The 122,291-nt window shown below is 43.8% G+C and overlaps 7 protein-coding genes across 19 annotated transcripts; 4 read left to right on the forward strand and 3 right to left on the reverse strand.

Annotated features, from left to right (window-relative positions):
- Positions 1-486: 486 nt before the first annotated feature.
- ftr14l (finTRIM family, member 14-like) lies at positions 487-4,475 on the forward strand. The gene is made up of 8 exons (XM_047028800.1): positions 487-1,102; positions 1,183-1,278; positions 1,426-1,659; positions 1,780-1,939; positions 2,083-2,142; positions 2,385-2,441; positions 2,785-2,921; positions 3,096-4,475. Exons 1-8 carry the CDS (start codon positions 704-706, stop codon positions 3,498-3,500), a joined length of 1,548 nt encoding a protein of 515 aa, XP_046884756.1. The 5' UTR covers positions 487-703; the 3' UTR covers positions 3,501-4,475.
- A 28-nt stretch (positions 4,476-4,503) lies between these two features.
- Positions 4,504-23,746, forward strand: zgc:154058 (Transmembrane protein 150A-like). Of its 2 annotated transcripts, none has more exons than XM_047028801.1 (8): positions 4,504-4,594; positions 4,839-5,077; positions 7,935-7,982; positions 8,524-8,610; positions 9,436-9,503; positions 12,990-13,117; positions 20,762-20,939; positions 21,468-23,746. In XM_047028801.1, exons 2-8 carry the CDS (start codon positions 5,013-5,015, stop codon positions 21,710-21,712), a joined length of 819 nt encoding a protein of 272 aa, XP_046884757.1. In that variant the 5' UTR covers positions 4,504-4,594; positions 4,839-5,012; the 3' UTR covers positions 21,713-23,746. The 2 variants fall into 2 exon arrangements, with proteins under 2 accessions (XP_046884757.1, XP_046884758.1); XM_047028802.1 differs by lacking the exon at positions 4,504-4,594 and adding an exon at positions 4,621-4,744.
- A 4,977-nt stretch (positions 23,747-28,723) lies between these two features.
- On the reverse strand, positions 28,724-48,475 carry mat1a (methionine adenosyltransferase I, alpha). Of its 3 annotated transcripts, none has more exons than XM_047028784.1 (10): positions 48,457-48,475; positions 33,674-33,751; positions 33,123-33,245; positions 32,901-33,013; positions 32,456-32,599; positions 30,976-31,101; positions 30,753-30,845; positions 30,472-30,654; positions 30,159-30,292; positions 28,724-29,969 (listed from the first exon to the last, which is right to left on the reverse strand). In XM_047028784.1, exons 3-10 carry the CDS (start codon positions 33,223-33,225, stop codon positions 29,867-29,869), a joined length of 999 nt encoding a protein of 332 aa, XP_046884740.1. In that variant the 5' UTR covers positions 33,226-33,245; positions 33,674-33,751; positions 48,457-48,475; the 3' UTR covers positions 28,724-29,866. The 3 variants fall into 3 exon arrangements, with proteins under 3 accessions (XP_046884740.1, XP_046884737.1, XP_046884739.1); XM_047028781.1 differs by lacking the exon at positions 48,457-48,475 and adding an exon at positions 35,663-35,962; XM_047028783.1 differs by lacking the exons at positions 28,724-29,969; positions 48,457-48,475 and adding an exon at positions 35,663-35,963 and having other exon boundaries at positions 30,155-30,292.
- On the forward strand, positions 41,621-50,429 carry selenou1a (selenoprotein U 1a). Of its 7 annotated transcripts, none has more exons than XM_047028787.1 (7): positions 41,630-41,727; positions 46,734-47,004; positions 47,427-47,606; positions 48,496-48,587; positions 48,699-48,839; positions 48,963-49,127; positions 49,493-50,429. In XM_047028787.1, exons 2-7 carry the CDS (start codon positions 46,797-46,799, stop codon positions 49,586-49,588), a joined length of 882 nt encoding a protein of 293 aa, XP_046884743.1. In that variant the 5' UTR covers positions 41,630-41,727; positions 46,734-46,796; the 3' UTR covers positions 49,589-50,429. The 7 variants fall into 7 exon arrangements, with proteins under 7 accessions (XP_046884747.1, XP_046884743.1, XP_046884745.1 ...); XM_047028789.1 differs by lacking the exon at positions 41,630-41,727 and adding an exon at positions 42,836-42,939; XM_047028788.1 differs by lacking the exon at positions 41,630-41,727 and adding an exon at positions 42,974-43,045.
- A 294-nt stretch (positions 50,430-50,723) lies between these two features.
- On the reverse strand, positions 50,724-59,835 carry sfxn3 (sideroflexin 3). Of its 2 annotated transcripts, none has more exons than XM_047028786.1 (12): positions 59,700-59,835; positions 58,353-58,526; positions 57,820-57,990; positions 57,066-57,164; positions 56,395-56,470; positions 56,002-56,087; positions 55,787-55,914; positions 55,556-55,605; positions 55,276-55,325; positions 55,104-55,151; positions 54,819-54,933; positions 50,724-53,155 (listed from the first exon to the last, which is right to left on the reverse strand). In XM_047028786.1, exons 2-11 carry the CDS (start codon positions 58,514-58,516, stop codon positions 54,837-54,839), a joined length of 969 nt encoding a protein of 322 aa, XP_046884742.1. In that variant the 5' UTR covers positions 58,517-58,526; positions 59,700-59,835; the 3' UTR covers positions 50,724-53,155; positions 54,819-54,836. The 2 variants fall into 2 exon arrangements, with proteins under 2 accessions (XP_046884742.1, XP_046884741.1); XM_047028785.1 differs by having other exon boundaries at positions 59,696-59,834.
- A 2,492-nt stretch (positions 59,836-62,327) lies between these two features.
- Positions 62,328-74,594, forward strand: pdzd7a (PDZ domain containing 7a). Its single transcript, XM_047029868.1, has 15 exons — positions 62,328-62,526; positions 62,646-62,783; positions 62,889-63,063; positions 63,617-63,793; positions 63,936-64,083; positions 64,996-65,056; positions 65,723-66,199; positions 68,012-68,209; positions 68,394-68,566; positions 69,085-69,176; positions 69,289-69,380; positions 69,477-69,545; positions 70,428-71,102; positions 71,359-71,459; positions 74,283-74,594. The coding sequence occupies exons 1-15, from the start codon at positions 62,328-62,330 to the stop codon at positions 74,448-74,450; spliced, it is 2,943 nt and encodes a 980-aa protein (XP_046885824.1). The 3' UTR covers positions 74,451-74,594.
- Positions 74,595-75,480: 886 nt separating this feature from the next.
- On the reverse strand, positions 75,481-108,722 carry LOC124473837 (leucine zipper putative tumor suppressor 2 homolog). Of its 3 annotated transcripts, none has more exons than XM_047029531.1 (9): positions 108,432-108,722; positions 91,911-92,015; positions 81,380-82,039; positions 80,017-80,676; positions 79,764-79,886; positions 79,298-79,444; positions 78,594-79,115; positions 78,374-78,478; positions 75,481-78,212 (listed from the first exon to the last, which is right to left on the reverse strand). In XM_047029531.1, the coding sequence occupies exons 3-9, from the start codon at positions 82,004-82,006 to the stop codon at positions 78,030-78,032; spliced, it is 2,367 nt and encodes a 788-aa protein (XP_046885487.1). In that variant the 5' UTR covers positions 82,007-82,039; positions 91,911-92,015; positions 108,432-108,722; the 3' UTR covers positions 75,481-78,029. The 3 variants fall into 3 exon arrangements, with proteins under 3 accessions (XP_046885487.1, XP_046885488.1, XP_046885489.1); XM_047029532.1 differs by lacking the exon at positions 108,432-108,722 and adding an exon at positions 94,861-95,056; XM_047029533.1 differs by lacking the exons at positions 91,911-92,015; positions 108,432-108,722 and adding an exon at positions 89,342-89,502.
- Positions 108,723-122,291: the final 13,569 nt, after the last annotated feature.

Consider the following 122,291-nt stretch of genomic DNA (forward strand, 5'->3'; position numbering starts at 1 on the left):
TACTACGCTTTAGCCGGATCGCAAGCCAAACAAGTGTGTAGCGTGCCTGTTGTTTTGTTTCCGGTCTAGCTAGATCCGGTGTGGTGTTGTAGTTTTTCTAACTTCGGTAGTTGTTGCAACAGCATGTGAAAAAAAACTACAATGTTTGCTAGGCCAAAAAGAGCGTTAATCGCGCGATAAAAAAATTGACGCCGTTAATTTGGGTTTGCGTTAACGCCGTTAATAACGCGTTAAACTGACAGCACTAGTATATATATAAACATTTAGCTATGAATAATTTGTTTTATGCTGACACCAGTACTGTCTGTCTGTTCTTTTTTAATTTGAAAGCTGTCAATTACTGAAGTGAATGTAATGCCCCAACCCTTTGTTGTCAAGGAAAGATCAGTTTCTTTGTTGTTACCCTCCTCTTTGTTACACACAGCTCCTTGTAATGTGCCACACCTACAGTATTCAGTCTTTAAACATCCAACTAGGAATACTGGTTTGGCCCAGAGTCCTCCTCATAGCTAACATTCCCTCTCTCGCTCTGTCCTAGTCAAGCAGTTTCACTGAAACTGTCTCACTCTGTGTGTGAACTCCTCTTTGCTTGCACGGACCGTCTTTTGCGTGGATCATTTATCGCTGGATTTACTTGGGAAGGTTCTCTGCTACACCTATACGGGACACTCGAGTACAGAGTTTAACCCAGAAGAAAAAAAACATGTCTCGTTCTGGCACTCTGGACCTGGACAAATACAGCAGCTTGGGGAAATCCCGAAGATCCACTTCTCATAACCAACCCAAAGTCCAGACCAAGCCTGGGGATGTCCTGTGTGATTTCTGCACCACCAGCAAGCAAAAGGCTGTGAAGTCCTGCTTGCTCTGCCTGGCCTCCTACTGTGAGATTCATCTTCAGTCTCACTACAACTTCCCTGCCCTGATGAAGCACAAGCTTGTAATAGCCACGGGCCAGATGAGAGAGAAAATCTGCGCCCAGCATGACAAGCTGCTGGAGGCTTTTTGTCGCACCGATCAGACGTCTGTTTGTGTTTTGTGCATGATGGACGAACACAAGCACCATGACACTGTCCCAGCTGGGACAGAGAGAACAGAGAAGCAGGTAAGCCTTTAAAAGGAAACGACATTTCCTATCTCTTCACAGTCCACAGAGGTTTGATTGTGTGAACCCTTCATTCACAGAAACAGCTTGGCTCCACTCTGCAGAAGTCTCAGCAAAGGATTGACGAGAGAGTGAAGAAATGGCAGGATCTCAGACAGGCTGTGGAGTCTGTTAAGGTTGGAAACCTGTACATCGCTTAAACAGGATTGCCTTTTGACAGACATACCTTGTAGATTAGAGAGGTTGTTGGTATTAATATCTCCGGAACATATTTGATGTGCCTGTGAGAAAAGTACTCACCTTCACTTGTTTTCACCACACAGCACTCAGCACAGGCAGCTCTGGATGAGAATGAGCGTATCTTCACTGAACTGATACGCTCCATTGAAAGGAAGTACAATGAGGTGAAGGAGCAGGTGAGGGCCCATGAGAAGACCACTGTCACACAGGCTGAGGGGATGCTACAGCGCTTGGAGGAGGAGATCACTCTCATGAAGAAGAAACACACAGACCTGGACAAGCTCTCACTCACTGACGACCACATACACTTCCTGCAGGTGAATCTTTGTTCTAGAAAACCACTAGAAAACACCACATGTTTTCCATTTAAGCTTTTTGAGAGGGTTGAAAAGAGATCTATCAACGCTTTTCTTCCATTTACCGTTCGCCCCCTATAGAGTTGGCAGTCTCTGTCCGGTCCCTCAGGATACGAAGACCTAAATGGTGTCACTGTAGCACCACACTATTCCTTTGATGCAACCAAGAGAGCCATCGCCGCACTGAAGGTACAAGTCGAAGAGGTTAGCAAGGTAGAAGTCAGCAAAGTCTCCTCAGCAAGTAAGTGGATTGGACACAGTCGACATGTATGGAGTTTGAAAGCCTTGGGGGTTGTGGGTGTTGGGAACTGTTGTCCAGGTTATGTGGCTTGTTAAAGTAAAGTATCTTTACAAAATGAGCTTTCTCTATCTGCCATTCCACAGTTAAGGAAGTATATATTTTGCAACCACTTGAACCAATGAAAAAAGAGGTTTCCATGAAATGTGAGTAGTTTCATTAATTGTCTTTATACTGTACATCAGTCTTTTTACTGAATCAGCCAATGCCATACTGATATTAAACAATGATATGAGGCCATGTCATGACCGTAAAGAAAACTGACGTGCTGAACAGGTACGGGTGGCAGTTTTGGGCAAACAGATGTTTAAGAAGTATGAAAGTCATATGAAAGTCTGGGATCTTTTGAGGAAAAACAAGTGAGCTTTCTCTGTTTATCCCTCCACAGTAAAACCGGTTGATGTTCAACAACTTCAACCAAAGACGAGAGAAGATTTCTTAAAATGTGAGTTCTTCATCTTCTACATGTGTGCTGAACATGTTGTTCAATAATAATTCAAGGAAGGATATCCTCCTCACGTCATGGTAACATGTATGAAGTGACATACGATTTGACACAAATGCAACAGACTGTCGGGCAGAGCCGGCTAAACAGGTTTTGTGAAAGATGTGAATGTCATCCAACAATTCAGGAGCATCCATATAAATAAACGTATTTCCTTGACCATTAGAGACTCTGTAGGTGGCGTAACAGGATGTTTTGTTAATGCCTTAACCCATGTTTCGTGTTACATGACACGTGTCTGGGACACAGAATGTTTAATACTTAAATGTTGCCCTGTGTTCAGACAACTGCCAGTTGACCTTGGACTCCAACAGTGCCCATCCTAACCTGCACCTATCAGAAGGGGGCACTGTAGCCACGATGATGAATGATCCCAAGAATTACCCTGACCACCCAGATAGGTTTGACCACTGGCAGCAGGTTAGTTGAGAACCTGAGTTTTTATAACATGTTGTGTAAACTAGATGACTCAGCTTGTTTAATTTGTCTGTGGACTTATACTGTTTTATTTGTATTTTTTAGAGCTGGTGTATTTAATGTCTTATCTGAATTAAGATAAATTCACATTCTCATCAACTCCATTCTATCTTCAAGGTACTGTGCAAGGAGTCACTGTCTGGGAGTCGGAGCTACTGGGAGGTGGAATGGAAGGGAACAGAGATAGATATCGCTGTATCCTACTGGGGAATCAGTCGAAAGGGAAAGAGCAATGACTGCAGCCTAGGTTGGAACGAAATGTCCTGGAGCCTGTATTGTTCAGATTCCAAATACTCGTTTGTGCATGATAATAAGAGTACAGACATAGTGGTGCCGAGATCATCCAGAATTGGTGTCTATTTAGACCACAGGGTGGGTATCCTTGAGTTTTACAGTGTGTCTGGGACTATGAACCTCCTCCAAAGAGTCCAGACTACATTTACTCAGGCTCTCTACCCTGCCTTTAGTGTGTGGGGTTTTGGTTCCAGTGTGAGACTGAGGCAAAACAGAGAAATTCTTTAGCTAGGGTTTTAAGGGACCCATTACATTACATTGTATGGCTTATTTTGCTCATTTGTCTGTCTACAACTAGAATTTCCAAGAGGTATGCCAGCTGCAGGAAATGTCACTGATTGTGATTGTTGAGAAATTGTCAAGATGAGTCATGCATTTATGATTCATACAAATAGTAATCCTTTCTTTACTTTTCTATCGCTTGTTAGTCTTATAATCCCACATTTAAATTGTGTGAAATATAATTGACATTTTAACTGAATAAAAAACAACATAAACTGCCAATATATTTTAGATGGTGAAGGCTTGATTGTTTGGAAACAAATAGCAAATTTGATGAATACTTTTATGAAGACTTATGTTTAGTAGACCAATGAACATGTGTTTTCCCGCAACAAACCACTAGATGGCAGAGAGAACAAACTTGCTTTTTCAACACAGGCCACTGAACTGTTTCTTCACTGGTATTCTGCAGTAAACTAAATCTTTCAAGACAACACTTTAAACTGCACCTGTCAAGTTATGATATGGAGTTCCTGTTATCAGAAACGGACAATTTGAAAGAAATTAACAGAATACACTCCAGGTAGGGAGTTTATGGTTCATGTCACCCGGCATAGTGCTTATGTACACTGAAGTGGACGCACATTTTCAGTATTTTCCTCACAACTTTTCTCACACAAAAGATTTCCCAATATTTATTATTACATGACTCCTGAATATTTGCCATGTGTCCACCTCACCGAACGCCGAATGAGTCAATCGAGTGTAATATCCAATTACAAATGGGAGGAGTTCAAAGAAACAGCTGGTTGGCACACTGTTATTCCATGTACAATGATCTGGGTACATCTGCCCAGCACCACCGAGTTTTAAAATTCGTTTCGTTGCAGCTGTTTCAATCAAGGTGAAAAAACGTATAGGTGAAAAGCTCACACAGGTTATTTGATAAATACGTTCAAACGGAAAAAAGCGTAAGCCAGAGATTCTAGCTACAGTAGCTACTTGTTGTAACAGCATCAAGTCAAGTACAACCAGAGGTGACCATCTGGGGATTGTTGCAAGTGGACACAAAGCAACTTATTTGGACCGAAAGCATATGGGTGAGATATCTCCTGTGATTTATGTACCTAGCATGAACAGCGTTTGGCTAGTCAGAGTAGAATCTTGCCGGTGAATGAGATGAACATGGCTTTCTGGTCCGACCGTCACATTTTGCATGTTGTTAGCTAGCTAGGAATCAACTGATTTAGGTGGAGAGGTTTTTCCTTGATAATATTGAATAACTAACTAGAAAGCAGTAGACTGTGCCCGTTCATTAATCTTTTCTTAATCTTCACCCACCAGACAATCATCGCCTCACCGTCTCACCTGTGACAAGATGAAAATGCCGGCGACACATACTTCAGTCATCTGGAATTAAATGCGAATACATGTACGGAGAAAGTGTGGTTGGTCGAGGAGAAAGAAGAAGCGGGATATTTCCGAAGGTGCAGGGGCAAAGAGGACAGAGTGTCGGAGATGTCGCTTTGGATGATATTACCAGTCAGCCTTCCAGCTTTGACCATCACTGGAATATGGGTTGTGTGAGTGTCTCGTAGTTGCAGCCCAGAGATGGAACAGGAGACCCTTTTGGAAATGGGTCCATTGATTTATTTCTGATTCAGCCTAAAGTCGTGTCAACCATATGCTTTTTCCACTCATTGGTTTTGGATGGGCTACCAGAGATCAGGGTTAGGTCATTATAATAAATAATAAAAGGTTTAATATGACAAATAATAAAACTCATTGACTCGAAAAGGACACATTTCCCTTTTGTGGCCTTATCAGCTCTATCGACATCCAGTCATGCTTTCTATTGGCAAACTTAAGATGTGCGGTGTTCATGTCAGGCTAGCCCAGAGGAGATTGTTTACATTTCCTGATCTCTTCAGTTGTGAGTGATGGTTGGGATGTAGAAGGTCTACGGTGATCTTGGGGAGTTTTTTTTTTTAGCTTAGTCTGAATCATCTCCTCACCTATTTCCTTCCTGTTGCGTTGACAAGGGCGCCCTGTTCTCAGGAGCAGTCAAGGTCCCCTTCCTGGCCAGCGGAATGTGAAAGAACACACTTTATTGCATAACCCCACCCAGTCTCCCACAGCCAGTATCTGGGTGGGAGTTAGGTAAATACTAGGTCTGGGGTATTCAGTGTGCTTATTCAAGAGTTCCACATGACATGGGACAGAGCCCGCCTCACTGTATAAAAGAGCTAGTCAGAGATGGAGGAGGGCCTTGTCCACCCCGACTTCGCTCATGTATACTGACCTTTTGTTTTTTATGATGATGGTTTTCTTTTCATTCCTCTGTTGTTCCCAGATATGATCCTAAGACATCTGTTGTGAAAGATTTAGCAACATACTGTAACATGTAGACCTTGTTGTTATCAATTATTAGGATGGACTAGGGTTAAATATTAAATGAAGTCTAGACAAAACAAGTGAGCTGCAAATCAGCTGAATGATAATGATAATAATGTTCTTTTGTGGTGTTCAAATACAGATTCTAGAAAGTTCCATGGAAATGTTCCTTTCTATGAGTCTTACATAAAAAAGTGGCCTGTCCCTGCTATACTACTCCTTGGCATGCAATTACAGCTCACCACAGCTCAACTTTGGCAGTCGCCCACGAATGTAAACAAACCTATTATTATTTAGCCTACCCTTAGCACAGACCGCATTAGTATAAGTACAGCACATGCTAAGAAAGGCCACTTTATTTAGAGAATGGCCTCAGGCCATAGTTTGTGTTATTTTAACTTGTAAACGTCATTTAAGTGTACAAAATTGGTCTATGAAAAGACTCTGAACAAGATTTGCATGAGGTATCAATATGTGAACAGAACTACTGAATGAGTCACAGCACAGAGGGGAGAGAAGGAATGGGTAATACTGTTCCCAGGTTAAGATTTGGACGCCTGTCTTTACTCACTCCCTCGATGCAAAGTGTGTGTGCTATTTATTATGTAAGAGACTGCCATACAAGCAGCCATCTGTTTCTATGGCTGACACATGGTGTTTCATCAAAGACTGAACCAGTTTTGGGATTTGTAAAAAAGAAAAACACAATAAATCAAGAATTCAGATAGCACAACTCTAATGCCTCAAAGACTCAACTTGACAAACCTATTTCTGGTCTCCTGTAGAGATTTTTGCTATTGCAGGAGGGCATGATGGAAGTCTGTCATTCATTTATTCATCCAGATATATATTTGATAAATATTTTATTGGATTACCTTTCAGTATATTGGAACTCAAACTGAATGTTAGTGAAGGGAAGGCAGAAAATGGGGTTTAAGAATACAGCCTAGGTGCAGGGCATGGTCCAGAATATCCCTTTCTTCTCTGTCTTCCCACCCTTTCACCTCACTGTTTCTCTGTCCCCACCTCATCCTCTCTGGTATGATTATTCATGTCTTGTGGCATCAGAGGCAGATGGCGGAGTGCTTGTTTACCACAGGGCTCAGGTGATCTGTGTGTCTGGAGAGGGACATAGGCTTAGGTCAGACCGCTTCCATCCATGGCAACGGTCTTAATTATTGTTTAGCCTGTCACTGACCCCTGAACACATCTGATAAAGTGCTCTACACACACAGAACAGAAGTGTGTGTTTGTGTGTGCTGGACAAATAATTGGCAGATACATTTAGGTCTAAGACATTTCCATGTTCTGAATTCTAATCTTATCCCTCTGGTGTGTAGGCATTGCCACTGGTAGATCCCTGTTTCAGTGCAATTGAAATGCTGGAAGCAAACGTACTGTAGATAGGCTGCTTGGTTCAGAGGTTGGCCCTCCGGTCATTGACTTTGCTAAAGAAACAGGCCAGGGTAGAACATGGCAAACAGACCAGCTTTCACTAGAACTGCTCACGCGACCTGGTGTAATGCAAACAGAGAGTGGGTTAGCATAACCTAAGGTTCTGTGGAGCAATGCCAGAGAGCCCCTACTCTATTGGTGGTAATGGTATCAGGAGTGTCTCAAGTGTCTTGAAGTTCAAAGTAGGTCACATACTGTGCTATCATCAATATGAGTAGGCTAGATAGACTTCCTTCCTAAGCTAGGAAAGTCAGATGGCTGAGCATTAAGAGAATCGGGCTATTAATCAGAAGATTGCCGGTTCATTGACGTTGTGTCCTTGGGCAAGGCACTTCACCCTACTTGCCCCGGGGGAATGTCCCTGTACTTACTGTAAGTCGCTCTTGATAAGAGCGTCTGCTAAATGACTAAATGTAAGCTCAAATTCATTTTCACATTGAAACTACTTCCCCTCTCTGTGACCACAAAACCACAACTGTCTTTCTTCCCTTTTTTCAATTATCACTTGTTCTGCGGTATGGCTTTCACTTTTTTTTGTACTTAAAAATACCTGATGTTTAAGCCAATACATGTTTTCCTATACTCCTCCAGGTATGCCATGGCTCTGTACAACCAGCATGTCTGCCCGGTGGATAACTGGTATGTACCAAAACACTAACTAAAAGAGCTCAATATAGCTGGAGATATCTGAACACCAAGACTATTTGGATTCTAGTTATTCATCTGCAGGCTGTATTTTGTCTCATTAGCAATGTGAGAGCTGGTTAGCAGGTTTCAGATATCTGGACACCAACACACCTAGTTGGTTGTTCTTTTCAGTGTGATTGTTGCGGTCATACTGACCAAGTGACAGGTTACCCTGTGCTAGGCCCTACATATAAACCTGCGGTTTATATGTAGGGCTATCCAAGTGCTCACACACACAAACACCAAAACTCTGTGGCACCACTAAAGTACAGTGCCCAAAACAGTGAGATACAGTTGCTGGCTGTCAAATCTCTAACCTTATCGTGCAGTTAATAAATAACATGGATTTCATGTATTAATGATAATACAGTTTATTGTTGATAACCTACTTAATACTTGTTCTGTCTATACAGCATGTCTATATGACATTAAACTAACCTAAACTAGTTACACATTTGGGTAACACTGTGTGTGTGTGTGCACGTGCCGTCAGGTTGTATAACCAGTCCTGTGAAGAGGAGCTGACTCTGCAGAGCGGCCCAATGTTATGCTGCACTCTGGACGACATACCTCTCATCAGGTTAGTGTTACCTCGCCCCCCCCTCTCTCTCTTTTTCTCCAACGCTCACCCAGTTACTCTGTCTGATGGTAATAACAGGAAAGCACCATGCCATTGTTTTTTGCAAACCTCTGGGTCTGTAACCAATCTTGCGTTTGAAGGAGCCTGTTTGTGTGTATGTGCGGTGTTTGCGCTTGCCTCCCTGTGTTTATCTGCATACGTGTTGTGCGGCAGACTCTGGTATCCCAAAATAAACCTCTGCTGAAAACTGCCTGCTATCATAGGGCTAGGGGGGGGAGAATTGGTCTGCACTTGTCTGACACATACACACACACACACACACCCACACACACTCAAAGAACTTTCAGGAAACGAGGAGTCAGCTTTCAGATGGGGGGCTGAGGAATCAAAAGCCTGCGGCTTTGTTTTGTTAGCCCTACTGCAGAGCTTTGAACATCAAAGTCTGGTTAGGAGAATGTGACAAATATGATCTTTATGAAGTCAATGAGTGTAAACACCATGAGGGGTCCGTCTCGCATGATTGTCCGGATCCAGGCAGTCACCCAGGCAGGCAGACGGTCAGACAGGATCACAAGCAGAGACACAGGCAGACAGTCAGACAGGGTCACAAGCAGAGACACAGGCAGGTAGACATGCAAGCTGGTAGTGTAATGTTTTGACTGATTGTGCCCTCCTCTTTACTGCCTGCTCTCTGTATAAGAGAGACAAATTGGTTTAAGGTCACACACCAGATGCACACACACATACAAACTGTACTAGAAAGATTTACTTACGAGGCATGGAGAAGAGTTGTTTGTTTCTAACGCTCTGTATTTTTTACCACAGCAAGTGTGGTACACTGCCCCCGGAAAGCTGCTTCTTCAGTCTCATCTGCAGCACTGGCTCATTCATGGGTAAGACACACACACATCCATAAATGTTGACGAACATGTGTGTTGTTTTTTGTGTGTGAGTGTACTGTTTACGTGCTGTATTGTACATTAGTCGTTTTTTTCTGCTTCTCTGACGACAACCTCTAGTTAAAGTTTTCCATCTGTGGGTTTGGCTGAGACCTGTGGTGAGACGTGTGTGTGTGTTTGGTTGTGTGTGTCTTTATTCTTAGCCACAGGGTGGGAAAGGGTGGGTTATAGGTTCAGGCCAAGAATGAGAATAGTGATACTGTGTGTGTGTGTGTGTGTGAGGGGGAGAGAGGAGAGATGAGAAGAAACAAGACCTTCCAGCTTCTACCCCAGGTCTGCTGGTGTGTTGCCTTGCAGCCTTCTCAGAGGACAGATCCATGATAAGAGCCACCTACTTGACCTTAGACACAGTCAAGCATACAAGGCCATATTTGATATCAAACTGCTACAGTGTAGCCCATTGCAGCCAGCCAACAAAACATACTTTTGTCAAACTATGGTTGGTTGATAGTAGGGTTGAGAAGTCTTCAAGGAGGGCTATTTTGATGGTACTGTGGAACAGCCCTCCAGGACCTATACTGTCACAGGACGGTGTAAACTCTGCCGGCAGCAGTGAACAGCTGCTGTTTTGTCTAAGAACTGTGAACATGACCTCTGAACCTGTGCTACCCAGGGCCTTACTATGCTTGTGTGCCCGTGTATGTGTGCCAAGAGATTTCCATTGCTGTTCTTTTCCCACAGAGCCACAACCACTTGTGATGAGTGTAACAGATTCAGCAGTATGACCTCTTTAACTATCCAGTACCTAAAACAGTGCACATTTCTAGCAGTGTCAAAACCTCACTTCCTGTCAGCAGTTAGCCCTAATCACGTAGTGTGTTCATTTGTATTAGATTCACTTTATTAGCCATTTGCAGTGTAACCTGCATTGGAATTATGATACACTTGGAAAGTTGAGTGGGCATGTAACAACATGCGAGAGAATACTTTTTTTACTGGCACAGAAAAGGCAGACGGTAAGTAGCCAGTTGATACACACCCAGAACTTGTACTCCCCAGAACCACTTTGCAAGGAACTAGAAGGTTCCCTCAGCCTTTTATTAGCCACATTTTCACCTCAGAACCTTTTCAAGATTTGTGAAATTAGTCTGCTGACTTATGCACCAGTGATTAACAGGCAATGGGTGTCTCATTTATTGATTTAATCATTATGAAACTTCTCCCGGATCTATTTTGCAGTGAGAAAAATGTTCATCACTCTTAACATGCCAGAGATTTTAGAATGCACTTTGCCATTGCGGGACGCTGATTCTAATTGTCACTGAATTTCGTACTCAGCAAAAATACTTGGTAAGGACAAGATTTCCTCATCGGCTCATCTGTTGTATGTTCTGTTCTCCATGTCTATTTGCGACTGCAGACTATAAAAAATGGCGATTGTACTTGAAAATCTGCCGCAAGATCCCGACCGATAGGAAATGTTCAGTGCTACAAGCCCCACCCCCAAATTGCCAGTATTTTGGAAAGTACCACCCCCGGGACAGGCACTGGTTCTTCCTTTTTGCTCCCCTAAACTCCCGGGAGAAAGTTCCTGCCATGGAAACACTAGAGTTTGAGTTGGGTAACATGCTTTAGCATTTTCAGTGGTGAGCTTCGTGTTTCCGATTGCTGGTGCTTGAGACCATTACAGGCTTGGCTAGTAGATTCAAAGGTCTCACTAGCAAAACAGGAATGTCTTCAAAGTGGTTGGCCTATTTGAGCATTGAACATGTTAAAATGTTCTTCTCTACATCTGCCTCTATATCCGTGGCTTACCTCCCTGAGTCCACCACGCAACACACACACGCACACACACACACACACACACACACACAGTATGCATACACAGACACAAATAAAATATTTACAGTTTTCCTCAGCATACTTAATACCATACCACCATACGATGGAAAATAATGTGATGGTGTTGTTATAGATCCCCTTGTGGGGATGGCAGGGTTTATTTAATAGGTGTGTGTGTGTGTTGGAACTGTGAGTTGGGGTGAGAGTTACACATTAGAATAATGCTGGCTTGGTTCCACAGTGGCTGTTGTCTGGATCGGAGCCAGAGCTTGGTTTATCCCAAGCTTCCTGAACTTAAAGAGAAAAGTAGCTCAGCACCAAACGAGTACAGGGATTTTGAGGGCCAAACAAAAAGACAGATGGAGATGAAGAGAAACCCAGAGATTGATAGGGAGAGAGACCCATTGAGACCCCTCAAAGAGACAGACCCAGTAAGAAGAACAGAGGAAGGGAGACAAAGGGAGAGGCCCAGAGACATTAATTATAATTTTTTGCTATCAAAAGTTGTCCTTGAGAAAGCCCTGCCCTGCCCTCCCAAGATGGAGGTCAGGGCAGATGCTTACTCATCACACACTGCCCACAGGCCTCTGTGAGCTGGTGACCCTCATCTAGCATGTGCATCCTCAACAGGAAGGGGACAGACCCTAATGCCGTCCGCTACACCATTGTCTTCTCACAACAACGTAAACATCCTCTAGCAAAGTGGTTGTTTTTGGTATATGATTAATATTAAACTGGCCTCCAATGAAGGCTTCAACGAGCAGTTCGTTTCTGTAGAGTGTTAGTTCTTCTGTGACAATAAAGATTCATGGGTGAGTCTGGCAGTCTGCAGTACAGACCCCATAATCGAATGCTGTAAACTGTAATTAGCTTTCTTTTCTCCGCTGTGCACTGTTCTCTTTCTCAAAGACCAAGAAGAATTAAAGTTTCCTAGCCCCAGAGACACTATTTGTTTTTCCAGGCTGGTAACTTACCTCACTTCTCTAAAATGACGTCTGTGCCTTCTGGGACCAGCAGAATACGGAAACAAGAACTCGCACACACAAAGTTCATTCAAAATCTCCAGCTCCTGGCATTTTTTCATTCTGTTGAATTGTTTGTTTGCCAATTTTTCAAGACAAGCTTTTCTGGTAAGCTGTTATGGGACTCTTTAGTCCACCAATCCAGGCTTTGGGTCCCTGTCCCCCTTGAGCGCCCCACCTTCTTCCATCACAACCTCTGTCATCCTCCTCAACCTTTCCCACCTCTCCCTCAGTCCCAGCAGTTGTAGCCTGTCCATAAAGCACTGACCACAAAAAGCTAAATAAGAACTGGTCCTCCTGGAATCACTCTACATTAGTCAGTTCACTAAACAATACAATACAGCATGTCCAAACCCATTTGTAAAGATTTCCAAACCCATGTCCCGTTTCCTTCATAATGTTTGAGTGTGCTTGCTCTCCCATCTCACAGCCTTCATTTAACCAGTATCAGTCATTTCCAATGAATTTATGGAGGAGTCAGACAAGCCATGATGGAAAAATGTGAGTCAAACTGTCTTTTCCTCCCTCCCTCCCTCCCTCCCTCCCTCCCTCCCTCCCTCCCTCCCTCCCTCCCTCCCTCCCTCCCTCCCTCCCTCCCTCCCTCCCTGTCCTGTAGTCATGGCGATCGTTCTGCTGCGCTATGCCCATGTGATAGAGAAGCACCAGAACTGTGTGTTGAACACGGCCAGCCTCTCCACCGGATGGATCTGTGCGGCAGGCCTCATCATGGTTGGCAACTTCCAGGTAGGCCGACACCTCCTGACCACTTCACTGCCTTCAGTTAGATACTCCATCCCTCACCCCTTCCTCCTCCCCTTCATCCTCCCCTCTCAGCACTGGATGTTTGATATTAAAGTGTGCCTCCCCACATTCTTGAACCAAACCTTTTGCCCTGTAGTTAAAGGCCACTTTCGCAGCGGGGTTTTGCGCACAGACACACGCACTCCTCCTTGGATACTCGCAAACTCCTGTTCCCACACACATGCCCGTGCACAGACACACACACGCTCCTGTGCGCACACACACAAGCACAAGCACACAAACTCATGCAGCAGGTAGCCGAGTCTTCTGTCATTATGATCCACTGATCTCTGCTGGAGGTTGTAAGACCCTGTCACGCTTGCTCATTTCACACAGACACGCTCACAAGAAATGTTTTATTTTTTTGTGCAAGTTTTTTATGGTGTGTTTTTAGTTCGGAGGGGGAGTGCATCAACCCCTCCTGAGTTCCTTGCCTGTGGCTGTTGGTCATTTAGAGTTTCTACAAGTACATATTTTCAACTTTGGCACTGTGCCCTGACTTGAAGTTATGTGTGTGCAGACTGCTAATGGGGCCTCAGTATGGGGTTTCACATCAGTGTCTTGGAGACGTTTGCAAGGTTGAGAAGGGGGGGGGGCTGAAGGTGAATAGACAGCCTGCCGTCCTCCTCCTCCCTGGTTCTTCTCCCTCCTCTTCCTGCTCCCATCTCCTCCTCTTGGCCCTGGAGTGAAGAGAGGCCAGGGAAGGGTTGGTTTAACATGCCCTCCCCTACCTGTAACCTCTCTTCAGCTCTCTCTGGCCTCTCTCCTTTCCTCCGTCCTTCCTGTTGCTGTTGCTGCTCTTATCTACAGTAGGACGATCTCCTGCTCTGAATAGCACACTGTGGCATTAGTTGCTGTGAAGTGTACATACAGCCAGGCCTGCCAAGAACTGAAGTCAGAAGTATAGAATGGAAAAGCTGCCATCCTCCAGTCCAGATGATCAGGCCCGTAGCAAGGGGGCCTACGTCATCTTCTCTGGAAGTGTTGACAAATGTATCCAGTGATAAAATTGAAAAATAATTCTCAGCACCCGAGTCGTGCCTGCGAAATCGGTCACGCTCTCTCGCAGTCCACATCTTTTTCCTTCCTCGCAGTGAGTGAGCAGGGAGATGAAGTGAGCATGCATTACGTAATGACTCATTGATGCAAACTGACGTATTGACCCGGTGACCTAGACTATGCATAAGGTATTTCATTTTAGTAGCATGTTGGGTCAAAATAATAAACTATAAAAAAATAAATAATATGAGCCCTGGAGCGAGGCCCTGTGCGGGCGCGACGAGGCCCTGTGCGGGCGCGACGAGGCCCTGTGCGGGCGCGACGAGGCCCTGTGGGGGCGCGACGAGGCCCTGTGCGGGCGCGACGAGGCCCTGTGCGGGCGCGACGAGGCCCTGTGCGGGCGCGACGAGGCCCTGTGCGGGCGCGACAAGGCCCTGTGTGGGCGCGAGGAGGCCCTGTGCGGGCGCGAGGAGGCCCTGTGCGGGCGCGAGGAGGCCCTGTGCGGACACGAGGAGGCTCTGCCTCTGCCTCTTTCCTAACACCTTTAGGCTCTGTTACTACTGTCCGCTCGTCTGATCTGTCTCTTCAGTCTGCTTGTCAGGTCTGGTCTCTTGTCTCCGCTCTCTCTGTGAACTAGGATCACAGTTTCTACAGTCAGCTCGTTAGGTCTGATCTATCTCTACTGTCTGCTCGTCAGGTCTGATCTAGATATCTGTTTTAGGAGCAGAATTTAGATAGTCTAGTCTGCCAAGGACCTGGGACGGATTATCAGTTATCCAGCTATAAGAGAATCTGAAAATTAGAGCAGGAAACGACGAACTGTACTTCTCCCAGTCTCTGCCTCCCTCCGGGGGCTCTGCCTAGTGGAACGCTCTGGAAAGCGAGGGAGTTTTACGGGAAGAGGGGGGGAAGTGAGTCATCATGTCTCGCCATGCAAGGGGTGGAGCTGGCAGACAGGATTAGTGCACGTGTCACAGAACCCATCTGTGTCCAATCACAGACTCCAGACCGCTCTTCAGAGGCATTGATGGGGTTCTACAGTGTTGGAAAATGTGATATCCAAATAATAACACAGAAATATTATTAAATAATATAACACAACTTATATAAAAAGCAATAGAACAGTCTCATCCCTTGAAACAAAAAACTTTGTTCAGATGAAAGCAGTAAAAGGAAAACAGGCTGGTTGGACACAGTTACACAAACAAACAGCAGTGTTTCCCACAGATTAGAAATCTAATTGTGGCGGGGAGGGGTGGGGGTTGTCAGACGGGGGGGGGGGGGGGGGGGGGGGGGGGGGGGGGGGGGGGGGGGGGGGGGGGGGGGGGGGGGGGGGGGGGGGGGGGGGGTCGTAATAATTCCTTCGTTAATAATTCGTTACACAGTTAATTTGTTAATAATTTGTTACATTAAATATTAATCCAAAATGATTCACACCTTCACAAATTAACAACAACTAACATATCATTTCTGCATTATGCATGTAGCAACGCTAGTGCTAAACAACTATTTAACTGGTCGGCTCCATGACGCCGAGTAAGTAGCTAGCTCCTGAGACTTCTCACCAAAAGAACGAAGGGGAAACTTCGAGTACTGTAACTCGCTCTGGATAAGAGCGTCTGCTAAATGACTAAATGTAAATGTGAGTAAGGTACCTAGCGAAAAGTAGCCTCAACTTTCCTCGACTTTTAGCTACGGCACTAATGCTGAAGGCTCGCTGTCGGTCTTACTAGAACGGCATATGTATGCATTGTTGCTAACGTGTGCTGACGTTGTGACTGTGTGCATATGTGGGAAAGATGAGTGACAGAGAGACGGAGGGAGAGCAGGGGAAAGGAAATGCAGCTGAACGAATACGCTGCGTGTTTTAACCTAAATAGCGATAATAAAAAATTGTTTCACGAAACGCAATGTGTGGCGGCCGGTGTTGACTCTGTGGCGCACCGCCACAAATTAGTCTATGTGTGGGAAACACTGAACAGTACCAAAGACAGGTTCCAAGTTCTGGCAGTCATAGAAAAATATGTGGAATGTAAATAAAATAACAAATGTGGTATTTTCCCTGGAAAATGGGGGAAGGGGGGAAAGGTGGTGTCCGGGCCTGGAAAAGTAATGAAAAATAAACAAATATGCAAAAATAATTGGTACGGTCATGGAACATTGCGAAAAAATACTTTTGAATTTGAACAAATGCCTACCCCCATGCACACAGTAACAATGTTTGAAAGGCCATCTTCTGTGTGTGTTAACACTATAAATCAGGCTTGTCTTAGGAATATGCCGAATGGTTCATGGCACATTTTGTGTAAATTAGGTTTAAGTAATAGTTACGGTGCAAAGGCGTAAGGACCACACAGTCAGTATGGCTTCAAAAAGTGAGATAGCATCATAAACAAAACACATTAGCACTGAAATTACCGAAATTCTAGAGGGGAAGGGCTCTAATACATGGCTGTGTTATATAACAACGAACTGTGGGAATCAGACATTCTGACTTGACAACTGAATTTAGACATACTAGTGCATTGTGCCCATGATGCAGTCTGTGATTAAACACAAATGTAGATTACTTGAACTATAGATGGTGCATAGTGGCTGTGATAACATCGGTGGCACACACAGATTCCTGGAATTATAGATAGCCAATGCTGTGGTGGCCTACATTCATGCAAATGATTATGTAGCCTTCATTTGTCTGCTGTTTCCTACGTTATGAACTGCTTATGTTATGTTGATTAATTGTCTTACCACCACTAACATCTAAACATTTAGTTGATAACAGAAGTCATTACATGCACAATGGTTGAGCCAGTTGTCATAATTGTAGGCCTAATTAACCATACAGCGCTTGCATATACATTTGCAATGTGCCGGCAGTTTTGACATCAGTAAACACATACATTTTTTAACAACATTCACCGATCTATTCTGAAAGTATATCCACTTTATATTGTTGTTCTGTTAGCTAGCTATATTCCTTACTACAAACTCCGGTGCGTTAAGCTCTTAGTTTAATTTCATTGCGAATGCCTTTGTCAATCGCATAAGTTCAATAACAAAATAAAATTCACTGAAGTTATCACACAACCTCCTAGTGCATGCGCTATGGTGCGAGGGATGACCAGAGGACCAATCACAGTGAAGGGGCTGGGATGAGTTTCCATGAGGCCCGTGGAGACACATGAAAGATGGGGATTGTTTTTACAACATTTGGAATGCTGATCCAAACAACTTAAATCGCTGCACTGCACTCCGTTGGATTATAAAAAGGACACCGGCGAAGTTTTGAACTTTGCAGAAGTCCCTGTTCTTGAGATAATCGTTGTAAACTCAAACAGACAGACAGATAGAGATTCCTGGCATTAGAGAGATTCCACCTAAATGGATAGTTGACATTGGATGACAGGAGTAGCACATTACTGACACTGGGTGTTCCCTTTCTGGCTGGGTGAAAGCCTGCAGAAGGAATGTACGTGTGCAGGTATAGTACCTTAATCAGGAGTCAGGACAGGTTCTTCTTTGTAAAGATGAGAGATCTACAGATAGATAGATAGATAGATACTTTATTAATCCCGTGGGGAAATTCAGGTATCTCTCACAGCTCTCATATTTACAATGACATACAATATGTACAGACAATACAATACAAACAGACAATACAAAAAGTTATGTACAGTGTAGATAAGATGTATATGTATTTTGTTGGTGTATAGTGCAAAACAGTGTGAAGTCATATATTAGAGTTTTATGACAGCTGGGCCAAAGGACCTCCTAAGACCTCCTTATAGGAATAGGGTGTGTGGGTGTGTCTGGCCGGTGTGGAGGGTCTCCTGGTAGCATGCTGCATCTGCCCTTCTTTGTTCTCTCGTCATTCCTAGACAGCGGTGCACGTTTGTCTATATGAATATACCCTGGGAGCAGTGGAGCAGATAACATTCATTCATTCAGTCATTTAGCAGACGCTCTTATCCAGAGCGACTTACAGTAAGTACAGGGACATTCCCCCCGAGGCAAGTAGGGTGAAGTGCCTTGCCCAAGGACACAACGTCCTTTGGCCCGGCCGGGAATCGATCTGGCGACCTTCAGATTTCTAGCCCGATTCCCTAACCGCTCAGCCACCTGACTCCCCAGATAAGAGATTCCTTCTGTCCTCTCTTTCTTTCTCTCTCTCTCTCTCTCTCTCTCTCTCTCTCTCTCTCTCTCTCTCTCTCTCTCTCTCTCTCTCTCTCACACAAAAATATTTAACACACATACACAAACAGATGTTTGTGTCTGATGTATTCCAAACATGCTGCTCTCGAGCTGTGCACGTGCTGAGAGAGTTTGACCTTCATTGATTAGAACAGCACACAAGAAACGGGATTGATATTCACACACAGGTTAGCACTCTTGGAAACTAAGAACACACCAAAACCTTTCTGTGATGTGCAATGTATTGACATAATTTTATAATAGATTTTCCATAACAAACACACAAAACAGTGTCACAGTGACATTACAAAGACATGGCTATTGCACAAACAAGACAAACCATTAGAAGAAGGAAAGGGGAGGGTTACTGTGTTACATTGTGTTTCCAGTAAACACAATGTTTACATAGGAACACAATGCATTCACATAATCTTACACGTGCTAAGCTCGTAAGTGGGCCTCCAGTATGGCTATGTCACTGTCAAGGGCCTTTTGATGTGACAATATTTTATACTTTTTGACAATATTCAATATAGCTTTTATGTAGTTTTATTCTATATACCCTTTTATTATGAGAAAAGGGATGAGAACATAAAACGCTGTGCATGTGTGTGGATGTACACATTAACTCAGTGTGCTGATATTTAAATGAAAGTAAATGGCGGGTTAGGGAAGGAGGGAGAAAGGGAATACGTATAACACAGATCACAAAAGACAAAACATACACCACACCAAATGGCATAAACAAAACATGAAAACAGTCCTGAGATTAATTAGCTATCCTTATCCCAGGCTGGTAGGGTGTAGGTGCAGATTTGCTACATCTGCTTGACCGATAATGAAGACAAAATCATAATAAACATGTTCTCTCTAACATCAGTCGCCATCTTTGATTTTCTTACAAAACACTCTGTTTGGAATCTATGCCTTCCAACACAGCTTTCTCCAGTCATCACATATCCTCTTATCTTACCCTCTCAATTGTTTTACTCGCCCCAGCACACCCCCCTCCATCCCTCCCGTTAATTCTCAAAGTAAGCACACACAGCCTAATATTGACCGTGTAAAGATCTTCATAGCTGGTTGGAGTCCGAAACATTAGAACCGAGTCAGAAGTTCACATCACCATCAGCCTGCACACACACCTCTCCCAGGAGGACTGGGGGTACTGAGTGTCATCCAGCTGCAGCTAATGTGAGGAGAGCACCAGGTTGGTAGGGTTTGTTTTCTTTGGGAGCAGGCAAACATGCAACACTTACCTCTTCTCAGGGTCAGTGAGGTGTGACGGGCCAAATGGAAAGGTGTTGGACTGGAAATAATGGGATTTTCTAATGGACACTTACCTTACGGATGGAGAGGTACTAAACCAAAACATCTTTCTATCTCAGCTTTCAAAGCTCATTAAATATACCACTCAAATGTTTACATTTTCATCACCCTGTGTCCAATTTACTGTTAGGAGCGCTAAGGGAAAAAAAACGATGTTGAACCTACCAGTGGCAAAAATCTGCTATCAATTTTGGGTTGGACAATGATATTACATTTTCTCAAGAGCAATTCCCGAGGGGGACACCAAAATTACTGCTGTAACACATAACTTACATTGTAATAAGTAAAATGTATAATATTAATATGATTTAAATTTCCTTATGTTTATTTTGATTTATTGGAGAGGACAAATCCTATTTTTCTCAGGATTTCCGCCTATGGAACCTACCCAAATAGTTTGATCTGGTGAAGGATTACAAGAATGTTCAGAATGTTTGAGGAGGGTCAGCAGATGAGTGCTTTTGGAAGGGTTTTGTTTAGCAGGATAAAAGATAATTGGCATGCATAGAGATGTTATTACAGCCCAAGTTTCTGCGTTTGGTGAAGGGCTTTTAAGGAAAAACTAATGTATTTGTTTAGTCTTGAATTTGAACCTTTTCTTGGTGTCTGTCCAGTTGGATCTATGCTCACTGTGGTAGTCCCCTACTAAGTCATGCAGTAACCATGGCCGGTCTCTTATCAGGTTGAATCTGTGTCTAGCGTGTGTGGTGAGTTCCCTGGTGTGTGTAGTCACATGCTGTAGAGCTGCTCCTTTTGTGCATTGTGCTTCACAGCGCTTGTGACTGCAAAGGACAAGGTGGTGTTCTATTGTAGTGCAGATTCCTCTGTCTCATATCTCTCTCTCTCTCACACACACACCTCTTGTACTGGGTGTCCTCTCCAGACAAGAGGCTCGATTGTTTCAGGAGGTACCTGAATCCGACTGTCCGATGCTACCCCCTTTTGTCCAGACACAGACACTGCATTGTACATCAACTTTTGACTCTATTGTTTTAAATGTATTTACGTCCTATCATAACAACAACAAAACTGCCTCCATGCACTAACCTGTGTGAGCTTGTGTTGCAGGTGGACAATGCCAAGGTGCTGCACTATGTCGGAGCAGGAGTGGCATTCCCCACCAGCATGCTCTTTGTTGGCCTCCAGTCAGCGCTAACTTACCGACTGGCTAAGACCCAGGGCGAGTACAGCGTGGGACACCTCCGGCTGGCCATGACCCTGGTGGCCCTCATTGCCCTGGTCCTCAGTATCCTTCCCTACCTCAGACACAAGCTGAACCCACATGTATTCACAGTTCCCACTGGAATTTCTGGACATGACAAACCTTTTCCAAATGAGTAATTAACAAAATTGAAATCTGAACTGGACATAATAATGTTGAATATTGTGTTTTTTCATAGAGGACACTGGTTATAAAGGGTGTTTTCAACAAGGCTGATATAAATTGAAACTTATAGAACAGTGGTCATACAGTCGGAACGCCTTGGAATTTCACATGTTCATTAAAGTGGGAACACTGTAATAAGGACGTGACGGAACATGTTTTAAGACCAACACAGCTACAGGACTGTAACAGTCGTTATCACTTTTGAGGCTTTTTGCAATCCCTTGCCACAAAAAACATGTTATGGTTGAGTAGTGTATAGCGCAGAATGGTTTTAGGGGAAGTGCTTTGGAGTTTTACGCTGTAGAGAAAATCAAAGAAGTGTGTTTTATAGAGGATGTGGTGAATTAAATAAGAACATGTCAATTTCCTTGACTTCCATGCTTCTAGGTGGCGTGTTTTTTGTGCAAGAAAGTTACAGCCTGCAGCACGCCGCCGCTGTCTTTGAGTGGGTCTTTTGTGTCATCGTCATGCTCTTCTACGGAACTTTCGCCTTTGAGTTTTCCAGCATGTCGGGAGACACCATAATGGTGCTGGCCCGAGGGGGGGCTCTGGGGCCAGCAGGGAGAGAGCACAAGATCGATTCGCTAGGAGGTTCTAGTCAACACCCTCTTGAGAATATATCAATGCTGTAGTCCCAAAAAGATGGCCGCAAAGTTAGCCTTTGCCATAATCAATTGGGTGTGTGATGAGTTTAGTTATTCACCTCAACCACACCCATCTTAGGGCGTGGAGTGGACAATGCTATACACTAGAGGGAGTGGACTCCTTTCCATCAGACCCAGGGATGTGGAGTGGAAATCTAAAGGAAAGATATGTCTGTCCTTATCACTATAATCACAGACCAGTCTCTCCAAAGGCCCTGCTTGTGTTTGCACATTACTAAATGAGGAACTAAATGAGAAATCTTTCCCTCAATCACCCTTTTCTGTGCTGGCCAGGAGAGGAGCCCATTGCCACAGGTAAGGTGGTCAATCCGTTAGTCTGATTGGAGACAGGAGGAAGTGACGTCGGACAGTTTTCTGGGTTGAAGACATTTCATTATCAACCTGTGGTTGCTAGAATGCCGAAGAGAGGGCAAAGTAGAGAGACAAGAGAGGAGAGGCAGCACGAGAGAGAAAGGGAGAGACTAGCTCTGTTCAGTTAGGAGACTTGCTAATGGATGATTCTGTCAGTGCTGTCATTAATACTTATATCAAGTATAAGATCATGACTGCCTTCTTGAAGAAGATCTAAGGTCTGACAACTGGGGATGTGCTCTCAATCAGACTCCTCATGGCCGACCATTGACTGGATCCTCCTGGATATTGTCTGGGTGCTTTATGAAGTCATCTCATATCACTTTGTGCCTTATGAATACCGGACTTTGCACAGATGGCCTGTAAACCCAAATAGACTCTATATGAATGTCCGAAATGACACCAAACTTTCAACAGTATTTTCTATATGCTTTATTTACAGCTCAGCAGCCCTGGAGACAGAGAGGGTGCACACTGTTGGCTAATTCAAGCCAGACCTCTGGACTTATCAAGTTAAATCGCAGGAAATCACAAATGTTCAATGCCCGCAGAATAGAGCTCAATTAGTCTCTTCCAGTATATCTGGTGCATACTGGTCGAACTCCTTTCATTTTCATTTTTCTGTGCTCTGTTCCAACAGGTGTGCTCATTGTTACACTTCAGTGCCTTCTATTGTATAATGTATCTTTGACTTGACATTTATAATATTATACATTAGGCATATTTCTGGATAAAAACCTGGTATTCCTCAACTCAGTTATGTCTGTTGACAAACTGAAAATGTATTCATGTATAATCTAGTCAGGGATTATTTTGCCAGCTGTTGCCCTCTAGCGTTGACTCTGAGCTATTGCTATCCTATCAAATGTAAGCTGTTTTAATTTAAGCATTTGTCTCCTGTGCCATAACATCTTTAATTTTAAAAGTGGCCTTACTAGTTGATCGATGTATAGGTCTATTATCGAGTGATCACTGAACATTGTGTCAAGCAAGGAAAACGCTTTAATCTCTTGCTTTGTTCTATGTTGTTTGTGTCCTTAATGGCCTATGCTGGTATTTGTCTCTGACCTACAGCTACAGTGACCCACCATGTCTTATCTGACATGTACACTTACCTTTAGGTTTAGGAGGATGAGACGCTACTTCCATACTAGTTTAGTCCTTCCAGGCCATTCGCTCATGATTTCCCCCCTGGGGTGTCATATTAACCCTAGCTCTAATTACTTTGGTCTCTCAGGAAACTTTGTTACCAGCAGCAGTAAGTGATTCTGAGCAAAATCAACTCTGCCATTTCCTCGTTTTCCCTTTGGATGTTGTATGGGTGGTAAAAATATTTTATTCAATGTAAAATGTATCTTGCCATAGGAGGTGGTGTGTAACTGGCCAGTTTCAATACAAGATGACAATGAATATCAGGTATATGTACTTATTTTGTAAACATTTGGACTTGGGTGCATTAAAATATTGGTATATTATTCACATGGTTTAGGCATCCTCACCTTGGGTCTCATGACCCTAACGTGATATACTTGTGTGCCTTTTGATAAAACCAAATGTGTCAAGCGTATACATTTTCAGTGTGCTTAACAAAGTATTGATTGTAAATTTGCCTTAATATTATTTGCCAAATAAAGTGGTTAACTGATTCAGCCTAACAAACCCGTTTTCATAGTTTTTCACAATTTCAAGACTTTAAACACAGAACCCTGATTCTTCTGTCAAAATCAAGCAATCGCCTCAAAATCAAGTAGCTTACTGTAACCTGGGCTCAAAATCAATAAATGCTTTGGGATTATACACACACCCAGTCAATTTAATAAACACTGCAAGGCATTCATTAGACCAACCATTCCCAACCTTTTCCACTTTACGGCCCCCTTGCATAGCTGAAATATTTTTGCGGCCAACACATCCGTTCACTTGATTAGCATTTATCACACGTGTAACAACACCACGGGAGCCAAACAGTACGATTTCACAGCAAAATGTATTTGAGCGATCAAAGAAGACAAAGTGTCCATCAGCGCTATAGTCAGGTATTTTGTCATTTGTATTTAATAGCTATATATTTTGTATCAAAATACTTTAGTGTTATACTATATACAATGCACAGTTTCCATGATGAAGGCAGTTTTTCTCAGTGGCTACATTTCCCAGATTATAATTTAAATTCTCAAAAGTAAATCTCCACATCACTCATAAAAATATTATTTTTCATTCTTTTGACTAAATTGCCAATGCTCTGGAACATTCATGAAAATGATTATGTAGCCAACAATTATCTGTTTCCTACATTCTCAATTCCTTATATCCTGTTGATCAAAATGTATTATATTGGTTATATGTGAAATAGTCTTAACCCCATAATCTAGACATTTGTTACAATGTAGCACAGTGGACCCAAACTCAGTATCTTTTGGAAACGCAAAACTCTCATCCGTCAACCGCAGAACCGCACGTCCTTGGGTCCTAAGATGGACACCTGTAAAATGACTGTGCACAGTGCCCGGTTCTCAAGCTAATCATTTCCCCCCCAAAACGCTATCAACTTGCAGTCAGACAGAAATTCCTTGCGTCATAGTATAGAGGCTGAACCCGATTGGTGCCTACTCAGTAATTTGCCCAGACATGTTGAGATCAGTGGTTGGAGTTGGGTTAATACTACTTGACAAGTTCTGTTGCTACTTTCTGTTTACATTTCTGGCTAGATTTAAAATGTAAAGATATCGATCATTTAATAATTGTTGACAAAGTGTCAAATGTTTGTTTTTGACTTACAAATAGGTACCCAATGATTGATAAATAAATGATGTATTGCTAAATGATTGTACCCTAACTGAAGTAGCTGTTTAGTAGGATAATGATTTTGCATACCAAATCAAAATGTATTTGTATAGCCCTTTTTACAAGCAATGTCACAGGGGGCTTCACATACGCGCACAGAACTGCCCCTCAACCAACCTAAACTCTCAAGGAAGACAAGGAAAAACTCCCAGAAAAACTCACTAGAGGAGAAAAAATTGAAGAAACCTTGGGAGGAGCTATTCAGTGGGGGATCAACTACTCCAGGTTGGTGAAAGAGAGGTGCAGAACACAGGCTAAACAGTCATACAACAGGGAAGTGTTGAAACACCAAAATCCAGTGTTCAATTTGGGTCAGAGTTGATAAATGTCAGTTTAAGGAGAGGTAGCCACACCTCTGGGGGACTGTGATTGGCACTGCATCACAGGAAGGTGGATGAGGGAAGGGACCAGGAACTCACTGTTGTCCGTCGAGGAGACCAATGTCCTCTTGGCAACTAGTCAGCTTTAGCAGACTGTCACATATCAATGTCCACTGGCGACCAGGTCCAGCGTTGGAAGACCGATGACCAGGCAGATGCTGACAGCTCAAACCCCCCACACCACAGGGAGGTGGGGAGGGGGGACAGAGAGAGGAGAGCAGGAATTAGAGAATGCAAGGAGAAATGAACAGTTACAGTAATATTAAGAACGAGGTCCCCACCGGTCAAGTGTGGACTAGTGCAGCAATTTAGCAGACCAAACATTTTATTTGATGCAGTCCTAGACACTAAGACAGCGCCAGCCCCCCTCAGTTGGACAATGATATCTGTTCCAGGGAAGAGAAACTCTAAAATATGAATAAGAATGCCCCATCCTCCGTTGGTTCCAACTAGCAAAATAAACAATAACAGTAACAATATACTGTAACAGATTTACTTTATTTGTAAATTCAAGTTATATGCTACCCATGCAGACATATAGATGCTTTATTTGTCATTTAAAAGTTATACATGATACATATACAGTCGTGGCCATAGGTTTTAGCAATGACAAATGTTGTGTTTTGCAAAATTTGCTGGTTCAGTATTTGAGGAAAATGTTTTCACATGTTTCTATAGAATACTGGAATCACAATAAGGCCCATTTCATATTTTTCAAAGCTTTTTTGGGGCTAAAATGTTCTATATATGCAAATTTCCCCCTCTTACAACCGTTAATCTGCTCTCAAAATCTAATCAAAATGATAGAGTAATTTCACCTGGCTAGAACTAGTTCACACCTTCCCCTGTGCTGATGAAATTACTTACTGATCCATGGAGAGATTTGTAGGTTAGTAGTAGGACTTTGAAATCAGCTCTGGCTTAGATAAGGAGCCAGTGTAGAGAAACGAAAGTAGATGTTATATGATCATACTTTCTGGTTATGGTCAGCAGTCTAGCAGCAGCATTTTTTGCACCAACTGTAAAAATGTTATGTAGGTGCTTGGGAGGCCAGAGAATAATACATTGCACTAGTCCAATCGGAATGTAACAAATGCACATATTCGTTTTTCAGCATCATCCTTTGAGAGGAAATGTTTTATTTTAGCTATGTTACGCAGATGGAAAAATTGAATTGTGGTAATTTGCTTAATATGGTAATCGAACGAGAGGTCTGGGTCCATTGTGACTCCAAGATTTTTGACTAGCTGGCTTTGAGAGACTATGATGCCGTTTAGGTCTAAGGTGATATTGGATCAAATTCTGTATTTTTTTGGTCCAAAGATTTTCACCTCAGTTTTATCCGAATTGAGAAGAAGGAAATTTGCTGTCATCCAAGTTCTTATCCCAGAAACACATTTTTCCAGAGCGTGTGGTAGTTCTCCAGGCTTAACGACATGTATAGCTGGGTGTCATCTGCATATCAGTGAAAATGTACTCCGTAGCTTCTAATTATGTTTCCTAAGGGCAGCATGTAGAGAGAAAATAGCAGAGGGCCTAGGACAGAACCCTGTGGTATTTTACAGTGGAGCTCCTGGATGAGAGGCCGTCATAGTGGACAAATTGTGATCTGTCAGATAGATACGATCTAAACCACTGGAGTTCCGTACCAGAGATCCCAACATAGTTCTCCATACGTTCCAGGAGAATTTGATGATCCACATTGTCAAATGCTGCACTTTCGTCCAGGAGAACCAGGACAGAGATGGAGCCTGCATCAGAGGCTAATAGTGGATCATTGATTACCTTGGCTAATTTGACTGAGCTAATGCAGTTTCAGTGCTGTGTTGAAGAAATCCAGACTGGAGAGGTTCATATAGCTGATTTGAAGAAAGGTGTTCAGTGAGCTGATGTAACACAATTGTTCCTAGAATTTTTCATACAATTGCATGAATGACTGCCTGACACAATTTTGAACTATATTTGTGATTAACAGTTAAATTATTAATACAAAAGTTGCAATGAATAATGGTGCAATCAATTGTCTTCTTATGAATTACTTGATCACTGATGCAAAGTAGGCCCTTCTTTACCAAACAATTTATTAGCAAACTGTTAGGTAAGCATTAAACTGTTGGTAACTTCAACCTTCATCTGGGTGATGACAGGAATGTGTGAATATTTGATCTGCTGTTTACATATGTCAGATGTATTGCTTTACTAGTTAGGCAGAACGTTAATAGCTATTGCTATCAAACATTGTCGACTTTATTAACTGAGTCAGTGTACTGGTGAAGGGATAGATCAAATCGGCCAATAGATGGAAGGTTTGCAGTGTGATTTCATGCTCTCTTGAAAATGTATTTTTTTAATTTTTAAAATACAAAAATACAGTAGTTTATTTAATACATGTGTGTATCAATGCTGTATTTTGCAATTTACTTTGATACACTTAAAATCAAGGTATTTGGTATCTTATTTAAAATAAATGTTGATGTATCTCTCATTTCTGAAGTACTTGTTCAACCTGCGACCCCAATGATGACCCCTGTATTGTAGTTGTTTATTTTTTGCTGCCCATACTTACAATTTTTCAAAAATTTGCATCACAGTGCAAAATGTGTTTTAATGGGTGAGAATGGGTGAGAAGAGTTTTTCCAAAAGTGTGGATGAGATCAGCAAAAAGTATCTAACTACCAGAACTGGTTTAACCCTTGTGTAAACTTCAGGTCATTGTGACCCACCGTCGCGTTGTGACAACGTTATCTGATACAAAAATAAAGTTAAGCATTTTCTTTTAACCGTCATGCTGTCGCAGATCCCCCACAGCGCAACGGTTAAAAGAAAATTATTCGCTTTATTTTCGTATTAGGTCAAGTTTTGCCAGAAGTGACTCAGCATATAGTTAAAGAATGGGGTTTAGTGTCTTAGCAATTGTGAAAAACTGTAAATATCAATATTTTACAAAACTATGCTCAATAGTTTGCTCAATTGAGTATGCTCAATTACTATTTCCAGAGGATAAATCTTGAAAACAACAAACACCAGGCCTGCCATGGATAATTGATTCAAAATTTTTATGTCAACAATTATTTACATTTCCAGGTTTCTCTGCCCACTGTTGGGACACCTCTCGGTAGTGCCTATGATTGTGGTTAATTCCCAGATCACTGTAAAAGCATTTTTGAAGTGGGGTTATGTAAACAAGCAAGAACAGTCTTTACAACACATGGTCATTAAAAGATGGGCAGCTTTAACCGGCTTTCCAGATAAGACCAGTGAATGTCACAGTGGCTGTGGAAGGATGAGAGTCTGATTTAAGTAAGGCATTGAGTGTGAAAACACAGACAGCAGCATCTCTGTTAAAACATAGTCCGCACTTAAGATATTTATATTACGTATGGCTAACGTAATGAAATAACGATTTCAATAAGAATTATTATTAAAGCATTAATATACATTACAATTTTACAAATATAGAAACATCATGATTGTCAATGGTCCACAGAAATACCCACCCTTGGCTGCTACTAAAGACACCCAAATGGCTGAACTGTCAGTTGAAATAAGGGTTTTCATTTAAGATCCGTTTTTGACAGCTACAACCAAGCAGGTAGCTATAGATGGATCTACTACTGAGTTGTACAATTGGTTAATATGCATGGACATTCAAGAGCTCTAAACAAACATTTTGCAAAGCTATTTAAAGGGTAGGTTTGGTCAACTCTAACATGGAAGTATAACTGTCCTTCCCTCAACCTACCAAATGTTGGTGACATGTTTGACTTCCTGTGGTCTGGACCCTGAGAAGAAGAATGGTAAAACCCAGCTACTTAAAATTAAGAACAAATCATTATCGGTAAAAAAAGGTTTGGTTAAAGCAAGGGTTGCGAAGGGTTCCACACATGCAACTGCACATTTAATCTATGATTAAAGTTACTCAAGTACATATCTACAGACATGAAAGAGTAGCACCACCTGGAGAGTGTAATAAACAGTATTGCTATGGTGTAAGTCTCAGAGCCTAGAGGCTTTCGGATCTGCTTGTGTTTGATATTGAATTACATTTGAATTAATTTAGTTTGTGTGAATCTGATAATTACAAATCACCTTTGAGGCTCAAAAGTCACGTAAAATGTAGATGCGGATCAACGTCCCTGCAGATGCATTCCTTCTAAGGCTTTGCTATTTTGATCCAAAGGCACACATAGGTTCAGCCAAAGGAACAGTACTATTGTAGGGTCATAAGACATTAAATAAAGAGAGCAGGCCATACAAGGACAGTAAAACCATAACTCCATCCCTAACCAGCTCCCCATAGCCTTTTCTCACTCCTGATACAAACCTAATAACTGTAACCACACAAGCCTGTACTAATTTAACCCTGAATTAATGAAATGAAAACCTGCCACAAGAGTTTGGCTTTACATTGAATTATGTGTGATAGGAAACATCCATCCGTCTATTTGAAGAGCCATTGAAATTCAATGATACAGAATTGGTCATGATGGTTGCCAATAAGGAGGGTCTAAAGTCAGAACTGCTGATTGAGACCAGTAGGGGACGTTCAGAACTCCAGCTCCTTAGGCACCTCCCAAGTGAACTCTGGCCGGCCGAAGTGACCATAGCTGGCTGTGCTCTGGTAAATAGGCCTCTTCAGGTTCAGTTCCCTGGGGAAGGACAAGACAACATCACATACACCGGTGGGACAGGCACACCTGCACACACATCACAGTTGCTATACCCCATGGATACATTCTGAAGCATATTCAAGACCTGCAAACTGCATATTTAAGACCGTATTCAAGGGTCTTAAATGTTGTTTTATGTTTGTCTTCGTAGAGGGGAAGAATGTTCACCTGACAATAACACCTGGTCGAAGGTCAAAGTTCTTGTTAACGATCTGGAGAAGCTCTTTCTCTGTCTTTTGGGAGGAACCGTAGGTGAACAGGGAAATGGAGAGGGGGTGGGCCACTCCGATGGCGTAGGATACCTGAATTGAAGGTACAAACACTAGGTCAAATATGCTGTAGCCACATCACACATCCAGGGGATGGACAGAGTGGTCTGTTTGGATGAATGCATGAATGGATGAATGAATGGTTGGATTTAAAGAAAGATGATTTAAAGGGATAAGTAAATAAATCCAAGATTGGATGAACAGATTCTCACCTGGACCAGGACCCTCCTGCAGAGCTTGGCCTTGACAAGAGACTTAGCCACCCAGCGGGCCGCATACGCAGCAGAGCGGTCCACCTTGGAGAAGTCTTTCCCAGAGAAGGCTCCTCCACCGTGGGCCCCCCAGCCTCCATAGGTGTCCACAATGATCTTCCTGCCCGTCACCCCTGCGTCCCCCTGGCACAGGCAGCAGAGAAGGGAGAGGTCAGACTATTGTCTGGTGTGCCTTTATTTGACCTGAGGGCACACCAAAGTAAACACACAGGAACACACACCTGTGGGCCACCGATGACAAAGCGCCCGCTGGGCTGCAGGTGGTAGATGGTTTTATCGTCCAGGTACTTGGCGGGCACCACGGCTTTGATAACCTGATAGGAATTGTTTGAACGTTAAAGATTCTTTACTTTAACATGCCTAATATGGGCAATCCCCTCCCTCCTGCCATTGGAGAGTTGTTCCGGCTGTGGACGTGACCAGGGAAACTGGGGGAGCACCCACCTTCTCCCTGAGAATGTCCTTCTGCTCCTCCAGGCTGACATGGTCATCATGCTGGACCGATATGACCACCGTGTGAACCCTCTTGGGAATCACGGCTCCATCTTTCTGGTCATAGTGCACAGTCACCTGAAGGAGGGAGAGACGGGACAGATGAAGGGACAGCACAGATGGATGGCCAGCAGTCACCTGATTTGAGGAGGTCCCCAAGCCTGGTGTCAAAAACGTTGGTAAGGTGATAAACGTTGGTAAGGTGATCAACATCAACACCTGTCAGCCTGTAATGGAACTCCTTCTCATAAGAGCTCATATTAGCCTGTTCCATTTTCAATCCTTCCCTTCCTCTTGCCCTGTAACCACTCTTTACATCTCCCCCATCTAAAAATGCCAGGAATGCTGCCAGAGCACGGGACTCACGTATCATTGGCTTGTTTCTCAGAGAAGAGCCCAATTCCATTTGCCCCCTAGGACCTTTCCCTACGTCCCAAATTGCCTCTGAAGTTCACCTGTCATGGCAACTGTTAAAATACTGTAACTGTGCCTCCTTCTACAAGTAAATATGTCTTACTGTATCAAATCCAAATCTGGGCAACATTGTAGTTACTTAGGAACTGCTACATGGTAACACTTCACTACAGTTTAGTGGCACAAGTTATTCAACAACTGAAACTTGGGAACACTTTCCAGAGGTAAGTGGATGTTAACATTGATCTTGCTTTGGAACACAAGCTTCACCAGACCCTTTATCAACATCCCCTTAGCTATAACACCATTCCCAAATACTGTTCCTTCTTACACTTTTGTACTTTTGTATTAACCCATGCCACTAACAGTGAATATCATGTCATTACAATACAATGTGGTTATAGGTCAGTAAATGTAACCTTGATGTAAAGTGTTATCATAGCTACTTAACTACTTAACTTACTGCCCCTTAGTATTAGTTAGACTTTGTACTGTTGGTATAGTTAGACTTGTACACCACTATTCAAGATTTATGAACCCTATATGTTGAATGTCTGCACCTTCCTACCAAAGTAAATTCCCTTTATGTGCAAACTTTCAGTGCAAATTTAAAACCCCTTCCTGATTCTGAAGTGTTGCCCCAATCAGTTTTCACTCCCTGTCTGAGCCCATGATTGACGAGGCCACAGCCGGTGTCCAGGCGATTACACAGGGTCAGTGAAAAGGGTCAGGTCACTCCCACACTGGGTTAAAAACAGATTTCCACTGACATACTGCTGACACCCTCACGGTGGGGAACATTGGGTTTGGTTGCAGATGCTTGTGTTTATGTGTGTGAATTTGTGTTGTTGTGTATGCATGATTGGGAGTTTTGTGAGTATTTAAACTGGGTTCTACCACTTTGTTAACTTATTGGGGCCTAAGAAAACAAATAATACACACCTGATTTCAACACTGCCTGAGAGAGACAGTGTCTTGTTGGACATAAACCCAGGGAAAAAAGGGCAGATTGTCTCACCTGGGTTTTAGAGTCTGGGCGCAACCAAGGAACAGTGCCGTTGCGTCTGAGTTCGGCCATCTTGGAATTTAATTTGTGGGCTAGAACAATGGTGAGAGGCATGCTCTCCTCTGTTTCATCTGTGGCATAACCAAACATCAGACCCTGGCAGAGAAGAGAAGAATTGGTAGATTTCAATGTACTATGTATCCTCAAGTAAAAGGCTAATAAATTCAGGAAAAGGCAGATTTCAAGTGTTGAGGATAATTCAAATTTGTTTGCCATATGTAAGTATAATTAGGTACATTGGAATTCTTGGTCCTGTCAATTATATATCTAAATCTCACTTTCCACGTAAATATATGTAGAAATTTGAATATATATTATGTAAAGTATGTCTGTAACACATATGTGAAGATGGAGAAGTTATGATGAATAATTGTTCATATTTCTACTGATGACCTACCTGGTCTCCTGCACCAATGTCCTCCTCACTTCTGTCAATGTGGACACCCTGGGCAATATCCGGACTCTGCTGCTCCAGAGCGACTAACACGTTACATGTCTTATAGTCAAAACCTAGAAGTGAGAGAGAGGGGAGTACGTGTGAAGAGGATAGAGTTAAATAATCATTGCAGGTAACAGGAAACAAACTATCTTTTTGTTAACTATCCTTTAATTTCATTACCTTTGTCGGAGTTGTCGTAACCAATGTGTTTGATTGTATCTCGGACAACCTTCTGGTAGTCCACGTTGGCACGGGAAGTGATCTCCCCACACAGCAGGACCATCCCAGTCTTGCACACCGTCTCTGCAGGAGCCACAGGAGGACATTGGCAAAACACACAATCTACAGAACAGGTCTGAATGTATCATGCCAGTCTACAATGGAACCTACTTGTAATTACAGTTCTTTATGAAAGTATTTATTTATCATATCAACTGTAGATGTGTCCACAGTATGCCATGACTCAGCAGTGAGAGTCTGGTCAGATTAGAGATCAACTACTAGAAAAATCCCATTTGGACTTAATATACTAGATAAACGGTATGCCAATGAGAGGCTAGAATGTAAACTAAACTGACAACTATGGCTTGGCCTTATGGATCTTAAGTGAGACATCAGTACAGCATGATAAAATATATTCTGACCAGGAAGGAGTTAACCAGGAAATAACATTTTCAGACATGATAACCATATTGGTTATTTGTGTGCACAACCCCCCCACACACACTCACCACAGGCAACCTTGGCATTTGGGTCCTGCTTAAGGTGAGCATCCAGGACAGCATCACTGATTTGATCGCATATCTTGTCTATAATTGGATAAAAAAAATACATTGAAAGAACCATTTTATTGAGTCCAATACATTTCTGGAATAAGATGCACAGTGAGACCAAATGCATGTGGGTGTGATGTGAATTCTTAATTGCACCTCTATGCTGAGCTGTAACCCCAGTGGACTAATTATCAATCTAACTGACTCTTACTTTGTATATATAGGCTTACATATTCAGGCAACTTAGTAACTTATCATATTCAATTGACAGAAGTAAGGCTTTGCGGGTGATGATACACTCTCCACTGCAGAGGGAAAATTCTCTGGGGATTGTTTAGAAAGGGAAAAACGTAATGTCAGGGCACAGCAGCAGCAGGGCTTTGCTTTGTCCACTGTATTCATATGTGATTTACCTCTCTTTCTCTCTTTCTCTTCCTCCCTCTCCCCCCCCCCCCTCTCTCTCTTTATCTCTCTCTCTTTCCAGGGCACTGGAGCAATATGTTTGAAGTGTTACATCAGAAAAAACTTCCTAAAAATGCAGTATAGTCTCATAGAGGGTTTCAGCAGTTTTATCGACCCACGAGACACAAACTGTCAAAAAGCATTACGTGTCTGTGGTATATGTTGTCTTGGCTTATTTACAAATGCATACCTCAGAACATATGGGATGCAGAATGGAAGATATTTGTAGGCCACTGCGTAGGTGTGTGAGAGGAGAGCTCTCCACCAGCAGTGCATAAGCAGTCTGTGGGAACAGCCCAGACCTCCAGCTTGTTATCAGGTAGAAAAGTAATCTGAAGACCAGACACAAGGCCTAGCCACTGGTACAAAGTAGCAGAGAGAAAGGTTTGGCCCATCATCAAACCCTCTGGTTAAGTGGGAGGGGGATGGTGTTTGTGCACTTTTCAGCAGGCTCTTGGTTGGATCTCACTATCATGATAGTGGGACTCAAGTGTATATTCATGTATTTAGCTTTTTTTCCGGACCTTCTACAGTGTAAAATACATATTTCAACATTGATACAGTCTAGTGGATAATATCAATATCAAAATGTATATATTAATATTAAAAGAATGTAATATACATCTATATATTTATTGTACATCCAGAAAAAGTAGTCCATAAAGACTAGGACTGTTTTTCTGGACACATTGCAACATAAATTGTTTGCTTTAGTATCAAGTCTGCTACGGAGAGGGCAGAGTACATTTAGGCACTTCTGATTGGACGATTGACTAACTTAGTTTGAGGGGTGTGGTCTGTGTAACATCAGAGACTCTGTTACATCAGAATCCCCTAATTGACAGCCAAATCAAACAACACATAACCAAATGTGCACGTCAACACCACGCTTCACGATAATCAGTCACCTATTACAATTATCATTCATTTCCAAGAGCCTTACACCCACACCCACAAAACTTTCAGAATGAGTTCATAAAAATGTTGGTTGAATGTTTAGTGATGTTGTTTTGTTTGACAGATTTGGTCCAGATAATGGACTAAGGAAACTAGACGAGTTTACTTACTGACAGTTCCACTTTATGTGAAAAGCTAATACCTAACATCTGCTCATTCACAGTGTGGGAGTGTCACTCACTCTCTGTCTCTCTCTCTGTGCCATGCAACACGACACCCCTCTAGCCCACATAAAAAGTAGTAGTAACCACATGTTGAGTGGTTAGGAGAGTCTATCAATGAAATCCCATGGTACTAAAGCCCAAATGGTTATTGATTGATCTATGTAATTGCTAAGATTCTTCACATGTTAGGATCAATACTGGCATCAATTAAATGACCTTAAATGGTATTTTAGGAATTGTACCATACAGGAGTAATTAAAACAAGTATCTGAGAGGTTGATTCTTGTTGAATGTGTTGGAATTCAGATGGGAGGGAAAAAGAGGAGTTTTATCCTGCTGGTAAATCTATAGGTAAGGAACTCACCTGGATGTCCCTCTCCAACAGACTCCGACGTGAACATAAATGAACCATCATCACTCATTTTTACACGGGCAGGTGCTCAGAACAACTCAAAGACACGTTAGGAAAAAGCTCCTTTGTTGTTTCCAAGAGCAGTGAAAGAAATCTGGAAACTGCTTGATATTCCTCCTGTTCTCTTTAGAGTTTTTGAGAAAGAGAGAGAGAGAATGCTGGAGAAAGGGGAGGAGGAAAAAAGAGAGAGGAAGACGTTTGCAGCCCTCGAGCCAGAATCTGTCTATCCAAAAAATCTGCAGGTCCATCTGCACATGCTCCTATATATGTCACACACACACACAGGCGTCATGTAAACCCGTGGGGCAGACCATTCCAGGGGGGAGTTGTTGATGGGAGGGGATTTAAATTCTACGCACATGTTAACCCCTTGTGTGCTCTTACACACCAGCAGCATGGTGGAACTGATTGATTATTTATCCTTATCCTATGATCATCCCTGCCAACCTTTATCATACCTGCAGTTAGCTCAGACCCCTCTATCACTCTGTAGAGAGTTGTTTGTTAGCATGTGTGCCCCCCCCCCCCTTTCCCTGTGTGGGATAGCTCAGTGCTTTGTTCAAGTATGAAGAGTTACCCGCTAAAACTGATCCAATCACATTTGTGTCATTTTCCTCATCTACATTGACGGTCAAAACTGGTGCAGTGAACTAAACAGGTGTTTATTGGAGGACAGAGAGGTGGAGAGAAAGAGGGAGGGACAGGGTAGGGAGTTTTGCAATGTGTGTTGGGGTACTGGGCTGGTACGTAAAGAGGGAGTGTTACTACCTCTGGAAATGTGATTGGAGTAAACATGCAGTCAATGCAGTCACCCCCTCATCCTCACATGTGCCAAGCTGTAACATTGTCTTGGCTCAGTTGCGCAATGAACCCTTGTGATAAAGAAAAATGTTTCCCTGTCCGGGAATTTCTGTAATTGTCTGATTGTGGGCATGCGTAGAGGGAAGGTGTGGATGTGTATGGGTACGTACATCACATGACCAAACACGTTCAATATAATAAGGCTGCATCATAACGGTTGACATGTGGCATCTATTCAAGGAATGGAAAACGTGAATAATGTGTACAGTACATTGACTTAGTGACCTACTATCTGATGGTTGGGTGGGAAACTGACATTGAATGCATACATTCTTGCCTCACTGTGCACTTCTGTAGCTTGCTGAATTCGCTGTATTGCCATGTGATATTGCGTGATTTAATAAAGGGAGCCGGATCACCTATTCATAGACATCTGGGAATGATTACTGGTTGATGTTGACTCTGATTCAAGAAAGGAGACGAGAATTTTAACCATGCCCACTGCATAGAGAACATCACCCCCTTTCCTGACTAGTTACTCAAAACAGATTGCTTCAAAAGTAATGTTCCAATTGCTCACAACCAAAACATAAATTGCTCCATTGATTACACTGTGCAGTGCTCCTGACACAACATATAGTGGATTTCCCAATAGTATGAATCATAACTTAAGTCTACTATGACGGTAATTAAATATCTGATTATTCTGTATAACTCCTTTTCCAAATCACCTTTTTACTGTTTCACAAATAACACAATATTTTTTTTTTTGCCCCACTGAAATGAACCTCTAGAATAGACATCTCAGTTTGCCTTAGGCACATAGGATAGGTTTTTCCTGAGAGCTGCCTAAGTCTTGGATTCGGATGCTCTGTCCAGAATTGGCTAACATGGTTAATGACTGACATTGCTTTTTTTTCACTACGGACAAGATCATTCAAGTTGTGTGGAAAGATAACCATCGGTTACAGAGGTTTGACCATGTGTGAATGTGTGGTCAATGTGTGTCAAATAGAGAAATCATCTCAAACCTATACAGTATTTATAAAGTATACTGTATCTTTACACTGTGCAGTACACATATGTTTACAGTTCTCATGATCTGTGTTTGAACTTAACTCTGTTTGACCAAAGTAAGTCAGAAGACTCCTGTCTTTAGATATCCATCTAACTAAGACTATGGGAAGTAGAGATGATTAATGTTGATTGCTGCAAATCAATTTGCAGTGGCATGTTTGAGTGTCAGGGAAATCCTTGGACTGTGCAAAGTTGGCCGATGAAATGGAGGTACAGTTTTTTTACAGCCCAATTCCAAATTACATAAAATAATAGCATTGACTGAGGTAGCATGCTAGTTACTCCTCTGTCTGTGTAATTAGCTGGAAACTACGTAACCATATTCCCTAGTCATACATGGATTATTCTGTTTTATTACAATCAAACCTATGTAAACAGTTTAGGGTTAGGATGAATTATGAAAGTAGGTTTGTCTCTAAATTTACTGAACAGATTGAGAGGGCCCCATGAGTGTAAAAAGGTTGTTCACACCTGTTTGTCTTTCTCCAGGTTCAAGGTCGTTCAGCCTGTCGTAGGTGCACTTCCTGTGTTTGTGTTGTTGAGAGTCACCTAGTCCGTACATCCAGCTGGTATTTATGGCTAAAGGGTATTTATCCTGGTCGACTCTGGTTTAAACTAGTTTTGTCATTTCAGTGCAAGATTAGGACGAGTCCCTGAGTGACATAATAAGTGATCTATATTCTCATTATTGTATAATACAGACTGGACCTATATATTATATTATCTATTGCTCGTATATTGTGTGATATTGCTCACTCAATAGTTGGTTTACAGTTTTTATTGCATGCTGTCAAGAAGTTTTCAAACTTGACTGTGATACTAATGTATCTATGAGTTTGTTTGCATCTAAGACTTTTGCTATGATTTATTTTAAGCGCAATGTTATACTATTGAATAGTTACATTTGCAAATGTCTCAAGCAACATTATTCGTAGAATTATGAAACCAGCTATTTGAGTCAGTATAGTTATTCAAAGCAGCATAATGAACAACCAGTGAAATATTTGTGAGATATTTCTGCCAAGAATCTGCTTCTGGGATATGTGACAATCATAACAAGAGAACTGGACACCTTCCCGGTTCCCTACATAAAGCCCTCTGATTGGCTATCTATAACTAGGAGGAGTGTATAGCTTTGCCAAATGGCTGACCCAGAACTCACTAAACAGTAGGTGGGGTACCAATATCTGATCCTGATTGGCTATTGGTTCCAAGGAAGCTAACACATCCTCCTTTTCACATGGTTGTAGTCAAAGAGGCTGTGTTCTTGTATTCATGTGTGGGTGTGTGTACATCTGTCTGAAAACATACTACCTCTTGATAAATTGTAACATAAACTGTAGACAGAAGCAAATATGCACCATAAGTGTTATCTTTTTGGGTAGCAATTGTGCAAAAATGTTCTTGTTATTATTTTGTTTATTATGTCAACTTAACTTTTAAAACTTTTTTGATCAACAATGCATGCCAAATAATTAATGATGTTACTAACGATTAGGGAAAAGCAGAGGATATAAATACTGGTACTGTGAACAAGCACAATGCATCCATGCCTTCACAAACATCAAAACCCATTCCCAATTCAGCACATTGATCTCTCATTATGGTTGTGAATATTTTGTGGCCTACTTTCGCTCCATCCTGATAGAAAACAACCTCGCTACACAAAATGAATCAATGATTGTATGAAACCATATCAATGATGCGTATGGCTGTAAAAGTGATTATAAACCAACCCATTCTGCCTTCTTTCTGTTAAGATTCTCTATAAATAAGTAGGGTAAAAAAGCTCTCCCATTGACTTCTCTCATGCCATATTTGCAAGTAATGGAAGTGCTGATTGACATTGGATCAAACATTTCACTCTCCATGACCCTGATATTATGTGTACTTAACTTATTCTGTGTGATGAAAAAAGACTTGCACAGATAGATGATGGCATTTACGAAAGGTGTTTGCAATCGGAGATTGTATTGTTTTGGAGTGACTGCACTCTGTTCTAGATTCATGAATACATCATCTTGCACTGGCATAGTGTAGGTTTAACATTTTTTACTTCACTAATATCTTCTCTAAGGAAAGTCAGTGAGTCAGTTAGGACATGTTAAATCCTCATCAACATAGATGAGGTCCACAGTGCTCCTGAGTCCAGAAGGACAATATTCCACGTGTTGAAACAAAGTGGTATTGACTGTAGTTGAGACAGCACACAACATTAGGACAGTTTGTTTATTTTCACTGCTAAAATACCAGTTAGGTCTAGTCTGACCTGTGGTTATCTCTAGTTTACGCAAAATCTATCGGCCATCTAAAATGTAGTTGACAGGAACTTGTAAAATCATGACATCAAAAAACATGATTTGCCTTGTTATCTGTACTTATGTCACAGATTAATTTATTTAATTTAGTGGGCACCATAACTCTTTCCAATTGGTAAATTATAAATAGTTCTGTTTTCATTCTGTCAACATATTATTATTATTGCATAATGATTATAGCAATTAATTTGCACTTCCACGGCCCTACAAACTTAACAACTGTAATAACCACAAGTTTCCTCTAGGGAGCAGTGTTGTCTCGCTCACCTGTGGGAAAGCAGACAAGACCCTAATGCAAGAATTGAAGTCAGGCATTATTTGGATAAATACTGTTGGATTGGATTACAATATACAGGGGCATAGGTTTCATTGAACATGTGTGGACATGTCCCACCCACTTTTTGAAAACAGCTAATCTTTCCCCCTCACATTTTATTAAGAAAATCATATATTTAACGGCTGCATCCTCAGAGTTTAAAAGAAGCTGTCCCACCCACATTTGATAACAAACCTACACCCCTGACAGTATCAACAACAATCTATGATGTATTAAAACCGGGACATATTTTAGAAGGAGTGGAAAAAGGAACTTTACAGAGTTGAAGCTGAAGGAAGGGAGTTTGAAGAGATGAAGAAGGAGACTGGAGAAGACCGAGGTTAAATTCAGGCTGACATGAAGGCAGTGAAGCGTGGCCCTCATTGGTGACAAATCCCTAGTGTGCAGCCCATTGAGCTTGCTGCTCTAGACCCTCAGTTTTGACAGGTCAATGTGAGGCTTTTTTCATGGCACTGCCTGACAGGGTCTTTTTTTTCTTTGGTCTTTCTTGGGGGTGCTGAAGCACCTACTAGCCCCTCCCTAGCACCGACCATGCTGCCTGAGGTTTGCTCAGTCACATTACATTCACATAGCTATAGTTTCTAATATTATTTGACTGGTAGGAGGTTAAAGGGTTTCAAGTATGGGCAGAAATTTGTATCACTAGAAAGTGAATTTGAATCATATTTGAATTTGAATTGCTCAACTTGAAGAATTAAAAATTGTTATGTCAGTGAGGATCAAATACAGTTTCAAATCAAATTAATTCAATTTCATAATACCACATGTAATTTCAAGTTTATTGGAATTCAGTTCCAAACTAGTCAATTCTGTTTCAAATTAGGCCTGGGCTATTCAGATTATTCAATGCAATTTTTCAAATCGAGCAAACAAATTCCAATTATGTATTTCAATTTCAGTTTTTAAATTCAATTATTCAAGTTGAGCAACTCAAATTAGAGTATCAATTATTCAAATGAACGTTCTATTGACACATTTCTGCCCATACAACACACAATCATCTCCATTCTGCACATTCTCATTCCCTATCTGAACTTACACTGCAAAGTTTAGTTGTTTAGTACTAGGTTTATCTCACTCTCCCCATATTTATACTAAACGTATCTGTACAATTTGCTGGATCTTTACTGGAACCATTCACATTCTATTTACTGTTAGCAGTATTGCCTGCATCACCCCTGAGTGTCACCAGGGTTAAATTGTTTTGTACATTTTGTCCATAAAGTACCTAGGCTAAGGCTACAACTATTTGCAAAAACAATTGTCTTTATGTCAAGATTTGAAAGATAAAAAATAGAAATTCTGATGGTCACTTGGACATAATGATTTTACTTGTCATTTGTTTGTGCCAAAGGACAAGTGACATTTTTATCTATGTCGATTAGTTTTCCTGTGACGACAAAGCTATTATAGTTGCTAAATGAAATGGTACGCATGCGCTGACCCACATTAGATTACGGTCCGTCTGGTTCTCTCTATACTTTGTGAGTATTTTATATTGTTTAAATATGTAATGCATTTGGTACATATCATTGACAGGTAAGAAAAATATAGCAAGTCCAATGTGGTTTCAATTTCCGGTTAAAAATATCAAAAATTACCGCGTAGGCAGCTAGCTATACTGTGTAACTAGCTTTCGATGTACTTCGCCTAAAAGGCAAGCGGGCATCAAGTAAACTTGCAACTATAATGCAATGCAGTGAGTGCAGTTGACAGGTGCCACTTAGCATAGCTAGCTAGCCATAAATGATTTGCAAGCTCTGGCAGTCTGCGACACCAGTTAATTATTCACTACAATAACAACCTGCCTTGTGGTCTTCTGGTCAATGCAAGATATAAGATGTAGCTACTCCACTATAATTATTAGGTGACAGTACGTTTTCCTTCGTAGTTCTCGTTGCGTGTCGGAGATTAATTGGTTTCTAAACACCTCCGTTTGTAAACTCGTGATACGGCGTTATGTTGTACAGTTAAATTGCCAATTTATCGTAGGCTAGTGTTTATGAATTCGTTTTTTATCACTCGCTTAGACACAATTGCCAACATGTGTAACCTCATTTTATAATTGCTCTAAATCCCACAAATAACCTAATCGTGTTGTGTATGTTAACCTATGACGGTGATGGTTTTGCTTGACCTGCGCTCTCAGAGTATCAGTTTGCTGAATAACCTCGTTAGTTCACTCGCAAGTTGCCGTCTCTAGGAATGGTAGGGACAACGTTCATATCGGTAACTTTTCCCGAGTTTAAAAACAATTATTTCAGCCTACAGTAGGCTACTAGCTAGCAGTCGAGTGCTAATCATACCACCACTGCCCTGGATTTTAAAAGGTTAATAAAGAGAATTGTCATTATTAGCTCTATTTACCAATTCGTACCAATTTGTCCGTCCAAAATAACTTGTTTCACTGCAAGTCACCGGATCCTGAGCAGTATTTCAACTTCATGCAGTGCCCTGTTGGCGAGATGATCGAGCCACAGACAACACAGATTCCTGTGGTTATAGTTTGGCATTTCTGTTGTCGTGTTATGGGTAGCAACAGTATTAATAATCCATGCATAGACCAGTTTCAAAATGCAGTCTTTGGCTTTCAATGAATTCAGTTGTGAAATTGATGGCAATCTAGCCTATGGTCTGGACCTTGTTCAGACTTGCACTTGTTTAAAGTCCATAGATATAGCCTACAGTAAACCAAGGTAAGTCTCAGAGTAAGATACCGTATGCAGGGTGGATGATATAGTACTGAATCAGCTTAACTACAAATAACTTTTCAGGCTAAATTAAGTTTGTTGTGGGCTTGGAGTAAGTATTACCTTTTTGAATCAGTTAACTTGTCTCTCAAACCAATCTCAAGTCTGCAAAGCTGTTTCTTTCAGTGTGTTTTGGTTCTGGAAAACATGTGCTTAATTGATTGGATCCAGCAATATGCTGTTGTTCAGCCAGGAAACTGTTGTGTTCTGTAATGTGGAGCTAACACTGTTATGAACCCTTTTTGTTATTCGAGAACAAAGGACACTAGCCAGGCTTGACCATAACCTATAACATGAGTCACAGCCCACACGAATTCAGCATAACTGGTTAGTAGCAGGTTGATGTCCCTCATAAAAATACGAGACTTTCTTTAGAGATGGCTATGAGTTGTTGATTTTGTTGTTGTCCAAATTCAGGTTTAGGCTAAATCATGAGTCAAAGTTTGAAGTAGATTTGTAAAGTAGACTACCAGGTTTTCAGACCATCAATAATAATCAAGAAAGCAGTTGAAGTGAGAACTGTTGGACATGCGTGTTTTTAATAAGACTTTTTTTTATTAATTCAGTTGGCCTTCATTTTATCTGAAAATCTGCTTGATCTTTTATGCAGTCAGTGTTTTTTTTTTAAATTACTACTGTTACTCCTTGAATTCAATGCAAGCCTACAATAGCAAGATGTTTAAACTTTTAATCAGTAGGGCTGACTAAATATTTAGTTTTCACTAGTGGAAAATACATTTTGACATGCCAAAATGTCATTTTGAATAGTTAAGATGCTAATAACTAGCCTGACGTTGTCATACTCATAATTCTGGTCAGAATACGAGTCTGAGAACTCTCCGTTGGGCTTTGACTACGAGGCGTGTTTCAAACGAGCCTGGAAAACAAATGCCTCTTTGCTCAATTGGATAGATCTACAACCAATCAGAGCAACAAAGTTTAAACAGAAATTAAACTTTTACAGATTCCCGTAGGAAGGACGGCAAAAACATATTTTCCATCGACAAATGCCTTGATTGCGTCTCTCTGTTCCTCTTTCAAAATTAATGCGCTGTCGATGTCTTCTAAAACAGACTCGATGGCAGAATCATAACATCCCAGATCTCCAGCGGTAGCCATGTTTGTTCAAAACGAATTCAACTTAAGCGCTCTTTTGTGTCGTGGGTGATTACGTTACTGTTGATCATCTGTCCATCATCGTCTAAAGCCCTCCCTGGCAATTTTATTGGTTCGCCCAGATTCTGGTTTTCTGTAGTTGGTCCCCAATACGAGACCCTCCAGACCCAACTTCCCGACCAAATTTTTTTGGGGCGGGGAGAAGTTGGGCTGGCAGCCAGGCTAGCTAATAACAGATATCTGTAAAACAATCTGAACATGTGTAGCCAATGTTAATTCATCAACCCACTCATCAAGTATGTAGACCACCCGCACCTGCGAATCGCTAGCTTTTCGGTCCAACCTGAAGGGAACGTTGTTGAAGGTAATTTTTCCCACCTATCATACATGTAGTTCATGTCTTTAGGATCACATAATGATACAGCCACGATTTCTGCAGGTGTTGTCAACCTGCAGAAATCTCAACCTTTGTGATGCCCAGCCGGTATAACTTTCCATGGAACTTCTCATGTATCTTGCATACAAGTCTTCCTGTTTTCAACTTGGGGGCTGACAAAATCTAAAAAGGCCTGTGTTTAAATAACTGTGATTGAGAGATCTTCAGAGTAAGGTTCTCTTCAAGAAACCTCTTGCGGATAATAAGGATTCCTCTGTCAGGTTTTTGCTAGGTTACTAGAATAATAATAATACTATCTCATGAACTCATGGGTATAAAGTTTTGAAATTTGGCACATTGATACAACATGCCACTTCTAACCCCAACACCAAGAATGTCCCACATTAGTCCTTAGGGGAGGAGTTTCCAAACATTTCAGCCCACAACCCCTAAAATAATAATACCAGTGACTCTCGACACCACAGAGGTGGTTTACGTATACAAATTTGGCATGCAAGCGCACACAGGCACTAACAGGCCTATTCAAACATGTGTAATGACAACACAAAAAAACACAACAGCCTAACAACCGTAATAATATATTTAAATTTATTCATTACTTTAATTTAAATGTTAACCTAACCTAATGAGATGTGTGGGCACAATGCTTGGAGCACAGCAAGTCCATTCTTGGTTTAATTTTGGAGATTGCCACTCGTTCAGTCGCGATATGTATTTATTTTTAAGGTGCGTTAGTGCCGGCTCCGAAAAAGAAAGTGCCGACTATTTCGCACAAGTTGGCTAAATATTACGAAACGGCAACAGTACATCCATAGCTGCTGTGGACAGCTGTGGGTATTCCCTATACACTGAAATCCATAACTCAGCCAGTGTCTTGGCTGAAAACGCTGCATTTAACATTCGGTCGCTTGACAGTTCAACTAATGCATCCTCCTGGTCGGATGTCAGATGGTTTGCCGTACTTACAGTGAATGGAAAATCAAAAGACTGATAGCTTTATTAATGCATGCATTATTAATTTACCTACTATTTAAAACGTTTGTAAAAATTTTAGAATAGTTTTAAAATGTTCCTTGATTTCTGGAAATCATCTCGCGACCCCCCGGGGGAACCACTGCCTTAGGGGGTGTCCAGGCTACGCCCAAAAGTCAAATTGTCAAAGTGATGGCATTTCCACCCTAGCCTGGCTCTGCCCTCCTACGCACTTCCGCTCAATTTTCATTTTGCTTCTGTACTAGGTCTGGAATTTCAGCTTTGAAGTCGGATTTCTCAAATCAACTTTTTGTAGGGCCAATCGGCGAACAGAGGGAGAGGCTGAGAACGATGACGTTGATGTCTTGCGCTAGTTTGAGTTGTAGTTCAGTAATGGCGGCGGAGAAAGATGCGAGCGAAGCTATTCGGTCCGTTGTGGCAACGCTGCCGAATATCCAAAAGTTAAATCCGGAGCAAGAAGAAACTTTGCCAAGTTTTGTTGGTGGCCATGATGTTGTTGCCCTCCTCCCCACGGGGTTCGTGAAAAGTTTGATTTTCCAGCTACGGCAACTAGCTCCATTACAGTAGTGGTGTAGGAGTTGGCTAAGGCGAACGCAAGCGATTGGTTATGGCAGATCAGAGTGGCTCTGGGCAGATCCAATAGTTTTACACTTCAACAGAGTACCCGCCTTCAAGGAAGTTAACACTTGTCAATGGAGCAATCCCAAATGACGGGGGTCTGGTTAGGATCGGGCTATTTCCACCTCATTTCTCAAATTATTTTGAAAATCCATCAAGCCATTATGGATTTATTGCATCCAGTGTGTAAAAGTTTATTTTGATCGATATTGGTGAAACTGCATTGGACAGTCACTGTATTTCCATTCACGTTAGTCACTGTTAGTTGACGTAACAAAAGTTTTATAACATACGTGTGCCTGACCCAAGGACACAACGTCATTTTTCACGGCCGGGAATCAAACCAGCAACTTGATTAATAGCCCGACTCCTTAACCGCTTAGCCATCTGACCCCTTTATGCTGTCGGCTTGGAATTCTCAAAAGACTATTTCGATATTGTTATTGCCGTAACTGATTAAATTTTAAAATGGCTTGCCATGATATGCCTATATCCATTATAACGGCTTTGTTAAGCCCCAAAGAGCAAGCTAGAAACACAAGTTGGACGTACAGTGGCATGCTTTAAAGTTCATGTTTCAGAGATTGTACACATTTGTTTCTTGTTGTTTTTCCAGATAAATCTCTCAGGGTGTGTTGTAAGCTGAGTCAAAGAAAGCACTGTTAGGCAAACTCCCACCATGTCTCTGGGTCGGGCTCTGTCCAGGTGTCCAGCCACAGCCCTGCTGGCCAGGTGGAAGCTAACCCCGTGCGGTCCTGCCTTGATGCTCAGGGGCATAGCCTTGAACAGCCAGCCTGCCCCCACAGCCAGATCCCCTCCTCTGAGAACACAGACTGCTCCCTTACACAGCAGCACAGCCAGTCCTGACTCAAACAAGCCCACATCAGGCAAGACATAGCCTATATCATAGTCTTTGCTCCAGTCATAGAATCCTTCCCTGAATTGTTAATGTGACTCAGCTGCTCGTGGGTGCAAGCTGCATTACTGGCCTACTAATGTGCTTATGCCATTCCTTTATCAAAGCAAAAAGGTATGCTGTTGTTGAGTCTGTTGTCAGATAGTCATATCATAACATTCAGATTGTCCCAATTTCCTTGGCCAAGGATTGGATTTCATGATTACACCAGGATTAGATCTTAAGAGGAATGTTTTTGGTCAAATTTGAACAACCCCTTTTCTACCACAGTGTATCCATCTTTATGTGACAGACTATGCAATTTAGTGAGGATGTATTTAAAACCCATACAATAATTCAAATTGAAATGAAACTTTGTAATTTATGTTTCTCTTTTTCTCTTGTGTGTTGCAGTGTATTCCTCCGGGCTGGAGGGGGAGCTGTTGGGAATGGGGATGTGGTCTCTAGGTCTGGGGGCAGTGGGTGCAGCTATAGCTGGGATCTTATTGGCCAACACTGACTTGTGTCTGCCCAAAGTTGCTCAGGCATCTCTGGAACACCTGGAGAATGCGGACCTCAAGTCAACGATAGATGGTGAGAGTGGTGTCCATTCCAACTCTTCATGACTCGTCACTTTTGACCTGATTCCAATAGACAATGGAAATCCACAACAATTAACTTCACCCCAGAACTTTTATTGGCTATCAACTCCAATCTTTGTCACCAGCTCAACTGCTCCCAACCAATCTGCTTTTCATCCATCTTCCATTTAAACCTCACCTGTCTTCTGTTTGTCAACCAGCGAATTCTGTGTTTGTGTTGTGTGGTTCAAGTGGGTTGTTTCTGTGTAAGTCCAAAATACACAGTACAAAGTCAACTCCCGAACAGAAAACCGGTTGGGGTTTAAATAGAAGACGGACACTGACATAATAAGTTGGCAGCAGTTGACATGGAACAAAGATGATTAACAAAACAGACGGACACCTGAATGTTGAATGACAGAAACAGACGGGAGACAAAAACAACAATACTGACACAGACATACAATACATGCACATTCATGCTGCGTGTTTTTGAATCCTACAGAAGTTAATGCAGTACTCAATACTAATCCTACAATGCTAATGTTCATTGCTTAAAGTAAAAGGGTGAATGTAGACTTGAGTTGTGTGTCTTAGTTCTAACATTCCACATTCTTTTTTTCATGTACTGTTACCATGAACAAAGGTCACTGGTTCAATCCTGGTTATGTTATGGTCTCTCTGTCATCATGTGTTGGTTGACTTTATGGAACAACTAAACTTGTCTTTGGCCCTGTCAAATCTAATGAAACGTTATGAGGCGTCATGTTATTCAAAGTAAACCTTATTCTCATGAAGTAGCCCAGACCCTCTCTATCCAAAAGTGCCAAAGGAAACAACATACGTAACTTGCTTACACTTACATCGTGTCAGTGGTCATGGTTGTTCTCTGTGGACTGCAGATGAGACGACTATCAAAGCCAGTAGTTTGTGGGCGAAGAACGGAGCGGTGATTATGGCCGTACGGCGACCGGGATGATTTTTGTGCAGAGAGGTGATGTCCCCTTTCCTCAAATGTTTTTCCTATAATATACTGGCATTAGAGTGCGTACCAAGGTCTGAATGAGTTACTGAATGTTGATGTGTGGGTGTGTGTCTTCTGTAGGAGGCCTCTGAGCTGTCCTCTCTGAAGCCCCAGTTGGAGGAGCTTGGGGTCCCTTTAGTTGCCGTGGTGAAGGAGAATATTGGCACAGAGATCCAGGACTTCAGGCCGCACTTTGCAGGGGACATTTACATTGACGAGAAGGTGAGACGCCCAGAGGCACGGGGAATTTCCACCTCAAGGACAGTCTCTCCTTGTGTTTCTACCTGTTTTAAAACCATGGCTCTGTATCCTGAGTGTGTTATGGTTTCTTGTCTGTTTTTGTAGCAACACTTCTATGGCCCCCTCCAGAGGAAGATGGGCGGGCTGGGCTTCATTCGTCTTGGCGTGTGGCAGAACTTCATGCGGGCTTGGCGCTCTGGTTACCAGGGTAACATGAATGGAGAGGGCTTCATCTTGGGAGGCGTGTTTGTCATTGGAGCAGGGAACCAGGTACAGGGCAAAGCATGGTGGACATCATATAAGCTTGTATAACCTGTATTTAATTAATGTTATTGTATAGTTAAAGGTACAATAGATACATTTTTCAGAAAAGTGTTTTGTACGCTAATGAGACCCTGAGAGTTGTTTTGCAACACAGACAGCTCAGTGCCACTGGAATGTGAATTTCTAATCTTGGAGCGGCCCACAACTTACCAGACACATTTTCAATTCCAGCAATCCAGTTCCTCCTTGGCTTATTTTATAAAACCATTGTCAGTCAAACTCTCAGACAAGAATTGGGGGTGCTGTTTCTCAAATATGATTTGATTTTGTAATGTTACCTATTGCATCTTTAATGTATTTTGTTTTTTCAGGGAATCCTTATGGAGCACCGAGAGAAAGAGTTTGGAAACAAAGTGGATAACACAGAGGTTTTAGAAGCTGTCAAGAAAATTGTGCCAGAGAAATAGATTAATTTTGTATGTTTAAAAACGGACATAATTCAGATTAGTGTTCACCAACATACATAGCCATGAAAGCCATCGATCAAAACTCTGCCACACCCTTTGCAGTTTGCTCATGTATTGACAGATTCCTGGTAGTGTTAATGTTTCTCACAATTTCACAATGTTCAGTTGGAACGTTTTGAAGTGAAATATACTCTATTGTGATTGCAGAAGTACAATTCTTAAATCAACCACTTCACCTCTGAAACTGCTATGGTAATATAAGGTAATATGTAAGGTTCTCAGCCAAGTCTCCTTACAGAACACATTCAATGTATTTTCCTCAGTAATAATGTGATTGTTCTAGAATGCTCAGGTAAACTACAATGCTCATGGGTTGGTCTGAAATCACCCCCAAGCCCATCTTCTAGTGTTGTTTGGGGACAAAGGAGAACTGTCTGAGGTAAATTGGGTTGAGCCAACACATCAGCATGGTTCAGCCATCTCAGGACAAGGGGTTTGTTTTCAGACCGACAGTGGGTTGGTTGCAATACGCAGGGTTCTATAGGTATGGTACATGACCATGTGTTGTTTTTTTTGTGTTGCACACTGATTTGCTGTTTGTTTCTGTTCAGTTCAGTTTCTCACTGTATGTCTCCAACCTGCCTGGTTGTATGTGTAGTAGTCTGTGTGTGTGTTTATGACAACCTGTTTGAAACTCAAATGAGGTGAACAGGTTTGATACACCGACACACATGGGCTCTGCTGCCACCACCAGATTGGCTAATGCTTTGTGATTCTGATGCAAGTATTTTATGTGTTAAGGTGTGCGAATGTCAACCTCAATAAATTTAGATGACCTGTCTGTATTGTGTTGTTTTCTGCATCAAGACTGGTATGACAGTTTAGATGGAACTGAGACAGTAAGTTGTTGGTTTTACAAGTAGAAAGATTGTATATTACACCAGAAGCAAATGAGTCAGTAGTCCATTGAAGTGGTTTGCTGCTTTTCTTTTTTCGTCATAATCCTTAAACCTTTTCAGCCTTGGAACAAATGTGAAACATGAATTATCATGTACATGCAATCCAACCAATTGTAGGTGGTTGAACTGGAGTTATAAATAGCATCACATATTTAATCAGTGATACAACCAAGTAGGACATTTCAATACTTTATTCAATTGCTCTGAGTATGTACATCTCACATAGGTCCGGACAGGTGTAACATGTTCCAACACGATACAAAATTGAGGGAAACACCAAGCATCAATACTGAAACTACATGGATAAAACTAAGCTACATAAACACATTCACATGAAATACCATTCATGGAGTGTAGCAATATAAGTATTCATTCATGCTTGTCAAAAGACCATATCTTATGACAGGTATAAGTGAACCTAGATATGTTTTGTTTTTTTGTGACTAAACCCAAGGAAAGGTTTAATAGAGAATGTGGAAACAAAGTCATTAAAAGTGGTGCTTATCCTTCAACAATTCAGACCTGTTGCTTTCTTTGGATAGACCCATGGCTTTGACAGTTAACCCACAGTACATATTGTCCTGCATCAAATGGATCAATTTAACATTCTGGTTTAACATCCATGTTTACCTTTAACTGCAAGTTGTCTAAAAATTATCCGGTTTTGTTCTTGACCATTCAGCCCCTTAATTTTAATAATTCAAGATAAAAGCTGTTCCTAAAAACCAATAAGCAGTGATGTGGGTTAATATCAAACACAAACAATACATTAAGACATTTTGCCAGTACATACTTGTAAAGCGGTAGTAATTCCATTAAACTATTGGCTGCAACACAGCAGCAGCACTGCATGACTAAAATATAGTGCAATTTCACTCAACATACAAGGGACCCCCAAAACCACTTAATAAGAAACCAACACCAAAGAGTGATGAATAATATAAATATAGCAAGGACCAAGACACTGCCCTGCAGTGCACCTAATAATCTACAGTACAGATTATTGATATTAGCACTGAGAACCGTTGGCATCTGTATGGATGAGGTGGTTCATTAATTACTATTGCATTGCAGATGAACTTTCAGAACAGTCCCTGCTATGTTCACAATCAAATATGTCTTACTTCCATAAAGCTCAATTGATAAACTACAAAGCGTAATTTGGTAAACATGCAACACTGTGTTAAATTATGAGTTTCACTAGCACGCACACTGAAAGGGGTTCAGGGAGCATAGCCAGCACCATCTAGTGGACAAATATAGAAGCACACCCTGAAGTTCAACATCTACAGTCTATAGTGACAACAAATCATAATGAATATATGGTCTGCTATATTGGTCTGCTCGTATAAGTACTTTAACTGCTACTGTCAAAAAAGAAAAACAACATGAACTTGTTTTGATCAAAGATGCTCTAAGCTATATACTTCTAGGTTCAGTCTGTTCAGATAAATATAAAATACGTCTGTATCCTTTGTTATTTGGTACACATACAAGTGCAATGCACACAATTCAGTACGGACATCATACAATATATATGTGTACTCTCGCTATTGCATAAACTGGTATCACGCCTCTCTATTAAAATGCAGCAGCCGGTTTTAATTCTAACCTTACAATCAGGTTAGTAAAACAACCGAAAACGGTGGGGGGGAGTGGGGGGGTGCTGTCAATTAACCAGGGGTCACTATATATTATAGGGTGACAATAACATCTTTTTCCAACACCAATACAATAAAGTACATTCCTCGTCAATGACAACAGTACTACATGACACAACTAAAAAACGCATAACTTTGCTGAAGTTACAAAGATGCAAACCTATTTCATATCTCAACCAAAAAAGGCCTTTGTGCAATCATCCCTACGGCCAAAACATTGTTTTATTGTTTTGCTGGTTTTAATATGGGCGTTCTTCCTGCTACAGTGCCACATAAAATACTATTCAGTGCCATTGCATCCCTATGGTTATTTGCCACATTAAATATACACCTTGGTACTTGGTTCCACAGTATCAGGCAGTTGGATAAGTACACTTTAATGGGCAGTAGACAATAGGCAGCTAAACAGGATTTCAAACACGAGGGCTGAACACAAGGTCTATTGGTGTGCTTATAACTTTTTTTTCCTGAACAATTGTGCACATAGTTGATTTGGACTAGATATCTATCTATAGGTGAATTATTTAAACCCTATTTAGGTAGCGTTCTCACACACAGCTCGGATTATAATGCCTGAAATGACAAAAGCAAGCAATAACAGCATGAGCTAAGAAAACCACTACAATATTGAATCGAGTTTTCTCCAAGGGTGCTTGCAACTCTTAAAATAGGAAAACTGGTGAGGTTTTGTATGATAAATTCCTTGCAGAAAATAATGATTTTCCACAAGGCCCATGTGAGGGACCAGGCACGTCACAGTCCAAAAACAACAAATTCTTAGTAACACTTTCATCTGAGTCTGAACCCATTCGATGAGGGAAAACATGTCAATATATTACACAAGACTTGTCTTTCTTAACATTACTTTTCCCTTTCAGCTGTGCTCAATGATCTGTAGTAGCAGAGGTCAGCCAGCAGAGGTGCTGGCATGTGCGTGTGGGTATGTACAGTGCCCTCCAAAAGTATTGGAACAGTGAGGCGAATTCCTTTATTTTTGCTGTAGACTGAAAACATTTGGGCTTGACATCAAACGATGAATGTGAAACCAGAGATCAACGTTTCAGCTTTTATTTCCAGGTATTTACATCAGGATCTGATGCACAAATTAGAAAATATCACCTTTTTGTTCGAACCCACCCATTTGTCACGTGAGCAAAAGTATTGGAACATGTGACTGACAGGTGTGTTTTGTTGCCCAGGTGTGTCCTATTACATACATTATTCAATCAATAAATACCACTGAATGTCTACACTCAGGTTCAGATTGGGTAAGATAGGTTTTGTCTATGCAGACTGTATTCAGAGGTGAAAACAACATGAAAACCAGAGCGCTGTCTTTGGGTGAAAAACAAGCAATTGTGAGTCTTAGAGAAGATGGAAAATCAATCAGAGCCATTGCAGAAACATTGGCCATAGCCAGTACAACCATTTGGAATGTCCTGAAGAAGAAGAAAACTACTGGTGTACTAAGTAACAGACGTCGAACAGGTAGACCAAGGAAAACATCAGCAGTTGATGACAGAAACATTGTGAGAGCTGTAAAGAAAGACCCTAAAACAACTGTTAGTGAGATCAGCAACAACCTCCAGATGGCAGGAGTGAAGGTATCACTATCTACTGTTCGCAGAAGACTTCATGAACAAAAGTACAAGGGCTACACCAGAAGATGCAAACCACTCATTAGCAAGAAGAATAGGAAGGCCAGGCTGGAAATTGCCAAAAAGTACAGAGATTAACCTCAAAAATTCTGGGACAAAGTTTTATGGACTGATGAGACAAAGATTAACTTTTACCAAAGTGATGGAAAGGCTAAAGTTTGGAGAAAGAAAGGAACTGCTCATGATCCCAAACACACAAGCTCATCTGTGAAACACGGTGGAGGTAATGTCATGGCTTGGGCTTGCATGGCTTCTTCTGGGACGGGCTCATTAATCTTCATTGAGGATGTAACACATGATGGCAGCAGCAAAATGACCTCGGAAGTCTACAGAAACATTTTGTCTGCCAATTTAAGGAAAGATGCAACCAAACTGATTGGCAGAGCCTTCATCATGCAGCAAGATAATGACCCAAAACACACTGCCAAAACAACAAAGGAGTTCATCAGGGGCAAGAAATGGAAGGTATTAGACTGGCCAAGTCAATCTCCAGACTTAAACCCTATAGAGCATGCATTTTACCTGCTTAAGAGGAGACTGAAGGGAGGAACCCCACAAAACAAACAACAACTGAAAGAGGCTGCAGTGAAAGCCTGGGAAAGCATCAAAAAGGAAGAATGCAAAAGTTTGGTGACGTCAATGGGTCACAGACTTGCTGCAGTTATTGAAAGCAAAGGATTTGCAACTAAATATTAAGTCTTATTCACTTAAATATGTTTTAAGTATATCTGTTCCAATACTTTTGCTCACATGACAAATGGGTGGATTCAAACAAAATGCAATATTTTCTTAGTTGTGCATCAGATCCTGATGTAAATACCTGGAAATAAAAGCTGAAACGTTGATCTCTGGTCTCACGTTCATTATTTGATGTCAAGCCCAAATGTTTTCAGTCTACAGCAAAAATAAAGGAATTCGCCTCACTGTTCCAATACTTTTGGAGGGCACTGTATGTTTCTGTTATCTGGTCCTACAGGCCTTTGTTGAAGTACACAGTGGTAGTGTGAGGACTGATTTGTCGTATCTTTTCCTGTAGATCTGCTTCTAGGCTTCCAACACTCATGGAACTGCAAGAATTAAACGGGAAAAGAGAAAGAGGGAAACGATGAGGGGAAAAGAAAGTTGGAGAGAGCGGGGGGGGGGGGGGGGGAGGGGGGGGTCAGAGGTGCAGAGTTGAGGCATAGGGGTTCCATATGACCATAGGCCTGGCTGCTACAGATCCATTGGGTGCACTCACCTCTTCTGAGGGAACAGGGCGCAACACAGGGGAGTGGCGAACACCAGGCTGGGATGAAGAGAAAATTAAGAAATATAGATGAGATAGACTTCAATTCAGGTGCTGGTACTGAGCCATGTTATTGGTGGTACTGTACTGGATCATAGGGTTGATGTGGGGCGGTTGTACTTACCACAGACCCACCAATCCCACCTGGACTGGAGCGTTCAGGACTGGGAATCGCTGGGACAGATTAGGAAAATACCCTGTTCAGACTAGTCATTTGTGGTGTACATACGTTTTTAGTTTACGTTTGTTTTAAGCTGCAAACAGTTCTACGCACAAAGGGTATTGTGGTATATCAATGTTTACATTCCACCTGGTGTCTCCCTTACGTCACTTCACCAGCAGTCCATTTCCATAATAACGCGCATGCACACAGGCGCACACATACACAAGTATGTTCTGGTTACCTTCATAAAAGCCCTTTGTTCCAGCACGTTCATGATGACTGGCGGAATGGCTGTTGAAGAAAAGAAGGAGATCAACCATCTTTAAGGGTTTAAAGAAACCTTTCACTACGAAATATAACTTATAAACACACAACTCCCATCATACATCCAGAGGATTGAAATGTTTTGGTGAGCCAATTAATCCAGTGGTTGTAATGCACAGTTATATAGTGTGCCCCTGGCCCTCCTCACCCATAGCTGGCACTGCCATGCCGATACGAGACACCACCACCTGTACGATGGCCTGTTTGGCGGCACCGGGGGACTCTCCTAACCGGTTACCATTCTCGTCTGTCACTGGGATCCCGTATTTCAGCTCCCTGAGATAGAAGACATAGATAAATTGATGATAAAGGCAGTGAATGAGTGGACTGAATGTGTGACCATGGTTCTGGAGCGCCACTCACCTCTGCCTCATGAAAGGGATGTTGATACAGTTGGCGGCGGCCACGGCGGCGAAGGGAACGAACCTGCTCATGATGGCGGGGAGACGCTGGTGGGGGGCGGAGATAGAATATATACAGGTGTCATAAATAACACGACTCAGCTCAAACCAATAGAGAGAAGTGACCTGAAGTAATCTTGATAGCTATATAAATCAGGGGTTATCGACTCAAAATTCAACATGCAAATGATTCATGCTGACAAAGACTACAGCTGTTTTAAATTGGAGTGTTGGACAAAAGTATGGCTCAAGGAATGCAAAGCAAATGTGTAGGCGATGCAAATGGAGTTAACGTCTTCATTTGTCCGTGGTGAGTAAGGCCTGCAGGACCACTGTGCTCATGTAGTAGCAGTACCTTGGCTAGAGTCTTCAACCCCAGGGCTGTGACAACCGCTCCTGTAGTGGCACTGATGTATGCTGCACCCAGCTGACTGAGGGAGAGCACACACATGGTCTCAAAAACTACAACTGGACCGATTAAGAAATTGGGCATCATTCAAAAAACTGCCAGTGATATTACAGACCATACACAGTCCCGAGGGAAAAAAAACTGTGTCACGTTTTAAATAATACTTTCTCACACACAAAGCAAATTGTTACAACCCATGCTACAATTATGCAAAGTCATCAGCAACATAGCTCAAGCCCCGAGCCATGACCACAGTCAGGCAAAAAGATGATGTTGCATGATTGATAATGAGCTTCTGGAGGAACAGAATCCCGCCTCAACATGCTCCTTAGTTTATAGAAGGCTGCCTACCATTGGCCTGTGTTCTGGACAAGACCCAAATGTAGGCTTAAACTAAAACGCCATGCCTCGGGTGTGCAGACATGGGTGTTGAGCATGTCATCATGGGGCTTTGGAGCATGCCGTACACGCTTAACAGTTAAACATTATACCGCTGTGAGGGGACTGGACTGGGACTATCCAGCCAGGTGACTACTGTGGTACTGATCTAGTGCTGTTGTTGTTGATGGACTTGTTGTTGTTGTTGTTAGATATGTGGGGGGGGGGCTCCTCCATACTTCACGGTCAGGGGGGCGTCTCCGCTGCGGTTGGTGTAGTTGACCACGGCATTGAAGGACTGGTTCACCCACTGCCAGAACACCACTGCTGGAGTGGTCCTACAGGGGGACAGGAGAGGAGGAGGGAGAAGAGATAGGAATGAAGGGGAGGATTAAAAAAAAGATTAGAGAATGAGAGATTAGGGTGAGAGACCAGTCTACAGTATGTACTTTGCATTTCAGTATATCCTTACAGTCAACACATTGCCTGCATTTGGTCTCCAGTGTGAATGACCTCAGTCTCCTTCCCACCACCCTACAATAGCAACTGCATGCCACTCTGCCTTTGTCCTCTATTGGGAATGCAGAGCCTTTATGGGAGACATGCACACTCAGCACATGTACAGTTCACCACCCAAGTCATCTACATACTCAAATTCTCACAGCATAGTTTAGGCGCCTATTCAAACATGCCTACCCAATTCAAACTTGGAAAGTATTTCCATGAGTGACCCACTGACATATACACACACACACACAAGCGTGATTGCACATCACTGTATTAGATTAAAAAGATTATGCAAGTGAAATATAGAACAGGCAGATTTATGCCAGTGGGGATTTTTTCACATCCTCTGCCGGATTAAATGACAATTCGGACACAATTGTCAGTGAGTGTGCTGCTTTTTGTCTTAAGGCGCATCAGGTGAAAGACATGGAACTTTGTCAGAGAATTAACCCCCATCACAAAAAAGAATCTTCCTGAAACTCCTACCTGTAAAAGGTGAGCATACACCCAGTGACGGACATGTTCACAGGCACCTGAGCGGACATGCGACCAATCACAAACATCTTTTCCCCCGTGTCAGGGTGGAAAGCAGAGTCGTAGACGTATTTGGCTCTCCACAGCTCGTCCTCTGTAAGACCAGGCTTTGCCACCCCGGCCCTGGAAACACACACACACACATCCATCCATTAGCTTTTAGTTTTAGCCTTAAGTGAAAAGTAGACAGACTGACTGGATTGTTTCATTACGTCTTTATTTAAAAACATATGGTAAGACATTGGAGGCTGGCGAGATGACAGATGTAAGCCCTAATTAGACTGCATTGAATAGCCCTGGCTTCTGTCTGTATTGCCATAAGGGCATATCAAAAGCACGTTAGGAGAAAACCTTGCTTGAGATTTTGACTCAGCGACCATACCAGGATGCATCGACATGAAATCCATAGATTTTTGAATCGGTGACCCCTTTAATGAAAAACAACCCCTCTTTTGGAACTTGACCTGAAATGATAACTGTAGTACCTGTAGTTCTCCACAGTGACTCTGGCCTCCTCCAGGGTCTCAGAGGACAGCAGCACGGTTCTGGGGTCTGTGACCATGAAGAAATGCTGGGCACGACCCATAAACGTGCTCTGGTCCCATCTGGGCTCCTTGATGTTAATGTCGAGGGGCAGTTCACCAGACATCCTCAGTTTCCTTGGCGGAGCAGAAACGCATTCATGAATATACATTTTTATGTATACTTTTAAATATATTAGCTAAATAAAGGGATATAGAAATACGTTTATATTTAGGACACATACCTATAATATAATCTCTAGTTTCAGATAAAGTCAATTATTAAATAGCTTGACATCTCACATTAGCAAAAAGGTCAAATCTGTAATTGTGTCATTGAAACATTTATCAGATGGATAGAAAAAGGAACTGATTAAATAAAAAGATAATTTGTCTTTTGCTAAGCCCTGACAGCATGGTAAGCCCCTACCTCCGATCCATTTATAGTTCAGCAGCCAACGCACTTTTTTTTTATTGGGGGGGAGCATTTTCCCAATCCTTCTCAACCCAGAATACAGGACAGTTATCAGTGAGGGTATTGGACACCGGACGTTTTTCAAATGTAGACTAATCAGTGTCTTATTTATGAAAATTAAGAGATCGTTCCCTTTTTACTGTGTTTCTAAACGTGACTCCGAGCATTCTCAATCCCAAGCACAGCTGTAAGCAGTAAGACTTGGTTCTCTTCATACTATACGTGACTAGACCAGTCGTGACAGAATTAAAGTGTCCTGACCCGACGCAAGAATGTAGCCTGGCAGTGGTAGCAGGAATTCCTATGCTTTGTATAGCTAACCACTAGTCAACTACTGTGACTGAAGCGTGGGGTAAAATATGTACCAGATAATTTTCCAGTCTAATGATGAAACAGTAGATAAGTAGCTCCAGTATAGCTCCAGTGCTGGGACTAACAGGGCTACTAGTAGTTGGTTATGCGTTTCTTACTAAAATATTGAGAATCAATTTTGGCAACCAGATACTGTACAAAACAGTAAGGCTAAAGACACTCCTATCTCGTTTCTAAAATACTATATTTCTGGCAAGCCAGTGATCACTGCCAGATAGCTATAGCTATCTTCTATAGAAGACTAACCCTAGTATTGTAGCCCTGTTTTCTTACCTTGAACTACTACTGTTACCTTCAGCTAACCTGGCAGTGTTTTTTAGATAGCATGCTAGCTACCATAATGCAAGGCAAAAAGATGAAATGGAATGCTTTTTTGTCTGCTAAGCCTGAGCTACTTTACAGTAGTTTCTATTTATTCATTTAACATACACAAATGCATACATCCATTAAAAAAACATACCTACTGTAGGTTCAACGACGACCGGCTGGGTAAACTAAAAACCCTAGTGTCTATGACCTACTCCCAATAACACCGTACTGCTAGCTAGCAATAGCTGCTGTAGGGTACACAGTTTCAGTTTCCCAGTCTAACTACCTTGAAACACCACTGAAAAAGCAAAAAGGGCGGTGTCCAAATATCCACGGTTGTCATTTGTTCCATAGTGAAAAAGGCGTTGGCCACAATCGCGGGGCGTGAGGGATAAATAGAAGGGGATTGGTCAATAGCTCATCAAGGCCGAACTAAATTAAATAAACAAATACATACAAACTGTACAACTGGATTATTGTTAGGCTGGGTATGAACAAAATACAATACTTTTTTTACAGGTTATGCATAATTTAGTTACACATTGCAAAATGTATTCTTAAAAAAAAATACATTAAAACATTAGGCTAAATAACCGATAACAGAACGAGGCTAATTCATGGATTTTAAATGAGTAGATTTTCTTATTTTCTTGTCTGTAAATTAAAATCTATGTACATGTTTTTTTTTCAAGGTCCCCCCAGCTCCACCTAAACTCATACCAGGTCCCCCCAGCTCCACCTAAACTCATACCAGGACCCCCCAGCTTTTGCCTAAACTCATACCAATGGCTGTATTAGGGCCATTGGTGGTCTAGGAATCACATTGCTTCACTTGCACAGTCAACCTCATCACACCACAGATGCCGCCACTTGCTAGTATGTAGCCTACTATGCCTACAGAAATTATACTTTTCTATCAGATTTAGCTCGGAGGAAATACTTTCAGCCCATATTCACCATATTCACTAGCATCCGGACTTTGTAGAGACATTATCGTGAATTGGACGGCAAAGACACCTCTGCCTTGGGGCCTCATAGTATGAAGATCTGTCCGAAGATTAATAAAATCCTCGCCTGAATAAATAAAATGTAACATGCCTTATGTAATGTATCTAGCCAGTCAAGAGATGGCAGCATTAGACCAAGGAGCCTAAATTATATTAGTTGTCAGAAGAGAAGTCTGATAGAATGCCATGTTGAACGGATATTTTCAGAAGCCTAATCGTGGTCCACATGGGCCTGTTTTTCAATTACTACGTAAATATTCTCCAATAGTCCACATATGTAATCCAATACACATACTTATTTGGGATGTGCAGTCACATAAACTAATTCTAAAGAAAATAAACAAGCTTGTTATAAATTATCTTCAGAAAAAACACTCAGGTGAGAGACACCACTAGGCCACGGAGTCATTAAGTAATGCACACTGGTTCAGCAGCGCCTGTGCTTGTGTAATATGTTTACGCCTCCAAAGATAATTATTGTCATCCTTCCCAACAAATGAAATGGCACTAATGCGTCTAAGCAAGCCACAGGTATCCAATCACGGATAGGGAGGAGGGGCGGTGCAAGCATATCTCCTGTCGGCCTCAGGTGAGGTCATTCAGCGCAACATGGATACGGGTAATGTCATCAACTTTCTTGAATAGTTTGCATGCATAGTTTTCATCGTTCGACCAGTCATAGTTAAATCATGTGAACATTATACTATAGCCTATTGTATCAGTTTAGTTACTCAGTGACAAATTAAGTGTTAGTTTTTGTGAACCAATGCAGTACACTGATCGTGGTTAATTTAATGTTTTTATTACAATGCTTAGTATTTAGAATCTCCACAGCCATTAACACTTTTTTGAAGAGTAGCTTTTTATTTATTCAAACACAACATATTTTGCATGCTTTGGAATACGCTAATCAACGCGACTCTCTGGAGCGCTGTCCTAGGTGCTGATAACAAAACATCGTAGCCTACAATACGGTTCAGAAGACACAGCATGCTGTTTGTGTGTTCATAATGGCAATATAGATTACGAATAGGCTATGGTATTTTGCTATAGTCTACAATAATTGAAAGTGTGAAATGTTGCAAAAACGTGAGGCGTCAGAACTCAATTTACCAGGAGAGGTCAAATACATTTGTTTTAGTTTTATTGATATAATAATACGTGCTGATTGTTTTATAGATCGTTGTCTTGACTGTTTGTGGATGAGTGATCAGAGCGTGCGGTGACGCCGAGGGAAGCCCGGGGCCTCTGTCTCTCACGGCCTGAGCGCAAACGAAGAGGGTGAGGATGGACTAGCGCTAACCACTGACATGCAAACTATGGTCTATATTGAATATATATATGTATTGAATGGTCACGAATTTGGTCATCTCAAATATCTTGAATCAAATCTAGACCATTAAATTGTGCAAATTACCTCTGTTGCATAATGGCATTGGATAACTTAAGTTTTAATTCGAACCTTTATCCTACCTGCTGATCCCAATTAAAAATGTCAGGGATAAACAGAAGAGCTCCAAAAGTAATGATATAGTATGGATTTGAAGATTGTGGCCTGAATGACTGATCCACCAACTCCTCACAAATATCCCCCTTCTTCAACACCACCACTGGGCCAAAGCATTCCATCATCTTCTCACCGCCCATAGCTCCTCTACCTGGACCCCCGACCATTACCCTCACCCTACATCCAGCCTCTTGCCCCTCCATCTGGACACGACCCCCCAGGCTGCTCCTGGTCTGGATGAGTGTGAGGAGGGGATCTGGCCTCTTAGCATGGATCATTCCTCTGACCCATCCGGCCGAAGGAAGATGACGAATGGAGGGGGCCGCCCCCACCCCCACCCCCACAATGGGGGTCAGGCAGGGGGGTCCCACACGGCCACGCGCTACATGCAGAAGAAGCAGCACCAACACAGGGCCAGGTCCTCCTCGCCCATGGGAAGAGTTATCCTCATCAATTCTCCAGTTGATGGTGAGCCTGGATCAGATCTGGCAATTTAGGATCCTTCTCAGGTACAAGTTTTGTTCCAATGTGGGCAGTCTTCAGGCACATGTCATGCTAACACTGTATGTGTGTGTGCGTGCATGCAGGTGGAGATGAGAGCGCCGACCTCCACACAGTGACAGTCGACAAGAGTCCAGATGGGCGTCTGGGCTTCAGTGTGCGCGGTGGGTCAGAGCATGGCCTCAGCATCTTCGTCAGTAAGGTTGAGGACTTCAGCTCCGCAGGTATGCTGCACACAGAAGATGTGGGTGTTTGTGTGTGCACATGTGTTTGTTAGTGGGTTTGGGCCTGAACCCCCAAGCCCCACGCCCAATTTCCCCCCCATCCAGAGCAGGCAGGCCTGTGTGTCGGGGACAAGCTGGTGGAGGTGAACGGCATCAGCCTGGAGACCATCACCATGAGCAGTGCAGTCAAGGTCCTGACTGGAAACAACCGCCTCCGGATGGTGGTGAGACGTGTGGGGAAAGTCCCTGGCATCCGCTACTCCAAGGAGAAGACCACCTGGTGAGAGCATTTAGGAACATTGGTAGATGTTGAGACCACCGTGTGGATTTGCTGCAACACACCAACCTGTTCTGTATATGATTACACATTGGTTTTATGTTCCTTTTAAATAGACACATGATAGGATTAGGATTTTGTGAGTTCTTTAGTGGGTATTGATCTCTCTAGACACGAGCGTTCTGTTTACGTATGACATAATCACTTGATCGGCATATTCCCTGACTCTTGATGGTTGCTACAGAGGCTATCTCACTTTCGGTATATATTGGTTTCATGCTGTTCTAGTGGATGGATTACTTCTATGGCCTTTATGTCTGTCTCATTAATTGAAAGCAGGGCAAGACCTCAGTAGGGAACGAGGTTGCTGTGCGCCACTGTGTATTACTGTTTCCCAGAGTGCGAGTTTCTGAGTGTATGTTGATTGAAAAGTGTGTGTATTGGGTTAAAAGTATGTCTGTATATGCCTGTTTCAAAAAATGTATGTTCGTGTCAATGTGTGTACTGTATATTGTGGTAAAAATGTGGATGTGGTTGTGTGGGTGTCTGTGAGCAGGGTGGATCTGATCCACAGACGCATGGTGGTGGAAGAGAGTGGCCGCACCCCATCAGAGGCCAGCTCAGACAGTGCCCTGCGCAGGATCATCCACCTGTACACCACCTCTGACGACTACTGTCTGGGCTTCAACATAAGGGGGGGCAAGGAGTTCGGCCTGGGAATATACGTCTCTAAGTATGGACACACACACTGGCACATTTACAAACACATATGCAAAGACACACACACACCTGCACACGTTGTGAGCTTGTAACAGTGAACATGCAGAGTAAACACACAGTAAGTAATTTCGCTTCCGTGTGTGTTGTCTTGTCAGATTGGACCCTGGTGGGCTGGCAGAACAGCATGGCCTAAAGATGGGAGACCAGATCCTGGCAGCCAATGGTGTGAGCTTTGATGACATCACCCATAGCAATGCCGTGGAAGTTCTGAAGAGCCACACCCATATCATGTTGACCATCAGGGTGAGAGTGAACTGCTCACTAAAATTTCCTCTCATATCAGAAGTTCTGGAAGGTCTATTCTGGACTGTGTTCCCCATCTTCCTTTCTCCTCCCAGGTTGTTGCTCAGTTCTACTGAGAGTAGAAAAGTAGACTTGTTAACATTTTATTAATAAGATTATTTCTATCATATACATGACAGGCAATCTTACAAGCTTGTTGCCCAATTTTAGGTGGGTTCAAATGTAACAATTCAAGTTTAGTTAGTTTACTTTGAAGTACCCAGATACATTAATTAATGAACGCGTTTCACAACATAATTTTGTCTTGTATGCGGGAGTGAGACAGAAGGAGATTGCATATTAAGCCGTTTGCTGGCTCAGGGCCCATGACATTCCTACTTGTGTGTGTGTTTGTTAATAACCCCAATCCAGAGAAGGCAGGGATGTGTTGACCAATGTGTATGGGTTTGTGTGTTTGTTTGTGTGTGTGAGTGAGAGAGTGCTCTCCAAGCTCTGGCATTCCTGTGTACTCACTTTACGGTTCTCCTCTCGGGTTCCTCGTGTGAAAAACAGCCAGGGCCGACGTTCATTATTCACAAGGCAGAAAGGGATCAGGTTATAATCAGCAGAAAGCCTTGTTTTATGTGTTTCCTTGGGCCTGCGTTGGCCCCCATTGTGGCACAAAACTTCTGACACTCCAGGGTTGGGTTGTTAAACACCTTGTTCACCTGGTATGCTTATGCCCTTTGTGGAAGGTCTCTGAGGAGCTCACGGCTGACTGGTTCTTGACCCACAATTAAGAAGGTTCTGAGGGTTAAATCTGTTTATTGTGGGAGCTTGAAGGTAGTCATGAGCTTTCCCTCTTTCACTCCCTCTCAGAGAGAGCTGTTATAGTGAAATTATTGTACTGTTGTTGACCTTTGACCCTAACAGGAAGCTGGACGTTATCCAGCCTACAAGGAGATGGTGGCAGAGTACAGCTGGCTCAACAAATGTATGTCTACATCCACAACAATCCTATGTAGTAAAAAAGTAATTCGAACATAACAATTTAATTCACAGAAAATTGTTTGGCCAGGTTTCCAGTTTTTACACGGTCTATAACAAGTTACATTTGGTATTACAGTATTACTTTTGCCACATGTTGCCTACTTAAACAAAATCTCTCCAATATATTTCTTCTTGCGAAACTACTATTCTCTAGTTCTTCCCTTCTCTGTCTGAAAATAGGTAGGGATTATGCTGTTTGTGCCCAGAGGCAGATGGGTCGTCAGTGTTCTTACATGGAGGTTGGCTGTGTCTCTGCTCAGGATATGTGAATTTAAAGACATTTATTTTTACTATTATTCCTTTCATGTCTCCTCTCTCATGTATCCTCTGTACCCAAAGCCAATGGGATTAGCCAACGTCATGAGTTCAGCCAGATGTCAGTCTGTACCAAGACATCCTTTGACAGTGTGAAATACATGGAGATTTATGCATCTAGAAGATTGCTGTGGCTAACTCCAGCTTTGGTCATTTGAGTACATACTCGGTCAGAGAATGATGTTGTGCTCAGTTTAAGAATTTCATACTGCACTGTTGAATGAACTCTATTGTATACTATTATTCAAGTTCATTTTTTGCTTTGTTTCCCACCAAATCTTGCCACCATCCACAGTGGGCAATGGAGGACCTCCCTCCTCCTCTCAGGGGTCAGACTCCTACTCCTCCGCCTCCTCTCTGTCCTCCGGCACTCCCGTCAGCTCCCTCAGTGGACTCTCCCAGGTCCTCTTTCCCCCGCTTTTCGGCTCAGAGATGGTGGACGTCTGTGTTTCTACGGAGGACCGCTCCCGACGGCCCAGTACCACTGAGCGCACCAACGAGACTCAGACAGACCCCTCTGAACACCCTGACCAGCACTCGCCTCGCAGTTCCCATGTAGATAGGCTGGTCCCCACCGAAACCAGTCGGATGCTCGGTGCTACCATGTTACTAAAGGACACCATGATTCGGGGGAAAGGGGAGGGGCCTGTGGAAACAAGGACACTGTCTGCTGGGGAAGTAGCAAAGGACTCCACTAAAACGGCAGTCCTTATGGCCCTGAGCAGACCACGCAAGCCTATTCGGCGTTCCCAGAGCCACATCACTGTGACAGGTGAGCACATGGGCCCCTGAAGCCTTCTCTTGTAAACAATTACACAGAAAAGCTGTGCTAATGTAACCTGGCTGCCAGCCCAACTTATCCCCGCCAACAAAATAATTTGGTCGGGAAGTTGGGTCTGGAGGGGCTCGATTGCAGAAAAACTATATCCGAACAGGAGCTGTTCGGACCAATTAAATTGTCAGGGCGGGCTTTATACGATGATGGACAGATGATCAACAGTAACGTAAACAACAACCTCACCAAAGAGCGCTTGGGTTGAATTTGTTTTCAACAAACAACATATTACGTTGCTCTGATTGGTTGTAGGTCTATCCAATTGAGCGAAGAGGCATAGGTTTTACGAGCTCGGTTGACACACGCCCCATAGTCACAGCCCAACGGAGAGTTTTCAGACTCATTTTCTGACTAGAATAATGAGTATGACAACGTCAGGCTAGTGCTAATGTAGAGTTGATGTGGTTAAACTTCATGTTACCATAAATAAAGCCCACCCATGCCATCAAATTGCTGAAAAGGTGGTCATGGAGTGAGTCAAAGGACCTGAGACTGAACCCTGGGAAGGGCAAATGAGGAAGGAAGCTAAACTGATGAGCAATGCAATGACATGTCACATTAAGAGAAGGTACCCATGTACTCTTGTTTATAAGTTTAATCCCAGCCAGAAACAGTGTAGTGAGACTATCCAGCAGCTCCTTGCATCGGCTGTCGTCTTTGCCACAGCAGAGGTTACCCAAGGTTCAGTGTCTGTACTGGCACCGCACCTGCAGCACCTGTAGCCCGGGGTAACCAGATACCCTTCAGGGCATTAGGAGATCCCCTCCACAAGTACAGACTGCTGACCCTCTTATGACCCCTTGCCTCTCAAGAAAGTAAACAAAAAACAACAACTATAGTCCCTGACTCCCACCAAATTGGGACTACAACTCCAGGTCATATACGTATATCTGATCAGTTTATCCTCGCTTATCTTCAACCTTAATTATTTTATCACATTTCCAGTTAAATACAGTTCTTCAAGGGAACCTAGTCTATAGTTTTATATTGTTCTTTAAAGATTAGATGCTAACACTCATTGTACTGAATTGTGATTCTGGATTGTGTCAAATGAGGGCAGTCCAACCTCCTGGAGATTCACCCTTAGTCCTGTATTTTTTCCTAACCTAATCCAGAACACCTAATTGTAATACTTATCTGGTTGAGGGAAAATTGACGTAACAATAGTTCTCCAGGAAAAGTATTGGTCAGCCATGGTTTAAATATTCAATATTACTGGATGGTCTTTCCCCTGGGAGCGAAGATTCAGTGCAGAGAGCTGAGAGGCTGACTGCCAGATGGATCTCCACTCATAGAGGGGTGTGTGTGTGTCATTTTTGTTACAGGTTTATGCGTCGCGGTGAGCAGAATTTTGTGCAAAGAGTAATCTATTGTGCCTTGTATAGCCCATAAATATGAAAATCTATGTATGCATACACTGCATTCCTACATTGTGTGTGTGTGTGTGTGTAACTTGTCTAGAGCAGTCAGGTGTATGAACATTTGTTTGCGTGTGTGTGACATCCTGTAGCTCTTCTATTCTGATGCTCAATCCTTGATTTATATGTGCATAAACTGCACACACCATGCAGGCACCTCAACTTAGATCATTCTTTAATTTCTGTTTACAGAGTAATAGAAAAACAGTTGTATACTGTATATTGCTCATCCTGAGCCTTGGGGCCTGGAGCTTCTCATTTAGAGGAGTGCGTAGGGGTGGGGTGCTTTGTATTAAGATGAACCTTGTTTCCTTTCTGTCCCATCCTCCAGAGGACAAGCAGAAGAAGAAGAGACAGCAGAAAGAGAAAAACACGGAGGGGAGTAAGACCCTGCGGCGCTCTAAGACCTTTGTCAACCTCCTGTTCAAGAGGGAGCGCAGGAGAGAAGCTTCCAGAGAAAAGAGAGATACAGGGACGGATGAGACCCACAGGGGACGCTCCAAATCCCCCTCCCACCATGCCAATAGAGGTTAGATAAGGAAAATGAGGAATAACATACATTGAACGTACAGTGGAGCAAAACACGCACTCATGATCCAAAGCAAAGACACTGTAACATTCTGTGTAATGTCCCACTTTCAGCCTCACACTGTTCGAGAGCACTCCCACACAGGCCCAAAATGTCATCCTCCACACTTCTCCTGCCCTCTCAGATAAGGACCGGGGGCGTCCCTTCCAGCTGCTGACCTCACCTCGGGAGACCCGGGCCGGGGTGAGGGACAGCGTTCCCCAGCCACTACTCGAGGCCCTGGACCACGTGGAGGACATAGCCAAGAAACTGCTGAGCCAAGATGAGGTCTCTGCTGTGATGAGACACTGCAGGCGGGTGAGACCTTGAGCCCAAATGACTGCCCTAAATGCCATAGTTTAATTTGCTGCCATTTGAATGCGCCCAGGAAGTTGGTAATACCAGTAACACTGATGAGAGCTAAGCTTCCTGTAGACTGCAGGTGAGACTGAAGAGTGGTGTGTACAGTGTTTCTCGTCTAATGGAGCCTTAATGGAGTCTCTCAGAGCGATGGATGGTGACTGTCAATTATGACTAGGGTCATATGTTAAGGATCACTGGATACCTGCCTCTGTCTCTCTCTCTCTCTCTCTCTCTCTCTCTCTCTCTCTCTCTCTCTCTCTCTCTCTGCCACATTCACTCGCTACTTCACTCTTCCACTATAAAAGGATCAACCCCTTAGCCAACGTGAGGACTCTGCTTAAGATATAAGATCCTGCTTAAAACAGGATCATTGAAGAGCTATTTAAAATTCCAAATCCTTCCTTTGTTCTACATCATGAGACAAGGTACTGACTATAGCATTTGTCCCTTTTTTCGGTCTTTTCCTTACTCAGTTTTTGTCGGAACGTGTGGTGGAAGACCTAGTACGTCCCCTTCTAGCTATCCTGGACAGGCCAGAGAAACTGTTGCTCCTGAGAGAGATTAGGTGAGAAGTGTGTATGTGTGAGTTTGACTGTGCAGTGAAGGCATGTATGTGTGTGTGTACTTGTGTGAAACACAGTACAATGTGGGTCATTTGCATTCTCTGTGCCTTGCAGAATGCTGATCCCTGCTACAGAGCTGATTCGTTTTGACAGCATGGTCATGCCTTTTGAACTAGAAGCCTATGAAATTTTGAAGAGTCGCTCTGGTAAGTTGAACGTAAAAAACATATTGTATAATGCACCGTTTGTGTTTTGTATGGTGTGTAGCTTAAAGTGTGTTGTATATACCTCTCCCTTCTCAGTGAGGTCTCCTGCTCTGCGTTCCCCCCGCACTGGGACCCCCAGACGACACCTCATCACCCCTATCCCAGGTTTGTTGATCTCTCTCTCTCTCTCTTTCTTTCTGTCTCTCTCTTTCTCTGTCTCTCTTTTTCTCTGTCTCTCTCTCTTTCGCTCTGTCTTTCGCTCTGTCTTTCTCTTTTCTCTTTCTCGTTCTCTCTCTCCGGCTGGTCTTTTGCTGATCCCTTTAGGATATTAAATAACTGGAACCGGGCTTATCCTTCTCTATATTCTCCTCTTCTCTATCCCTCTGTCAGTCCTGGCCCATCTCATATCCTGACTGAACATCGGCACACACTGCCCATATCCTGTCCCTGGCATTTTGTACTCCCTTCTTATCTCTAGACACACACATGCGCGCACACACACAGGCACACAGTTCTTCTCAGATTACAGGGGCCTGTGCTGAAGCAAGGCTTGTGTTACGTCTCTGACACAAAGAACAGAGAGGGGCAGTGGTGAGTTTTAGACGTGCACGGGTTGCTTGCGTGGAGCTTAAACAATATGAGGGCCGCTTTAAGCTCTTCACAAACCAGCCCCATTCAAGAGTTACAGACATAGAGAGCAGGCATTCAATACCGCCTAGCATGACCACCCCGGCCGTCTCAGCCTTTGGGTCAGGGGTCAGGCGTCAGTTGACTTCATCATGGGGAAGGAAGCCGACATGGCAAAGGCCAGGCGGTGGATGTTCATAGACAGATCGAGGGGACCGACCTCAGAGAGGGAGAGATGCATGAAAATTGCCCATCTTGTGAATAGCACAATATCGGTTTTGTGTCTCGCTCGTATATGACGCAGAGAACTCCAGTTCAATGTTCCAACAGAGAGGCTTGGGATGGAACTGTGACTGGGTGTTTAACTCATTGTACTGTGGATCTGCGGGGTTACAGTGGAACTGTTTGTGTGTGTTCAAGATTACAGAGGTGGTTTCCTGCTCCAGCCTGTCCAGAATCAGGAGAAAGACCATCAGCTCATTGAAGACCTGGAGAGACTGCGTGTGTCTGGCCTCCAGGTGGGACGTCTGCCCCCCTCCCGTGCCTTCACCCCCCTCCTGGACATCCCCGTGGACAGCTACACCCCCTCTGTCCTGCGCCCCACCTCCCGTTCGCCAAGCCCGTCGCCCTCCCAAAACTGGCTCCTTTCGGAGTCCCCATACAGCACCCTACGAGGACGGCAGAGTCACCAACCCCCCCGCGCGAGAGACAATTGGACGTCCCGGCACGATGAAACTTCCACGTTGTCTGTGGACAGGGGAGATACCACTCCTGAGCGGGGGAGGTCTCCCGTGAGGAATGGCCATCGGAGGTCTAGGAGCGACGTTAGCCCTGAGAGTTTAGCTGGAAGGAGCAGGAAAGGGGACGGATACACAGAGGTCAGCATGTACGTTCCCACGGCAAGACGCGGGCGACCCCCCCTCAATCCGGTGTTTGAGCCCCACCAGGACAGAGGCCCCTCCAAGGGAGGAGGGAGGGGGCAGCAGGTGAATGGTTACAAGCAGAATGGTCACCATGGAACGTCGACAGCAACTCCTGTTCCCCAGGACTATGAAATAACCACGGTGACCATCTCCAAGACCAAACAGTCCCTGGGTAAGCAGAGCACCAGTAGCTCCTGTATGTTTCACATCTTACCAGCAGAGGGAGATGCAGACAATTACCCATTCCAAAACTCATCTTTCGAGCAACAACCGCTAATATGGGAAGCCCCGAGGATTTGTGTTGGCTTTAGAATTTGCACTGTACTCAACTGACAGACCTGTTACCAAGTCTCGTGCGGGAATAATTATTTGATCTACACAGATTCTTGTGTGTGCTGACCTGCAGAGAGATCTCTGTGTGTCTGCAGGTATCAGCATCTCTGGAGGGATGGAGTCCAAGGTCCAGCCCATGGTGAAGATAGAGAAGATATTCCCTGGAGGAGCTGCTTCTACTTGTGGGGGACTCAAGGTGAGAAGGCAGACCAGATACAATGTTCGCATGCCATGCTTGTATGTACAATACTGTATGTATTGTTTGTTTGTATGCATGTATGTATATGTATATGTATATGTATGTATGTGTGTCTGTGTGTGCGTGTGTCTATGTATGCATGTATGTATGTGAGAATGTTGTCTGGCTCTCAGTGTTTTGTGCTGTGGTTATGAGGCTCTTTGGGAGAGTGAAGGAGCATCGAAGAGTGGAGAGAGAGGGAGGAGGGAGGGAAGGACAGGAGAGATGAGTGGTGCCATCTCGCATGGCCTGTCTCCTTCATCATTGATGAGGTACATGAGTGCGGCCTGCTAATGGTCTGCTAATACATTGTATTATCATAGACTGACCTCGCAGTGACTCATCATAATCATTTGAACCGCCATTGGTGGGACACCAACACCTCAAATCAATTTATCCAAACCCAAAGGCGAAAAGTCAAAGACTGGAGGAAGACAAACTCAACATGTTTATTAGTTGCATGGTAAAGTAATGATTTTTAAAGACACTGTGACAGAGGACAAGGTAATCATCCAGACGTCGCAGTTCAAGGTTAGACAAGGGGGATGTTTCTGAAACAGTACCACCACACTAATGTGACCTACAATACCAGGTCACAGCCTGTTGATCCCAGGTGTGAGTGTGTGTTTCTGTGTGTGTGTGAAGACAGCTAGCTATCAAGTGACAGCACTTCCCAGGTCCAGTAGAGGAGAGCATCAAACATCCCGGGTATCTGGTGTCGGCTAAGCCTTTCAGTTTCCAAGATCTTCCCTTCTAAGTCCCTCTCTCTCTAACACGCATACTTTCTTTGTCACACACGCACACACACAGAAGGTGAGAGAAACAAGACAGAGAGAGACACACTGAGGAGGGAGGGATGGAAAGAGGAGGAGAAAGGGAGACCACGGAAAACAGAGGTTTGGTTCGTTTAGTGTTCTACCACGTGTCTGGCCCCTGACTTGTGTGTGTTAACTCAGCCTCGCACCTCGCAGGGTCTCTGGGCTGTCCCACACACACTGAGAGCAGAGTGGAAGTGCTGCACCCATCTGTAAACACGTTTCCTGTGCCCCTCGTTTATGTCTGATAATCGCTGCACCAGGGACCAAGGCTCAGGACATGAAGTGTGTGTGTTGTGTTGTATGTGTGTGTGTGTGTGTCTGGACAAGGTGCTTGACCCTGGGTCCAACCCCCCCTTATCAGTCTATGGAGGGCAGGTAGACACAACGTGCTTGTCATTCCCCTCACCTCCTCTTATCGAGTGCGAAATACAGGATGTATTGCCCATTTTGGCTCTGTAATCACTCCTGTCCACCACCTCCTCTCATCCACTCATCCTCTTCTCCTTTGGCTTATAGCCAATAATAAGGGCACCCTAGAGGTCTAGCTGGAGTTTGACGTGACACAGCTTTAATCCACACCAATCCACAGCACCCATACACTTCACTGCAGCCCCAGAGTGTGTTTATTCAAATCTGCATGTGTCATCCCTCATTCATGCTCTTAGCCAAGTTAGACTTATAATTAATAAGCAGTGTACACACTACTCAGCGGGGATTACAGCGTCTTCTGAGGACGTCCTTGTGGGTGTAACCCAGACATACGGTATGGACAGGACGACACGGTCCCCGCTTCGCATCCAGGCCAACAGCTTCTTTTCTCCCCCTTGATAAATCCCCATAAACGTGTTTAGAACAACCAATCTCTAATGCACGTTAAAATGGATCAGACGGATCCTCTCTCGTGCAGAGTGGGACAGTTCTGCAGGGATTGAATTGGTGAACGATGGCAACTGGCCACGAAGATGTTAACGCCCAAATGTAGTCTCCATCAAATGTCACAAAGAAGATTCAGATTAGATTTGGTCCTATTTAATATAAAAACATTACTTGCTGGAATTGAAATTCACCTCCTAATCTCCTCTTTAGTTAAATGGATCTAAATCTTTATTTATTTATTGGTCTCAAATGAACCAGTAAATACGGTAGTGTTATGGGTCAGCAAACTTGAGCAAACAAACAGGCTCAAAGCCTGTTGGACCACAAACACATTTTATATGGCAGTTCCCTAGTTTAACAATAGCCTTCATTTTGAACATCATTTTATTCATTAACATCTCATTTTTAACTTTACATGATGACAGACAATATGGAAGCAAGTTGTAATAATATTAGACCATGTTAGACCTAATGAAGACAGATAAGAGTTTATATCATTCCACCAAACATTAGCCTATTGTGTCAGTGTGGGAGGTGGAGTGAGACAAGCAGGTGCATCCTAAACAATGCTGATGACATCACAGGAAGTTCCTCTCTTCAGGGCTCTTGAACTTTGCTGTACTGTGCTCCCTTCCTGCAGAAAAATAAGGAAATGTCCTGTGTGTGTGGTTTGTAACTGTGTTTCTGTGTGTGTGTTATTCACTGCACAATAATACACAACCCCAGTGCACCAGAAAAAAGGAATGAGGAATGGATATCAGGAAGAAGAAAGAGCAAGTTAAATCAGAGGGAAAAAAGAAAGATGGAGAGAGTACAGGAAGTAATTCATCACAAGTGAAGAAGATGGAGATCAGGGAAAAACAAAGAGCAGTTAAGCATGCAAAGCAATGGATGTTTATGCATATTGTGAGCACACCTGTTTTGTGTGTGTGTGTATGTGAGTTCCTGCTGTTTCATACAAGCCAATGCTGCCTCCTGTGTGCAAGCTTGCCCTCGATGGTCCTTTTGTTTGTGTCCTTGTCGATGTGTGAATGGTTCTCACCTCTAACTTGTGGGTGTGTGCTTGAATGTGTATTTGTGCTTGCAGGCTGGATTTGAGCTGGTGTCTGTGGATGGAGAGTCTCTCCAGGGTGTGACTCATCAGCATGCAGTCGATGTGATTCGCCGGGCGTTCAGTAATAAGGCCAAAAACCCCATGGTGTTTGTGGTCAAGGTCCCCAAGGAAGTCAGCAACACTAGAAACCCAGCTGAGTGAATGCATGTCCTGCCTGCCTGGAAGCTAGTCTACTGGCCAAAGAAGAGATGGCAACCTGGTGACTAAGCAAAGCCCGCAACTGGAACAATTCTACAAAACAGAGGATGGACTTTGAGCATTCCTCTCAAAATATACTCAGTTTATTGAGGCACTTGTAATTTTTGTGAAAAATTGCATGAATATCAAATTTTGTAATATTATAGTTAATTTTTAATATATTTCAATTGTAATAAATAAATACAAACATTTGTTACTCTGTAAAGTTTTGGAGCTAACACTACGAGTGGACTATGAAGAGCTTTGTGTTTAATCTTTAACAGTTTCCTTCATGTATAATATAATATGTTTTACCTCATGGAGTAACTGGTTCGTGAAGCATCCCCCAACCGCCCACTTCTCCCTGGTAGAGAGCATCTCAGTTCAGCTACAGTACAGCCTTGCCAGCAAAGGATTAAGCTCTTGCCGAAGTTATGAGATTTGTACCCAAATGAAACCCCAGTATTATGTTAAAACTGATCATTTTTTGGTTTAGTTGACGTCTAAGGGGATTACAACAAATTACGGCCCTGTATTTTTGGTGTTCTATAGTTCTGGCAGCAGGGCCCTGTTTCATGAGTAGTCTGCCACTTTAGGGGCTCGGCTACACACTGCTGTGGCCAGTGGGGATTCTCAGGGGCAGCCAGGGGCTGGGCGATGGGGGCAGGGTGGGGTGAGAGGAGCCATGACTGGATGGAGCCTGGTGGAGTGGGGTATCAGGGACTGGAGAGATGGGTAGTGAGACAGAGAGGGGCTTGGTTATTGAATGAGTCTGGCTTGTCACAAACCATAATGTTAACTCTGGTCTCTGTTACACATACATGCGTGTAATACAGTCTGATAATTATCTAATACTATTCATTCATTCAAGATCAAATGCCTTTAGGTACATTCACATCCCAGTTATACATATTGTAAGTTGAACGCAATAAATGTTTAACTTGCTCCCCACTGTGCTTTTCAATTGTTAACGAACATTCAAACCACAGAAATATCATAATGTAATTTTTGTTCTTTATTTAAAAACAGTCATTTTGTACAAGAACAAGGACATCTACATGAATAACTACATACATTATATGGATTAATGAAGAAACAAAACACTACAAACAAAATAATATATACACACAAAAATGGAAAGAAAAAACAACACATAAAAACAAATGCTTTGGTCTAGTCACAGTGGCTACATTTGAAATTGATATTTTGATTTAACAAAAGAGAAGAATATGTCACAGCATACCATGCACATATTTCAGTTTAAGGTATTTACAGAAGAGTCATGATTTATGAAAGCGTTAAAAAGAGCACAGAACTTCCAGTGTTCTGAAAAAGTAGGGTCCCTTTGAGATGACATCATGTTTGCCTCCTGTTAAACAGTACCTAGTTTATATCCACATTCAGAGAGGACAAGCTGGACTCTTGTTAACAGTCTGGGCCAGATGTCTGTGACTGAGATTGTGGGTTCAGTCGGTCCAATGTCTAGAATCTACGCCACCTCTCCATCCAAAATCAATTATATGGCTATTCTTTTTTGATAAAAATATGTGCACAATGCAAAAAGTCTCAGCTAAAACAGTGACAGGTCTTCAATAAATTGAGAGCTCATTAGCTTGTGATTTGTTTGAGTTTAGATAAAGTGTAGATGAAATGTATAAGGACTTGGACCACACTGACTATTACTCATTTGTGAAAGACAGTATATTAACTATAAGTTGTTAGATGATATTAAACGCATCTTGTGTTAATATATATATAAGTAAGTAAGTAAAATGACTTCCTTAACACCCTCAACCATTGCTGACTCTGGTCTGCTGTTTTTTAAACCATCAAAGAACAAAAAACGTTGATGATGTCCCAGTCTGCAAGTACTGTATTATTAACAGCCAAAAGAAAGATCAATGACAAAGCAGAGAGAACAGTGTGCTCACCACCGTAAACATTGCCTTGAATCAAAGGGTTTGTAGTCTACACAGAGTGGGGTAAAATTGTAGACTGGGAATTAAAGGAGAAAAAAAAATGTCATCATGCATATGTTGTTAGGTTCACTCTATTGAGTCTCCTTCAATTAGCGATTGATGGGTCGTTTGTAACCCATGCGGTGCTGTGTCGCTAGATAGAACTCTTTATACTTTGTATATTAAACCTACACTCGTTCTGGTGCTACACAAAATATTTTCAGGTGCTATATAAAAAAATATACATCATCATACAGTTTCATATATATTTCTATTAATCCTTCTTAAAAGACTCTGCTCGCTAAAATAAAATAAAACCTTTTCCATCCCTCTCAGCCAAACCAAGACCAGTGTTAAAATGCAGAAGCAGAAAGTACAACCGACAACAACTTCCAATGTTCTGCTATCAAACCTTATCACACATCCCCCTACAGCCCATCCTCACCTGGAGCAGCTGAAACAGGAAGAAGACATGCACACATGCCAACCACACTACAGTATCACTACAACATGTCCCGCCTGTATACAGTACAGACTGACAGAATGACAGTCAAGGAAAGATTAGGAAGACAGTGAAAATCTTTTTTGGGGGTAGGGGCTTTTTGGAAGAAAGGACAAGGGACTCAAACAAAACAATCAATTCACTGCAATTTTTCCACAGTGTATTATAGGAAGCAACTAAATATGCCTTGTAAGGCATTATATTGGAGTCACCCTGTTTTCTTTTGATAGGACGTTTGTTCTTGTGAACTAGAGACAGATCAGAGGGAGAAAGCTGTCATGCCCATCAGTGATAAGAGTTCTTGTGCAAAAACAATCCCTGGTTTGGTTGTTTTTAGAGACTAAACTCTTTATTTTGCTGCTGGAGACCATTGCCCTATTTTTGCTATGTCGTAACAGTTATCATACATTCCATTCCACACACTCAGCAGTATTTCCACAGCTGGGATTAGACTGGTCTGGGATGTTTTATGTGGGACAGATGAACCAGTATGGAATGTTTTGGTTACATCTGCGAGTTACTCACACAACACAGTAGTGCGTGAACCCACGGTGTTTGGTGTCGTTCTCTGTCATTGTATGAGTGCAGAGGTAGGCAGGCCCAAGAACACTCCCATTGCAGAGGAGCAATGATGTCATCATTAGCATAATGACATCATCATGTGCTGGTGGCAAGGTAGACATTCCTGTGCTAAAAGACCCATGAACAGGTTTGGTCTTGAAGTCTGTGCGTGCCAGTATATTGTCTAGTTTATTTTAGTTGGAAACTTCAAACAATTTTCAAACCCTAATATGGGCCAGTTTAAGAAATGCATGCTTTTATGTGCAGTCCAAAGGGGCTAAATCCGACAGAAGAGAAAGGGGTGTTTGTCTTGGTGCTGTAAGCAGGTAGCGACAGCCATGTGGACGAACTGGGGAGGCAGGCATTTTAGACTGACAGTGTTTTAGGGAGTCAATACTGTGTGTGCTCTATTTATGTATTTGAGTTTATGGTAAGTGTGTAGATTTGGTGTTTGTGCAGGGGTGGGGTTGTCCTGCTGTGGTCACAGGGATGCATTGTCTGGCTGTTTCTGGTCTGTTGGGTTTAGATCTCCGTAGCTGTGATCTCCTCAAAGTCAATGTCGTTGCTGCCACTGTGAACCTCGTAGTCCTCAAGGTCTCGGTTCTGCAGTTCTAGACTCAGTTCTCTCATCACACGCTCCAGGTCCCGGTTCCTTCGGTACATCTGGATGTAGTTCTGCTGCAGCTGCTTCTGGTAACGGATCACCTGAGGGGAACAAAATCATGGCCTCAGACTTAGATCGCTTTCATTTTCAGTCCAGCTGCGACAAGCTTCTTATTTATGGTCTATGAATTTGAGTCTTTGTACCAGTTGTGTGACAATGGTGGTCTACATCATTGTCTTGGGGACTGGTCACTCCTCCTTACCTTCTCTTTCTCCTCCTGCCACACCCTCCTCTCCTCCTCAAACCCTGTCAGCTGCTCCTCACCGCTCCTCCTCTCATAAATCAGCTCTGCCTTTAGCCGGTCCACCTGACAGACAGACAGAGAAAGAGAGAGAGATGTAAAAAGCGTCAGAAGAAGAAGACTTGCTGACAATGATGAAGAAAAAATACTGGGTTGAGCTGAGATGGAAATAGAACCATACCTGTTGCCTGAGTCCCAAAATAGCCTCAGCGTTCAGTCTCTGGGCCTTGGCCTCGTCGCTCTCGCTGCCCCACGCCGCCCGACCCTCCTCCCCGTCGCGGTACCCAGAGGGGCTGGGGCCACCCCTCCCTGCCATGCCCCGGCCTGGGGGGAGGGGCAGGCTCATACACTGGACCTTCTTGGCCTGACCCTGGCCTCCAGGAAGGGACAGCCCATTGTGATTGGACAGAGCCTCGTGGAGACGTGACAACTCCTCCTCTAAGCGGCCCACTTTCTCCCTGAGAAGCTCGGCTTCACTCTTGCGCCTCTGGAGCTCGTTCTCACACACCTCCAGCTCCAGGGAGCGAGTCCGCACAGCCGTCTGGGCCTCCTGAGACCGGGCCTGGTTGGCCTGGATCTCCGAACGGGCCTCGCGGAGCTGGGCTTTCAGAACCACAATGTCCCCGGCCTTCTGGCTCAGCTCAGACTGGAGCTCCTTTAGCTGCTGCTTGAGCAGGGAGATCTCACCTGACTTCTGACACACCTGGGGGAACGGAACAGGGACAGTCGCTTAGTCTCGGCAAAAGGCATGCAGGATAGTGCAGGATAACAGTTCAGTAGGAGAACACAGGGAGTTGTAGTCCAATGTACTTCTTACTTGGTTACCTCTGTGTAGGGAAGAAACCCCCCCCCCCATCACCTCGCACCCCACTTCCTCTGCTTTACCTCCCACTTGGTCTCCTCCAGTCTGGGTCCCAGCTTGGTTTGCTCCCTCTGGATGGAAGCACACCTCTTCTCCAGCGCCTCACGATCCTGCAGCAGAGAAGAGAAGTCCTCCTGTAGCTTCTTCTTCTCCTGCTGCAGCTGGAAGACCTGTTGGCGACACATCAGAAATCGCTCTGTCATCCGTGTGTCTCTGTCTTTGTATTTATGTTTGTATTTGTATCTTATGTTGAAGAACTGTGCTCCATGGGCTGAATATGATATAGTTAGTTACATTGTAGTTTTATCAGTGACGCACCCTTGAGGGTTTAGGTTGGTTGAGGGGCAGTTTTATGGGCGTATGTGAAGCCCTTTGCTCCTCCTTTGCTTGCGTGTAAAAAGGGCTATACAAATAAATGTTGATTTGATCAGTATTGTGTCATCTCTAACTGTGGTGAATTTTGAGCTGTGTCTTGTGAGTGTGTGTCACCTGCAGCTGAATCACTTGTTGAGCTCTCTGGGCTTTCTGCGAAGCCTGCTTCATCTTAGAGGAGCAGCTCTGTCTCAACTCCTCCATCTCCCTCTCACAGCGTCGCTGCTTCTCCTCATACACCTGAGGAGGTCAAGCATGATTTCAGTTAAAGCATATATAGCACACCTTTGGTTCAGGGACACAGTGAACTTCGTCTCCGGTGCGGTCAGCAACTTAGACTCGTCTCTCTAGGGTAAATAAGTAAGTTCACCTGGCAGATGGCGGCCTCATTTTCATCAAGGTTCTCTCGTAGCTGCTGCAGCTCAAGGTCTCTCTCTCTCAGCTTGTCCTCCAGTTCCTTTACCATCACCTCATACCCCTCCAGGGGCGGTGGCGAGCGCCCGCATGACCCGCTGTCCGACAGGGGCTGCCCACGCCCGCTGAGGGACCCGGAGCCTGTGCTCTTGCTGGAGGAGGAGCGCCCGCTGTCTGAGTTGGTGTGGCCATGGCTTCCGTGGCCCCCTCCACCCCCCGCGGTGGTCCGGCCTGCGCTGGGCTCCAGTTGACCCGCCAGACCTCCAGTAGCCGACCCAGAGCTGGAGCCTTCGCTGTGGGCAAGGCTGTAGCCCGTGCTACTGTGGGTGGGCAGACTGGACAAGGAGTTCCGTCCCGAGTCAGACATGGAGCAGGACTGGCTGCTCCGAGCATTGCGCCCTCCGCTGTACGAGTTACGTTTCCCGTCCAAGTCGTTGCCGTTCCCGTTGGCGCTGGGGATCCCGTTGCTCACTCCGAGCGGCAATAGCAGGTTTAGGCTGCCCTGGCTTTCTGAAAGGCTGCCCCCTGGCCGCGGGGAGAGGTACTGCACCGAATAGCGGTTCTTGGGCATCACAGGTTTGAACGCGGTGGGACGGATCAATATCTTCTCCATGTTCTAGGAAGAAAAAAAAGTATGATGATGGCCTTAGGGGATTGATGTGAGCTTTGCTAATTATACGAGCCTGGTTCAATCTCATTAAAGACAGGGACACTGATAAGGTGGAAGGTCACACAAAAAGCTCTGATTAATCAAATTAAATTGAATTGATATTCATGGTTTTCAGCAAGCAGTTTTCTTAATGATTGTCCTCCCATCTCAGATAAAGAGAGTGTGAGGGAGAGAGAGAGAAAGAGAGAGAGTAAAAGAGAAAAGAGAGAGGGGAGAGAGAGAAACAGAGCTTTTCACCAGGTCCTGTAAGCAGTTTTCGTAATGATTTCCTTCAGGGCTCATTGAGTATGTCGCTGAATGTAAGTGAGCGCTGTCATTGATTCTATGGAGCACAGTGAATGACTGCCAAATGATCTATCTCTGGCTTTGTCTGGGCAGTGATTAAGTTTCCCTCTCGATCAATGAAATGAATAGCCAATTAGACAGCCATGTCGACCTATCGTAAAACATGTCAGCATATAGCAGAAGCCCCTGCACTTTTATGAGTTGGGGATGGAAGAGTCAGACAAAATGAATAACGACATTATCCATATATCCCATTCAGTACAATACCCTTGGCCAGTTTAGAATGTATTTTGTTATCCGTGGATTTGTTTTACAGGCAAAACGTTTCTCATTAATATATAAAAGCCCCACATCCCTTTCATACCTTTTCCAATTTTCCTGACACAGGGATGAGTTTGGGAGGGGGCCCTCCGATATTCCCGTTCAGCCCTCTGTTATCCCTTTGCTCCTCTGAGTCGCTGCAGGGACTACTAGTGGGTACGTGGTTGTCATTCCAGTCCCCAACCACAACGTCCTTGCTCACGTAGCCAAAGTTCCCATTACCTCCAGCTCCCCCTCCACCCCCACCTCCCACGGCAGAGTTACCCACCCGGGGCTGCTTCTTGGTGGGCAGCGGAGGTGGCTGAGGCTGAGGCTGGGTTAGGGTCTGGGTTTGAGGCTGGTTCTGGTTCTGGTTCTGGGTGCTAATAACCAGGAGCTGCTCCAGCGAACTCCCACTGCGGAGGGTGTTGTCCTGGAGCCTGAAGCAGCTGGTGGCCGGGGTGGACCGGCGGGGCTTGGTGCTGAACTCGTTGGCGGCCCGACAGTGCAGCTCCTGGTAGGTCCGGCCAGATATGAGACTGCTGACGGAGCCCATGGTGGTTCCAGAGCCACAGAGGCCAGGGCAGGGGCCGGAGCAGGGAGAATGAGAGTTAGGCCGGCACTGCTGAACGTCGAGGCTGGGTTTGGGGTGGTCAGTCACAGTGACGGGCAGGGTCTGAACCAGAGCCATGGCCCTCAGAGGGCGACACAGACACCACACACTCTGAGAAGATAGACAGAGGGAAAACAAAAAAAGATAGAAAGAGAGTCAATATGATGTCGTCCAGTAAGGGAACGTCCCTGTGGTAATAAAATCTACTGGGTTTTACCCATTGTCCCCAAATGCTCGTGTGCAGGGACCAATTCGATTTTTTACAAATTCACACAAATTCCAGTGTATCACATTCTGGTGACACACTAGATTAGAACTACTCCTGAAATGACTGCCCATATATTACTGAATATTATCCAGTGATGTGAGTAAAATATACCCGATTTGCTAAGGTCCTCTGTTTCACAACAATAAAGTAGAATGGTTTTAGAGGTTTAATTAGTCCTCCAGTGGGATTCTAAGGACACACGTATATATGCTGCTGTTCCACACTCAAAGATGAGTGGTTGAGTGGAAGAATCAAACCCATCTACGACTGCACAAGCACAAACATGCACACACACACACACACAAACAAACTCTTACACCACACAGAAGAACATAGAGACTGAGGATATGGGGAATATGCCATCACAGGGAAGGAGAAAGGCAGCAAGGGTCCGATGCTTTTGAGGTAAAGAGGGTGGAGGTGTTTGTCTGAGGGGGGGGGGTCATGGGACGTCTATTGATAAACTTTGATGAATGAGCCGTGTCAGAGTGATACAAAAGGACTGACCACACACAAACATCTCAATCGCTCCCTGGCTGTGTGTATGTGTGTGTATTTTCAAAGGGTGTGATGGTGCATAAATAAAAATGCCCAAAATGTTGTACGTGCGTGACTTTGTTCCCTTCCCAGGCCTAAATCATCATGGATCACCTCCCCTTATCATCCTTCCTCCCCCATTTCTCTTTCTTCTCTCCCAGCCCAGGCCAAGGCCCTCTCAGCCTGGGATAATGGCATTAAAGAACCCTCCAACATCGGCCCTGATCCCCCACCCCCACCCCCACCGCAGCTCTAACCCATGACCCCAGTAGGAGTAGACCTGACCTGGACTGACTCTCTGTCCCCATTCCCTCACCCCCTCCTCGTGACCTCCAGGAGCTCCTGGTTTTGTTCTGCTACTCAGGGCAACAAATCCCAAAAGCTAATTTTCCCTCTGATGTTGTTCACTGGGTGATTTCTTAAGACACGGACGTCACGCTCCTCCCTCTTTCACGACCCGTCTGCATTCCTCTGATTGCGCGTAAACACGCCCCTCTCCTCTTCCAAAACCCCTTTCCGCATCCAGCCCCTAAGCTTTACTTCCTCCATCAGGCCCCATTTTTACTTTGTTATCTAGATCCCTCTTTCCATCATAAATCAGGCCCAACGGAAAAACACAACAAAACATTTTAAGGAACAGAAAAGCAACACAACATGATGACGCCAATGACAGCAAGAATCTGTTTACTAACCGTTTTATAAAAGCTGGATATTTAATTGGACTTTGGGAATAGGGCTCCTTGCTGACTGTTAGCTGATGAAGAGGGGAGCTGTAATCAAACCAAACCAGGCAACCCCTCCCCAAACAAGATGGAGCACTGGCTCCTCACTAAAGGTGAACACAGGCTTCACTGGGCCTCGACAGGTTCCCTCTGTCCCTCGTTGACTGTGAGTGGTAGAGACAGGGGATTGGTGGTGGTAGGGGAGACAAAGGGTAGAGGTAGCGGTGGAGGCTGTACCAGGAAGTTGCCCTCCTCCCGTCATGTCTGCAGAGGCTGTGTGACGACCAGCTACGGGGTAATCTCGTTATGATAAGTCTGTTACTAATGCTGAGATTGCCTGGAAGGAGGAAACCAATTATTCCAGACGGGGATCCCCCAACCCCCCACAGGATTCTCCCCAAGAATCACCCAAAATCCCAGAGGAGTTCCGGAGTCTCTGCGGGGTTGGGAAGGAGAAAGGGAAAAGTACACAGAGAACAACAAGGGGAATATACCAGGTGCTCCCAATCAGAAGACAAGAAGGGTCCCCCCCCCAACTCTTCAGGGGAGAATGCTCCAGAATGCTAATCCTAATCCTGTTTGGGGAGCACACACCGAGGCAGGATGTAGCCCCTACCCCCTATCCTCCAACCCACTCCCTTGGGAGAATAATGTTATTAAATAATATTCCTGTGCTGAATCTACATGTCCATTGACTACTACTTTAGCATGTCAGATTAAACATCTCCATGAACCATAACCTCTCATCATCTCTAAAAACATCTCTTTGGCCAATTTTCCCATTTCTGTACAGGTTTGGAGAAGCTGCATGCTTCCACATGTGTTTCTTTCAGATGGGCTCAGAAACACCAAAGAGCAAGTAGTTACTGTAGACAGATATTTACTCTTTACAGCTGAAGCTGTATCTGTGTGTGTCAATGATGATGATAGACATGAACAGTCTCAAAGAATGAGCTATAACGTTATACCATCTTCTACCTTTCCTTCCTCCTCCTCTCAGCCCACTTTCGTGCACAGCCTTTTTTTCTTCTCCTATCCTCTTCCTTCCGTCCTTTCCTGTCCTGGATTGTCGCTTTACAGCCCTCCTGTCCCCTTCCTCTCCTGTATTGTCCTCAGTACACACAACTCAGTTTTACAGTCTTAGACTGGTTAAAGACCTGTAGCGTGACCAAAAGAAAACAAAGCCAACCTGAGAAACAAGTGTTTCATAAACCTAACTTTATAGTAGCAAAAAGGTCATAATACAAGAAAAAAAGAAGCTGGAAAAAAAACTAAAACTGATGAGAGCGAAAAATGAGAAATTTGTTAGCATTTCTATTAGCCTTTCAGACCATAACTAACCACAATGTGGTCAGCCAACCTAGAATCCTGTGTGAAACCTAACTAACTATGGAATCTCTCATGGTGTATCCTCCGTAAAAGTTAACTGTAAGTGACAGTTGTGGAGAGAACCACAGGAAGACAACCCAGGGCCTGGGAAGAGGGGATATCGGAAAGGGAGAGAGAGAGGGGTAGAGTGAGGGGGAGAGCAGAGGAGAAGGAAAGAGAGGAGGGAGGGGGGACCTCTGTTAGGTGAGTCTGGTCCAGGGATGTTGTAGATGAGTGGGTCCAGTTAGAACCAGTAATCCAGAAGAATGAAGAGAGAGAGTTTTCTTTGTTTGCATGCACAACACACACACACACACACACACACTCAACATGATGTTGAAAGCGATCAAGCCATGATCAAACCACCAAATATGGACTCCTGTCAACTTGTCGCACATCCACTCAGTAAAACTATTCACTCACCAACCCAAATCTTGAACAAGCAGAAGATAATTTGCAACTGTTGTAACTGAGACAACTTTATAGTCAAACATATTCTTTCATGTTGTTCCAAAAGCCCTGAGGTGATGTAGAACTCTTATATGGAGCTGTCTGCCCATTACCTCTCTGTCACCTACCCCAACCTGGCTTTCAGATCGCAAACCAGTCCATCTTACAGTGTGTGTGCATGTGTGTGTGTAAATATACATACAAACCGTAATTGTGTGTTGATTCCTCATTAACATACAGTATATGCTAGTTTGGCCACTCATCATTGTATTGCTTGGCACAAGCAAGAAAGGGTTGTTGACCAGCCTTCTAGAACAGTTCTGTCAGTCAGGCTCCTGACCAAGTCCATTAAAACAGCTTCTCAATGCTGAAACACAGTAAAATGAGTCCCAGAAAGAGAGGATTGCCTGTAGTACAAGAATAATTGGCACCACGCTTCTCTCTCTTCCCCCCTCTCCTCTTTTATAGCCAAATTGTTGCTGTTGCAGACTTTAGCTGTTCTCTCTGTTTAGAGTGGTTGCCATGGTAGTTGAGGCCCCACATTTTTCATGCCCGGGGTGAACCGAGATAAAGAGCGAGAAAGGGTGGGAAAGAAAGAAAGACAGAAAGAAAAAGTGAGTGAGTGAGCGAGTGAGACAGTGAACGAGTGAGTGAGTGAGTGAATGAGTGAGGGAAAGTTTGAGTGAGTGAGAGTGCGTACATGTGTTTGAGCCCGACAGGGGGCAGGTTGGCCATCTTGCATCTTAAAGCATCTGGGCTCCATTACAACCAGACTGTAGAAAGGGCTGAGTCTTAGAGCCTTGATACACACACACACACACGGTGAGTCCCAAAGGGGGTTGAGAATCAGATCAGGCAGCAGTTATCCATTGAAATGGGATGCAGCACTAGCCGTCAACAAGACTGAAGAAGAAACACAAACACAGCCAGAAAATGACTGAGCAATGGGAGACAGGAGCTGTCAATCAACTAGCCTTGGCTCTGCTAGTACAGTCCCGTGTCTCTAGATGTTTGTTAACACAGGCATTACACTCTCATGACTAGGTTCCAGACTTTTACCTGAACCAGCCGAGGCTGTTGAGAAACCACTGGCCCTGTGAGCCCGGTATGGCCAAGAGATGCTTGGTTGTCAGTCAACTGGCGAGGGATAAGAAGGTATGGGAGGTATGCGAGGCTGGAAGACCAAGCTGACACACACACTCTGGGTCCAGTCAAAAATGTTGATTTTCCAGAGGGTTTTCCGACCACTAATGGTTATTTAGCCGTGGGCAGTGGTCAGACAGGCTGACATGGGAATACTGGGAATACCGGTGGTGGAGACATTGGGCTTAGCTAAGCTACTGTCTGTCTGTCACCGTGTCTGGCCCAGTCCAGAGTTGGATGTGAGTCCTTGGGTCAAAAACAGACCCTACAATTCAGTGCAACTGGGATTCTTGTATACTTCTGTGTAAGAAAGACCTGGTCAATGATTGTCAGTGAGAGAAAGATTGGGGAAACAATCAGAGAGGGGCTGAACTTTTCCCTCCAAAACCTCCCCTCCCCTCCTCTCCTGCTGGTTAGGTTGTATAGACAGTGGAGTGCTATTGTTTCAGGAGTGTTGAGGACCAACAGAGAGGAAGGACGGTCTGAAAGCAACCTCACTCTGACAGACAGTCACCAGTGGAGAGTAGTTGAGGGAAGATAGCCCAACACAGCAGCAGCAGCAGCCTGTGCCTGGGGAAAGAAGAACTTCCACACCCAGACTTCATGGAAAATGGCATGGGCTTTTTTTCCATTTACGGCAGCTTCATTTCATTGAGTTGTATACAATTACGTGTAGTTGTCTCAATAAACATAAATTGAATTGGCTGTTTGTTTAAAAAACACAGCAATCACAGTTTGACTTAATCACAGTCACAAACACACACTTGCTCGCACACACACATACACTCTGTCATGAAAGTCCTAGGCAAATTAATTCCACAGCAGCTGTTACATAAGCAGTGACGCCTCTGTCAAACTGTGCCAGTGAGAATGTATAATTTAGAGCCAAGAACGTCGGACACAGACAAGGAGAGAACACACACACACACATCCAAGCTATGTCACTTGAATGGTCAAAACTGGTGAGATTGAGAGAAAAGGGGAAAGAGTGGTGAGGAAAAAATACACTGATTCAGCACAGTGTCCTGAGTTAAGACCAACTCAACTTTAATGATCTCTCTCCATCTCTGTCTCTCTCTTTATCTCTCTTTCTCTCACTCTTCAACTCTCTCTCTTTCCATCACTTTTCTCTCTCTCTCCCAAGAGTTATATATACTCTCTCTCTATCGGAAGTTATAAATACCTGGCATAAGAGTTAACTGACCAGGTTTAATGGAAAGAAAATGGAAAAAAGAAAGGTAAGAGGTGAGAGAGGTGGAGTCAAGAAGAGTACTCATATAGAGACTAATGAATAGCTATCTCTCCCTTCTCCATGGGAGAGGGGCTGGAGGTGAGTGGATTAGGATAAAGTGAGGCCCAGGCCTCACCCCATTCCAACACCCCACAACCCCCCACCCCTCAAACACACACACACGTCTCCAAGTGACAGCATGACTCAATGGGTCAATGTGGAACAGGTTAGTGGCGACGAGACCTGCAACATGTGACACACGTTTACCTCATCTGTTTTGTTCAAAATGAATGAGGTAACGTCCTGCATGCTCGTCTGTCTGTCTGCCTCTTTTTCTTTGCTTTGACGCCGTCTCTCTCTCTCTCTCTCTCTGTCTATCTTTTTCCCAGTCCTTTTTCTCTCTTTTGTTGTTTTACTCTCCTCTTTCCGTCTCTCTGTCTCACTTTCTACCTCCCTCCTTCTTTCTCTTTCTCTCACTCTCTGCCTCCCTCTCTCTGTCTGATTTCCTAATTTACACTGAATTGTACCTTTTATACAGTCCTCAAATCCCCATTTTCAACTTTCATTTCAAATGCATTTATTTCATTTCACTCATCATACTATGCAGAAAAAAATCATTTCCACCCAGTGACCACACTGTCTGGAAACAAACCAAGAAGAATGATCCGAGTTTCATGACTAGCAGCCATGACAAGGCCTTCAACGTGGCTTTGTCACCAACAAAAACAATGACTACTACCAGTGGAAGGTGACACATCACAATGCCATATAGTTCCTTAGGTTAACCGTTTCTGTGTGTTTGTGGTATGTATTAGTGTATGTGGGTGTGGAGAGGTCTGATATTGTGTGTGTTTCTGTGTGTGAGCGCAGAACATTTCGAATAAGTCCCATCTTTTGGGCCAGGCGGCCAGCTGTCTGACACAGCTTTTCAAACAATTCAAATCAATAATCGTCTAATGAACAGATTACCCACAATAGCAGATTACAGAACCTGACTTCCCCCCAGTACCCCATTCTTGCCTGGCCCCAACCAGCCGAGCCAGCTCAGCCTGGCCAATACACCACAGAACACCACAGGCCAAATGCTCCCATGTCTGAGTAAGTAAATCATCCGGGCCTGGGGCTTGAATGCTACCACTCTAACTAAATCAACTAACTAAGTTACAAGGCTGACATGATAGAGCCTCCCTCGCCACAGCCCCACACTGATCTGACATCCGTTTAGTCAGACTCTAAAGCTGCTTCCAAACAGCTTCTATTCCAACAGCTGACTGGAGATCTCTCCTTATCCTTGCATTGTTTCAACAGAGCCAGGATCAGTGAAACTGTCCTGGTACTGATGGTGTGGCACAGTCACTAGGATCAGTTTAGGGAAAACACAATCTAGATTAACACATTTCTCCAGAAGTTTCTAACCTCATGTATGTATAGAAAACACACACTCACGCGCCCACACAGGCAAGCACACACACACCTTCCAATGAAATCTCAACAGCCTCCAAAAGCCTTTTCTGTCCTAAATTGTTATGCAATTCTGTATTTGAATACTCATTCATGAGATGAGAAATGTAATCTCAATTCAGATCAAATAAATCAATGTTAATAAAACAAATTAAAAACCCTCACTCACTCACTCTAACTTTGATCCCCCTGTGAACTTAAAATCGCACTCACAAATACAAATGGTGACTCACCCCAATGAGAGCCCTGCATCTCTGTCTCTGCTTGCCCGTCCACCCTGAAAAGAATTCCTCCAATCCCCCTTGTGAAAAATCGAATCTCTTCTCTGACTCTTGTATATTTCTCTTCCTTTCTAACTTCCCTCTCTGTCTGTCTGTGCGTTGCTTCAGTGTGAAGAACTTCTACACAGCCGACCACGAGGAGTTGGCATTCCTGCCTTTTCTTCTCCTCTCGGTTCCTCTTAGTTCTTCCTTCCTTCTCCCTGCTTTCTTTCCCTGCTGTCTGTCTTAACACCGCCCTCTCCCCCTATCCCCTCCTCCACTACCCTCCTCCTCTCCTCTCTGCCCAGATCCCCTCCTCCCACACTTTTGTCTGCCGAGCCTCTCTGCTTCTCGTTTCTCACTCTCAACACACACTTTCCCTAGCCTCTCTGCTCCCCCTTCTTCTCTTTCTCTCTCTTTCCCTCTCTCAGTGTCCCAAACAAAGAATTCTGCTCTTACAGTAGGCTGAAACTAGTTACAACAGAGGAGCAATGCACACAAGCACATCCTGAACTCAATCACCTTTCATACATTCTTGAGTCTGTAAATGTGTGTGTGAGTGTATGTGTGAGGGCTACAGGCTACAGTAATGGCCTCTCTTCCCTGTTCAATACACAGCAGCTGTGTTTCCTGGTAAATACTAAGATGAGAGGGAATGTTTTACTATCAGAAGAGTTCTAATTTTGGATCAGTAGTAGAGGACAGCAGACAGGGAAATCACTTGATTAACCCTTTGACATGCCATGTGGGGTTACATAACAAATGACACCACTGTGCATAAGCATGCACACATAAACAAACACTGTGTAAGGATCCATCTGTGCAGTAACAGTAAACACAGAGAAAGCTCAGCGCATGAGCGGATATTTTGAGCATCTATCTGTATATTTGTGCATCTGTGTGTACTGTAGATGAATGTGTTTGCGCATGCTCATGTCCTCAAGTGTTCCTTTGCTTAGCTGGATTGGTGCTCCCAAACCCAGGCCCATAGGTTTATTGCTGCCTGCACTTCCACAGAAAAGCAATAATAGTACCAATAAGACAAAAGAGTAATGCTGGAATACAGAGAAAAGAGGAGAGGCAAGTTTCTATCCCTCCTCCCTCCTGCTCCACCACACACACACACACACACACACACAAGTAGGCACGCCATTCGGCTATTGTATCTGCTAGTGATGTGTGTGTTGAATTAACCTGAACTTCATGGCTTGCCACCCCCTCAGCACTCAAGTTTGCCACCTCTACAAGCTTAAATAACCCACCAGATGCTGAGACTGTGTCTGGTTTGATGTGTATTTATATATATGTGAGTGGGGAGTTTCCATCTCCAACCAGGTAATAACACTCTTCGGGCACCCTGCCTGCAGCCACCCCTGAAAAAAGAGAGAGAGCACGAGAGAGAGAGAGCACGAGAGAGAGAGAGAGAGAGGTGGGGGGTGGGTGCAGTTCACAGGGCTGGCCAGCACAATGGAAGGATGCAAACAGCAAATCACTCAGGAAGACAACTATTACCAGTGGATTTATGAGACAGGGAGAGCACGCTACACGTGTCGCACTGGCGCACACATGCAGACCCACACACAAGCAAACACACGGTGTATCCGCACACACAAAAGAACCCTTTTCAGAGTACATACTCTCTCCCTCTTGCGTGCACACACAGTAAATCTCAGCTGGTGAATGGTGTGTTGCCTGTCCCCTGCCAGCCCATTAACTCTGCATTAACTCCCAGCATGAGAGCCTATACCAACCTCACTGTCACACTTATCTCCTCCTTATATTTCCAGCTCTCTGGCTCTCCCCATTTTCTATTGCCTGGCCCAATCCTACAGACTGGAGAGAGGAGGCTGTGATGTTTACGTCCAGGGCTGACTGGCAGTGAGCTGCAGTGATGTGATGTCCTTTGCCCACAGTGAGGGAAGGGGACAGCTGGGCCTGGGGGAAGGGGGCGGGTGGGGGGGGGGCTACAGACCTGCAACTGAGACAGAGTAGAGAACAACAGCTGCTGTGTGGACCACACACCATAACTATCACACACACAGTAGGCCCGGACTCTATCACAAAAAAACCCCTTTCTTGAAATTGCCCTATTTATACAGTACATCAGCAGATGTCCGAATAGAAACTGCTTGAATCCAGTGACCTAACTTTACATCGCTGTTAGCAGAGACTTTGTAGATGTGACAGGATCTTCTGACCCCTGCTGGTACACACTGATTGTCGTCCTAAACCTCATCTCAAACTGGATACTTCAAAGTCATGGGGGCCAAAACCCCCATTTGCATGCAAGTGTGTGGGTGTGTGTATATGTGTGTTAGTACAAAGCAGCTTGTGTATGTGTGAGTGATTAAAGGTGTGTGTGTGACCACAGCGGGTCATTTTGAGCTCAGCAGGCAACGCCCGTTCAAACCGTTGATCAATGTATAGTCATCGGCCAAAGACACACACACAGACACACACACGCACAAACACACACACAGGTACTGAGTCAGCAGTTTGGAAGGTCAATCTCATGAGAATAGATGTTGCTGTCTGGTCCTACCTCTCAGAGATGCCCGGTCTTCTCCACCTGGAGGTCTGGGGCAGACAGGGAGGGGGCAGGCAGCTCTCATCCCCAGATCCTCACTCCTGCCTGGATTCCCCTGACCTGGAAAGACACACAGTGAATCAAGGGGAGGAAATGCACGGCAAAGAACAAGTGCTGAACTGAACTACAACACACTTTCTTCCAGGATTCGTTTCCCAGCTGTTTCTGTTTCAGAGAGAGAAGGGACAGAAGAGAGATGCTGCCCCCGCCTGGATGGTAGAAATATTGCCAACTAAATTCACGTGCCACGGACACTTGCCTGAGTGGGTGTGCAGTCCTGCACACGTATATATAATGTAACACACACCTGTATGTGAACAACACTGAAACTGATGATTCAATTAAACCAACTGATGCTCTAATGGATAAATGGAAAAGAGGAAGAGTAGAGATATGAGTCTCACTGTGTTTATCTTCCCGATCTTTGGCTTTAGTTACAGTCTTTGCTGTGTGTGTGTGTGTGTGTGTGTATGTGTGTAGGTACGTGGCCCCACCCGCATCCAAGCACAGAGCAACATTAGCCAAGTGGAGGTGGGCCACACACACACACACAAAACCCTGACCTTGCTACAGTCAGGGAAGCTTGAGAGAAGACAGAAGAGGAGGAAAATGGGGGAAAAAGGTTGATGGGTGGATGGTGGGACCTACAATCTCCTGTCCCTCTCTTTCTCTCTCCTCCCATTCACCTTCACCTCTATCTGGTCATCTTGATGGGTCTCTATCCATCCTTACTCCTCCCTCTCTGGAGCAATCGTCATCAAACGTCATCAATCACCTCTGATAACTGATACAAGAAAGTCAATAATTCTGTCTTTGGCCCCCTCTAGCCTGGGCCCAAGGGTCACACACACACACACACACACACAAGTTCAAGTTCAAGTTCAAGTCTTTTATTTGTCAGGTGCACAGAGCAACATAAGGTTAGACTGGGCACTGAAATTCTTAAGACAAGACAACGCAAGCACTTGGCATAACATAACATATAAGTACACAGAACAAATTTACATCTATGCTGAGCTTAGATAAGTGAACTTCCTAAATATACAGATAGCAATAAATAAACGACTATACTAACCCTAACACTAAAACTTCCTAAATTACAGATAACAATAAATAGTACGCTATACTAACCCTAATACACAAAAAAAAAAAAAAAAAAAAAAAACGAGGTACAGTAGTGCAATGTTACTGAAAGAGCAACCAGTAGCTGAAAGTGACAGTGTATAAGTGACTAGTGTGCAGTAAAAATGTCCATATCAGTGTCCATTGAGAAGCCTGATGACCCTTGGGTAGAAACTGTTGTCCAGTCTGCGTGTGCGCGACCGGATGCTGCGGTAACGCCTGCCAGAAGGCAACGGGGTAAAGAGACTGAAGGATGGGTGGGAACAGTCTCTTAGAATCCTGCTGGCTTTCCTAAGGCAACGTGTGTGGTAGGTGTCCTGTAGGGCTGGGAGCTTCCTGCCGATGATGAACTCAGCAGAACGGACCACACTTCGTAGGGCCTTGCGGTCCCGGTCTGTGCAGCTCCCATACCACACTGTGATACAACCAGTCAGAATGCTTTCTATAGTGCATCTGTAAAAGTTAGTAAGGATGACTGAGTCCATACCAAACTTTACACACACACACACACACACACACACACACACACACACACACACACACACACACAGTATTGGTGCTGACTGTATGCCATGACCCTTTTTTAACTGCTGACTTTCAGACAAGAGGACAAGAGAATTTCTGATGACATGCTCTTTGGTGTACATCCTCTGAGGCTCTTAGAGAGACAGGAACACTGACTGCTGGGCAGGAACAGGTCGACAGCAGGTTTCTGGACAATGTTGCCTATGGACTGTATCAAAGGCCCATTTGAGCATGTTGTACACAAAAAGAGAAGCATCACTGTTATTCTCCTTCTCATGGATGAACAGACAAGGAAAAGATGAGCAAAAGAAGAGCAGCTGGTCTGTCCTTGGGGAGACGGGGTGGTGCGGGTGGGTAAATTAATTAAGTGGCAACCCCCCCCCCTGCCCATTTCATTGATAGGAATGGAAAATAAGGGGCATCATTCAGCAAGTGACAGGAGAGAAAGAGGGAGGAGAAGAGAGAAAATTAAGGAGAGGGGACCAGGGAATGGGTCTGTACAACATGCTGTGCACGCACACACACACACACACACACAACCACGCAACTGCCCTGACCTGAGTCACTGGACAGCTTTCGAGTTTTTAATTTTCATAAAACACACGTTTGAAGAAATACCACCTGATCCCTGGTGCTGCACTGATCTGCACTGGACACACACACACACACACCAGAGTCTCTAATCAGGATATGACATCTCACCCAGCACACTGCGCTTACGTAAACCCTTCCGCAAACAGATTAGATTGGGTTAAGCTGTTAGATTAGTGTTAGATAGATTATTGCCATAACGGTGTATGTCCTCACCACAGGGGCAATACACTATTTGACTCATACCATAACACCATGACTCAGGGACACTCGTTAAGACAGAATTGCCATCCACCCGGCCAGAAGCAGTTGATATTATATACTACAGTCTACTATCTGTTTCCTGCTTTCATCCCTTCTTTTTTCCCAACCTCTCCATCAATGAGCCTGAAAAGATGAGAGAATGAAATAGGGGTGGGGGACAGGTGGAGGAGAGAAAGACCAGTACCACAACTTGTCATTGGCTATATTGTCCACTGGGGAGTAAGAGGTCTAGTTATCCATCTTTCACGCCCCCCCCCTCCCCCCCTCCCCCCCCTCCCTTGGACACACACATGGACGCATGGCATGGACGCGCACACACACACACTGCCGTGGCTAAAACAGCGTGAAGGTTAGCCGGCGAGTCTGTGGAGGAAGGGAGGGGTAGAAGACAAGTGCCACTTACATAACTGACTTGTAGTTCCACATAAGAGACTAGAACATGGTCCATCTGAGCCCAGTCATCTTCCCAGTCTGATATCCTTCCCAGCAGCTCCTGGTGGGACTGCTAACAAGTTAATGCAATTTCTATGTACTCCTCATTCCGCGTTGGTAGTCATTAGCTAAAATCCCTGCTCCACTGCCATATTCACTGTTACGAAGGCTTCTGCCACCGCCGTTTTCTAAGAAATGGAAAGCGGCTTTGTTGCCATAATACGCCTCTGTGTGATGCTTGGCCCACTTTCCGCCCCGCTTTCATTGTGCAAGCACACATACATAAAACATGATTTGCTGCATCAATTTTCTGACTTTTATTCAAAGGGGGATTTGGTGGCACACATTAGAGCTGGGGAAAAACAGAGCCAAAAGAAAGGCTCTCACTCTGAATCTTCTCTCTCTCAAGGCTACACAGAGAGAGGAAGATACACAGGGAGGGAGAGAGAGAGGGAAAGAGAGAGAGAGAGGGAGACAATGAGATAACATTTTAATCACTGACCCGTGGACTTTCAACAGAAGACAAATAGCTGTGATTAATTACCCTCATTCTTCTTATAGGTCAAAAGAACCCCAATGGGGATTTGTGTTTGCGGCACTGATATATCTATCCAATGAATGTGTTAGAGGTATGGGATGGAGGGATCCATTCTTGTTGATGCCTGAAAAGCCTGGTAGATCTGCCACACTCCTACTAGAGGGCATATTACCTCATCCACATTGAATGGATGTTTTGAAACCATTGTAAAAACAAAAGGAATTGGAATATTCACTTCCAATAAAAAAAGTTAAACATGTATTTTCATTATTTCACACAGTAAAGACAACAAAGATGTGTTTTCACATCCCAAAATACTGTATACAGCAGTGACAGAGCCTTGTTATTCCCTCTGTTATTCGTCTCTGCAAGATTTTTCAGCCAGGTGGTCTCTAGAGCAAGGGATCTTTTTACAACAGAGACCTGGGGAGAATGACCTCATCATCTCCTCAGCCCTATAATCTCCCTGGGGTCCACATGTGATCGATCATTTGTCCTCTCCGCTCCCCTCTCTGCTCTGCTCACTTCTTCTGTCCTCTTGTCTGCTCCACTCCCCTTTCTTCTCTTCTCTTCTACCCTCCCCTCGCCTGGATAATGTGTCTTAAGCTCAGTCAAAAGTTCCTCTTAATATCTCCAGCTCTCCCCCTTTCTCCCTGCCACTCCCAGGCATGGCCAGATGAGAGGAGATAAGATGAGATCAGATAAGAGAGATAAGAGATGCAACTAAGCCTCAGCATACCCCTCAGCATTCCCCTGTGCCCTGGGGAGGTGAATGACTAGAGGAGAGAAGAGAAGCAGCAGAAAGGAAAGGAGAGGAGAAGGGGAGAAAGCAGAGGACACCATACAGGAACTATATTCGGTGTCCTCAGGTCCCCGTCTCTCATCTCGATGGACTCTCTCCAGCTTTATAATGCATCTGTTGTAGCGGCCATTGTTGATGATTCTTTAAGAATTCACTGGCAGGAGAGGGAATATTTTTTTCTGGTTATGCATACCACAGACACTGTACTCTTCCCCACCGAGTTCTGCCTCAGACGGCTGTGTTCTGCAGCGGAATGTGAGGAGGAAAGATGCTATGGGAGCAGCAGCTGTCTGAGGCGTCTCTGCCTGCCAGGCACTACAGAAGCCCCCCCTTCCCCCTCCCACCTCTATTCGCAACAATTTCCTTTCATAAGTGAGCATTCAAACGCGCGCTCTCTCCCCAAACCTGACCCTTCCTCCCTCATTCTCACGGAAACATTCTCAGTCTGTTTCTTTTTCTCTTTTTCTCCCTCTCCCTCGCTTTCTCCCCCCTCTTTCTCAGTTTCTACATCTCCATTTCCCCCTCTTTCTCTCTATATTACTCCCTGTCCCTCTGTCTTGATTTCTCCCTCCCTCTCAGCAGTGGAGTGTCTGATAGACTTGCAGACATGCCTTGGGAACCAAACTGACAGGTTGAGATTTCCAGATCTCCAAGACAGCATCTGATCTAAAAATGTGTCACCCCACTACTCCCCGTCTCTGACTACATTGAACGTACGCTGATTTTCTGGTAACAATTCACAGAAGAAGGGCTCTGGAAACGCACCCTCCCATCTACAAGCCCCGTCGCACTGAGGGAAACAGGAAACAGCCTAATTACACCAGGAGGCAGGTGGAGACAGACATTGCGGCTATTTCTGCTGTTTTTAGAACTGTGGGGAATGTGATGGATCGGGGGGCACAAGGTGTCAAGGTCACAGGTGACAAGGTCTGTGAGAGGCCGTGAGAGGTTGGACGATTCATGACTGAGTTTGGTCGGCTATGAGACCTGATGAGGGACTGTGTTTTGGGCAGAGGAAGATGGAGGGAGGGATGGATGGAGGGAGGGAAAGGGAGTGAAAGAGTGAAAAAGAAGGGAAGAAAGAGAAAGGAAACACAAAATTAATGTGGTAAATTAGGCAAATACAATTGACTTGAGGATAAGTGTCCAATTTGTGTTTCTGCCTTGCGTTCTAAAGCTATCCATCTCCTTTGTGCTTTCCTCCACCTTTGTGCAAGGTGACCTGAGCAAGATGTGTGTTTTTGAGCGTGTGCATGTGTGTGTGCATGTGACCTCTGCATTGGTTACAGTGAGTTTGTTATTTCAGCAGTACGAGCCAGAAACAGGAACAATCAAGGTTCTGTACAACCCAGAGTCTGTTCCATGAATCACCAGAGCTCTTATTGCTGACAGAAAATCACTAACTGCAAAACCTCAACTGTACTGGACCAAGCTTTCCCCACACACTCTCATGGACGCCAGGTTTGCCCCAAAACAGAAAGTAAACAAGGGTGGAGAGAGAGAGCGAGAGAGAACAAACGTCACCAAAGGCATTATTTGCTACAACAAAAGTTGGCTTTCAAACCAGGCTGCTGGATGAGCTATAAATGTCCTGCCTGTATATAAGATCAGGGGACGGTGAGAGTATGTGTGCATGTGCATGTGCGTGCACGTGAGAAAGGGTGGATGTAGTCACCACCACCCTCGGCAGGGACAACAAACAAGGGCGGTGAAGTCACTTGAGTGAGCCATAAGGGAAGCCCCTGGCTGAGAGTAGAGCACGGCGATGTGTATGTACTGAATGTACAATGGCTTCAAAGTATTCACAGCTTTGTTGGGGGTCAGGTGGCTGAGCAGTTAGGGAGTTGGGCTATTAATCAGAAGGTTGTTGGTTCGATTCCCGGCCGTGCCAAATTACGTTGTGTCCTTGGGCAAGGCACTTTGCCCTACTTGCCTCGGGGAGAATGTCCCTGTACTTACTGTAAGTCGCTCTGGATAAGATCGTCTGTTAAATGACTAAATGTTAAAATTCGCACCTTTTCACTTATAGCACACTCTGTAGATTCAATTATAAATTGAGAAAATTGCCAATTTCACCCCAGTAATTTAAACTCAATTATCCATAATGACAAAGTGAAAACATGTTTCGAAATATTTCCAAATGTATACAAATCTAAAACTGAAATCTCTAATTGGACTTAGTATTATTATCTGTAATTTAGGAAGTTTTAGTGTTAGGGTTAGTATAGTCGTTTATTTATTGCTATCTGTATATTTAGGAAGTTCACTTATCTAAGCTCAGCATAGATGTAAATTTGTTCTGTGTACTTATATGTTATGTTATGCCAAGTGCTTGCGTTGTCTTGTCTTAAGAATTTCAGTGCCCAGTCTAACCTTGTGTTGCTCTGTGCACCTGACAAATAAAAGACTTGAACTTGAACTTGAACTTATTCATACTCTTACTACAGCACTTTGTAGAAGCCCCGTTGGCAGCAAATGCAGCTGCAAGTCTTCTTCAGCATGTCTCCATAAACTGGGTATACCTGGATATAGGCAGTTCATCCCCTTCCTGGCAGATCCATCAGATTAGATGGGAGGAGTCTGTGAACTGCTATCTTCAAGTCTCTCCACAGATCGTCAAAGACTTGCCCCAAAGCCACTCCAGTGATGTTTTGGCTGTGTGCTTCAGGTCATGGTTGTGCTAAAAGGTGAACCGTGGCACCAGTATGAGGTCTTGTGCACTCTGGAGCAGGCTCTCTTCAAGGGCCTTTCTGTTTTTGGATGTATTCATCCTTCCCTCAATTCTGAACAGTCTCCATGTCCCTGCTGCTGAGAAGCCCCCCCATAGTATGCGCTGCCCCCTCCTAGTAACAGTATTAGTCAGGTGATGAGCAGTGCCTGGTGTTCGCCAAACACAATACTTAAAGTTCTGCCCAAAAAAATCTGGCCTCTTGTTTTGCCCAGAGAATAGCTGCATTTATTCTCTCAGAGATATTCAAATGCCATTTGGCAAACACAAAGAGGGCTGTCATGTGTCTTTTACTCAAGAGTGGCTTTTGTCTGTCCCCTGGAGGACCTGCCCAGAGGACCTGACTGAGGGAGAGTGCTGAGATCTTTCCCCCCATCTCCAAAGAGGACTTCTGAGGCTCTCAGAGTGACAGTTGTGTCTTGGTTACCCCCCTGACCAAAGCCCTTCTTGCTCAGTCAGTATAGTCAGATGGCCACGAAGTGCTGTTGGTTCCAAACGACTTCCATTTCACAATTATTGAGGCCACTGTCCTCTTGGGAACAGTCAAAGCTTTAGAAATGTTTATACCATTGCCCTGATCTATGCCTTGCCACACTTTTATCATGGAGGTCTATAGAGAGTTCTTTGTACTTCATGGCATGGTGCTAAAAATAAATATTTGATCCATTTACAATTGAATCCAAAACAGTTAAGGGGTCATAATACCGTCTAAGGCCACTGTATGTATGTCTGTATGTGTATATGTGTGTACTGTATATGTGTATGTACGTATGTGAGAGTGCATATTTCCACATGCATGTGTGGGTCTTAAATTAGGATGTGCAGAAATGTGTGTTGCTGCGTGAGTAATTTATGTACATGATTAAAAGGGTAAAAAAAAACTGTCTGAAGCACAAACACATCATTAGTCGACCCCGCGGAGTTACGCAAGTGTGGCTGGCGTCTGTTGTCTGCAGCTCATCCCGTGAGCCTGAGTTAGGGTTGGAGCGCAACACCTTCCCAAACATCCATCTGAGAAGACAATCCCTTCTTCCACTGAATGGAGAGAAGGCAGGAGAAGAGTAGGTATGGAGTTCCACTCAGTCTCACGTTACACCCTGACTTAATCCAGAGGACAGGATTGACTCACATACTCAGTCAATCACATCTGTGTGTGTTCGGTGTCCTTATTGCCCCTCTGACACAGGGTCAAATGTTGATCTTCAAAAGCATGCACACAAACAAACACATTCTCACACACACAAAAACCACTTAGATAGGTGAGTGTATGATTCTTTCACCACTCCATGGCAAAGGACAGTGTTCACAGGTTTGCATGACAGCCTGTGTTTACTGCTCGAGGGAGTGTGTGTGTGTGTGTGTGTGTGTGTGTGTGCGTATGGAGCTGATGGGGAATGACATGGGGACTGACATTGATGCTGAGCTGTGCTGGGCCAGGCAGTAGAGGCCAACAGCAGGCTGTGCTATAAATATATCTCCCTGCCCCCATCTATCTCTCCTTTCTCCATTTTCTCTCTTTCTTTTCCAATCCACTCCCGACAGTAGTACTCATCCCTTCCTGCTCTGTCTCTCACCCTACTACTCTGTGTTTCATCTCAATCTGCCCTCGTTTATCCCTTCTACTCTGTGTCCTAGTCTTACCTGTCACTCTCTCTCTCCCCACCCCCCCCATTATCCCCGTCTTCATTCATCACTCCCGTTTCCTTGTTCTGTTGATCTCTCTTCTGATCTTTGATTGTTGGGGTCAAACCCCATTGTTCCCTCTCTCCCTCCCTCTCCCTGTCTTGTGGTCTCCAATTTTCTTTTTCCCTTACTCTTTGTCTCTCCATCGCTCCATCCAGTCTCACAGACATCTCATCCCAACGAGAACAAACAAACACACAAGGAAGCCTGAATAGCAATTAGGCCAGCCACACAGGGAGAGAGCGTTTTAGGGGAAAGTTGGAGTGGGAGGGGGAGATGGGGGCCATTATGTAAGTGAAACTAATCCCTTAGAATTGCAGCAGACAGAGAGAGAGAGAGAGAGAGAGAGAGAGAGAGAGAGAGAGAGAGAGAGAGAGAGAGAGAGAGAGAGAGAGGAGGACCACGCTCTTTCCATCCTATCCTCCCTCACCTCCATCCCTCTCTCCGTCTGTCGGTATCGCAGGGAGCAGCATAACAGTTGGGGCCACCGGGGGTGCCACTGAGGTGTAGCCCGCTGCCGCCTCTGACTGGAATGCTCTGCCAAAACACCTCAAACTGGACAAATTCATTTCCATCCCTGCCTTCAAAGAAGCCATTTCACTCATCCTCACCGAATTCTGTAAATGCTTTCTCACCTTTTAACCCCTCACCTCAGTATCTTGTTGTCCTGTTCATCCCCATGGTTTGTCTTGATTGTCTGTTGCCAACTGCCTAGTTTGTCCTACTGTTGTACCTATGTTGCCTGCTTTGTTTTCTCACCCGCCTGTATCCTTTGTTCATACCTGCCAGTGTCAGTCTATGTCTTGATTGTGGTTGTTGTTTGTGTAAATGTGTGGTGGTTATTTGTGTAAATAATCTCTGTGTCTTCCTTTGTGCTTTTAACATTCTTATCCCCTCTGACCCCCTATGCTGCTAATGCCCTGCTTTGTTAACCTGCTTGTTTTTTGTTGTTGATTTTTTGCTTTTTCTGTATATCTGTACTGCTGTGATTGTGTGCTTTTAACCTGATTGTTCTTCCATAGACCCCTTCCTGTGTCCCTCAAAAAGCTGGTGCTTTTTGCCATGCCATCGCTGTAAATAAGAAATTGTTCTGAATGATTCTGCCTGGTTAAATAAAGGTTAAATCAAAAATTCAATTAAAAAGTAGACAAGATGAGCCCCATAAGGATGATCCAGCTGTGGTCATGGGGGAATCTCTGCTATGTGACTACAAAACTGTAGTAAATACGGTTACAGGCCAGACAGTCTGAGCCTCTTCCCTTTGCCTCAATACAAAAACATCTCGCCGCGATTACATCTGATTTCCCATAGTGTTGTTATATAACCAAAACAAACCAGAAGGGAGCGGAAATGAAACAACATGAGTTCTAGTTGTTGGCACCCCATACATTCACTTACCCAACTAAGACATTGACCCAATGGTTGAGTCCCACCCCTGAGCTTAGTTGACCCACCGCCCCCATCCCCAAGACTCCCAGATAGAACCAACCAAATTCCCCCCTATCCAAGCCACTACGCCCCTCTTTCCTCCTCCTCTATGCCAGTCTGACCTTTTACCCCAGCCACCCTGCCTCCCATCCACTTCACCATCACCCAAACACCCCAGGTCCCCATGACCCACACACCCCTCCTCCGCCCTCCCAGACGGGACAGGACGCTCTATTAAACTTTGACCTACTTCTGCATGCTCCCTGTCTGGTGGGGGGGGGACACGCCAGGCCAGAGAGTCTCAGCCAAACGACCCCCAAACAAACACACCCGTAACTGTCTGCGGTGGGCGAATCTGTTCAAAGGCGCCCTTGGACAGTAAAGACAGTAAAGACAGTTTTTAAACCCATTATAAGGATATGGCCCCAGTGCTTAGGGTGATTCATGCCGTGACCAATCTAACACTGTGCAGACCCAACACTCAGACAAGAACTAACACAGGATTGTGTGAACTATGTCCTTCAACGTGACCTCTGTTACTCACACTACCCCACCAACACACACTAACATGCACAGACACCCACTCATAGACACACATACACACACAATGCCTATACTAGTTTACCACACGCAGGGCTGGATTTCAACTTTCTGCTGATCAGACACAAGAAGAGTACTCTGACTGCACACATCTTCCTCAGTCCTCCCTCCTTCTCAAATCTCTCAGTCTCACCCTCCATCCCTCCCTCTCCCTCCTGAGAAAGCTCACTCAGCAGATCAGCGCAATCCTCCTGAACCAATCCTCTTCACAAAAATACAGAACAGACAAAGAGACACAAAACACAAAAGCAGAAAGACCACAGTGAGGCTGGTCAGTGTTTGACTGGAGCCGTGTGGTACCGTAGGCTCTTTCCTCTCCTGAAGATTATGTTCCTCCACTGAAGGCAAGTTCGGGGACAATCATTAGCATCCAGTTCTTTCCACAGGCCAGTGGGAATGTCAGGGTTCAGTATGCTCTATACAGATTCAATGTGCTTGTGTGTTTGTGTGTGCGTGTGCGTGAATGCGCGCATGTGTGTGTGTGTGAGTATGTCACAGAGAGAGATGCCGGGTTGTTATGAGAAAGAACATCTGTCTGTAATTAAAGGAGGGTAGGATCAATCCCACAGACTCACGAAACAGACATTGGGTACGTTGCCTCTCTCTCCCTCCCTCACTCACTCACACACAAATACACACACACACACACACATCCCAATCCAACCACAATGAGTGTGCTATTTGCAGCTGGGCTTCTGAGAGACCTGTCATGGGAGAGCTCTGAGTGTCAGCTGATGCCAGAAGGAGAGAGGGGGCACACCAGCTTTTCCCCCGAGTAGGTGGCTGAAACGCCCTGTGTGGTTCCACAATCAGTCTGCTATCTATCTAATACGCAGCTCTCTCTTTCAATCAATAACTCCCTCTTTGCTTTCCCTTAGTGGCACAAATCAGTTTGCCAATAAGCAAATCAACAAAGAGTTTCATCAATAGCTTGGACACTTGTGTTGAGGCAAATGTCGCGTGTCGTGGAATTCTGTTCAAATGTTTCCACCGATGGTTTGCAGTGTTCTACGAATTCTTGGTTTTGTCAATATTCTAGGAATAGCAATGTCGGCAGGACATTCCCATCTCAGCTACAGGGTTCCCCAGACAGAGACCTATAGGGCCCATCATCCCCCGACCCCCAACACACTGACACACCAGACAGGAAACAGGGCCGGTTCCAAAGGTCCCAGGAGAGAATCTGAGCAACTGTCATAAATCAATTTAGCGCCTGGGATCAGTGAAGGAGCTATCTGTTTATAGGGGTTATGTGTGTGTGTGTGTGTGTATGTGTGTGTGCATGTATGTGTGGTTGGTCTGCTGTGTCAGCACTAACTCCATTCCAGCCCCATACATCAGGCCAGTGACAACCCTGAAGTGACACATTGTAACATACAAGGCCACTTGAGCCGCTCTAAGAAAGACAGGGGTTATTCCCAAAACGTATGCAGAGATGGAGGGACAGATGGATGGGAACGGACAGAGGTGTGGACATAGATATATTCCTATTGTGTGTGTGGAGAAAGTTTCCTCTTCAAGCAGAATCTTCTGTTGAAATTCAACACCGCTTTTTTCAATGGAATTTTGGCCTACCTTCATCTCCGGACTGTTGAGAGTTGCCCCAAAGCACTTTATAATGCAAGTGTCAAACCAAACATTTGATTGATAGGCTTGATGGTGCTGTTGCCAGACAGTGAAGCCCATCTTGCCTGCTAATGTCCATTAACCATGGGTCTACTCCCCATTGATTCTAGCTCTTCTTACAGGCTGTAATGGCTTTAGAGCTTATCTGGGCTATTGGATTGCAACTACTACCTAATAGAGCTGCAGCCCATTGACACTGAGACCCCAGACCTGCTCACAGGTCACAGGGGGAAACAGGACCTGGGTTTCTCTGTCTCCAGTTGTTTAGCTTGGGGGGAGTTGGAGTTGTGAGGCCAAGAGACAGAGAACTGATGGTAGAACTGCAATCTTTCTGACCCTCCTCCACATGGTCTCACCTGCAGACTGGGAGACTGAAAGTTTTGGAGGCTGGGAGGATAGGGGCCTGGGAGGCTGGGAGGAACTCGGCTGAGTTCTGAATCACCGCATTCCTGACCTAACCCAGTGTTTACCTTCCTAACCACGGGGAGAGGTAGAGGTCAGAGCACACTTAGCCAGGCACCAATTACAGCTCCACAAAGGCAGCAGAGAACCACACCGTGTTTGTGTATGTGTGTGCTTGTGTGTGTGTGTCTATGTGTGTGAAAGCCTCCATAGCAGCGGTAGAAGAGAAGCTTTCAGTTAGCCTCACTAACACACACACACACACAAACACACACTGAAATGGGTACTGGAATTAAAAACTCCTTAACAAATCGACTTTAATATCTATGGTAACGGGGCATAGGGACATGGATATTACGATATAAAGCTGAGTTAAATTAAGTATTGAAATATCGGGTGTTGACCTCCTGCCCTTCAATGAGACAGGGGTCATACACTCAACCTGTCATTCAATCTGTCGCAGATCTTCATCCTTGAAATGAATCAGGGAGAAAATGATAGATAAAACCACGACAAGATATCAGCTCATCTGTCCGAGTGAATTGATTCCCTCTGAGGAATATAATTGACCCTGAGCCCCTGAACCCTAACACACACACGAACGCATGCACACACACACTCACCCCATGCACACCCCCTCCTTCTATACACACACACACACAAGTACACACATGTACGTACACAAACGGCTATACTGTACACATTAGTCATAATAACATAAGATGAACACTTCCCAGAGGAAGGGATATAGTCTTATTCATTAGAAGAATCCCCCAGCCCCTTCATATAATCCTCCAAGCTAGAAAAATTGTTTCACAAAGAACACACATGGATCTGCTTCATGTGGAGACTAGGAAAGGATGGCTCTCTCAGCGTTCGATGATAACACGCACACTATTAGAATAGGGTCTCAACTTCAGTAGTTCAGAGGCTGGGTCACATTCAACACACACCTGTCCCTTCTCAAGCAACATCCATGGCCCCCAGCCATAGTTTCCTCATAAAGGTGTTCAGCATTCCATGCTGCCTGGAGTATGTTCAGACCAACATGGCTGAGCTTTTGAACCATGCTCCATTGAATGTTCCTGCCGACACGACGCTTCAGTCAACCACAGAAAAGCTAAACAAGTTGCTGTTTTTGAACGTTTAAAACGTGTACTGGGAAGGGTCCAAGGGAAACGTATATAGAAGCGTTCACGTTGTACTAGTTGCTAAACTTGGCTGCATAGCTATCAAAAGCACAGCGGCCATCACTTAGACCATGTTCTGTCTCTCTCTTTGTCACTCGCGATTGGAGTCACACGTTGTCACCCTCTGGCTGGCTCTGCTGTCTGCTACTGTATGCATGTGAAGGAGGCATGTGACACAAGAATGATCACCCAGTAACAGCACCCCCCCCCCCTGCACACACCACCACCTCTTTCCATCTGAGATAGTCTGACAGCTTGGTTCACACTGCAGTCTACAACTCCTCCTGTATTTCTCCTTCCCTTTGCCTCACTTCTTTTCTTTTCCCCTCCTCCTATCCTCATCCCTCTCTCACCCAGAGGTCTGGTGACAGGGCTGGGTGATGTAAACTCTCAGTGATTGAGTTGTTCTGTTCTGGTTCACTAACACAACGTCCCAAAACTGCATAGAGCAACTTTATGAGAACGTACACATCAAAAGTAGGAAAAGCATAGAGGGTTAGGAGAAATGTGTGTGAGAGAGAGAGAGAGAGACAGGGAGAGAGAGCGAGCGAGAGATGGAGAGAGAGAGAAAGAGACGGAGAAAGAGACAGGCAGGGATAGACGTTTGCTAATCAAAGAAATACAGTGAAACGTAAAAGAGAAACACACATGTGCACCAACATGACTCATTTGCAGAGTGTGTTCATCACCTCAGGCAAGAGGCACAGTCAAGCGATCCCCAGGCAAGCCCGTTCTCTCTGCCTTTTATCTTCCCCCATAGGGATTATTTATGATTCAATCAGGCCACAAGCGTTTCCAATTCAACTCAAAGCTGGCCTGTATATTAAAGTATGCCTTACAAAGCATAAAACAAAAATGTCTCTTTATGGTTGTCAGAAGTTCCCCCTCTCTGCACTCACTCTTCATTTTCGCTTCTTCATTTGAATGTATCTTCTCCCCTGCTCCCTTTCTGCCTCTTCTTTCTTCTACTTCCTTCTGGCCATTGTTTTTCTTTTCTCACTCAGTTTGATGCGAGAGGCTGAGACATAGAGAAACAACTGGAGACGGCATTAGGGGTAGACGGAGTAAAAATTCCTGGCAAGGATTTTAGAATAGTTGTATTGAAATGTGAGTGTGTTCCCATGGCATTGGGCTGCAATTTCCCAGAACCCCCCCCACCCCCCACCACACACACTGAAACAGCTGTGTAGAGAGTCTGTCACACAAACACACACACACACCCTCAGACATACATATTCAACAGACGTGGCCACGGCTCCTTTGGAGGTACACTCGCCCGACGTTCGCCCGCACCTGCAGACATCCCAAGTCTTCCGGAAGTTCCGGGAGTCTCCCGCATTTTAATAGTGGCTCCTTGACGCCCGCAAATGCTATACAATCTCCCGGAAATCGGGGATTTTGTATTTAAAGCGAGCGAGAGACTGTCCAATGGTCATTTCTGGTAGATAAAGGTGCATATTGTGCGTCCTGATAGCGTCTCGGGGGGGAGGGGGGGGGGGGGGGTTGTACGGGCTGGATGAGGGGGTACATCATGCGTCCGGATTGCGCCCCGGGGGGGAAGCCACCTCCCGGAAATGAGTCTCCGCAGGTTGGGATGTTGGCACCTGGGTTCGAACCCGCCACCTCCGACATCTCAAGAGCGATCACTACCAGCTACGCTAACAAAAAGCTAGCGATTCACTGGCAAGGGTGGCCAGTATACACACATGAGGAGTGAGTTTAACCGATCTACACCGGCTACACATCCCAGGTGTCATTGTGTTGCTTGTCAGTTTGCTTCCTCCCTCCCTTGACCGCACCATTAATTCAATCTTAGCATCTGACTCACGACCGCAACAGACCACCTCTTGTAAACGCTGCTTTGGCCAGGTACACCACTGAAATGCTAGCTATTTGATCATTTGTGAGCCGTATGTATACCAAGGACGACAGACGGACGGACACACAGGCACACACACACAGACACAACACAAAGTACTGACAAGCAGAGCTTTCACAATGAAGAACTATTCAAAGTTGCTCAATTACATACTTGTGCAAGTGCAATTAGGAAATGGTGTACAATGACTGAAAAAGCAGTCACATCAGTTGCACTGTGAGAAAGCCACTGATGAGCACTGTAAATTAAGTATTGCACCATCTGAAAGCGACTAGACACGTTTTTCTCTGGTCTAAGCAGAATTTAATAGACAGTATTGTGATGGACACTGCTGCTCAAGGACCACAATGGCTTTTTAAACATGAAATAAGACTTCTGAATGTTAGACTGAAAAAGATCCACTTTCTGTACCACTATATCATGTGTAAACCGATGTCTCTTTAAATGATAGGCTCCATATCCAGCAAAACAGACTAAGGACACACTAAGGACTGGACTCCACGCCCCAAGCTGCTTGTAAGTTTTTAGAGGCTTGTTAAGGGCTATTCAAAAGAAATGCATGCCAGGCACACACTGTGGTCACATGTACTAATACTACAGTGGAGTCAGAAGCATCTTAAAAGAAAAACAATAAAAGAGTACTGGTATTCAAGAAACTTAACTCACCTCGCAAGCTGTTTCTTGCAACAATGAATCGCACAGATTTCCCGTGATCTTTGTTTTAATTAGACACAATTGCTGTATGAAGTCGAATGATGTTCACTCAAACTAAAGTCTGCTCTTTTGTTTACACTTCTGCCAGTCTGTAGACACGTCCGATCGCAGTCGTAACAGATTCGCTTCAAGCTTTCTCAAGCTTTTTTCTTTCACGCGCCGTAGTATCGAATGGTAGGCATCTCCGCCGTTCAGCCTGCGAGCATGAACAAGCGCCACCGGCAATATGAACGGAGACTAGGCGCGCGACCGTACGCGGACGCACTTGCTGCTCTAGTCAGGGCTCGACTGCTGATCCGGAGCGACAAGGTTTGGTGGAGGGGAGGGCAGGGGCTCGGAGAGGGGGTACTTCGACCGGCGTTGTGCGATCATCGTTCTGTTCAAAATATAAGGCTCCGACTGCTGTTGTTGCTTAGACATTCAGCTACATTGGGTGTTCAAATGTTGCCTATAACCTGCCAAATTTACTTTTAAATCATTCGTACTATGTTAAGTATATGCGCTTAGGACAAACTTGAGACCCTATTTGAGTAACCAGATTGAGTGATATCCTGTTCTTCCGTTGGGTCTCCATCAGGATGTTAAAAAGATCACCTCAACTAACTACACTACCCTTCTCTTAGGTGGGGAAATGCACACACATAGCCCATATCCCCACCTCCGGCCATCTCCCCCTTAGCCTGTGTTTGGCTATCAGAAATAAAATAACTACTGTCTATAGCCCAATGTAACTCTCCTATGGGACGTAAAGTAATCTACACTAACATGAGTAAAAATGGATGTTGCTAGACCAAACTGGATATTTCAACGTTTTTTGCCTACATCAACAATTTTGTATAGCACATATAAATGGTAATTCTTTCGGTTAACAGTCCAGTCCACATCAGAGGGTGAATGATGCCGAAGTCACCACTGAACTCTGCCTGACCCCCAATTCTTTACACATTATATCCTGTCCTGCTGCCAAACACATAACAGCCTCCTCTTTTCCTCCTCCTCCCTCTCCTCTTTCTCCTCACTCCACTTTTCCCTCTCTCCTGTCCCTTTCATCAAGAACATAGCCCCACCTCTCCTTCTCCTTCACCTCCCACAGTCTTTCTCTCCTGCCCCCTCCATAAGGGCATCTATAACCGCTTCTCCTCCCAATATCTTCTCGCTCTCTTCTTCCCAGTTTACCCCATCTCTCCCTCTGCTTCTCTTTTCCCTCCATCCATCCATATTCTCGCATTCCTTTTAATTCTCCCTCATACCCCCTCCCCTCCTCGCCTTGCCTCTCCTCTCCCCCTCCCTCTCTCCTTCTTTCACAATTCTTTTTCCAATTAAACCATCTCCATGGTTCATCTCAGTCACATTTTCAGCCATACTAAAAGGATTTCCAGCTTAAATTAAACGTGCAAATATTCTATGGCCCCATATTGTACCAATGGTAACTTAAGCTTCAACAGTATGTCATTAGGCTGGAGGTTGGGGAGGTAGGAAAAGAGAAAGCCGGAATAAAGATGTGAAGTTGAGGAATCTTTGGCCATGAGCTTTGAGGGCAGACCTATTCCTTCTTCTGGAAACATTATATATGAGTCTTTTCTGATTTGCAGCTCACACAGCAATTTTCTGTAAACAGTTCTGCATTCACAGTGTGTGTGTGTGCGCGCATGTGTGTGTACAGTATGCACAAAAAGATCATTGCCCTTGGCAGTCTCCAGGGCTTGTGCAAGAGTGGATTTGTTTAATCATTGCTGTGCTACTTATTCCACGTTTAATAGATTGTTATTAAAAGCATCACATTGTAGTACGCATTTGGATCTTTTTAGAGGGGTGGAGGGGAGGGGGGGGGCAGGAGGGCGGAGGGGAGGGGGTTAAAACTTACATCCATCTCAAACCATAAATGTACTGTACAAAATATATACATCATTTGTGTGTATTAATCGCTTTGGAAGAGTGAATGCCACTGGAATGCAAGCAGGGGTCTGATCATCCCTGGCCGGCTTGCTTGGGCACGGTGGTCTGATATTGATGATGACAGACCCCACATACCCAATGATCCCAGAATCTGTCACTGACGATGCATCCCAGCGCATCAGCAGGAAATATCATTCATATTAGAAACCAAATAAAAATCCAATCTTATGACCATATTCTGATTGATGATCATTTTCAGTCAGACATTTGATTCTGTCTGCTTGTGCTAGTACATGTGCTGCTGTGTGTAGACATGTTACAATACAACATGTTTGTGGTGTGTGTGTGTGTGTTAAAGAGCGAGAGAGTGTAGTAGTCTGTGTCCATGTACAGTATTCCCCAGCGGCTGGGCTAAGACCGTGAGAAAAGACATGGGGGTCCTTGAGGGGGGACTGTGAGGGATGGCGGACATTTTGAAATTCTCATCTTGGGAACCTTTACCACAGCTGGCCACAGACATGAGGAGCTGGACATGTTGAGGCTGTCTGTATGGTTGACTGAAGCATCAGCCAAATATCTAGTTCTGCAAGTGTTAAGTCCTTTAGGATCCTGGGTTAAGATAAGTTAGCCAAGGCCCCATCACAGCTCAGCATAGATCATACGACACACACATCCACTGGGCCTGCAGGGTCCTGGTCCTGTGACCAGGCTTCAGCAAACCTGGGTGGCAGACCAGATTATGATCTTTGTCTACCACAGCTGGCCATAAACTACACAGGCAGATCGCTGCGTTCTTCTCCTTTGGGGCCAAGCTCTTCCAGTTTTGAATAGTGTACAACTCTGCCAAGTACATCTGTATATAATTCTGCCCTTGGGATCTGTAGGAGATAGCTTGCATTTGGGGTCAACCTGTGGGCTTAGTACAGGGATGACCATGCATTATGCAGCTAGGGGGCACTGGACACTAAAGAGGAGAGAGAACAATAGTGAGGTCTTATGAACAGGTGAGACGCCTGGACGGAGTTCTCTGTATGCATGATGCTACCAGGTTCTCTCCGCTGTGCACAATGTAATCTGCTGATTCCAAAAAAGGAAAAGACAGTGGTTGTTCACTCCTTCTCAGGTGCCTGGAATCACATCACCAGAACCCAACAGACCCTTTGAAGACTAACTTACCTCATTTCACAAGTGTTTAGTGAACTGTAGAGGGCAAAGTAGGATAAATGTGTGCTCAGTTCAACCTATGGAGAGTGTTATTACATAATATAAACAGTTCAATTAAAATGTTGCTGCCGCAGCAGAAAACATGTCCCACAGCCAAAAAGTACAAATAACAACGCAGAAGAACAATGAGGCAGACAAAGAATGCGATCCATCCTTGTTTTGAACCTTTAACTCATCAACCATGCTGACATCGTTGCCCAGCGCCCAATTAGAGTTGCTATGTCAGTGAGTGAGGCAAGAGTGTACATTATTCCATAATGGTTAACTAGCGTGAAGATAGAGAACACTGAGAGCATTCTCAGACTCGGCACTGGCTTCCTCACTAGGCAAGCTAGCTAATACAATATTAAGTCCTTTGTCCACAAAACTGAATCTGGATGGCTGGGAAAGTGAGAACTGGGGCAGAAAGAACTCTGTTCTGGAGTTCTATTCTGGAACTCTGTTGTTTGTTAAAAAGAGATAGAGAGTTCCCGTCCATTTATGGTTGCTTGCTGTGCCTGTTGTATAAACAACATACCATGCAAATGGACCACAAGTCCACTTTGATGTTTTCCCATTGTTGTGCCCTTCTGCAGTTTCTCATCCACTGTGCTCCACCACCCTCCAGACTCATCCCCTCGTCTGCCTCATCTGTTGGGATGACTGGACCCCTGCTGGTGTGTGTGTTTGGTGTGTGTATACAGTACATGTGTGTTTGTTGTTTGTGTGTGTTTGTATTCGATGTGTGTCTGCTCTGCTTGAATAAATACTCAGCATGACAGAACATAAGTCCATCTTGCCTAGTGAGACCCACCCAGGAAAGTTTACTCCCAACAAAACAGAGTATTATGATAAGGCCTACTATACATGCATTCCTTAATACATCCTTTGCTCTGCTATCTTCTAACCCAAACCTACAGTAAATGAAATACTGGGAAGTAAGGAAGTATATGACACCTTGGCAAAGTGCTGAGGCAGTAGATACACAGTCGCAAACATATAGACCCACACGGCAGACACACACACACATACACACACCAGGCATAATTAATACCTGACACTGACAACCTCCTCTTTCATGAATACTATTAGGAGCTTATTAGGAGCTGTTCCTGCTCTGTGCTACTCTATGTACATGGAAATCAGGCAAGCTTTCTTCAACGGTTCCAAGAGGTGGGATGGTCTATAGATGAGGATCCCCATAAACATTGTCCCATACACAGACGCATAGTCTAATTTTTCATGTTGGAGCAGTCGTCTCCTTACTCCACCTACCTTCATGCCTTCCCTGCATCTTGCTGCAGGTTATCTGGAGGTCCAAAAGAAGGAGATGTATTTTCTGGTGATGCATCATTCCAGCTGAGAAGAGAATGCAGTGTTGTAGCCAGCTGTGGCATAAAGTAATCACAGCCTAACGACTTTCTCTCTGAGTAAAATAACATAAACAAAACTTTACCAAACATCACTGAAAACCGAGAGCTAAAAGTAATCCCATGTGGATTACTTGAACACCAACTTCAAAAGTGAATATTTTCAATTGTTCATTATTGATATGGGATATGCAGTAAATAAATAGGATGGTAATTAGGAGGGAGCAGACACGGCCATTAACGAGCAAAGGGGCCCAAAGGGGGGGGGGGGGAATCCTAATGCTACCTTGGCCTCAAATGAACTTTTGTCATAGTTTTGGGTAACAACATGTATGTACATTTTGAGCCTTGCATTTGCATACGTCTGTGCTGTTCTGTCTGTGTGTTTGTCTACGTGTGTCTCCTTTTTTCCCTCTCCATATCTCACTTTTCTCAGTGGTATTTAAAGAATGAAAGGATGGAGGTTGTGTAGGATGATCTGGGACATCAGGATAATGTCAAGCCTGTTTTTGCCTCTCCAAACACACACATATACACTTTCTACATTTAATATTTTCTACATTTTACACTTAAAACTCGTATATATTTACTGTATGCACCTTCCTGCCATAGTAAATTCCTTGTTTGTGCAAACTTACGTGGATAAAGCTTATTCTGATTCTGACACACACACACATACTGTACAAACACATTTCCACAGTAGAAGGTCAAAAGCAACATCTCACTAACTCATCAGTCTGACATTAATGTCCCCCCTACTCCCCATTATTGTTCTCAAGTTAGATAAAGTACATAACATGTTTGACCACATTGACTGGACAACTCTTTGCGCACGTGCACGAGAGAGATATATATATATATATATATATATATATATATATAGAGAGAGAGAGAGAGAGAGAGAGAGAGAGAGAGAGAGAGAGAGAGAGAAAGCCTGTCAACAGGATTTGGGTTTATACTCATGTTTAAACTCATGGCATAGAAACCTAGAAAACATTGATTGCGACGGACTTGACCTTTTTATTGCGAGCTGTTCCAAATGCCAGGGTGACTCACCAACTTGCACACATATGGAACACACTCTGGTGTCACGGCACATGCATTCATTTGTGTGGCAAGGGTTGCCGTATGAAGTTACATGTACAGTGCACTGTATGCATTCTTGCGCTAAATGGCACATGTTTATTTCCTTACAATACATCCACCACTCCCTTACGGACGGAAAATATATTGCAGTATATTGGAAAATATCATGTGATATATTAGGCAATATATGCCCATATATGGGATTTAACATTTATATTGTACGATACATTGCAACATATTCAACATGAATATATAATATATGCTTATATATCTCAAAATATATGCAATTTTATATCTATAAATACCACCATAATGTATTCCGATTTATATGGGAAAATGTATTGGTAATGTATGTAAAGATATAGTGTCACATGTATGTTTAATATATGGTAGAATATATTTTAACTATATGTAAAAAAATATAGCTGCAAGCAGCAATGGCGGATTCCTCCTTCAAAATGGCAAAATATTGTAAAATTGACATATTAGATAGTTACACCGGAATTAACCAGAAAACTAGAAACTGTTTTGTCAAAACAAAACAAAAATGCCTATGCCTAGAGTTGAACCTGGAACCCTTCGTCTACCAGCACAACCTCACATCCAATTGAACCATTCCAAGATCTAGACCTTGCAGTGTTCAGTTACTGAATAATAAAATAAGACGTTTCTCCTAGGCAATCATAGTCACATTTGGTCCAAGCTCAAAAAGCTCTAATTCAGTCATATTTTCACATATTAAGGTGAAACTTTGAAATGGGTACTTCAGGGGGAAGTCACCTTAAAGCCTATTCCTTACAGGGGAATCCTAATTATATGGAAAGATATACATTAAATATATGAACAGATATGTGTTTAATATATTGTGGAATATAGTTTAAATATAGGTACAATTACATGGAAAAATATTATTATTTATATATTATATATACATTATTATATATTATATGGAAATATATTCTGACACTGATCGCTTCCAGCAAACGTCTTTTGAATTAGCCATTTCCCCCTAAATAAATGTCAATCTTACGGTATTTATGCATTTGGGGGCGCATTTTCAGTTAGCAGGTGGTACTGTTTGAATCGGGATTCCATTTGAAATACTGCCGTTGAATCAGAAGGTTGCCGGTTTGATTCCCGGCAGCACAAAAATGAAGCTGTGTTCTTGGGCAAGGCAATTCACCCTACTTGCCCCGGGGTCCCTGTGTCCCTGTGTCCCTGTACTTACTGTAACTTACTGTAAGTCACTCTGGATAAGACCGTCTGCTAAATGACTAAATGTAAACATCACCATATGTCTGTACATTGTATGGGCATTTTCTCATATATGTACACATGCATTGTACAATATATCTTTCCATATAATTGTACATATATTTAAAATATCCCATGTATTTCCATATTTAATATATTGCTCAATGTAATGGAAAATAATATATTACAATATATAAAAATGTATTTCAAATCACATATTGGCAAATATATTTTCTTTCCGTAAGGGCTATATCAGATTTTAAAAACAACTCTTCTGAAAGGGAAATGACCCAGATACATTAACTGTGTGCGTGTTTGTGTGTGTATAATTAGCAACAAGCGTGGCAGTAAATGTTTGCACATTCCCAGGAACAAGCATTGCACAGATGAGCATTTTGGGCCGGAAGAGAGAAGCACAATGCTATTCTGTGTCAATGCAAACACTCTGTGCTGAAGATGCACTTTTGTAAGTACATATCTGACAGAGTTAGTTTACTTTCTCTGTTAATCCGAGGGATCATAAACATACATTATGTATAAATGTATAACATTTATGTAAGATAAGAATTTGTCATAACATAGTCATTATTAAATGCCCCTGCGACCATTAATTCAGTTTGTTTTCAGGTCAGAGTTCACTAACCTTATAATGGCTTGGGAGAAGAAATCAGATTTCACATGAACTGAATTAGACACACACAATTAGTCATGCTTTGTTGAACAAAATGCCTTTGTTGAGCAGCAGATGGAACAGTTTTGATTGGCTGAGGAAAGGGCAACAGTAAAACTGTCTTGGACTCTCCGTTTCTTTACTTTAACGAAGACACTCTCTCCTCTACCCTCTTCCATCACTTCTCTCTAATCTTCCGTGCTCTCTCACCTCTGCTTGTCTGACTCCACCCACTGTATCTCCCACCCTCCTTTTTTCTTCACTCTTCAAAACAGGGGTGCCCTAAGTGTGTGTGTGTGAAAGAGAGAGGGAGTTTGTGTGTGTGTGTGTTTGTTTGTGCTCAATGGCATTTAGGTGTTTGACCTGTGAAATGTCACCATTATCACTGGCCATAGAAATCAATTAGATGAATGCCGGAGAGGATGTCTGAGTCAAGACTTAGCCACTTGAGCACACACACACACAGACACACACACTCACAGACACACACACACACACACACACATTTGGCCCGCTGCTGTGAGGTGAGAGGAGAAAAGTCGGAGAAACATAGTGGCTGGAGTGAAAAAAGGAAGAGGCAGAGGTGAGAGAGGGACCAGGAGAGAACAAAAGACCAGAGAAGGGCAGAGATGAGAGAGAATGAAACGAGAAGGCAGGAAGCAGGAAAGGAGAAGATGGAGAGGAGCCTCTGATTTTAGAACCATCAAATCCCTCTCTACACAACTGACCCGCTCCTCCATCCACTAAGCAACAGATCATTCAGAAAGAAATCCAACCCCTGTACTGACAGTACTACAACATTATGCAACTCACCTTTGTCCTTAGTTTAACAGGGCCATTTTGTTTTCCAGGACATGCCTCACTAATAATCAAACATGCCTTGATGTTCCAGAATTGTTCAGCCAGGAGAGTGTGGTAGTACTTTTAGCATCATATGATTGAGCCAATGAAGTGTCTGTACGAGAAACCCAACTTCTGACTTCATCTTAACGTCAGAAACAAGGTCCATAATTCCGCCTGACAGATAGAAAATGCTGCACCAAGGATGGAGGCTGGATTCATGGAGGGAACAATAAAAATTATGAACATTTGTAAGAATCGTACTTGGCGGCAATATCAGAGGAGCATGAGAGTTCAGGTATTAGACTGCCCACCCTGGTAACGTTGGTGAGGGTGATTAGACAGTAACATGACAGTGGTATTGCTGACTGACGCAAAGCATCCCTCTGAGTCTACCACCTGAACAAGCTTTGCCCATTTCTGTGAGATTAACAATAGCCATGCCTTCTTAATTGATGTGAAAGAAGAAGTTTTGTTTTGGCAAATAGTTAAAAAAATGTAATCACTAATCACACATCATACTGTACAACAACGCACACACATGAAAACAGACACCCACACACACATGCTTTCCTGTTGTGACACGCACCACGCCTGAGCTGAAATCTGGAAGTGATTTTATTAAGTTGAATCCCACAGATGTCAGGGTGGGCCAGGCTCAAGCTTTATTTGTAAAGTTTATCTCTCGATGGTGTGTGTGGAGAATGCAGAGCTCTGCTTCTCTGCTTCCTGTTATTTTTCAAATCGAGCCCAAATATGTTTGGTGTTTCATAGTTTTATGTTTCTTCTCTCTTCCTACATGCTATAGCAGAAGTTGTTCAGTGGTTTTCTTGAACCTTCAGTGGCTTCTTGAAGCAATCAACTTGTAATCATCATGGACGCTGACACACATGTGCAGATGCACAGATAACTAATGCTAAATCCTAAAAGCATGAAGACTGGCAAAAGCCACCTCTGGGTAGTTTTCAGAGCAAAGGAAGTTCACATATCTTCTGCATTTGTGAACCAGAAGGCATGGGGAAAGGGTGAAGTGAATAAGAATTCAAAAAGAAAGCCCTCTCTGTTCTCTAAAGGCTGTACTAATGTCAACCACAGAACGTCTAACCTCCAGACCTCAATTGTAGCATTGCAATGGTAAAAGAGCACTCTTTAATGTATGCCTTGTAGTCTATGTGCAAATGTTGGACTACAACTATTACAAAACATAGTGTTGCTGTTTTTGTTGCTTTTTGGAACTGTGTGAAATAGGAACGGCCCTGGCAAAGGATGGCTTCTGTTATCCAACCTGTTAAGTGAATCATTGGTTATTTGACCAGGTATTGATTGGGGAGATGAGACTGTTGAAGAGGACAACATTGCTGCAATGCAGATATTTATCACAGGTGCACGCATCACTGATTGTATAGCAGGTACAGAGTGAAAAAACACACAAACAACCAAACACATAAACATAACTACACACACGCAGCCGCACACACGCACTGATATTCAGACACACATACACACACAGTCATTAGCACCCCCTACAATCCCATTAATCAATCACCGGAGGTGTTACCCCACAAGGGAATACAGTTACACCAAGATGAGTCTGGGCGTGCATATGTGTGTGTGTGTGGTGTGTGTATTTGTGTGTGTGCATTTGTGTGTGTATCTGTGCAGATGTGTGTGTGTGTCAGAGGGTTTGTAACTGGGTTAAGCCCCTCTAGGGGCCGCAGAAAAACTCCATTAAGAGATAAATACTAGAACAGGATGAAGGGTCCTTTAACTCAATTAAACATCTGTGTGTGTATTTTTATGAGTAACACTCAACCCAGGAGCTCATTTGACCACTATGAATCCTAATGGAATTTAGTAATCATCTATGGTTCCTCTGGCACATGTTGCTCTCTGGATGTGACTGTGAGGCAATACATAACATACATGCCAGAGATCTGACATTGTGGTTTGTATTGTTCATAACAGACTTTCCTGGTGCACTGTTTTGCTGCTCCAAAATGTACAACAAATGGCTTTGGAGAATGACATGCACATACGAGACACACACATACTCACACACCTCTGCTGTCTGACTTTTTCATCCAGTGTGTTTAAATAAGAGTGTCAGTTCACTGAAGCCCGAAATGGCCTTGCCTTCCTACTGTTGATTGTGTTTCACACTTCGGGAAACAAGAGAGGGACCCCATGACTGGTTAAGCGAGCATGCGTGTGGGTGGTTGTGCATGTGAACAAAGTGTGTTTGTGTGTGTAAATGAATGAGTAACCTTTGATTCTCTGCATGGTTTATATCCCTCTCCATCCATCACTATCTGTAGCTTTACAGGCGGGCGTTTTGCATCGAACATTCAATTCCTTTAAGGCCCCTATTTGTTCGGCCCCTAATTCAACTATAGCCATGAAAACAAACTCTGTCACTTTAATTCAATTTTCCAACCTTGATTGCGTCACGCTCTGTCTGTCTCCCTCTCTCTCTCTTTTCTTTCTTTCCTTCCATCCCTCGCTTTCTCTGTCATTACTAAGCAAATCACAGCGTCTAACCAAACCTCCCCCCCCCCCCATTTGAGCTAGCTGGCTTCAGCCCCCCTTCCCCTCCCCTCATCATAAATATAGAAATGTAATCCATCCTGGAGCAGCTCAGGGATCCTCTCCAGCCCAGATGTCACACCCTGCCATGAGGATCAGGCTTTAGCCGGTGCGGAGGGTGTGAGTGGAGCTTCCACACTGGACAGAGACCTGACGTCCGCACGCCGTCTGAAAGTCACCAGACACATCTTGCCTCAGCACGTGTTTAGTTCAAGACGTCAGATTTTGGTGGACTACGGATTTGCAAGGGAGGTCTATAAAAAAAGGCGTGATGTCTCCGTTCTGATGATGAGCATAGAATGGCTGGAGTGTTGCATCTTGATTTGGTATGATTTCATATGAACGTTCGTGCTTGTTTTGGTTGTTGTTCACGTTGACTTCAGACACGTAATACTAGGACTGGGAAGAGCTGAATATTTCACCTCTCAGTTGTACTCAACAGTAGCTATATGATGGTGTATTAATCAGAAAGCTTGCTCTGCCCTCCTGTGTTGAAATGATAGAGGTGCAAGGATATCCAGTAGATGGTGCCATCTGCATATGAACTGCAAAGGAGTGAGATAAATCAATGCCAAACTGGTTTTATAGTTTCACAATGTTATACACATACACACGTACATACAAACACACACACACACACATCCCAGGAGTCACGACACTCACAACAGCTTAGCGAGAGGGGGTCAGACATCAATGGTGGCCAGGTTTACTTTGGGGGATATTTACCCAGAGTCAATATTTGAGGTGCAAAGGTTTACTGATCATCCGTTTCTCTTCAAACTCCATCTGAAATACCACATTGTTACAATGACTGTCTGGGTCTTTCTCTCTAATCACCATGCATGTTAAGTCTGAGTTGTTTCTTGTAATGCATGACAACGGCACCAAGACATGATAATAATCCCTTCACAAGTTTCAGCTGAAACGATGTGCTATAGTAGGCCTCAATTAACATACCTATCTAGATAGTAGTTATCACAGAACCAGACACACAGCCGTCAAAAAAGTATGTCACAATGGCTCGGAAGATAGGGGTTGGAGATGTTTAAGATAGCTATGAGATCGGATTCCGAGGATGTGTCGCAACAATCTAGTTTGGATTGCTCTCCTTGCCTCCTTTTTGGCATTGTTTCACAAAGACAACTGTGCTGTAGTGTTTACTGTGCCGTTGTCTGTACTACTGAAACAAGACTTAGATTGGCGGCCTCCTACTACTATCTCACTATCGAGGAATATCGGTATAGGAAAGAAGGAAAGGAGCGAGGAAGTCACTTTAGAGTGTTGAGATTCCTTGTTTGTTTAGCTGGTGGGGAGAGACAGGGGATGTGACAGCTAGTCAGAGGAGGAAGATGATAAAGAGCAGATTGATAGAGGAGTGTGTGTGTGACAGCAGAGACGCGTGGCTTTCTTTCCACGTCAAACCGGTCTGGGAGGAAAGAGGTAGAGAGAGAGGGGTGCGTCAGTGCATGTGACGGCAACAGTATCTGTTTGTTTATGGAAAGAAGAGTGCACTGTTTCTTACTCGGCTTGGCTGTGGAATGAGTTTGGGACATAGAACCCACCCAGTGGGTTCCATGGGGACAGTCACATAACACATAACCCCCAATCTCAATCTGGCAACAAAACATACTCTGATTGTATTTGAAAACTGTAGGGGCTCAATGATTTGCGCAACAACCAACAATTAACCAAATCTGGACACACGAATAGACACTGTTTCCTTTTACAGACAAAAATAATAGAAACACTGTAATTTTGTTGCCAATATTTTCTTCAATAAGACGTCTCTATGCTTGTCCTGCTATTCTTAAACTGCACAGCAAAAAGTGTGCAACTGAATTAAATAATCTTATTTCAATATTTTAAATCTAGTTGGACATTTTTCTAGTACAAATAGATCATCTAGTGACTTAATTTCCGTGAATGACATTATTATTTTAAGAATCCCGAGTTAAATTTCCTTACTGCACTGGCAGCAAACTGTACTTCTTGTAATCATCAGCTAGCTCATAATAACTACGTATACACTTAAATTTGATAGAGCATTTTTGAAGTGCGCTTCCATAATCTTATGACTCATGTTTCATTTGTCGTATTATCCAGTCCTGACTATTATAATCGAATAAAATGTCAGCAGCCCATTGTATACGTGTGAGTGTATGTGTGGCCAATGGATTGTCATTTCTCATCATGTCAATGCCATCTCTCCACCTCTGACAAATTGGCAGTCACATAGTAATGGGATGCACAACATTGTAACTCCTACAGCAGTTTAGATGACAAGCTGTGCATGACAAACACTTTGTGTGTGTGTATCTGTGTGCATGTATTTACAAAACCCCTCCATTGCTCCAGCGACAGGCTTGGTCAAGTGAGAACAGAGGAATAATTAATGAGGTGGATGCTGGAAGGACATGAGAGGAAGATCAGATTATACCCATTTCTCCTCAGGGGCTCATCCACTTCTCATCTCTTCACTGCGCTCTGGGAAGGTTAGAAACCCTGGTGTATGAGTCCGATATCCCCACACACTTTAACTTTCCCTCCTTATGTTCCCTTAGGAGTCCCTGTCCCTCTATTAGCTGCTGTTGGACACCAAAGCCCACCGAGAGACCATGGCTCCTGTCTCTCTGACCCAGTGTCTATGGAGCCTCCAGTGAGGCTGAGTGTCCATGCTCCTCTACAAGGCCGGCTGTTGATCCACTAAATATGGTGTACTGATGTTATGCAACTAAAGGCACTCAAGGTCTCTGAGATTCCAAGGTCCAACACTGTGAAAACACGGCACTGTGTTGGGGTCTGTGAGTGAACGACAGCAGTTTTTTTCTTCTTCTAGGAAACCACGTAGCATACAGATCAAGTTGTTCTTGTTGTCATTACATCAGACGGTCACCTCTCTCTTCGATTTCA

Source organism: Hypomesus transpacificus, chromosome 11 (assembly GCF_021917145.1).
Source record: "Hypomesus transpacificus isolate Combined female chromosome 11, fHypTra1, whole genome shotgun sequence".
Classification (NCBI taxonomy): domain Eukaryota; kingdom Metazoa; phylum Chordata; class Actinopteri; order Osmeriformes; family Osmeridae; genus Hypomesus; species Hypomesus transpacificus.

Bases quoted from the DNA above. Each gene is read 5' to 3' on its own strand.
- ftr14l (XM_047028800.1), top strand. From the start codon at position 704: ATGTCTCGTTCTGGCACTCTGGACCTGGACAAATACAGCAGCTTGGGG. The intron at 1,940-2,082 runs GTAAGTGGATTG...GCCATTCCACAG, and splicing joins CAGCAAAGTCTCCTCAGCAA to TTAAGGAAGTATATATTTTG. The intron at 2,922-3,095 runs GTTAGTTGAGAA...TCTATCTTCAAG, and splicing joins GGTTTGACCACTGGCAGCAG to GTACTGTGCAAGGAGTCACT.
- zgc:154058 (XM_047028801.1), top strand. From the start codon at position 5,013: ATGTCGCTTTGGATGATATTACCAGTCAGCCTTCCAGCTTTGACCATC. The intron at 5,078-7,934 runs GTGAGTGTCTCG...ATACTCCTCCAG, and splicing joins ATCACTGGAATATGGGTTGT to GTATGCCATGGCTCTGTACA. The intron at 8,611-9,435 runs GTTAGTGTTACC...TTTTTACCACAG, and splicing joins GACGACATACCTCTCATCAG to CAAGTGTGGTACACTGCCCC.
- mat1a (XM_047028781.1), bottom strand. From the start codon at position 35,720: ATGAGTGATGATGGTTCATTTATGTTCACGTCGGAGTCTGTTGGAGAG. The intron at 31,102-32,455 runs GTGAGACAATCT...TCCCTCCTTCAG, and splicing joins GCCCAGACTCTAAAACCCAG to GTGACTGTGCACTATGACCA. The intron at 30,293-30,471 runs GTGAGAATCTGT...CCTTCAATTCAG, and splicing joins GCAGGAGGGTCCTGGTCCAG to GTATCCTACGCCATCGGAGT.
- sfxn3 (XM_047028786.1), bottom strand. From the start codon at position 58,516: ATGTCTGGTGAACTGCCCCTCGACATTAACATCAAGGAGCCCAGATGG. The intron at 55,326-55,555 runs GTAACCAGAACA...AATCTGTCCCAG, and splicing joins AACAAAGGGCTTTTATGAAG to CGATTCCCAGTCCTGAACGC. The intron at 54,934-55,103 runs GTGAGTGCACCC...TAATTCTTGCAG, and splicing joins GCCCTGTTCCCTCAGAAGAG to TTCCATGAGTGTTGGAAGCC.
- pdzd7a (XM_047029868.1), top strand. From the start codon at position 62,328: ATGGATCATTCCTCTGACCCATCCGGCCGAAGGAAGATGACGAATGGA. The intron at 66,200-68,011 runs GTGAGCACATGG...CCCATCCTCCAG, and splicing joins GAGCCACATCACTGTGACAG to AGGACAAGCAGAAGAAGAAG. The intron at 71,103-71,358 runs GTAAGCAGAGCA...GTGTGTCTGCAG, and splicing joins CAAGACCAAACAGTCCCTGG to GTATCAGCATCTCTGGAGGG.
- LOC124473837 (XM_047029531.1), bottom strand. From the start codon at position 82,006: ATGGCTCTGGTTCAGACCCTGCCCGTCACTGTGACTGACCACCCCAAA. The intron at 80,677-81,379 runs GTATGAAAGGGA...TTTTCTTCCTAG, and splicing joins TGTCAGGAAAATTGGAAAAG to AACATGGAGAAGATATTGAT. The intron at 79,116-79,297 runs GTAAAGCAGAGG...CCGTTCCCCCAG, and splicing joins TGGAGGAGACCAAGTGGGAG to GTGTGTCAGAAGTCAGGTGA.